At 43.5% G+C, this 144179-nt stretch overlaps 3 protein-coding genes across 6 annotated transcripts; 1 reads left to right on the forward strand and 2 right to left on the reverse strand.

Annotated features, from left to right (window-relative positions):
- Nucleotides 1-23965: 23965 nt before the first annotated feature.
- CALM1 (calmodulin 1) lies at nt 23966-41732 on the reverse strand. Of its 3 annotated transcripts, XM_053377066.1 has the most exons (6): nt 41585-41732; nt 37508-37538; nt 33957-34100; nt 27819-27925; nt 25761-25896; nt 23966-25319 (listed from the first exon to the last, which is right to left on the reverse strand). In XM_053377066.1, the coding sequence occupies exons 1-6, from the start codon at nt 41585-41587 to the stop codon at nt 25291-25293; spliced, it is 450 nt and encodes a 149-aa protein (XP_053233041.1). In that variant the 5' UTR covers nt 41588-41732; the 3' UTR covers nt 23966-25290. The 3 variants fall into 3 exon arrangements, with proteins under 3 accessions (XP_053233041.1, XP_053233059.1, XP_053233050.1); XM_053377084.1 differs by lacking the exon at nt 37508-37538 and having other exon boundaries at nt 41585-41729; XM_053377075.1 differs by lacking the exons at nt 37508-37538; nt 41585-41732 and adding an exon at nt 37377-37410.
- A 32373-nt stretch (nt 41733-74105) lies between these two features.
- NRDE2 (NRDE-2, necessary for RNA interference, domain containing) lies at nt 74106-101966 on the forward strand. 2 transcript variants are annotated; one of them, XM_053377095.1, is made up of 14 exons: nt 74107-74276; nt 80001-80109; nt 83173-83379; nt 84247-84393; nt 86114-86573; nt 88005-88410; nt 90812-90945; nt 94014-94137; nt 95490-95662; nt 96266-96652; nt 97208-98106; nt 99872-100010; nt 100503-100574; nt 101372-101966. In XM_053377095.1, exons 1-14 carry the CDS (start codon nt 74198-74200, stop codon nt 101495-101497), a joined length of 3462 nt encoding a protein of 1153 aa, XP_053233070.1. In that variant the 5' UTR covers nt 74107-74197; the 3' UTR covers nt 101498-101966. The 2 variants fall into 2 exon arrangements, 1 of the variants encoding a protein (XP_053233070.1); XR_008328952.1 differs by lacking the exon at nt 101372-101966 and having other exon boundaries at nt 74106-74276; nt 99877-100010.
- Nucleotides 101967-106763: 4797 nt separating this feature from the next.
- PSMC1 (proteasome 26S subunit, ATPase 1) lies at nt 106764-120016 on the reverse strand. Its single transcript, XM_053377112.1, has 11 exons — nt 119942-120016; nt 117629-117682; nt 116561-116657; nt 115290-115414; nt 114223-114408; nt 112644-112772; nt 111869-111965; nt 110707-110896; nt 109539-109690; nt 108343-108497; nt 106764-107099 (listed from the first exon to the last, which is right to left on the reverse strand). The coding sequence occupies exons 1-11, from the start codon at nt 119942-119944 to the stop codon at nt 106965-106967; spliced, it is 1323 nt and encodes a 440-aa protein (XP_053233087.1). The 5' UTR covers nt 119945-120016; the 3' UTR covers nt 106764-106964.
- Nucleotides 120017-144179: the final 24163 nt, after the last annotated feature.

Consider the following 144179-nt stretch of genomic DNA (forward strand, 5'->3'; position numbering starts at 1 on the left):
ATTGTAATCTGTAGCAGCTGCTAGCTCCTGAAGTTGGTTACAATTTCACAGTCTCCCTCTAGGGGGAAAACTTCTGTTTATTCTTTCTTTTAAGAACAATAGCAACAAAATTTCTTTTTAAAGATATTCAGTCAATATTTGTTCCTTTGAAATGCGAAAGGAAACAATGGAGTCACTATGTTGCTTTTCTTTTAGCTGTCTGTCAAAAACATTTGTCTCTGGTCAATGAGCTTCAAACGTCAGTCTTGACACTCCGCTCCAGGATCAGGACGGTGGAAAGTTACTTTACTTTAAGTCACTTCTGCAGGTTTAAACAGTCCAAAAAGAGATCCCCCTTCTTCTCCTGCTACCGAAGGGGGGGGGGTTCCACGATTTTAAATGATGAAAACCAATCCTTTAAAAGTAATTTTCTAAGCTCTAGTTACGTTATCTTTGCTTTATTCTAACTACAAAGAAATGGAAGGCTGACTTCCTGTTTAAACCTTCCCGTTTCAGTACCAAATTGAAGTAAATTTTGAGTCCAATTCCTCTCTACTGGCCAATCCTTATTTAAAGTCCAATTGTTCGATTTTTAAGTACTCACGGGTGATTCTTTAGATGCCAAATTGTCCCAGGGAAAAGGCAGTGCTCTCCGGCAACGGCTATGCGGCTTCGCTCCACGGAAAAAGCAGTAGACTCACAGCACCGTGCCACTTCCCCCTCTTCGCTTCGGAGCCCGTTAGTGGGTTCCTTTGCAGGTTGGGGGGCGCTAAAGGTGCCCACAGTAGTAGATGTGATGGTCATCCGAACTGAATTCGCCCATTCCCGTCCATTTTAGTTCACTGATGCCCAGGATGTCAATATTTATTCTTGCCATCTCATTTTTGACCACCTCCAACTTGCCCAGGTTCATGGTTCTTACATTCCAGGTTCCTATGCAATATTTTTCTTTACAGCATTGGACTTTCCTTTCGCTTCCAGGCATATCCGCAACTGAGCGTCCTTTCGGCTTTGGCCCAGCCGCTTCATCAGCTCTGGATCTACTTGTACTTGCCCTCCGCTCTTCCCCAGTAGCATGTTGGACGCCTTCCGACCTGAGGGGCTCATCTTCCAGCGTCATAACTTTTATATGCCTGTTGTCTTTGTCCATGGAGTTTTCTTGGCAAGGATACTGGAGTGGCTTGCCGGTTCCTCCTCCAGGTGGATCACGTTTGGTCAAAACTCTCCACTATGACCTGTTCATCTTGTGTGCCCTGCTCGGCGTAGTTCATAGCTTCTCTGAGTTCTTCAAGCCCCTTCGCCACGGCAAGGCAGTGATCCATGAAGGGGATCATCTACTACTGTGGGCAAGAAACCCGTAAAAGAAATGGAGTGGCCCTCATAGTCAACAAAAGAGTGGCGAAAGCTGTACTGGGATGCAATCTCAAAAATGATAGAATGATCTCGATACGAATCCAAGGCAGACCTTTTAACATCACGGTAATCCAAGTTTATGCACCAACCACTGGTGCTGAAGAAACTGAAATAGACCAGTTCTATGAAGACTTACAAGACCTTATAGAAGTGACACCAAAGAAGGATGTTCTTCTCATTATAGGGGATTGGAATGCTAAAGTAGGGAATCAAGAGATAAAAGGAACAACTGGCAAGTTTGGCCTTGGAGATCAAAACGAAGCAGGGCAAAGGCTAATAGAGTTCTGTCAAGAGAACAAGCTGGTCATCACAAACACGCTTTTCCAACAACACAAGAGACGACTCTACACATGGACATCACCAGATGGGCAGTATCGAAATCAGATTGATTATATTCTCTGCAGCCAAAGATGGAGAAGCTCTATACAGTCAGCAAAAACAAGACCTGGAGCTGACTGTGGCTCAGATCATCAGCTTCTTATAGCAAAATTCAAGCTTAAACTGAAGAAAGTAGGAAAAACCACTGGGCTGGTAAGATACAATCTAAGTCAAATCCCTTATGAATACACAGTGGAAGTGACGAACAGGTTTAAGGATTTAGATTTGGTGGACAGAGTGCCTGAAGAACTATGGATGGAGGCTCGTAACATTGTACAGGAGGCAGCAACGAAAACCATCCCAATGAAAAGGAAATGCAAGAAAGCAAAGTGGCTGTCCAACGAGGCCTTACAAATAGCGGAGGAGAGAAGGCAAGCAAAATGCGAGGGAGATAGTGAAAGATACAGGAAATTGAATGCAGATTTCCAAAGAATAGCAAGGAGAGACAAGAAGGCCTTCTTAAACGAGCAATGCAAACAAATAGAGGAAAACAACAGAATAGGAAGAACCAGAGATCTGTTCAAGAAAATTGGAGATATGAAAGGAACATTTCGTACAAAGATTTCCATAATAAAGGACAAAAGTGGTAAGGACCTAACAGAAGCAGAAGACATCAAGAAGAGGTGGCAAGAATACACAGAGGAATTATACCAGAAAGATATGGATGTCTCGTACACCCCAGGTAGTGTGGTTGCTGACCTTGAGCCAGACATCCTGGAAAGTGAAGTCAAATGGGCCTTAGAAAGCACTGCAAATAACAAGGCCAGTGGAAGTGATGGTATTCCAGCTGAACTATTTAAAATGTTAAAAGATGATGCTGTTAAGGTGCTACACTCAATATGCCAGCAAATTTGGAAAACTCAGCAGTGGCCAGAAGATTGGAGAAGATCAGTCTACATCCCAATCCCAAAGAAGGGCAGTGCCAAAGAATGCTCCAACTACCGCACAATTGCACTCATTTCACACGCTAGCAAGGTTATGCTTAAAATTCTACAAGGAAGGCTCAAGCAGTATGTGGATCGAGAACTCCCAGAAGTGCAAGCTGGATTTAGAAGAGGCAGAGGAACCAGAGACCAAATTGCAAACATGCGCTGGATTATGGAGAAAGCTAGAGAGTTCCAGAAAGACATCTACTTCTGCTTCATTGACTATGCAAAAGCCTTTGACTGTGTCGACCACAGCAAACTATGGCAAGTTCTTAAAGAAATGGGAGTGCCTGATCACCTCATCTGTCTCCTGAGAAATCTCTATGTGGGACAAGAAGCTACAGTTAGAACTGGATATGGAACAACTGATTGGTTCAAAATTGGGAAAGGCGTACGACAAGGCTGTATTTTGTCTCCCTGCTTATTTAATTTATACGCAGAATACATCATGCGAAAGGCTGAGCTGGATGAATCCCAAGCTGGAATTAAGATTGCCGGAAGAAATATCAACAACCTCAGATATGCAGATGACACAACCTTGATGGCAGAAAGTGAGGAGGAATTAAAGAACCTTTTAATGAGGGTGAAAGAGGAGAGCGCAAAATATGGTCTGAGGCTCAACATCAAAAAAACGAAGATCATGGCCACTGGTCCCATCACCTCCTGGCAAATAGAAGGGGAAGAAATGGAGGCAGTGAGAGATTTTACTTTCTTGGGCTCCATGATCACTGCAGATGGTGACAGCAGCCACGAAATTAAAAGACGCCTGCTTCTTGGGAGAAGGGCAATGACAGGCCTAGACAGCATCTTGAGAAGTAGAGACGTCACCTTGCCAACAAAGGTCCGTATAGTTAAAGCCATGGTTTTCCCAGTAGTGATGTATGGAAGTGAGAGCTGGACCATAAAGAAGGCTGATCGCCGAACAATTGATGCTTTTGAATTATGGTGCTGGAGAAGACTCTTGAGAGTCCCATGGACTGCAAGAAGATCAAACGCATCCATTCTTAAGGAAATCAGCCCTGAGTGCTCACTGGAAGGACAGATCGTGAAGCTGAGGCTCCAGTACTTTGGCCACCTCATGAGAAGAGAAGACTCCCTGGAGAAGACACTGATGCTGGGAAAGATGGAGGGCACAAGGAGAAGGGGGCGACAGAGGATGAGATGGTTGGATAGTGTTCTCGAAGCCACAAACATGAGTCTGACCAAACTGCGGGAGGTAGTGGAGGACAGAGGTGCCTGGCGTGCTCTGGTCCATGGGGTCACGAAGAGTCGGACACGACTAAACGACTAAACAACAACAAAGGTGCCCACCGAGTCCCATGGTCACAGGCTTCATCCGCCTGTGATTTTTAAAGGGTCCCCACTTCGCCGTAGCGGAAACGACCCATTTCACGCGGAGCTGGTCCCTCCGGTTCAGAGGGAGTCCGCCATTGCCGATGGCGCCACCCCGGAAGTCCCGATAGCTTTGCTTTCTGAATTAAAGAGGAAGAAGTTCTTTCTTCAGTCTGAACTGCTGCCAATTAATTCCATTGCATTTTCCAATGGCCTTGTCATTTTAAAATGACGAGAACCTATGCTTTCTCTTTTCCTTTGAACACTATACCCACCAGCACACACAAACACACATTCAGGGCAAGGGGAGTGCACCTGAGGAAGATTTTATTTCAATGTATTGTAGCAATTAGGGAAGGCATAGTGGTCCAACTTGTAAGGTGGCGGCTGGGTGCATTCCCCCTCTTTGGCCTGCCACCAGTTGATTCGCTGAGCTCCCCTCATTCCCCACATAAGAAAGGGTGCAGCTCAAAGGCTTACAGAGCATCTTGCAAGCAGAAAAGAGTCAGGAGGACATGTTGGGACACAAGTCTGAGAGCTCCATAATTTAAAATTCGCAAAACTACTGCCTAGCCCCTGCCTGGTATCCTGTTTATGTCTCCCCAAAGGATGCAAAACTTTAATTATGAAATCACAGCGTATTCTCTTTCGGTGGATTCAGGAAATGTGGCTGAGTAAACCTCACTCAGTCTTCTGCATACAGTGCCGGTAATGCCAATTCTGTGTGATAACACCTTCAAGATGCTCACCTGGACCTGTCTTGCACCTCTATGTACTTATTTGGATGGAGAGGAAGGAGCAATCCTCCACTACTTGCCGTAAGTATTTACATATTGTAGGGTTGTGGGCAACTCACACAACATGCAAGAATGAAATCTCACAAGCTTTTTCCTTTAAAATAAAAACCAGTCACTCTAAACTTGAAGGCTAGACTTGTTTTAATTTCCAAATCTGGAAAAATAGTCCAAATGCATTAAAAAAGGAGATTAAAAGCCCCAAGATATCTACAAGTTCTAAGTGTTTGAACGTTCCATACTTGAAATTATATTCTCCAGTTTCCTAACAAAAACACTGAAGTCAAAAAATGCCAATGGGGAACAGGGCTGTGACTTATATCCTTTTTAATTCTTCCCTTTTCCCTGCAGTGGAGAAACACTGGAAATAAAAAGCCTTTTCCATTGCTTCATTCAAACTGCTTCTCTTTTTTTTTGCTATCTATTGCTATGCTGCAGCTCCACGTTCCTTGACCAAGCTATTCTTATTCTTAATTTTATTTTATGTTTGGATTCAGCCAGCTTTGATTTAATAGGTTCATCTGGCCTGGTTCCCAGGCTCACGTTGTTGCTAGCCAGTGTAAGGCTGAGTAATATATACCTGCATCAATGGTGTTTTAATGATGCATTATTCTAATACATCATCTGAGAGATAGTGCTTTCTTGATAGATTAGACCCATACATCACTGCAGTGAGGCACTCCTTGTGATCTACAACCCAAACAATGTCAATGAGGGGGAAAGGAGAGGGCTAGAGGACGTGATCGCTTCTTAATTTCTGACACTTTCGGAAACGCTTTCTTCCCCTTCAACTGAGCTCAATAACAGCTCCCCGAGTCCAATTTAGGGTTGCTAAGTCCAGGTGCATATTTCTTTTCACGCTGGAATGCTACAGCGATGCACACAGCTAAATGTGAATTAGAGGTGTGGAAAAAAGAGGATGGAAAAAGGCAGACAGGGAGATGAAAGTTACAGAGGTATATTCAAGTTTGTTTGGCAGAGTGACGCGAATAAGAAAAACGGATGGCAAAGTGTAACATCCAGGCATATCACACTCATATCTTATGGGAGAGCCAGCATATTGCAGTGCAGGTAAACATAGAGAAAAGCCAGTATTGAATAGACAGGAGGTCAGGGACAGGCAGAGTGAGGCCACCAGCCCAGGTGGCAGAGACGGCCGGGCAGCCCCAATGGCCCTTTGCACCAAATGGCCTATCCTGCACCACCCTAACAACCCTGCTACCATAAGGTACAGTGGAGGGCATTAAAATAAGGTATTAAAATAAGGTTCCTCTGCCAGCCCAGTTGGCTTCCGTGTGTGGAACCATATGGTGGTTGCCATCTTGTCCTTTGCCTCAAGCAGCAATTTGTCTTGGGCTGGCCCTGAGAGATGCGACGTCCTTGCAGCAGCAGCGCAGTCTTGAGAGCAGGCCTGAAGGTTGTGCACTTATTGTGTAGCACCCTGCTTGTGGTTAACGCTTAGCTGGAATGAAATATTCAACGCAGCACTAGAGAAATTAAAATAATAATTTATTTGTCAGACAAATGATAGAATAGACTTTATTTGCATAGCCAACAGGCCATTGCATCGAAGGACAGACAGAAACAAAAATACATTACGGAAATAGTTATCATAAAATAATCTCAGTACTTAAAACTTGGCAGAGGTAATGATAATAATAATAAGATCCTAGGCGATGACACTGATGTCATTCAGACAGCAGCTCTCAGTCTCATTGCTCTCTCGACAAACCTGGCAACCTTCTCTGTTGTTGAGCTGCTCTGGTCGGCTAGGAGTGAGAACAACTTGGCTTCACAAGAGCGGCCCGGGATGGCAGATAATAACGGCGTGATGGTCTCGTCCCTGAGATCTTTATACAGGGAGCAGGACAAGAGAATGTGTGACACAGTCTCCACGTAACCAGCTCCACAGGGGCAGAGCCGGTTCTCGAATGAAATTTTTTGATATCTACCTTCAAGAACAGCTGATGGTAACATATTTAGTCTGGCCAGTGTAAAGGCCCGCCTAAGTTTTGGAGTGGTTAGGGTAGACAAATAAGGTGCCCGAATATCAAAGTGGGAGGGGGGCAGATAAGCGTACCAAGCACTAAATTTCTTAATATAGGCCAGATTATTCTGTTGCTCAATATCCTTCATGCGCTGGTCAATAACGGTTTTTGCCTTGGGTAGACCCATTTTCAGGAGATGCTGTGCTTGGAGGCCACATGTAAGTAGTTTTTGATGCACTACTTTGGACCACCGACTTCTATGAGCATCTCGTGCTACTAGAGGTAGTAGTCCAGATGGGTTTAAGTTTAAGCGAAGCCAATAGTTGAATGTTCTTAACCAGGTCCGGGTTTCGACGGAGAGGAGGCCAGTCTCCAGCCGTAGGGCCGCATTTGGTACGCATGGTGGAACGGCTAGAATCTGTCTTACAAATTTAGACTGGACCGTTTCAAGTGTGCGGCAATGGTTTCCCGTCCAGATTAGGGCCCCGTAGAGTAATTGCGCCAAGGGTTTTGCTTGAAAGACCTCCAGAGCTGCTGGGATATGTCTGCCCCCCTTCGTAAAGTAAAAGCGAGACAGTATTTTGGCGCTTTGAGATGCTTTTTCCCTAGCATATTTATGATGGGCCTCCCAGGCCCCTGTTGACTGGAAGACTACTCCGAGGTATTTGAAAATTTTGACCTGTTCTATTGGCTGATTGTCCATCTCCCATCTGTGATATCTGTGTCTCCTAGCGAAGACCATGACTTTGTTTTTTTGGTGATTAACCACCAGTTGATCTCTCCTGCAGTAGGGTGAGAATTCTCTTAGTAGCCTTTTGAGGCCTACTTTAGTTCATGATAAGAGAACCGCGTCGTCCGCATAGAGGAGCGCTGAAATTGATTTTTCGGCCAATTTGGGGGCATGAAACTCCGGGGATGTTAGGTATTTGACCATGTCATTTATATATAAGTTGAATAGGGCCGGGACTAAAATACAGCCCTGCTTGACTCCTTTGGTGGCTGGTACAGGGCCAATTAGTTGCCCATTTACTGAAGTTCTTACATATAACTTGGAGTCTTTATATAGGCTTTTTATCAAGAATAGTAATCTTTTGTCAATGTTGGTAGCATTGAGTTTAGCCCAAAGTTTGACTCGTGAGATCGAGTCAAAGGCCGCCTTCAGGTTAATAAATGCTGTGTATAGAATCCCACGTGTTTTATTGACGTATTTGTCAATGAGGTGTGCTAATATGAAGCAATGGTCTATTGTTGTTCTGCCCTGTCTGAAGCCGGCTTGCTCCTCTGCCAGAACTGCCTCAGTTTCCATCCAGTCAATTAGTTTGATGTGGAGGTGTTTGGCATATAGTTTGCTGGGGATAGTAAGGAGGCTAATGGGTCTATAGCTCGCTGGATCTGCCATAGGGCCCTTTTTATAGATTGGAATAATTACTGCCTCTGTCCAGCAACCAGGTATTATGCCTGTTGAATCGATGAATGTAAATATTGACGCCATTATAGGAGCCCACCAACTGATATTGTTCTTCATGAGCTCTGCTGGAATGTGGTCTATGCCCGGGGCTTTGTTGTTTTTCAGTTGGGCAATTAGTTTCCCCACCTCCTCTATGGAGACAGGAGGCCAATATGGTAAATTCTCGGGGTAGGCACTTGGATCATTGTGCTGGGCTTTGTCGTCATAGAAGAGGGTTTGAAAATATTTCATCCACTCCTGTGGTTCTACAGTACATGTGGGACCAATCCGCTCCTGTCCCAGGAGGCCCATAATGGTATGCCAGAAGGAGGTTGAGTCTTTCTCATTCGAGGCCTTCACTAAATTACACCAGGCCAATCTCTCAGCTTTTTGTTTTTTTACCTTTAATAGCTGTTTGTAATTTTGTCTTAAATAGATGTAAGCCATAAATAGCGAGGGTGCTCCAGTGTTTCTATAATTCTGGTAGGTTGATCTCAGACGTTTTCTTGCTTGTCTACACTCCAAATCAAACCATCTCTCTTGATCCTTTGCCCGCTTTGTAACAGAATTAAGTATCTCAGTTGTTATGAAGGTCTTTAGTCTTGCTAATAACTCATTGAACAAGTCCATGGCCTTTTCCCCGGTATTAGCTGATACAATGGCTGAGTAGATGGTCTTCACGTCTTCCGAATGGAGGAGATAAGTTAGCTCTGTATTGAGCATGGGGGTCCATTTAATTCTTCTGGGGGCCAGTGATCCCAGATTAACGATGGGGGTGTAGTAAAGGTTAGCCGTGGGTTTGTTAAACGATGGGCCATTGAGCGCTACAATTAGTGGGAGGTGGTCGCTATCGGTGTTGTGTGCCACTTGAAACTTCGACACAGAGTTATAGGCGAATCTTGATATCAGTATATAGTCTATCACACTTCCTCCCATTTTTGAAAAATGGGTATACTCCCCTGGGCGATCCTCTTCGTTACTGCCGTTTAATATCATCAGCTCCCTTCTTTTTGCGACCTGGGCTAGACATAGCCCCGAGAAGTTGCATTTATTATCTTTAGAAAGTCGTGAAACGCCTGCTTCGGTTGGACTTTCAGGGTCCTGAATCTGATTATATTGGCTGTAAAGATTGTTATCATCAATTCCCATACGGGCGTTGAAATCCCCCCCAATTATAATCGGTGTAGAAGGGTGGGAAGATTCTATGGACTCTAGGAATGCCTCTAACTCTGCCCAGTTAGCTTTCACTATAGATTTCTTTTGGCAGGGGGCAGATAGACATTGACCACTACCAGTGCATCTCTCTTAAATTTGAGTAGGACTGACGTGGCTAGTGAATTGCAGTTTGGGAGGGCTTTTAAGGAATGTTCGAGCTCTGTGGAGATAAGGCTAGCTAAACCTCCACTAGGCCTACCTCCCCTCGCAGATGGAGTAGCAAATAGGGAGTGACTAGAATACCCATTGAACAGAATGGGGTCGCTGTGCCAGGTCTCCTGCAGGAGGATGATATTGAATCGCTTAAGAAACATTGCAAGTTGTTGATTGTTTTTCTTAGCGCGCCATCCTGCAATGTTCCAGGACAGCAGCTTTAATTCTTTGTCCCTCCATGGTGTAAATTTGTTGGGTCCACGGTGTCCAGTGACCCCTTTACATCTAAAAAAACACTCCCATTAAGTTTGTCAATAGGCATCTGCTGCATAAGGGAATGATTATCCATAACTCTTGGGGACTTAAGGGGGTGGTTTGGACTTGGGGGAGTAGCTATTTCATTTGGGGAGAGTTTTAGATAGTTGAACCAGGTACTCGGAGACGTGACAGTCTGTTTTAGTTTTGCCTTACCATACACCAGCAGGGGCTGTGATTGGTCTTCCGAATCTATACATTTAAAGGCGCCTCCCACCGTCCTCTTGTCCACTAGGCATTTGGGGGATATAGGCCGTGTGTGTGAGCCTTCCGTAGTCTCAACATGGGTCTCCTTTTTGGTCAGTCTGCTTCTCAGGGTTCCAGTCTAACCAAGATTTCCTTTTGGGCTGGCATCTGCAGTGACCAGAACCGATTTATTAGGGCATGTTCTTCTATGGAGAAAAAGTCCTCTCTGTCGTTCAAATGAAGTTGAGTCTCAATGGGGGCTATGTTTTCCTGCTGGTGCACTAGGCTCTGGTTTTGCTGGTTTTGTTGCATATGCACTCTATCATTTTGTTCCTAGTTTGCTAGAACCAATCATAAAAGATACACCCATTTCCTATTACCTTTTATGGGAGACAAAGAGCTATATTTCCTTCTATCTATAAATGGCAAACAAGTAGCCATATATCTTACATTTGCCTCAACAAGGCACCTTAATTACCAGATCACCTTTTGCCCTTATTACCCTATTGCTCTATTGCCCTATTCACTCCAAAACAGATGGCTAAAACAGATGCTCATTCTGTCTTATATTTTGTCTTAAAACAGAGATCTTGGGTTCACATTCTCACACACCATCAATGAAATAAGAATCTAACATAAGAATCTAACATTTCTTACTTTCTAAATCCTTTGCATAATTACATTTAAGCCAATATATTTCATACATAACATATATAGATTTTTAGAAGCAAAGGCCTTTTCAAAGTAAAAAGGAACTTAGTAAAAACACTTTCCAAAAGCAACTCCTTAAATTTACACCCCCCTTTCAAGCCAGCTGCTGTTTCTATTAGCTCTTGCCCTTTAACCTTAGGAAAATGTGGCTAAAGTCTCTAATGGGAGACACATGGTATTATATTTTGTTAAACAATAAATCCTACTATTTACCAACTCTTAATTAGTGCTTTTGCAGCTTGATTGTATTCTGTTAATATGTAGGGTCAATAACCTTTTGCTCCCAGCCTGTAATTCCCTTTTACAACTTTGAGAATTTTGGCTCCTGCTATAAATCAGGGGGGCCCTTGTCCAGGAGGATAAACATCTGCCAAAGTCTTTTAACCAGCTGGTCTTCTGCCTGGCATAAAAACACACAAGCATCTGCAAATATATTTTTTAAGCTCATTTTAAAATACAAGTCTTGATCAGATGCCTCAATTGTGCACAAGCTATGAAGAAAGCCCTAAAAAATGGGAACAATGAACCTGTTGAGCAAGGGTGGGGAATCTGTGGCCCACCAAATATTTCTGGACTACCTCTAATCCCTGACCATTGGCCATGCTAGTTGGGGCTATTCCAGGGCAAGTTCCCTATCTCTGCCGTAGAATAAGTAGGGTGAACGCTCTTGTCATCTCTGCGAGCCGCTGACATGGAAACTGTAACTAGAATATTCCACTATGCATCAATGGGCCTTGCAACTGTATTAATAAAGTGCAAGAATTGTCCTGAATTAACTCCACCCACCTACCACTGGCTACTAGCGCTGCCTCTTTTAATCCACCCTTTTCCCTCTTCCTTTCCCCCCCTTCCTTTTCTGTAGCTGGTTCACATCTCTGAGGATCTGCTCTTTTGCATTTTAAATATTTGCTCAGTGCTTAATTTAAGCCCCTGAGACTAATTCTGGAGTCCTGGCTTCCTGCACAACTTGAATACAATGATTTATTTCTGTCACTGCAACACAGGGCATCTTCAGAAAATTGGTTCCTTCCATCATTAATGTACCTTTTAGAATAAGTAAATAAACAAAACAAATGAAAAGGGTTTGGGGTCTTTTGGCCTTTTTTTTTTTTTTGGTTAAGCAGTATAAGGAATTAAACTGGATTTATTTTATTTTTTTGCCTGTTGAATTATGTATGGTATCCATGGCAACCTTGAAGTTTTCTTCCCTGCTGCCTCTTTTTGTTTGCAGGAGTGGAACTTGCAGTTACATCGGGAACAATTCTAATTAACAAACACAGCATCGGAAAACAGTTTTGTTGTGGCCACTTTGTTGCCCAGCCTGCGTGGGGACATTCGACAAATCAGCCCAAACAGATAAAGACTGGACTGGAGACAACGCCTTGTTCAAGTGTTCACTGGTCATTTTATAGGGTTAACTGTGCCAGGTGTTTGATGTGAGAGGTCTCATTCACACTGGATGCTGCTGCATGTATGAACCAGCTTGCAGGGCCCATGAGGCCCACTCCATATTGACAGCTAGTTCCTAATGCATGTCCTCCACCGTTGTACTAGAGACATTATTTGTGTGTTTCTAACATATTGAGGATTGCTGCCTGCTGTATACTGTATTAGTTTCCTCCACAATAAACAGTGAAGGCTGGTCCATTAGGACAAATAGGTCACTGGCCCACCAAAGCGTTTGGCCTCATTCATGCCCCATTTGCCCACCTCCTTACTTAGAATCATAGAATCGCAGAGTCAAAGGGACCATGAGCCTCATCCAGTCCAGTCCCTGGCAATTCAGGAATCTTTTTCCCAACCCATGACCCTGAGATTTAGAGTCTCATGCTGTACTGACTGAGCTGCCCCTCAGGTAGCACTGGCTGTCGGCTTTCTCAATGTCCTTGTTGCCCTTCCAGAACTCACCAGGAAGGAGGAGGATGGGGGCAAAGCCAGAACAAGTTGGCTCTGCCTATCATTGGTTCTCACTTCATCTGGGAGGGGGGCACAGCCACAGTGGTGTGCCCATGGCGATGGGGCCATGGCAGTGGCATGGCATACTCATGGCGGGGTAGTGGTGAGGGTTTCGCCTCAAGTGGCAAAACACCCCGGGTCAGCCAGGTCCAAGTCACACAACAATGGAATAAATCATACTTGATAGTTCCCTGTTTTGATCACCTTTTCCCTGGGTGGTATTAGAACTTTGCTTATGAATGTAATATGGCGTATCATTTATTTACATTTTGCCATGTAAGCAGCTGTTTTCTACCGGAAGAGAAAGTCTTCTGAGGTACAATCAGTACAAGAGTGTCCTAAATGTTTAATAACACAAAAATGTCACCATGAAGTACACTTGGCTGACATCTTTGGTACCGCACCACTGTCTTCAGCAGTTTACACAGTTTTAGGCCTGCGTGAAAACTTTAAACTGTGGAATCCACTCTCACAAGATGTAGCAATGGCCATTGAAATAGGTTTGGACACATATAAGGACATCAGTGCCTACAATTAGGATAGCTACGGTATGTCTCTGTGCTACTGGCATCTGGCTTGCCACTGTGGAGAGAAGATGCTGGACTAGATGGGCCTTGGACCTGATCCAGGAGGGCTGTTCTTACACAGTACTTGTTAGATTCTTCAAGGGTGTTCCAGGTTAATTTTATTTCAGGGTTCCGTATTCATCCATAAAGTCCAAAGGGATTACTCTTTAAAAGCTCTAAAAGCTCTTTGCTCCAGAACAGCATACAGTTCCATTGGGAGATTGAGATGAAATTTGTGTAGGTCCAAAGGATAAGCTAATGCAGTTCTATGAGCACCGAAGGCTATACTTATGAGTCGCATGTTCTCCTAGCCTGCCCAGCTATTATTATGATCAATTTTGGAGGTCCGCCTTGTATGTCCATCACCAGTAAGATCAATCAGGTTGGCAGGCACAAGAAATAGGGCCTTTGTTGTTGTCGTAGCCCTGCATTTGTGGAGTTCCTTTTACCAACAGTGGTTTGAATGGCTCCTTCGATTCACGTCTTTTTAACAGTTTTGAGAAACTGACTATTCCTGGTTACTGTTTCTTGATGGATTTACTCCCACCCCCACCCATCTGAAGCTTTTTTTTATCTTATACCTTGCTTCAGTAGCTTTAAGCTATGAAGCAGTCTATAAATTTGTGAGGTAAATGAAGAAATAAAGAAATAGGACTAAGTGCAATGTGAAGTACTTGCTTTTGTTTTTCCTGAATCTCTCATAGTTCCGTTTCACTGAATGACCCCGGATTCTAGTATAGCCTAATGATGAGAAAAACATCTCTCTGTCCACTTTCCCCACAATAGGGATAATTTTAAAAACCCTTTGTCATGTTCATCCTTACTCTCTGGGTTCCCCCACCCCCACCTAAAATTAAAGACTAGAACTTCAGGGAAGTTTTTCGTGTCTGGTGTTGTATTGTGCTTTTACTATTTTTTTGATGGGAGCCGCCCAGAGTGGTTGGGCCAACCCAGTCAGATGGGCGGCATATACATAATAAATTATTATATAAAATGTCCAAACTTCTCCTCACATTGGACAGATGTTCCAACTCCTTGAAAAACCTGAGCTTCTCTTTTTAAACTGTTTTGTGTTTTTTTTCTGATTTTATTGCCGTGGTCTTTTCCATTTTCTTTCCTTACTATAAACCACTTTTTGGGAAACAAGATTTTTTGGAAAAGCAGTATGTACAAATAATTAGGATGACTAAATGGAATTGTTTTGCTTTTAATTCATTTAACGTTCAATTCCAACAGGTGGAAACGTGGTTTCAAAAACACAATGATCATCTATGTAGCAACTGCATCTTCTTAATGACACAGTGGGATAGGAGATTTATTTCACTCTGATTATTAATGTCTCATTTTGCTTGCTTTTTAAATGCCTTCCTTGTCTATTTGGAATTCCAGCATAAAAAAGTAAGTGTGTGCAGTGTTTACAGTTGTTACTGACCATCATGGTCATATCACCTACAGGAAAGATCTATCATTATCTATCTATCTATCTATCTATCTATCTATCTATCTATCTATCTATATCTATCTATCATCTATCTATCATCTATCTATCTATCTATCTATCTATCTATCTATCTATCTATCTATGGAATTCCAACATACAAAACACAGTCTGATTCTAAAACTCAGTTAACAAATAGGGATGCACACAGGCCCCATGATCCAATTCAGGGCCTGATCTGGCACTTCAGAGCAGCTCCAATCCAACCTGGGATTAAACCCTGAACCAAATCTGATTAAACATGTGGTCCAGAGGGAGGGAGGGGAAGAGAAGATGCATGCACTCTGCCTGCATGTCTCCCCCACCACCAGATCGCTGCTTTTGACAACCTTAGATTGCTTCAGATGGACCCGATCCAACCCAGGGTAATCTGGGGCTGCCTCAATCCTAGGTCGCCACAGATGAATCCAGATGAAATTCATCTGGATTTGGTACACAGCCCTATTTAAAATCACTTCTGACGGCTGCAGAAGGATGGTTTACTTGAGGAAAAACACAGGATAATGACTCCTTCTGAACTGATGTGTTCCTGAGTAACTCTTTGCAAAGCAATACAATACAAAACAAAACAAAGATGAATAGGAAATGTTTACCCTCTGAAAATAAATGGTAAAAAGCTTTTTCCTGTCCTTTTGTTTTTCCCCCTTTCGCTCTAAAGAGTCTCAAGCTCTTGTTTCAGTGAAGACAGGCATAATTGTGTATAGGGAAAAGTAATGGATTTTATTATGCAGCTCTAGGCTGCAGCAGCTAATGAGATGTGTTGTGTCCTAAGGCAATTGGTGCTTGACATTGCTGGCTTAGCTTTCAGAAAGCCATGGAGTTTGCCTATGGGCAGATACATGAATCCTGTGTGGTAAACTAAGTCACTCCTCCTCCCCCCCCCATCCAGATTCTGTACCAAGTATATATCCTAAAGACACCACAGTCTCCTCTGTGCCTCATTTCCAAAAGGAAAAACGGACCCTGGGACCCTGCCTGGAACCCTTGGACTCAGAAACTGGGGTGGCATGTAACAATATCCTCATTGCTTTGCAACTATTCCTTTTCCCTAGGTTTAAACAACAGAAAAATCAATTAAAACTCATACAACTCATTTAAAAATAGTGCAGTTCTATTCATGCCTACTCTGATGCACGTCTCAGTGAGTTAGTGGGGCTTACTCCCAGGAAAGTGGGTAGAAGAGTGGGACCTAAGGGTACAATCCCATGAACACTACTTGGGAGTAAGCCTCATGGAACATAAGGTAAAGGTAAAGGTAAAGGGACCCCTGACCATTAGGTCCAGTCGTCACTGACTCTGGGGTTGCGGTACTCATCTCGCTTTATTGGCCGAGGGAGCCGGCGTACATGTGGCCAGCATGACTAAGACGCTTCTGGCAAACCAGAGCAGTGCACAGAAACGCCGTTTACCTTCCCACCGGAGCGGTACCTATTTATCTACTTGCACTTTGATGTGCTTTCGAACTACTAGGTTGGCAGGAGCAGGGACCGAGCAACGGGAGCTCACCACGTTGCGGGGATTCGAACTGCCGACCTTCTGATTGGCAAGTCCTAGGCTCTGTGGTTTAACCCACAGCGCCACCCGCATCCCGCATCATGGAACATATTGGGGCTTTAATTCTGAGTAACCATGCAGAGGATTACACTCTAAGACTTATTTAATTGGGTGACAGTCCCATTCAGCATAGTGCTCATGCTTTCCCCTTGCGAAGGACCATTGTTCCCTACTCCACAGTGAAAAGCTCGTTTTGAAGAGGTTAGCCTACATGCTGGAAACACAGTTGTGCCCAGTGCTACATTTCCCAGAGCCAGCTAAGTCAAATGCATGTACCCACATAAGGTTAATCCGCACTCAGTAGTTGCTAGGTAACACTGCCTTGCCATCAATGACAGTTTGTTCCAAGCATGTGATGCTTGTAACTTGATATCCTGCTTCCAAGCTTTGTGGATGGCTTTCTATTCTGTCATAAGGATTTTTAGATTTCCTTCCTTTTGAAACTCTAATAAACATAGCCCTCATTTCCTCATTGCACACACACACACACACACACACAGAGAGAGAGAGAGAGAGAGAGAGAGAGAGAGAGAGAGAGAGAGAGAGAGAGCGAGCAGACAGACAGACAGACAGACAGACAGACAGAAGTTGTTATATCGGTACAGGAGAAAGTGGAGAAAAGATATCTAATTAGGGCCAGTTCTGACAATCAGATTTGTGTCTTTTCCAGGCTGTCTGTTGTCCAGATTTGTCCAGATTGCAGCAATATTATATTGATCTGCCCAGTGGCCAACCCAAGTCTCAACTAGCTGTGGCAAAAGAAACAAAACAACACCCAGCTGCAAAACTGTTGCTAAGCTATCTGAAGTCTTTTTGCCTTCTGTCAGAATTCCTTTGATCTTTCGCCCTGAGGAGAAGCTGCCAAGTTCATTTCTGATTTTGCTTTTGGCGAAATCTGGTGATGCCTTGCAGTTTCCTCCCTTGAAATACCTCAGGTGTCATTATGGTTCCTTCTGAGAAGGAAGCCCCAGACAAACTAGCCACAGTCACTGCAGCCCCAGGAGGCTGCCAAAAGAGAGACCCAACTAGACAAGTGCTGCTGCTAGTGACTTGTTATGAATTTTTGTTTTGTTGCTTTTAAGGATTTTCTGGTTTTATGCCATTGTTTTTTATCTTATTTGAAGTTGCTGTAAACTAGCCCTGTGGTTTATAATATAAATCATATAAATACATACATACTGCTATAGGTTTGGGGGTCAGTCTAGATGATGTACATGGGTTCCTTCCAAACCTGTGATCCTGTGGCTATGAGGCTGGCATCTACCAGAGGAAACCTGATGAACCACTCAGTCTAGTTACTTTGCTAAGTTAATGGCCTTAGCTGGTGAGCTAAGTGGTCTCACCAGCATCTCAAAAAGTGAGGTATGTTGCCATAGCAACAACTACGTGACGGTGCTTCCCAGAAAGGGAGTAGGCCTTTCCCCGCCCCCTCACCTGCAGAGACAGGGTCCTTCTCTGAATAGGCAAACAGGACACAATAACCATAAGGAGAACCCTGGTAGATGAGACTAAACACCCATCTAGTCCTTCACCCACTTCTCACAATGGCCAGTCAGATGTCTACAGGAAGCCCACAAACAGGGCATGAGAAGAAGAAGAGTTTGGATTTGATATCCCGCTTTATCACTACCCTAAGGAGTCCCAAAGCGGCTAACATTCTCCTTTCCCTTCCTCCCCCACAACAAACATTCTGTGAGGTGAGTGAGGCTGGGAGACTTCAGAGAAGTGTGACTAGCCCAAGGTCACCCAGCAGCTGCAATGTGGAGGAGCAGAGACGCGAACCCGGTTCACCAGATTACGAGTCTACCACTCTTAACCACACCGGCTCTCAACTATTTGTATACTGCCCTTCGTTGACTATCTCTAATACTGGAGGTAATCACAGAACTAATAGCCACCTTGGGAACACAACTTCCAATGATCCGTCTAGTTCAGTATTGTCTGCACTGCCAGCAGCTCTCCAGAGTTTCTTGCGGGGATATTTCCCAGTCCTACCTGCAGATGCTGGAGACTGAAAAGCATATATGCTCAACCAATGGCCTCTCTTACTTTTTGGTCATGTACCTGCTTTACCACTTAATTATGCCCTAAATTAGAGGCCTCTCTGGTGTCATTCTGGCCAGCGTGAACTAAGCTGGAATTGCCATATTGCAGGAGCTCTCTGAGCTCACGCTAATTCAACAAGGTAAAAGAAGCAAGGCAGCATGTGATGTTATAAACCCCTAGAGAGAAGCTGATGCTGCAAAATTCCCATCTGGTTCACTAAGTACAACAGTTCCAAAGGGGGAGGGAGGGAGGGAGGGAGTTCTTGTCTATCATGCTTGATTCTGCCTTAGAGGGAGGCATTTGCAAACATCCAAGTCTGCCTCTTTCTTCAACCATCCCAGCATTTGGGATCCAGGTGTCCAAATGTGTCTCTCTGCATCACTTGGCCAGGTGCTCTTGCGTGGACCGGGATCTGGCAGTCAAGCAGTTGTTTACCTAGTGAAAGCTGCTCTTCCCCATACTCACCAGCGTGTTGCTATGCAAATACCTCATTGAGCTTCTCTATGGATTGCCGCCTTGCTTATGGGAGGCAGTATTTAATGAGCACATGGCGTGATTTTCCCTTCCGACCAGCCTTTGTCGGACTCAAGAGCATTTTTGGCATGTTTTCACGGGTGTAGAGTTGTTTGGTCATGCAGGAAGAAACCAGTTCAGCGGTTGCTGTCGTGGTGATGAGGTATTTAACCTAGGAGAAAGCCCCCCCCCCAAGAACAATTCCCTGATTCTTAAAAATAACACATAAACACATTTATTCAAAAGTTACAGCAACATCTGGAGGGCCACAACTTCCTTATCCTTGCGCTACATGAAGAGACAATATCGAAGTGGCCTCAGTGTGATACAGCCCACAGGAGTTGCTTGTGACACCCTTGGGAGATTCATGATTCATACTTTCCACAGACATCTGCTGAAGCTTCTTGTTGCCTTACCCAGTATTTCTCTTCAAAGGGACTTTTAAAAATACACGTTTTGCTCAAATATTCTCAGATCTAAATCACTGTAGCATAGATGCAGCCAGTCCTTGATGGCAGCTGCTCTGTTGCTGTCAGAAGGGGAGCAAGTGTCTTTTGTTTTGAAACGGGCTCTTTCAAAGTGTGTGCTGGAAACAGTTAAAGCTGTCTTACTTCATTGCACATGCAGTGTTTATATGTTGAGGCTGCAATCCTGTACCGACTTAATCTGCAGCGAAGTCCCATTGAACCGAATGCATTGCATAGGATTGTACAGTGGTACCTTGGTTTAAGAACAGCTTAGTTTATGAACAACTTAGATTAAGAACGCTGCAAACCCAGAAGTAGGTGTTTTGGTTTGTGAACTTTGTCTCGGAAGCAGAACATGTCCCGCTTCCTGTCGAGTGTGTTCCATTTGTAAATTGAGTCCTCCGCTGCTATGGGAAAGCACACCTTGGTTTAAGAGCGCTTTGGTTTAAGAACGGACTTCCAGAACGGATTAAGTTCATAAACCAAGGTACCACTGTACCGCAATGCAATAAATCTGTGTGGCTCAAGCAAGTAGGAGCTCTGTGAATCTATCTGTGTGCATGTGTGAGTGTCGCTACGGCAGGATAGAAAGCAGAAGCCGGAACCACTTAAAATCAAAAATTCACTCAAGCCAGCAAAGCCGGCAGATTTCCACTACAGTGGTGGGAAACGCAAACACCTATTTAAGGCTCAGGTATGAAAATACTCCTCCGGATTACTGAACTGAGTAAAATCAACAGATTCCTTCCTGATCCCTGTATTGTTATGAACCAAGATGTATTCAAAAATCTCCACCTTATGAATATATTTTCCATATTACAGCTTGGATACAAAGTGTTGCTGTTCCAGTGAAAGGAGAAGAGGAAGGGAACCTCTTTGGTCATGAAAGGATTGTTTTTGACAGAGTAGATAATCATTGCATTAGAAAGATGGCACCCCCCCCCAAAAAGGTAGGAACATAGGAAGCTGCCTTATACAAAGTGCAACCATGGACCCATCTAGCCTAATCTAGTCTACGACTGGCAGTCGTTATCCAGGATTTCAGAGAAGGGACATTCCCAGCCTCACCTGCCAGGAATTGCACCTGGAACATTCTACAGGCCAAGCAAATGCTCCACCACCAAGCTACAACAATTTGCTCTTCAGTCTGTTTTCACAAGCTCTTTTGTCCTGTATCTTATTTTATTTATATCCTGCCTCTTCTCCCAGTGCAGGACCCAAGGCGGCACACCGCATTAATTAAAGCAGATACAGCTAGAACACATGCAATAAATATTTTTTAAAAGCAAATAAATGAGCAGCCCTATTGAAAACAGCACTGGAGACGCTTAATGCCATTCTAAAGCACACATAAAAGTACAAGAGCCTCCCTCAGTAGGCCCTGCCACAACAGCCAGGTAGCAAGCAAAGGTCTGTCAGGACAAAAATCTTTGTATTTGCCTTATTTACCATGTTTCATAAGTAATTCTCTCCCCACCTCGCAATCCCTGTGTAGGCTGTGTTTCTCAGCTATGAGACATCTTCCACTAACTAACACTTGTGCACGAGTTAGTGTTTATTATTATTATTTAGTTGCTTTCCTCTCAAAAGTGTACCAAAGCAACTTTCAAAAACAGGTTGGCACTAACAACTGTTGCTCTCTCCACTCAGGGTCAAGGCCCATGTCCTTCAGAGTTTAGGGCAGTTGGCCCTTGCTTACTTCCAGAACATACAGCACCACAGTCACCATGCTCATAACAACCAGTAGGTAAGTCCATCTGTCCTATTGCAAGAGGCAACCTCTGGTCTCCCTTCAGCCTTTCCCCTGAGGTTTTTAAGTCGCCTGGGAGCTTGCAGCCTCTTATCAGCCTTACCTGTTTGCACCTGCAGCAATCCCAGATGATTATCGGTCAGTCAGTCTTGTAGCTTCTTCCCAACAAAGTGATTTATTCCAAACATGTTCTACAATGCAACAGACTGCTTTGGAAGGTAGATGGAATATCCTTCATTACTGGGCAGCTGCTTATCAGGGATGCTGTGGAATAGTTAATTTCTTGCATCAGCAGGGGTTGGGCTAGATGATTTTTGAGGTCCCTTGCACCTGTGTTTCTATGATTTCCAGCATGATCTGATGGTGGATAATGCAGTTCTGCTGAGGAAGCTGAACAGGACTGCTCCTGTTAAGAGGCCTGGGTGAATCAGTCATCTCAGACCCATTACATTATAAATTTAATAATAATCAGGTGGTGTCTATGAAGATTATAAATATAATAAGCATTGTTAGACTGAAGCAGTCTAGCTTTGCATCTTGGCTAATCCTTTTTATATTTCCCATAGAGCCATTCTTCCCATTTCTGATGTTCATGGTTGTGAGTGCTGTTGCTTATGCAGCCAAAACAGAACTACTCACACAGAAGAGGGAGATATCAGCAGCCTCGGGGGAATCTGTAGATTTAAAAATAAATAAATAAACTGGAAAATAACTCCCAAGGAGCAAAGCAAAACCAAAAACCCTCCCCAAATGACCCAATGAGGACTGAGCATGTTGCCTGTTGTTTAAGGATAGAAAACCAAGTCTTTCTTGTTGCAGTTCTTGTTCTGCTTAATATCAATTTCTGCATAGTGTGATGCTTAAAATGACCAAGCGATTGCCAGACTGGAATCCCTATCATTTGTGATCAGTATGTATCAGTAACATTTACAGTACTTGATGTTTGCAAAGAAGTCATTGTTTGGAGTAGCAGCTGCTCTGAGACACAGGAGTGCATTTTCACCCCATCACCTCACCTGCAGGGGCAACTGATGCCACCACACAGGCGTGTTATGAGAAGGGGCTATAGCTAACACCAATCTTCTTTTTCTGTTCCTCCTGGAATGGAATGCTCCAAAGTCTTAAAACCTTTTCAGAAGCGTCCCCTTGAAGGACAGAAGCAGGACAAAAAAAAATATACAGCCATGCAGAAGCTTTAGCTACAGTGCACTATTATATTGCAGCAGAGAACTGGCAGAACTTGCTACGCCACAGCTTGCTGCCTGGGAGTGTTTGTTTGGCATGCTGGCTGTGCGCAATAAGCAAAGGCATGCAGCCTAGTAAGCCATGATCTGCTGCTTCCTAAAGTGCATGCCTATTTGGAAATACGACACATTTACCGCATTGTCTGTCTAACTACCAATATGGGCTGCAGATCCCTTAAATGCTGCTGCAGACCCGAAACCAAGAGGTCCTAAAACTAAATCCACTGAGCAGCTGTGGGTAAGCCAGTTATCTGGGACAGCAACAGTGGCCTCAATTAGGAGTTGCTATAAAGCAGCAGTGGAGGACCTGTGGCTCTCCAGATATTGCGGAGACCACAATTTCCATAATCCCTGAGCACTGGTCAGAGCTCATGAGAGTCCAACAGCTGGGGAGACCAGAGGTCTTGTTGCAGAATGGAAGCATTCACATGGTTCATGTCTCTTTTGATTCCTGGTCTTTAGGAACTAGGATTCTACAGAGCTGCAGGAACCAGAGACGACTGTGTAGCATAGTTCCCCATTGAGGATTTGATGCTAAGATGCTGGCTTCTTCTAGTGAGAAGCATCATCTAGAGAACTTTCCCTGTCCTTCACACTCTTTACTCACAATGTCCCCTATCTCCCCCAGTACACACACATCTTCTGCATAAGCGTAGCCTAGATAATGCAGGAGAACAGAAATTTTATGCTATACATATTCTGGTGTGTATTTTTTTTCTTGCTACTGGTATTGCCCAAGCTCTATAATGCTATTGAACCCAACTTTCAAGTTCTGCAGAAACAAGCTTTAAAAATTAGTAGCTGAACAGGACATGCGGTGCTCAGGGTTTCAGTTCTCCCATCTCTTTCTGCCTCCCCAGGATTAGAAGTAGAAGACAAGACTGTGTGGCATAGTGGTTACAATGTCAGACTAGGGGTCTGGGAGACCAGGCATGACGTTGGCTGGGTGACCTTAGGCCAGTCAGCCTAACCTACCTCACAGGGTTGTTGTGAAGATAAAATGGGGAAAGGGAGAACCACGTACAACACTTTTAGCTCCTTGGAGAAGAGGGGTAAACGTAATAAATAAATAAAATGAGGAAGAAATCCTGGCAGCCCCAGAGTTCGGCTTCTTTTTTGTTTGAGGTCCTTCAGTGTGTAATCTGGATCTCTCTCTTGAAACAATACTGCATGTAAGGAAATTTGTATTTAAAAATTGCTCCTAACACACCTTTGTTGGACTCCCACGTTGAAAGCTGTTCTGCCTGTTCCCCATTTCCACCCTCACCCAAATTCTTAATCATGCTTGATAACTTGCTTCCATGCATCTCCCAACAGGATGAGTGGTTAGTAATTTTTCATTTTATTTTTATTTTTGTGTGTGGAGGGCGGACACCCTCAAAAGTGCCCTTTTCTATATATATATAAAAAAGCCCAGCATTCCAGCTAAACACAGACGACAGGAGAAAAAAGTGCCATTTCCCTGCAGACTACAGAACGCTGAGTTAGAATCAAGCCAGTTTTGTGAGCCACTGAATTAAGATTGTCATAAATATGAAAGGCAAGCACAAGTTCATTTATTTATAGCAAAGGTCTTGGGTTACAAGAGGTCAGTTCTTGCCATCTTGAAGAAACGTTAAACGGGTTAAGTTATTGCATACATGTGCATTATAATTTAGCAGCAAGTCATTCACAGAACACATTTATTTCCCCTTCCTACTGCCTTCTTTATTTAAATTTTTTTGGTTTTGTCTCTCAAATTGTATATATATATTTATGTATTTATATATATATATATATATATATGTACGTATATAGATATATAGTTTCGGCTTTTACGAAGCATGTAACACCACCTTTAAGTTAATGGTCTTTTATTGGAAAAAAAGACTAGCATTTACAACTTGGAATGGACATAACTGTAATATCTTGAACAGCGATGTTGATAGTTGTGCTGAAGTCCACAGGCTACCCCGCCAGCTCCAAGTCTCATTACGGAAGGTTTTTTAAAAATGCAAGAGAGAAAGAGAGAAAGAGAGAAAGAGAAAGAGAGAGAGATAGAGAGAGAGAAAGAGAGTTGTGTGTCCAAAAAAATGCTCCCGCCCCTTGATGGAGGTTCTCTTTTTTTTAAATAAAAAATAAAAGTTTTGTGAACGGTAACAGCCCAACACCCGTTTCACAATAGTGCAATGCAGACAATATTAAAACCAATGTTAACACAGACATGCCACCCATAACCTCCGCTGCATTTGGGGGTGGGGGGGGGAGGACACTGCTTCTACATACAGGATAATCTTTTCCATCTTGGGGGGGGATTCCTTCTAAACATTTTGCATCCTTCAACTATTTTTGCTGCATACCATCCTGAGGTATAGACCAATTTGAAAATAAACCAGCTATGACAATTTTATAACTACAAATTGAGCTAGAATCCACTTTTTGGACAAAAGAGTGGATGATTTTTTTTAATATTTTTTTTAAGATTTGGTGTTTTTCCCCTCTCTTTTTTTTAAAACTGTTTTAATACAAACGTCTGACTGTGCTCAATTGTCAAGCTGCATGCATGAAAAACTGGCCAGCCCAAACAGTGTAATAGTCATTAGCAAATGGAACTTTGAGGAGTTCACTAAGTGCTTTCTTATTTTTAAAAGGTAGTACAATTATTTATATTGGAAAAAACTGATAAGTTTAACTCGATTTTTTTTGGGAACAGGACCACCAACCATTACATGCAGTTTGTGGACAGAAGGTATTTTGACATTCAGTTTTGCTATACAGAAACAGAATGAATAAATGAACATTATTATTTTTTTTGCAAGAGGTAAGTAAAAGATTCAATTTGATTCTTCTAGAGGAAAAAAAAGGTGTAAGGAAGTCTCTTCATTTTGCAGTCATCATCTGTACGAATTCTGAAAGAGACAAAAGAAATCCCACTACTTTTAATACATTTTGAAAGCAAGTACTATCAATAGCAAACACTGAAATTATGGGACAAGCAAGGAAAGTAGCAACCTACAGCTTCTAGTAGGGCAGGGTTTCCCAAATCTGGGTCTCTAGCTGTTGCTGGACTACAACTCCCATCATCCTTAGCTAGCGGGACCAGTGGTCAGGGATGATGGGAATTGTAGTCCAAAATGATCTGGAGACCCAGGTTTGAGAAACACTGTTCTAGGGCATCGATGGGGAATCACTGGTCCTCCAGCTATTGCTTGTCCACAACTTCCCTCACCTCCAACTTGCCATGCTGGCTAAGGTAGACAAGAGTTGACATCCCACAACATCTGGAAGGCCCTGTGTTCCTTATGCCTGCACAATGCTAATAAATAGCTACAGAGGAAACCACACCTCACCTTCATAGTTGACTTGTCCATCTCCATCAATATCTGCTTCTCTGATCATTTCGTCTACTTCTTCATCCGTTAGCTTCTCTCCTAAGTTTGTCATAACATGACGTAGTTCTGCCGCACTGATGTAACCATTGCCATCCTGGAAAGACAAGTGACAAGGGATTGAGATTACAGTAAAGATTTTTTTAAAAACCCAGTAGAGGTTGTCACTCACTCTGACCTTCTCAAGCCAGCCCAGAACCTATATTGTAGGTGGGATGGACACACAGCCTGACCTGCCTATGCTTTAGGGCAAGAATTTGATGGCTTGTGCATGTGTTGTGCATGCAAGTTCCACTTTGATTGCCCTTATTCCTAAGTAAGGTTTGCCCACTTAAGGCTGCACAACTATCTAGAGAGCAATGCAATTCTACCTTCTAAAATGATAGCCTGAGAAGAGGTAGGTGGTGATTATGATTAATTATTACTCCTACTCCTACTACATTCCTATCCCACTTTTCATCCAAGGAACTAAGCAACTGAAGTCTGACTCAACAGGCTGCAGTCCTCAAGCCGCTTATTTTTGTTACCTTGATGGAACAGTTCTTTGGGAAAAAAGATTTAACATCAATGATTCTGTCCACAACCTCTATGCCTGCCTTATGGAGCTATCTCTAGTATGGAACCACTTAAGAAATGTCAAGAAAGCCCTTGAATAATCATTTAACAAAACTCTTTGATGCAAGGGAAGCTGCTGGGATTATTGTTTTGCTTCATTTGGTGGGAGGTTCCCACTCCCCACTCCAATCTACAGGCAAGTCCGATAACTAGTAAAAGCTGGGAGCAGTGAAATATTCCCCACAACTCCCATTCACAGGGAACAAATCAAGAGTGTGACAGAATAAGATCATGGAAGCAAATAACCCTGAAAGTATTGGGGTCACATCTCAATTTGGCTCACACAATCAGCTTCAGGATGTTCACAAAGACTTAATATTTTTCTTTTCGAATGTCAGCCACAAGCCAATGGCATCACTAACCACTTTTGAAATCCCCTGAACTTGTTTTTAAAACAGGATTCATGCAGCATGGTAAACTGCTATTTAAAAAAAAAAACATGATCCAGAAGTCCTGCTGGGTATATATGGCACTAATCATGTAGTTCCTCAGATTTTTGCCTTCTATTTAGCAGGACATTTTATTTAAGCCAGAACCCTGCAATTGATGATATCTGGTATACCAACAATACAAAGAAGTCCAGAGTGTTGGGGTTTTTTTTAATTACTAAAAAATCAGGGCAAATTTGCATTGTTAAGTCATTGGCCTGTTTCAGACGTGAGATCATGGTTTGGGAGGAGCCTTTAACACATCGATACAGGGGAATTTGCTCCAGGAGAGGCACTACATGCAGTGGGGACCAGATGTTCAAATTTAGGCCAGTTGTTTACATAGCCACAACCCTCCACGGGGCATCCATGGGGAAATTACCCCCTCTCAAAGTAACCTCAATCAATGGGATAAATACTGACACAACAAGCTTTCCTCCTCCCTTACTTAGAATTCAGCTGAGTCTAAGGGGAAGAGTCATTTCACACATTACAGAGCAACAAACCGAACAATTTGCCACAGAGCATGTACTCATGAAACATCAGCCAACCCTGGTTGTCTGACATTTGTCACGTTCTATATTTTTGTAGATGCCCATCTCAAAATGGTTGTGTGAAGATGTCCTCCTTCAAGCTCTCCAGAATGCCTTTTGCCCTTGCAGTTGCCCTTGTCTGTAATGAGTTTGGTACACAGTCATTTTATCGTTCCCCAAAAAAGCTGGCTTGGTAAATTACACCAAGTAAGTGGCCCAGTAGAAATTTGATTATGGCCTTCTACATAAAAAGCCATTGATGTATACTGAACCTTATGAGGGTCTCTCTCTCTCTCTCTCTCTCTCTCTCTCTCTCTCTCTCTCTCTGTGTGTGTGTGTATTTTTCAACTGCATTCAGCAACTGAGAAAACTCCTTATTTTTGCTGTAACCAAACCAACAACTCAGACATCCCAAACACCCAGTTAATGCCTCCAAAATATACCTTGTCAAAGACTCTGAATGCCTCACGAATTTCTTCCTCGCTGTCTGTGTCCTTCATTTTTCGGGCCATCATGGTCAAGAACTCGGGGAAGTCAATAGTGCCATTGCCTTTAAAATAAAAATGGGGTGGTGGTGAGAAGAGAATAAATTATAGCAAAACTTATTTTTAAAAAACTTTATTAAAAAATGGCAAACAACACCTTTTCCTTTTATGACAACAGAGTTTGCTTTCAAAGTTAACAAATCTCAACTTGTTTACCAGGAACAGGGGTGGGGAACATTTTTTCAGCCTGAACACAACATTCCTTATTGCGCAGTCTTCCAGTGAGCCATGGACCAGACGAGGGTAAGGCCAGAAGCAAAAGTGGGCAGAGCAATGGATGTTCATTTTACCTCTGTACCAAAGGCCTGTTGTCACACACACACACAGCCCTCTCTATCTTTCATCCAGGAAAGCAAGCAGAATTATCAGAGTCCAAGGACCCATTCTAACTAGGCAAAAGCACTCAAGGAGGGTGCAAAGAGGGTGTGGCCTGCAGAGAAGGGGCGTGACTAGGGAGAGACTTGAGGGACAGACAAAAAGGTCTAGAGAACTGCACTCAGCCCCTGGTCCTGAGGCTCCACATCCCTGTCCTAAAAGCATGGTTGTTCTGTTAATATATGTGAATGAGACCAGCCTAACTTGATTTAACATCCTTTGCAGTTGGTTCACCATCCAAGAGGATTCTTCTCTGGACTGCCATTACAACCTGAAACTCCAGCAAACTTGGAGCTACTCTTAATTCTTCTCATTGAATCACTACTGCGGGTCAAGCTGGTAGCTGGTGTATTTAATATACAGACACTACTTAGAAGTGCTGTGAGGGCTTTACAGCTTACCGTGTCTGTTGAAAGACCAGGTATTGAACTAGACATGTAAGAAGCTGGGCATCTCCAAAAGGACTCTTTAAGATGGTTTAAGAGGTGTTACAATGCATTTTGAATTGAGCTACTGTTTGGAGAATACAATGCCAACAAATAAACTCTCTAGCGCTGTCACCTCCTGCCCACTAGGGGCACTCCTATAAGCTCCAATAGGTTTTAGAGTCAGAAGCGATAGCTTCCATCTCTACTATTAAAATCTTGCATTCAGGTCCTGCTTCCAGGTTTCTCATAGGCATCTGGTTGGCAACAGTGAGAAGAGAATGCAGGAAAAGATGGGCCAATGGCCTCACCAAGCAGGCTCTTATGATGTTCAACAGAACACAGAAGCGGGCAACAATTCTATTGCCAACCCCCAGAAATAGGTACATGTTCTTTGGTTGACCTTAAAAAGGGGCAATACTGTGACCATTTCGCTTAGGACCTGAACTTAACATGCTCCATGCTTTCAACAGCAATTTGCTGAACAGGCCCACAAAATCCCAAGAAATTCCCTCAAATTAAGCTCTACTCTTTTTAGTAGAATTGATGCCAACTGAACCATTTCTTAAATAATGGTTGTTGTTGAATCTCATTGGGGATAAGATGTGTTAGTCAAATGTTAGCAATGGATAAGCTGTTTATGGTGTCGATAGCAGGACAAAAAACCTCTTTAAAAATAAACTTTAAAATACGGTATGTTTAACACCAGCAGAATGTGTGTATATATATATATATATATATATATATATATATATATATATATATATATTCATTCACAATATACATAACAGATATAATACTTGGAACTGGAGTTGCTAACATATACTCTTGGGCATCATGTCACCCTCAGACACCTCCACTGCTACCCACAAGGGATATCCTGAAGGATAGCTCAGTTGTTAAGAGCATGAGACTCATCTCAGGGTCATGGGTTTGAGCCCCACGTTGAGTGAAATATTCCTGCACTGCTGAGGGTTGGACTAGATGATCCTCGTGGTCCCTTCCAACTCTAGAATTCTGTGATACCCCTCCTCCAGCATTTTTGTTTTATTAGTTGGAAGTAGCAGGGAAGGAACTGCCTGATTTTTGCCACTGTTTTATTTGTTTGGAGGAGATGTAGAACTGTATTGCAATGAGGTTCTGAATGCAGCCAGTTTTTCTCCTGTGAAATGGGTATTTGTGGTGCGCATTAACAGTCTTAGATTTTCCAGGCAGGCCCCTGGCCCAGGAAGGTTGGGGACCCGTGATTTTTTTTTTTTTTTTACTAATCTTTTTATTGATATTTTGGAAACGACATCAAACAATACAAAAAAGAAAAAAGACTGAAAAGAAAAAAAAGCAAACAAACAAACAAACAACAACAACAAACAACGCCTATAAACATAAAACAAACAAACCAACATAACATCACTCAATTGACTTCCTTCCATCTCAGTTTAGGCAAAATAAACTCATCGCTTATCTGCAGATTGTATTATATCAGCTCTTTACATCGCAGGTTTTAGATTCCGCCCACTGTGATTTTGGTAATACCTAGATTGATTTCAATGTAACTTACAAATTTATTCCAGTCGTTCGTAAACTTAACGATTTTTTGATGCCTAATTTTTTGTGACATTCTAGCTAATTCTATATACTCATATAATTTCATTTGCCATTCTCTAATGGTGGGGATATTGGAAGTTTTCCAGTTTTGCGCTAACAAAATCCTGGCGGCCACCATTGCATATTGAAAGAATGTTTGGTCTTCATTTTTGATCTCCTCTCCGATCATACCTAAAAGGAACGCTTCAGGTTTTTTGGGGAAGGTGTATTTCAGTATTCTTTTTAATTCATCGTAAATTTGTCCCCAAAATCTTTTCACTTCGTCACAGGTCCACCACATGTGAAAGAAATTACCCTCTTTAGTTTTACATTTCCAGCATGTGCTGTCTCCGGTCTTATACATCTTCCCCAGTTTTGCCGGGGTGATGTACCAACGATACATCATTTTCTCCATATTTTCTCGGAGAGCAGCACATGCTGTGAACTTCATACCTTTCTTCCAAAGTTTTACCCATCTGTCAAACTCCAGATTATATCCAAGGTCTCTGGCCCATTTGACCATGACTCCTTTCACCTCTTCATCTTTAGTATCCCAGTCTAACAGTTGGTTATACATTTTGGATAAAAGTTTAGTATTACTTTCTAAGATTTCCACCTGGTACCTGGACTTTTTTTCACTCATTCCTATTTTTTTATGATCGTACCATAACGCATTAATTTGGTGAAATTGTATCCATCCAGTTAATTTATCCTTTAGCTCTTCGTACGGTCTAATTTTCCACCCTCTTTCTGATTTAACTAGGAGATCTTCGTATGTCCATCTTTCACATTCCAGATTTAACTTTTTTATTGTTAAGATATCAATTGGTGAAAGCCACCAAGGGGTGTCTCTTTCAATCAGCTTTTTGTTCCTGTTCCAAACTTCTAATAACGAGCCTCTAATGATATGATTAGAGAAGCCTCTGTGGATCTTTCCTTTATCATGCCACAAATAAGCATGCCAGCCGAATCTAATGTTAAATCCCTCTAGATCCAACAAATCCGTGTTTTTTAAAATGGCCCATTCTTTTATCCAACAAAGACAAGCGGCCTCATAATAAAGTTTTAAGTTCGGAACTGCAAAACCCCCTCTTTCTCTTAGATCCGTGAGGAGTTTGAATTTAATTCTTGCCCTTTTCCCTTGCCATATAAATTTAGCTAAAGTTCTTTGCCAATTCTTAAAACATGCCGTACCTCTAATTACCGGGATATTCTGGAATAAAAACAGTAGTCTCGGAAGAATGCTCATCTTAATCGCGGCCATCCTTCCTGTCCAGGACAATTTTAACCTATTCCAAGTATCTAAGTCTTTCTTAATTTCTCTCCAGACCTTAGTGTAGTTATCCTCCACTAAATTTATATTTTTCGGGGAGATCCATATTCCCAGGTATTTTACCTTTTTCACCACTTTAATACCTGTTTTTAGTTCTAGCTGGTTTTTTACATCTTCGGCCAAATTTTTTGTTAAGATCTTAGTTTTTATTTTATTTAACTTAAACCCAGACAATTTACCGAATTCCTCTAATAACTCCAGGGCATTACTGGCACTTTCTATTGGGTCCTCTAAAGACAATACCAAATCATCGGCGTAAGCCTTTAATTTATATTCTTTTTCTCCAATTCTTATACCTCTTATTTTTGGTGTTTTCCTTATTTTATTTGCGATTATTTCCAAAACCATAATAAATAGAAGGGGAGACAACGGGCACCCCTGTCTCGTGCCCTTTGCAATTGTAAAAGAATTAGTGAGATTATTGTTAATTATCAGTTTGGCCCTTTGGCTTGAGTAAATTGCTTTAATACCTTCCAAAAATGGTCCTTCTATTCCTACTGTTTTCATACATTGTATTAAAAACCTCCAAGAAACATTATAAACCCGTGATTAAGAACATACGAAACATTAGCACATAATAAGGCATCTGGGATCACCTCCAATTAGCCTCTATGATACCATGTGGGATCTTAGTCACTACGTTCTTGCACAACACCCATGTGGTTTCAACATGGACTTGTTCAGGAGGAATTTCTCATATATATTTTTGGTTCCCCTCCTTCCAGGCGTTTCTTTTTAGGAGGCTGAGACTAGAGTAGGTGCCAGAAAGCATTGGAAGGGGCATCAAAGGTAGTCTATAGTCTACAGCATTCCTCATAGGTGGTCATCCAGCCTCTGCTTAAAAAACTATTAGCAAAGGAGAGCCTGTCCCACTGTCAATCAACTCATACCTTGGAGGAAGAGAACACAGGCTGAAGAAAGAGTGAGAGGAAGGGGGCTCTTTTCCCATTATTTGGACCCCTTGGGAAACGGAACAAACCTGCTGTACGCGAACTGAGCGTGAAGAGCGCAGCTGAATGGGACATAGCTACGGGCAGCCTGAGGAAGTACCATTCACTTTGGGCCTGCCCATAAAATGCAAATCTAGAGTGAGAGACCAGGATGATGTCTGCTGTTTCTAGGAACTCTTCTCATTGTGAGACTTTTGTGGGTGAGCTGAGAGCTTGTTTGGGCCTTGGGTGAGAACTCGAAGGCTGAGAGAGAAGGTATGTCAGAAGGAGAATGAGTTGATTTATATATATTAGTAGCTTTATATTAATGTAACATTTTATATGAAACTGCATGTTTTTGTAATATTTTGCTTTAAATTTTCTGTTATTGCTTCAGTTTTTTGTACACCACTTAAGAGATATTCTTAATATACTAAGTGGTATAGAAATTAAATAATAACATTGGGAAGTTATTCTTGCCATCTGAATTCACAGGTTCAGTTCCAACCCTCTGGAGCAGAAGGAAACAAATTTGTTTCATCATTTCTTCCTTTACTCTAGATGAGGGGTGCCCAAACTTTTTTCAAAGAGGGCCAGATTTGATGACGTAAACATGTGTGAGAGCCAAAGTTGTTGAGCTTTTTTTTTACAATTTTACCCCAAAGTTGTTGAGCTTCTTTTTAAAGGATTTGACCCCCAATAAATAAACTGCCATAGAGGCCGGAGAAAACCAGCCAGGGACTTTGGACATGCCTGCTCTAGACCTTTGGCCCTCCCAATTTTGACTGGACTGCAACTCCGATCATCCCTGGCAATTGGAGTCAAGCAACATATGGAGAATCACAGGTTAACCACCACCCCCTGCTTTGGACCAAACAAATTCAACTCATTCCACCTTTCCTCACAGAACTTGTGATCCTGATAGATCAGGTCAATGGCCCATTTAGTTCAGCATCCTATTCTCACAGTAGCCAACCAGAACTTCCTCTCCAGGAAACTCACCAACTTTGTCACTCTCCTCCAGGTAAATTATATTTAATATATATCCTTCTTAAACTGCAGGACCAAGAACTAGACGCAGAATTCTGGATGAGGTCTGACCAAAGAAGAATAGAGGAGTACTAATATGTCACCTGATCTGGACAGTATCAAGAAAAGTAATGGTCCCAGTGGACACATATATATCCATATACCTGTTCACCTAAAATGCCGCCATGATTTACGTACTAATAACAATTTATTAAGTCATGGCTGCACTTATTAGGAGCTTAAAAGCATTCTGAACAAGAGAGCCAGCGTTCCATAGGATTTCTACAACTAAACATTTCCCAAATTGAGGTGCTATGTTCATGCAGCAATGGTAAGAAGTTCACCTCTTCAAAATGCTTACCATCAGCATCTACCTCATTGATCATGTCTTGTAGCTCTGCTTCTGTTGGGTTTTGACCCAGCGACCTCATGACTGTCCCAAGTTCTTTTGTTGTGATGGTGCCATCACCATCTTTGTCAAATAGAGAGAAGGCTTCCTTGAACTCTGGAGGACAGAAAAAAGACCCGTCGCAATTTAGCACCGTGACTGACATCAAGGGCATTATCAGCTGTAAACTGCTTAGTTCAAGCAATGATCCCTACAGACAAATTAAGACAACGTTCCACCTTGTTGATAATTTACATATGCAAATCTGATTGAGAATATACAGACCTACATTACTGGACACCAACACTGCATATAACTGTTTTAATACCTTGCTTGGAAGTATCAATTTGCTTGTCCTAGGGATGCTGTTTGTTGTTGGGAGTAAATGAGAGCTAACATGGGCTGCAGCCTGTCCCAACATGGCAGCCTTGGAATTGTTTTGCAATACAATTCCAATCAGACAGCATGGCCAATGATGATGGTAGTCCACAAAAAGGGGGGCACCAGACTGGGGTTTCAAAAACCCCACTCAGCCATGAAGCTTACTTGGACCAATCTCCCTCTCTCAGCCCGACCTATGTTATATGGGTGCTGTGCAACTAACTCCCATGTTCTGAGTAACTTGGGGAAGGTGGGATACAGGTGTGAAAAAAACAGTTATGGCATTACAGACCGCTAGGCAGAAGAGTAAATTTCCAACGACAGTGTCTGCACATAGCACTAACCCATGGTTTGTTTTAATCAAAGTTTATTCAACTGAAGTGGCTTCATAGATGACCAAACAAACCTTGTCTTGTTTCTCTAAGATTTGGTTTGTTTCTCAGCAGCTCATACCTCATCCCTTTGTAGGTTGGTAAAGATCTGAGGTGGGGCAGCCAAAAAACAGGGTTAAACAAAGCTGCTGGGTCCAAACCAAAACTTAAAAACAAGCCATAGTTTGTAAGCCAACAACAAACCACTGTCATTTGTTGGCAGAAAGCAGATCGTGGTTAGTCTGCTTGGCTGGGCTCACACATTCAAACTGACTACAAGCCATAGCCTAGTGTTATGTGGTAACCAGGGCACGGTTATGCCAAACTCCTTCTGTAACCATTAGCAACCTCTGTTCAGAGTCAATGTCTCTCGGGTTAACATCTTTTTTTCCTCCCCTAGTTCATGTCAGTTGTTCATATAATACAAGCTCCCCATTGTTATGAACTGCAGCACATTAACCACAATTTATTTCTTTAACCAGCCAGCATAATTCTTCAGCATACAATGCAGCACAGAGAGTGTGCGTTAAATGTAATTTCACAACACCCACCTCAAACCCAAAGCCTGTCAGGTTGAAAGACAGCGGAGAACCTTATAAGCAATCATGGCCAAATGGAGATTTGAACCCAAAAAGTCTCTCACATCCCAAACCATTCACTATGGCTCAAAATGTTCAAGTCAATAAGTCCAGTTTTCTGTAACTGATGAACAGGAATTGTCTTTATGGTGAGACAAGCTGTCAATTAACACTGAGCTCTTCAAACAAAACAAAAATAATCTTTCTTTTTTAAAAAACTAACGTTGTCTTTGATTAAGACCAGCTGTTGCACTCAAGATATGGTAGACATGATTATGTAAAGGCCTTTGCACCACTGATATTAAACAACAATACTTAACATTTTAAGAATATTTTCATAGTACTCAGTACAACACAATCCTTAGAACAACCTAGCAAAATGGGTTTCTAATCTCTGTACGCTGCAGGGCAGGGGATTGGGCAGCAGGGCTGGAGAAGCATACCCAAGTAGACTTATAGCAGGCTTCTGAGTTCAGCCACTATACTACATTACTTGGAGCAAATTGTACCAAGCTGGAGGAACTATTAAGTATATGTTAATAAGCATCTATCTCACAAAACACACATCATCAAACCAGCAATGCTTGGGTTCCAACCACATGAACTACCATGTTTTAGTCCAGGGGTGAGCAGACGTTATATGGTGGTCTACTAGTGAACCACTGGCCAATTTTTGTTGCTGGGGTTCTTGCAAAAAGTTCTGGACAGGATGGACTCTCGACTTGGTCCAGCAAGGTGCTTATGTTCTTTAGTAACAGTTCATCATCAGGTCTTTTAGAGATGTGCCAAAGCCCATTGGTAGAGCACATGCTCTGCATACAAAAAGGATCCACTCTAGATCCTTGGCATCTCAAAGCAGGGCTAAGAAAGATGCCAACCCCCGAATCTGAAAGAGAGCCACTACTGTTCAGAGAACTAGGCTAAAGTGACTAATTGTCTGATTTCATATTAAACAGTTTCCTATATAACTGTTTAAAAGATCCTGAATATGCATAGAGGTTCTAGCGTCGTCATCCAACAATGTTTCAAGTCATAGCAGAGGTGAGGGTTGAACCAAAGACATCCAAATTCATATCATAGCTCAGTCTTCCAGCCACCGTGCTACATCAGCTTGTGGGGTTGACAAGAACAAAATGCATAGGGATGGAAAATGGATTCAAGGGGAGGAAAAGAAGAAGACAGCCCACACTTGGTCTAGCTCAGCCTCTGCCAACCAACAGCTATGCTGGTTGGGGCTGATGGGAATTGTAGTCTGAAATGTTGGGAGGGTGGCAGGTTGACCAAGGCCGCTGTAGTCAGTGCAACTGCCCACAAGACTATGAAATAGCCTTCCTCTAGTCCTAGTCCTGCACAAACGGAGCAGAAACTATGGTTTAATTAAGCCTGGAATTAAGTTCCATGTGGGAGGAGAAGGAAATTTGCAGTTCTCCAGTCCATGGTCTGAGGATTGCCCAAATGCAGCCATCATCATGTGCTGTATTTAATATTGTGGGTTGCCAATTGGACTCAAGAACTGGCAAATTAGATCTGGGGAAAGCCAGTCTCCTGTACTCCACTGAGTGATCCTTATGCACTTTGGGTGATTTTGTGCTTGCTTTGTGTAGCTTCTACCTATCTGAACTTTCAAATTAGTACCTATTTCATGACTACCAACTGGCAAGAGTAACTGCCAGCTCCTGGGCATTTTATCTTCAAGTTAGTGATTATTTTGTTATTTTCGTCATTGCACATTTACAGAAAGAGTCAAACAAATCCATCTATTTCTCTCCTTGGGTTGTATCCAAGTAAATTCTACTCAGAGTAAACCCACTGACACTAATGGACCAAAGTTATTCACATCAAAGGGTTTACACTTGTGCAGAACTAACATTGGCTGCAACCATTTTTCTTGATCCAGATATAATTGTATCGTGCACAAGAAGTAGACAAGGGATGCATGATCAACCAGTATGTTTAAATGACAACGGTAATAAAGTGATATATTATGTTCAAGAAACATAGAACAAAGTGGGAAACATTTTCCTGCCCACTTTTTTTAAACAAAAAACCAAAAATCAACGTACTCAGATAGGAATGTACCATCCTGAGAAACAGCCAAGCGATAGCAGCCACCAAGAATGTTCTGCAATATTTTTGTATTCAGAATAGGTTGCTAGGCCAACAGAAACCATCTCCCTCCATTTAGGATACTTACCAGCAATCTGTTCTTCGGTCAGCTGATCGGCCTACATAAAGAATAGAAAAGTATTTCAGAACATTGTTTTTACCTGTAGCTATGTCAGTCAAAACCACAAGGTGCAATTGCAATTCAGAAGCAAGATGGCATAATGTTATGTTAACGTTTGGCACATCCAGAAGCGATTGGCAACACATCATTGCTCTGTCCGCTAAAGGGAGAACAAAGAGGATTGAGGCAGCACAGCAGGAGTGTGCACAGGGTGCCCAGCCAGAATGGTAGCTTGCCAAGACAGGGAAGCAAGAACTTGCTACATCAGTGATCAAGGAACAGATCCTACCCAGATTAATTTTGTATCACAGTTTCATTACAGCCAAGAGGCTGCTAGTCTTAGCATGATGCAATGCGTGATGTGGGCCATCTAGCAATGCTTAATCCTTCAGGTGCTCCCTCCAAAAACTGACCACAGTCAGACATATACAGGGCTTTATTTAAAAGCTTGTTTTCCGTTTTTGGATAAAGTCTTAATTTTAAGGCAGCTGAGGGTGCCTTTGGCTGACATTCACACTCTACATACTCAGATATCACTACTTAAGACAAACACAGGATTGCGTTTTAGCAGGTCAGTGTGCTGAAGAGTACAGAGCACAACCCAAGCAGCACTACGAAGTCTCTGTCAATTTCAATGGGACGTGCAAATTATGTACTGAACTCTGGCAAAAGAGGGAAAGAAAAGCTTAACTTGGGCAGATCACATCCATGCCCCCAAGAAATAAATTTGCCTTCCTGTAGTCTTGAAAACCGCTTCCTCCACCTCACATAAGTGTCTTGACACTGCCAGGGTCAAACCCCACCAAGACAGTTCAGACAGACACAGCTAAATGGCTGCTGCGGGTGGGCTTTGGAGACGAACATATGCGTCAAAAACACAGCCGAGGTTTGGAAGCCTTTGTTGGCAACCACCGATTTGCCAATGCACTGGCTTGCCATTGAATTAAGGTCATCCCAAAGGAGGTTTTTCTTTTCTTTTTCTTTTTTTAAGCAAGAAACAAAAAACTCACAGCATTTGTTGCTGGCACCTAAAAGTGAAACCCTGTCCTATCTCCACCCAGAACTCCAGCACTGGATTTCCCTCCAGTGAGGCAAGTTGACATAGTGATTTACATAACATATCAGAGCAATGCAGAACAGGAAACAGGGCCACACCTAATAGTGGGGGAAAATGATGCAAATCAACAGAAGCAAGAGTGTAGCAAACACTCTGCCTGACATGTGAAGGATAATAATCTAGGTTTTGTACTTGCAAGTTGCTACATTATGCAGCATCCCTGTTTGCCAACCTTTTTTTGGCAGGCACAAAACACAGAGTGCCGTGGCTATGGCCAGATAGCCAATATTGTCTAGAAGCAGCCACCCCACCCATCCAAGTAATTAAGGAGGGGGGGGGGGGACTGTCGGTTCTGGTGATGTCACCCTTCCTAAACAGGATGAAGGGGGAGCAGGAGATCCACCATGCGTGGCCCATATTCATATCTGGCCATGCAAAATCTTATCCTCTCCGCTCCAGGAAACCAAAGCAGAGATTTCCACCCAGAGCACATATACACCCCCCCCAAGACGTCACAATATTGCAGCAAATATGTGGTGCCTTGCTGTGGAAAGAAAGAAAAAGAGGGCCGAAGAATGAATGAAAAGGTCACAATCTAATAAATGCTCTTGGGGAGGGGGAACCCTCAAGTCAGCATTGGATGAGGTTAAATCAAGTTGCACAGAAAAACAAAACAAAAATGACACAGAAAGTAGTCCACTTCCGTGGTGCAAAAGAGGAATAAAGGCTTCCCCTTAAGCAGCTACAGCACAAGCAATAAATCTGTTTGTTTGACACTAACAGGAGTCCATCCTTTTTGTGGCACCCCCATCTTGCCAATTATGCTTCTAACACACTTTCCTGTACGCAGATCATGAGCTTTCCTTCTCACGCCCACCTAAACCTTATCCGAATCCTCCTGAGGTAGCAATTTCATTTCAGTGTCTTCCTTGAGGCTTACAGGAAACTGATTAATAGAGTCCCTATTAAAACCACCCCAGCTTTTCACCGGCTACTCTCGCTGCCTCTTGGGGTCAGGGTGGAGACCGGAGAGGAAGAAGAGGTGGAGAAATGATGTAATGCTGCCATCATCCAAGGCTTTTTAAGCACTGCTGCGTTTGAGGGGCTTGGGGAAAGGGGTGGGGGAGAAGGAGAAACAGCGCAATAACTGCAGATGTTCCCCCCTGCGCAGTGCAGCTGGTGGAGGAACCGGGATTGTTTCCATCTTCCTTCTGAACTGCCATCTCCTTCTAGCAAGCCTGGAAATTTTTCCAATTTCCCCACCCACCAAGGGGGAAAGGGGTGATCTCTGTCTGCAATAGCCTCATACATTCCAAAATCTTTGGATTTTTATATTTGTGTTAAGGGAGGGAGCCTTGCCCCCATCTGCAGCCACAGCTATGCCATGCACACCCTTGCCTAATGCACTTGGCATAGACCCTGGGAGGCAAAATAAAAAGTCGTCATTTCACTCATTAGCACAGGCAGAAAAGGAACCGGGAGAGAGGGCGCGCTAGAAGGGCTGCGGAGTCCAACCGAGGGGCGCTTTTTCTTTTTCTAAGGCAAGTGTTTTGGTGTCCCTGATCTGCAGTAAGTGGTCTTGTGTCCCCAGGAAGTCAGACCACGCCGGAATCTGTATTCCCCATTCTCCCCCTTGCGATTTTCCACGCGGATGACAGCTTCGACCCCTTCTCAGCTCAGCTCCCCGATCCATCCTCAGCTGCAAAGAAGGAGCCCTGCATCGACTCTTCTGGGACCCATCCAACCAACTACAAGCAAGCTATAAACATAAGCACCCCTTTTCCCGTGCGGGGATGGAGGCCGGGGGGTGGAAGAAAGACTCGCGCCCCAGGCAAGGCGCAGGCAAACGCCTCCATCCTCGGGAGAGGCGGAGGCCCCACCGTGGGAACCCTCTGCCCACGGGCAAGGCGCGGGCGCAAACACTCATGGAGTGGGGTGTCGGCGGAGGCAGCGGCAGCAGGGCGCGCCTCCCGCGCACGCTGCTGCCCTCTCCGCCATCTGCCCCGGAGCGCATGCAAAGCGGAAAGAAAATAAACGAAGCCAAGCCGGTCTCGCTTTGCAGGCAGCAGCGTCCCTGCTCCGGCTGCTTCTCCGAGCCTTTCCAAACCGCGCGATCGGTGGCCTCTCCAGCATCCCCACCCAGCCTCCGGAGGCGCGAACTGCGAGGAACCCGGCTTGCATTCATCATGCATCGGGGCAAAGCAGAGCGCGCCAGTTCCGGGCAAGCGGCTTCTCTGCAAGACAGGAACCGGCCGCAGCCCCGGGTTTTTATTTCCCTCCCTTCCTTTTGCTGCGGAGAGGAAGCGAGAACTGCAACGAGCCCCGGAGCTGGGAAGAGGGCGCGTGGGTGGCTGAGTTGGAGGGTGAAGATTGGGTTGGGCAAGAAGGATCAAGGGTCGGGAGCGAAAGCGCAAGTCAGGGCTCCCTCTCCACCCCCCACCCCCCTTAAGACATCCGAGCAGACCCCGCAGCGCAGGCAGCCGTGAATGGGGTGGGGGAAGGCAGGAGAGAGAGACCACCGATCCTGGCCAGCTGTGCCCAAAGAGGGTCGGCCATCCAGCTGCGCCGCAGCCCGCCCGCCCACCCCCCTTCTCCAAAGCGAGTATCAGCCACACGAGCTCGCCAGCCGAGCTCCGGGACGCGGGCCTGACCGAGTCCCCGGCGCTGCCGCCGAAGCTAGCAAATGCACGGGAGCGGCAGGGTGAGAAGAAACCGGGCTCCGGTTAGGCTCCCGCCAGCAGCAGCCAAGAGGATCCCGCCGCAACAGCAACTTCCGAGAAAGTAAAAGGGGGAAAGGAAGAAAGGGGGGGAAAGCGCAAGCCAGCCAGCTCCATCGCGCCCAAGCCGATCCAGATGCTCTTCGTCCATTTTTGCAAAACTGCGAAACGAAGCCAGCCCGCGCGTGCTCCAGGCCAGCTCCAAAGTAACCCGGAAAGTTATCGATTGCCTAGATCAGCGCCTCTCCTCGCAGGTCCAAAGCTACCTACCATTGCGGCTGGTGATGGCGCTTGTCTGTGCACGGGCGAAGGTGCCGAAGGCGGGCGGCTGCTCTCAGCTCTCGCTGCCTCCTCGCTTCGCCAAAAATGCTGTAGGTGTGAGGCTGCGCGGCGCGCTTTTTATACGGCGCGCTGTATCCCTCCGCCGGAGCAGCGCCTTCTTTTTCCCTCTCCCTCCCGGGACTGGGGCATGTGGCAGCAGAGTGACTGCAGCAGGCAGCCCTGCCCCCCTCCCCTCCCCACACCCGCCCCGGCCCCTCCCCCGCTCCCTCACAGCCGCCAGCCCAGCTGGCAGGCGGCGAGGAGGAGGAGGAGAGGGGTCGCTGGGCGCGCGCTCCATCTCCCTCCAAGGAAACGGCGGGCAGCAGCAGCAGCCGGCGCATTGGCTTCGGAGCGCCTGCCAGGGGTTGCAGCAGATGCTGCTCGCGGCTTAGGCGGCTTCCGTGTTCCTGCTTTGGTCCGAGAGGCCGAGCTGTTCCGCAGCAGGCAGGGAGAAGGGCAGGCTGTGTGTCTGCTGCTTCCCTCAGAAGCCCCGAGGTGCGGAAGCCTGGCAATAAAAACAAGAGCGAAAAGGGGCCTGGCGAGGATGCGTTTGGGGCCGGCCCTACTGTTAGGCAGAGTGAGGAGGAGAGATCTTGAGGCGACTGGTTTGGGGGTGGGGGGAGGGCAAGAAAGGGAAGCAAATTGTTGCCTAGTTCACTTATTGTTTCTGGAGTTCTGCTCCCAGGGAGGAGGAGAGGAACCTGTGGGAATTTTGTTTCCTTTAAGTTAAGGTGCCAAAATGAACTTGGCAGACCTCAGGTTGTACTGTGCACCTTTGCACCTTGACTTGGAGGAGGAGGGTAGCTGTTCTGCCTCAGGTAGCAAAATGTATTGGGCCTGCCTTTTTGTAGCTAGAATAATAACGAGCATTATGATCATTTGTGTAATAAAACACTGCAAGGCTGCACACTAACTCAAAAGCCAGCCATTTTGAATCCATTTATGGGATTTCTGAGTAAATGTGCATAGGATTGGGCTGCATGCAATGGAAGGTTTAGAGTGGAGATACAGCCCATTATCTCAGTAGAAAGAACCGGTCCTTCCTATTTCAGTGCTGGTCCTGGCCTAGTTCATTGTAAAGTTGCATAGAGAGAGAGAGAGATTTGGTTGTGAAATTTGTATTAACCCCTGGTTTAGTCTTGGTGGTGGCCAAGGAGAGGAAGGTTTTAAAGAATGAAATTTCCATTTGCAATCTACATCTGCAAATACAAGTCTGATTATATTTTTGTACCCCACATTCAGGGAAACTATTTCCAAAAATTGGGAATATGACACAGAGGAATAGTTAACGCCCTTCCATGCCATTTTTCCTAATTACATGGGGTGGGAGTCTTTCAGCCTCAATTCAACTTAAAAAAATAAATAAAATCAGGAGACCTGATCAAAGATTTTCCAGCATCAAACTTGCATCTTTGGTAGCCTTTCAGGCCTAAGCATTTGAATGGGACCTTGAGGGGAATTGTGGGAGATCTCGTTTTGCATTCTTACTGAGTTCAAAGGGATTCTACCAACAAGTTGTGTGTCAAATTGCAATGTTTGATGCTGTTTTGAGTTGGGGATGTCTTTGATTATGGCGGGTGGATCCATATATTAAGTTTTTTTTATTTCCTAGAGCTTATACTCCCTCCTTGGATATAAATTATACTCAGGGGGGGGGGTTCACAAGGGCTTACAGCAACAAAACAAATATTTAGTTTTGCCTGAAGTGGTCAGGAATGATAAAAAGCTTACTATGCCTTGATGGCTGTGTAATCTTCAGAACAGTTATTGATCATCAAGCCCTTTGTAGAATTTAGGTACAATATGACGTTTAAAGCTTTTTTTATAACAATTGGTAAGCTGTTTTTTATACCATTTCTCTTCAAAACAGGACATCTCATGAGAGTTCAAGGAGTATGATCAGAAAACGTCTGGAGCAAATGGGTTAGTTCAGATTGGGAAGCGTGTGAGAGAAAAAGCTGCCATTTGGTGAAACTGAACCACTTTGTAGTACAGGGACTCTCTTTAGAAATCTGATGGGAGAACAGCAGATTTGTTTTCTGCTTATAGGAATCTGCTAGCTTCCATTGTGCTGTATTTGAACATTATCAGGGAAGAAAATATTACAAAGACGATTAAGTTTCCAGTGCTCTCTCATTTGAAAGATATGAAACTCTATGACAGTGCTATGCACAAGGCCATGGCAGCAATCCTAAATCCACCTACCTAGGAGTAAATCCAGTTGCATTCAATAGGATTTACATCTGAGTATAGACATGGTTATGGGACGCGGGTGGCGTTGTGAGCCTAGGACTTGCCGATCAGAAGGTCGGTGGTTTGAATCGTCCCTGCTCCTGCCAACCTAGCAGTTCAAAAGCACAACAAAGTGCAAGTAGATAAATAGGTACCACTCTGGCGGGAAGGTAAACGGCGTTTCTGTGCGCTGCTCTGGTTCACCAGAAGCAGCTTAGTCATGCTGGCCACATGACCCGGAAGCTGTCTGCGGACAAACGCCGGCTCCCTCGGCCAATAAAGCGAGATGAGTGCCGCAACCCCAGAGTCGGTCACGACTGGACCTAATGGTCAGGGGTCCCTTTACCTTTATAGACATGGTTAGGATTGCATTGTTAGAAGGGCTATAACTCCCTGTTGCTTCTGCATGTCTGAACACATCTTTAACGTATTCCAGGACTGTTGGAGAATGTCCAAAAGATTTTATAGTAATGTTTTCAGCTCTGGGTGCTAGAACAATGCTCCCCTTTCAGATCCCCTCTTTCAACACTTAGAATTTCTTCCTCTTCCCCCTCCACCCCCCAGCAGATCTTTGGAAGGTATCTCAAAAGTTTCCACCTGCAGATTTCCCTTGTTGGCCTTGATGACAGTCATTACTGAAAACAAAGCCCAGTTCTATTATGAAACAATTCACAATATCCGCTGTCCAGATATCATGTTACAGCAGACAGGGCCAATTTTTATGCCTAACTTTTCCCCATTTTCTCTCTGGTGCTTGCTCACCAGTCTTTATCTTTATCAATACTCTCCATCTTTGTCCACCTTTCCCTCAAGATGCGTCTACATGTTGACTCTTCATGATGGAAGTACTGTATTTTTCCGTGTATAACACGCCCTCATGTATAAGACGACCCCTATTTTATTGGACCGCAACAAAATGTTGGGGGGAGGGGAGATTGCCCAGAGTTGTTGAGCTTCTTTGTGGGGGGTTCATTGCTGCCAATCACTCTCCAGCCTGCCCGCCAATGCAAATTGCACGCATTGCTGCAGCCACCAATCGTCTGCACGCTCACCGCCAAAAGCCCACCTGCACACTCGACACAACCACAGCCGATTGCACGCACGCCTTGCCGCTGCCGTAAATAGCCCACCCAATTGCTGCTGCAGCAGCCAATCGTCAGCAGGCCTTGGCGCAGCAACCAATCACACGCCCAATTGCCGCTGCCAATCTCCTGCTGGTTGCTGCCACAAATCACCCGTCCCCCCTCGCTATCTGTGTATAAGACGACCCACAATTTTTGCCTATTATTTCTAAGGAAAAGATACCGTCTAATACAAGGACAATATGGTATTAGATTCCATGTAAAATATTCTTAAACATGTTATACCATCTATATCACTTTAGCTGCTTCTGATCTTCAGTTCCCCAGATCCATGCATCATGCTGTGTGCTATGGGACTGCTTTGCATTCCCACAAGATTTACCACACGATCTATTTCCTGAATAGGAAGAATTGATTTTAAAAATAAAAATTGGCACTTGCGAATCTCTGCTTTGACTTCAGTCATCTTTTGGTGGCAAGTTTTATTGCAGTGCCAACAGACACAGCAGTTCCCCTCAGATTGCCTAGTGTTTTTCAAACAAATCAAAGCTGCAAAATGTTACTTGCCTAGTCAGCGACTTCCATATCCATGCCCACATTCCAGCATGAAAACCATATTCCATTCCAGTCTCTCCTAGGTAACCTGCTTGCATGAACAGCTATGTAGCAAGCTTCCATTTCATTTCAGGTGGTTCTTTAAAGGCTAATTTGGAAGTCCACACAACTTCCAAAGTCTGCTCTATATTGTTCTATATTAATTTTATATTAAGATATCATCTGGCATCTTGGTGTTGTTAGCAATGCCTCCAGGCTGTGCCAGCCATATCTTTCGTTGGAAGAGTTGCGAGTCAATGACTCAGGATGGAGGACTGATGTTTCTTCAATAGGAGCTCATTTCTGGAATGTGGCAGACACCTGGGGAATATTTTCCATCCCAACACCACCGAGGGGGGAGTGCATTTCATGTTAATCCCACAAGTTTTATTCATTATCTATTTTGTTAATTTCTTCCGTTTATGAATCACTTCCCATAAAATATCTTGAAGCAATTGCACTGTGAAAACATCGACAGAAATAGTTGGAAGTCGAACCTGAATTAGCTTTATCAAATATTTCAAGACAACAATCTGGATTTACACAATAAAGAATTAATAAGCTCTTTATCACAAGCAGCGAGACACAGCATAACCAGACATTGGAAAGATCTTTCTGGCACAACGATAGACAATTGGTACAAAACAGTTGGGGAAAGAGCCCTCCTTTTGGAGATAAAGAAATAAACTATGGTTGGCATGTGGATAGATAGCTTTCCCCCAGTGTGGTTTAATTTCATAACAGTATTCCAGAAAATGAACAATCCCTTCCATCAGCATTTGTCTCAATCTGATTGATCTAAATCTAAACATAAATTATTATCTTCACTTTCAACCTCCTCCCACATTCATCAATATGGCAACACTTGATATTGTTTCATTGGTAACATAAGAGGAAAGACGACTTATTACTTAATCTAAGCACAACCACAAGGGTTCCTGATTGAACGTTTAGCTATGCGATGTTGAATTTTATCTGTTAACCCTGTTCTATCCTGTTTCCCCTTTGTTTTTGTTTAAATCAACTCATGAACCAAGAACTTATACATGGACCATTAATAATGAGCCATATGCTGTATACGGTATATTACTGCAAATTTATTGTGCTGTTTTTGTGACATGAGTAGACGTGGTCTATTTATTTGTATCCTGCATTATTCCTACAATCCTTGTTCATAAAACCCAATAAAAGTTACCAAAAATAAAATAAAAAGGAAGATCTTCAGTAGGTATCAATAAGACAATAGAGACAGCATTCCTGATGTCAAAGATCCTTCAGAGGTGTTCAGAGCACTCTTCTTCTTTTCCTGTGAGACCCCTGAACAGAGTCCTGGATTTCGTCTGCTGCTCCAAGCCACAGTCCTAAGGCTTGCACCAAGTCTGAATAACTTTCCCTCTTTCCTTGGACTGTTTTCTGCCCAACTATCAACTGGTCCAGTCAGATTGCTTACCCTCTTTCTGCCCAACATCCCAACCGCTTAAGGAGTTTACGTCAAATTGGGAATGATTAAGTTTCCCAGGATATTTTCATAGAATCAGAGAATAGAACCATAGAATTGTAGAGTTGGAAGGGTCATGTAGGGTCATGTAGTTCAAACCCCTGCAATGCAGGAATCTCAACAGTCTTCTGTTTGAAGGTGTCCTTTACTTGAAGAGCTGCCTAGTATAAAGGTGAAGAACTGGAAGTTTGTGGAACAGGGATCCCGAACACAATTCATTTGATCACAGTTTTCCCCACTATAGAGAAGAAGAAGAAGAGTCTGGATTTGATATCCCGCTTTATCACTACCCAAAGGAGTCTCAAAGCGGCTAACATTCTCCTTTCCCTTCCTCCCCCACAACAAACACTCTGTGAGGTGAGTGGGGCTGAGAGACTTCAGAGAAGTGTGACTAGCCCAAGGTCACGTAGCAGCTGCATGTGGGGAAGCGAACCCGGTTCACCAGATTATGAGTCTACTGCTCTTAACCATTACACCATACTGGATGTATTGTATTTCTATTTAAATTATAATAATAATAAAAAATTATCACAGGGAAGGTGCTTCAGATCCCTGCACCTTTTTTTCTGCACCATTTCTAGTACAGTGGTACCTCAGGTTAAGAATTTAATTCGTTCCGGAGGTCCGTTCTTAACCTGAAACTGTTCTTAACCTGAGGTACCACTTTAGCTAATGGGGTTAAGATGGCACAGCCAGAATTGTACATAGCATTCCAAGAGTGGTCTAACCATAGAGTCATATAATACTCAGGAGCCAGAGGGGTTGAGGAATAAAATTTCCAGTGGAAGAGGGTGAGGCATCAGTGCCCCAATGTAGCTCTATGCACTTCCCCAAAGACTATCAGAAGCAAAATGAATTATGCAAAATACCACAACTATGCACAGTAGTGCAATGGAAGAGAAACCATGCAAATTTATACAGGTCACAGAATTCACCTTTTCTTTGCACAGAGTTGTGGTTACCTTGACAAATAATTCTGATTTATGTTTTCAAAGGGTAAATTGCACCCAGATTATGGCATATTAATTACAAAGCATTAGAATAGGAAATCCATACCCAAACCAGAGGTTGATCTGCCAACTGGGCTTTTGGGTCCTGCAGAATAGAATGATGATAGGTTTCAACCATAGCATGCAGAGCTTCAGAGAAGCCAATTATTTGTTTTTAGAGAGGGCATACACTGCAGTTTGAGGTGAAAGGAGTCTTCAAAACTTCAACGTTATATTTAGAGAAATGAAACTTATTTATTTATTTTTAATTTCCTCTGAACTGCCTCCCCTTCATCCAAGGATTCCAGGGTCATGCACAATAAGCATAAATAAAATTAGATCCATACACAATATAAATACAATAAACATGACCTTCATGACAACAAATTGAGAGGCAAAAAAACCTCAAACACAGAACAACAAACACTAAAGCAATGTAACTGTTTACAATGCTAGATTGGTGACCAATATGTTTGCAGTTATATATTCTAAGTATTTGCAGAACAATGGGGTTTACACAAATCTTTAATTAGATAAGAAGTCTAGGAAGTACCTTCAAAGATTAACTGGCTGGACAATAGGATCCTATTGTGAAGCGGTTTATAGTGATTTTCCACTAGATTAGGTTATGTCACCATTAAATATGGCGAATTATGCCAATTTGGATTCACATACTAACAAGAATGGTCATTGATTCCATGAAGTCCTGATGATATATACTGTACTTGATATGCTTGACAACTTGGAATATATGAGTCTGCCTGTGAATTGGGTCAAACTTGGGTCTCCAGCTGTTTTTGGACTACAATTCCCATTATCCCTGACCAGGTCCTGCTAGCTAGGGATGATGGGAGTTGTAGCCCAAAAACAGCTGGAGACCCAAGTTTTGGCAAACACTGGCATACATGCTGTATCACCCTTGGGAAACCTCAAATCCCACAGGGAAGGGCTGCAGTTCGGCAGTAGAACACCTGCTTTGCGTGCTGAAGGTTTCAAGTTCAATCGCCAGTATCTTCAGGTAGGTATGGGAGAGATCCTCTCCATGGAATCCCAGTTCCAGTCAATATGGAGCTAGATGGACCAACTCAGTAGACCAACTCAGTAGAATGTGGCTTCTTGTGTTATCTCAGAGGGAATTTGTTGGGGCTGGAGCCAGTGATGGGCAGGATCCGAAAAGTGATCCGATCCAAAAGTGAGAGTGGCACCCCGCCTCTTCTCTTTCTGCCACCTCCCCCCACATCTTGCCCCAATGACAAAATTAGGAGGTCTACATGCAGCTCACCTTTGGCTTACATGGTGGTGTGTAATTGGCAAAATAGCCCCGAGTGGCGGTGTTGCCAAGGTGCTGCATCTTGAAGCACTGGTTAATATAACTTTTAACTGTTCTTTTGTTTCAAAATAGTAATTAAGCAAGCATTAAACTTGGAGCCAGGCCTCTCCCAGAGGTCCTTGCTGGCCAGCAATTTGTAGTTCCAGTTAATGTGTAACATTAAATAGCCCTCTAGATCTTCTCTGAAACCAACCTCCTTATCTTTTAGAAAAGAAAAAGATTAGCCATTCGGCAGATAATATGCCTTTAAAAAAAAAATCAGGACCTCATGATTTTCTTCTCAGATTACCTTTTCGTGGTCTGGGGTGTGTTTAACTTTTACTTCCCCCTTCCCCAACCCCCAGTTCTATATTGTGGATATTAGTTAATATGTAACATTAAAGTTGATGTCTAGGTCTCTGCAGAATCAACGTTCTCTTAAGAACTGAATGGAAGCTAGAATAGACTTCATGGATCAAGTGACCAAGCGGTTATAAAATTTATGTTCTAGGGAACCCCAGAATTCCATGGAAGGTTACTGGGTTTCTTAGCTAGGAAATGGGTGGAAATTGAATCCTCAAACACTAAGTGCTCCCTTCTCCCAATTCTACTTAAAAGCACAGGGAGATGCAGAAGAGAATTAGGTGTGTTCACTGCTTCTCACTATCAGGCCTCATGAGCAGCAGAGGTCCCTTCAGGCATTCTGGAAAAACAGGGAAGACAACAATGAGAGGAGCCAGAGAGTTGACTACAGGGCCGTGCTGTCCATGAGGCAGACTGAGGCACCTGCCTCAGGTGATGGAATCCCAGGGGCACCTCTGCAACAATCTGGTCTGCTTTCGTATGTGGAACTGAGGAGAGTCCCATCTCCTCTTTCACTTCAAGCAACGAAACGTCTTGGGCCGAGTTCCTTTCACTTTAACCACTTTGTCTCGGTGCTTCGAAAGGCCGAAGGTCAGCCTTGCCATAAAGCTACTGTAAGATGTATAGAATACCCTGAACAAAGAGTTTTTTGAAAGCTGTTCACAGGAGGAAATTGGGGGATTAAGTCCGAATCTCAGCTTTCACAGCTCACAAAAGCTCTGACAAATAAACTCCTCCGTACTACAAGTATATCAAGTTCCTTTTGTGTCATGTATTCTTGGATGGTTATTTACTGTTTTTCTTCCTTGTTAGGCCAGATGCCAAATAGCATTCATTACACGTTTTCCCCCCTTAATCCCAATCATGAGTAAGGGAAAACTATATATAGTTTCTAATGCCACAGTCTTGAAAATCACTGAAATAGGCCCATGGAGTATTGCAGTGTAAACAGCTTCCAACTTCATTATACATTTCATGCACTCATACCTGTGAGCCATGGTGTTTTTAAGTAATTTTTAAAAAATGAATGACAGATGTTACCAAGGTATCCAAGCAACTACAGTACAATCGCACCTTACTCAGGGGTTTGGTTCCAAGGCATGTGCCCAAACCCTTGGAACCAGTGAGCGGGAGAGAGATGCAGAGCGTGCTCTGCATGCCCAGAGCCCACACGACAAGCAGGCCTTGCCCAGCAAGCAAGGCTGAGAGGTTAAAAGCTCTTTCTGCAATGGGTAACCCAAGTGGACCTTAAAGGCTATAAAGGCTGAGTTAGGGGATCTACCGTATTTTTCGCTCTATAAGACGCACCAGACCACAAGACGCACCTAGTTTTTGGAGGAGGAAAACAAGGGAAAAAAATTCTGAATCTCAGAAGCCAGAACAGCAAGAGGGATCGCTGCGCAGTGAAAGCAGCAATCTCTCTTGCTGTTCTGGCTTCTGGGATAGCTGCGCAGCCTGCATTCGCTCCATAAGACGCACACACATTTCCCCTTTTTAGGAGGGAAAAAGTGAGTCTTATAGAACAAAAAATACGGTATTTTCACTTGCAGGTCTGTTTTTCCCAAGCCACACCCTCCTGCCCCACCTTGAGCAGGTAAAGAGATCACTGGAACAATTGGGCTTCTGGACAGATCACATTCCTGCCAAAAGCAGAGCTTGAAGGCAACACGGACCAGGTGGTTAGCAAGTCCTGCTATGTCTGACCTTCATTCAGGAGTTTCCAATCAGGAACTTCACAAGCACAGTTTTCATTCAACCCATGCCTGCAAAGGAACATTTTTTCCCTTTGCCGCCTGGCTTGAACTCAAGGTGTATTGTGAAGGGAAAATGGGTTGACTGATGTCACAGCAATATCAGGTGACAGGCAGGTGTGTGGCAAAACCCACCTGTTCAGTGGCATGTAGGGAGTGAGGAAGTTCGGGATCTGGCCCACCAGTTGGATCCTGTTCTATATCCTTGATGTAGACTATCCAGAACTTGATAGAACAGTGATCTGGCTTTAGATGTAGATGTTAAAAGTAGTTGTGGTGGCACTGGAGAATAACCCTGCAATTACCCCTCTCCATACAGGTGTTTTTATTATTAGAATCTTAGTGCAGCTACTTGTATGCATCTCCATGTCATGTCTCATTTGAAAAGGACAAAAAGAAGCTTGCGATGGCTGTGGTTTTGTATATGCTCATTTTTCCTTCTTTTTATTTTGAGCTAGTGGGAAGTCATTTTGGTTCCACATAATGGCAGTCTTTCAGGTCCCTTCAAAGTGGTCTCTCTCTCTCTCTCTCTCTCTGGATCAAGACTGTCATCCAACCTGCTAATTTCTATATCCATGCACCTTTCAGGATCTTTATTGAATTCAGCACCCTGTGCAAGGCTCTCCACATAGGTGCAAAGTGGATTCTCTGTCTCCTGTGGTCTAAGCCTTAGAAAGCTTAATGCGAATTGGACTCCCCTCTGAGTTCTCATTTGCAAAGGACATGGGAGCATGCATCTTAAAAATGAGATGCTAGGAACCTAAGACGGGTTTCTCAAATGCAGTCTGAAGTCGGCTGTGATTGAGAATTACCCGTATCACAGGGGAACGGAGGTCATGCTTTCCCCTGACCTGAAGATCTTTTCCTACATGAAGTGAGATTGCAGTTGCTAGATTTTTGTCTTCCTGTTGGGTTTTTCTAGGACGATTATGTTACTTTCAGTCCCCAGGCTTTGTTCTCTGAATTTCTGTGTGCTTTTGGACAATGGGTCTTTCTCTTTTCTGTCTCTCTATTATTGATTTTTCTTTCCTCTTATTTTGGTTTTCCATTATTCTTCGTCTTTAGACTAGTTTGACTTTTATTGTATTTTATGTTGAAAGCTTTTAATATATATAAAAAACTTTTTTAAAAAAGGCAATGGCTTCCACTTGCCCAAATACCTGCAATGTGAATCCAGACTTTAAAACGTATCTTTGGCGACTGAATCATGTAACATAAATGTTGAGTTTTGTTTTGTTTTTGCCCTGCTTTATCAACAACATGAACAGATAAAATAGCTAACTAGAAATATATAATTTATATTGAAGATTGTTCTGCCTCTTTCTTTTTAAATAAATCTGTTTTATTACATTTTGGATCTTAAAAGCAATTGGACCTAGAGGGACTGCCAGATTGGCTCGCTTTATGAAAAGAGCTCCATGCTAAGCTAGGGCAGTTGATCCTATCTTGGATGGTAAACAAGAAGCAGAGCAGGTCCATGACAGCTGGCCCAGAGATAGCTATCCTGGCCAGAGTGATTTTCATCCACTTTGAATGGGCATCTATTTCTGCCAGGGAGGGGAACTGATACAAGAAAAGAGCTCCAAACAAGTCAAAGGGCCAAACAGTCAGGTTCAGGATTCCCATTGCCATTCCCATGCTGGTGTTTCTGACCCATGGAATAACTTCTTCAGGTGTTGGAATAATGGACAGCTCAGCCCTTGCTGTTCTACATCTACATTTCATCAAGGCCACCAGAAGGAGAGGAACCCACACCCAAGCACCCTCTATCGTATCTGGAAGCAGCTCTGGCTGTGAGCCCTTTTCTCTTACTCTGCCACGCCAGTGCAAGTAGATGAATAGGTACCGCTGTGGCGGGAAGGTAAACGGCATTTCCGTGCGCTCTGGTTTCCGTCAATGGTGTTCCATTGTGCCAGAATCGGCTTAGTCATGCTGGCCACATGACCCGGAAAGCTATCCGCGGACAAACACCGGCTCCCTCAGCCTGAAAGCGAGATGAGTGCCGCAACCCCAGAGTTGCCTTTGACTGGACTTGGCCGTACATGGATCCTTTACCTTTTTACCTTTACTGTAATGAGCATTACAGCGTTAGTTTGTAACAAGTAACCGGAGGCTGGGTTTACCTTTTCGTTCTCCCTTCCAAACCCTTTTCCTTTTGTGTTGTATCTTCTAGGGGCTCATCCACATTTCTGCTTTCCCCTGGGGAAAACCCTCTGTTTACTGCTGAACCAGAGCAAATATTAACCAGGTTTTCTCTGGATTGTCGTTCGCTTCCATTTAGTGCTAAAGAGTGGGGTTTCTGCAGGAAGGAGGAAGGGCGAAATAAAAACTGCTTGGATACATGCCTAGAAAGCACAGAGAAGCAGAAGTGTGGAAGAGCCCTAAGATTGTGAGCCTGGTGCCAGAAGCTTCTTTATTTTTTATCTAAGTTGCTCTGGAAGCCATTTTTGCCTCTAAAGGTAAAGGTAAAGGTAAAGGTAAAGGGACCCCTGACCAATAGGTCCAGTCGTGATCAACTCTGGGGTTGCGGCACTCATCTCGCTTTATTGGCCAGCATGACTAAGCCACTTCTGGTGAACCAGAGCAGCGCATGGAAATGCCATTTACCTTCCTATTTATCTACTTGCACTTTGACATGCTTTCGAACTGCTAGGTTGGCAGGAGCAGGGACCGAGCAACGGGAGCTCACCCCATCGCGGGGATTTGAACCGCCAACCTTCAGATTGGCAAGCCCTAGGCTCTGTGGTTTAACCCACAGCGCCACCCGCGTCCCTATTTTTTCTAGAAAGGGGCAAAAATACTATAAATTAGGGGTAGCTAAACTCTGCCCCAAGGCAACTGCTCCTCCTAGCCAATTTTTCTAGCTCTGCACCCGACCCCAAACCCAAGTGATTTTGATAGCAGTGGTGGCAAAGAGAACAACAACAAAAAAGAAAATTAAGCAGACACAATGCTGGGAATTAAACCTCTCTACCCAGCCCAGCACCTAGATGGGGATGCAAATTGCCCTCTCCCTGGTCATCACATTGATCATCTGATATGTGGGGAGGGAGCAATAACCCTCCTCCTCCAATGATCTGCATAGTTCAGTGGAGAAGGAGAACTGCTCCCCCCATGTATGCATGTGAGTGTGTGGAATGGCTACACCCACTGCTGGCAAAAGGACCCCCAAACGGCTGGCCAGGGATGAATGTAGTCCTCTTGTCAGCAAAGGTAAGCCACCTTTGTTTTCGCTAAAACAATAATAAATAAATGCATTCATACCTAGCAAATATGTTGATCCTGCCCAGCAGTTTTATTCAAGCGGGAACAGGCTGCGTTCAGTTTTTCCATGAACAGATTTCTTGCCAAAGGAGAACTTCCCTTTGGAGACTTAATTCCTAAATACCTATGAATGTGCATTCAAGTGTCCAGATGCTACTTTGAGATTATCCATCGTGAACAACCTGAAAAGTCCTTGGCTAAAGCAGGATGCTGCCGAATCCAGACAGCAATTTGCATAGGTGTTGGAGAGGCTTCTCCTACTTTGTTTACAGTCAACACAATTTCCTGGGGCACCAGTGTTTTCTGGTGCCCTTCCCCTTGGTAAGAACTGTGGATGCATGTAAACACACATGTCTATCAGGACTCAGCACATTTATTTTGTCGTCCCCTCATAATGCAAGCTCGCCTTTTCTTTCCAGCCCCAGCTCCCCACATCCCTTGCATGCTGCAAGCAGGATATCTGCCTCCAAAAATATTTTTTAATGATGAGCCTAGGGCTTGCCGATCAGAAGGTCGGCGGTTCAAATCCCTGCGACTGGGTGAGCTCCCAGCTCCTGCCAACCTAACAGTTCGAAAGCACCTCAAAGTGCAAGTAGATAAATAGGTACCGCTCTGGCGGGAAGGTAAACGGCGTTTCCGTACGCTGCTCTGGTTTCGCCAGAAGTGGCTTAGTCATGCTGGCTACATTACCTGGAAGCTGTACGCCGGCTCCCTCAGCCAATAAAGCAAGATGAGTGCCGCAACCCCAGAGTCGTCCACAACTTGACTTAACGGTCAGGGGTCCCTTTACCTTTTTACTAACTTCTTAGAGGGAAAGGGGGGTGGGGTGGAGAGGAAGCAACCAAGTTTTTATATATGGAATTACTAGAGAGACTACTTAATCTTTTTTTAAGAGATCCAGTTGCATCCTTGTTACATAGTGTAGCAGTGATGCCTTGTGCAAGGGGAACAGAATCCCTTTGTGACCCAGAAGCCGTACGCCGGCTCCCTCGGCCAATAAAGCGAGATGAGCGCCACAACCCCAGAGTCGTCCACGACTGGACCTAATGGTCAGGGGTCCCTTTACCTTTGCAGGCATTATATTAAATGTGCCTTTTGTCTATATAGCAAACAGAGAACAAATCTGGACACTCAACGCCAGCAGGTTCATAGTACCAAGGAGGCCTCCCAAGATAAGGCCTATCTCCAAAATGAATATTGAGCAAATGGCAACTTGCTAACCCCCCCCCCCCCGCTCCTGTTTACATATGCAGGGATGGAAAGGCAGAATAGGTTTTTACAACTTTGAAAAATGGCTTTGGGGAGGGGAGGAGATGGTTTAGTGATGGCAGATGGGTTTCTAGCCAATCATTGCTGTTAAAAGCCAGCTGCTGTTGTAAACACACATAGCTGGCTTTTCTGAGCTTGTTACAGATAAGAGGTGCTTGTTGAATTCCATGATTCTAAGATGCAGGACATGCAAAATTTTGCAAAACATATGAAGATAATTTGGTTTCCTGGAGGAAGGCTCCTGATCCAGCCACAAGTTTTTGTCCTTCAATAATTAATGGAAATACGTCAATATAACTTCCAAACTTTGCATTTAATAGTTTAAAAGCCTTGTGTGTCCTCGTCTCCTTTTTAGAATAAGCTTTTATTTTTATTTATTTTTATTATGTTTCCATATGTGATGGAAGCCACCCAGAGTGGCTGGGGCAACCCAGCTAGGTGGGCGGGGTATAAATAATAAAATTGTTATTATTATTAATTTCACAAACCATACATTCAGGTTCCTCATGCAGGAACTCTAACAGGGAAACCTGGCATTCTGGGATTGGAAAATTCTTACCCTACAATACATATTTAGGGAGCATCTTAGCCTAACCTTTTATTCCAAAGGACCAGTGAGAATATTGCCAACTTTCTTTTTCTTTTTACATGGAATTAAAGAAGGTAATACAGACATTTATAAAGCAGGAGCTGAGCTTGTTGAAGAAGCACCATGTTGGCTGGTGCAATGGTTGAACCACCACCCACAGAAAAAGCAGGCAGGTGACTGGATGGTCACCCTTCTGGACTATTGGTATTTTGCAGGAGTAATTCAAGAGCATATTCGACATTTAGGTTTGCATAACTAAGTGCCTAGAAACACCACACAAGCAAACCAGGATGAATGTTCATTATCGTGTAACCTGTTCACAATACAAATCAGAATGAATGCTCAATAAATATAGCACATAGTCTAACCTCTGTGTAAGCAAGCCAGCTCAGTGGGTTGTCTTGAGGGGCCAGAAGAACAATGAGCTGTGGGTTTGCACACAAAGTTCTTGCATTTTTGTTTTAAGAATTTTTATTAAGTGGTGCTATTAATGTACAATTTCCTTCAGTTTTATCATCAAATTAGTTTCCTCATATTTTGTGATGGCTTTTTAAAATAGCTTACGGAACTAAGCAACAAACCACCATCCAGTGCTCAGCTTATACAAGACTGATGTGAGTTGGTGGGATATATACTGTATTTTCCCGTGTATAAGACAAGGGTTTTATATTTAAAAATAAGGGGAAAAATTTGGGTCGTCTTCTAGATGGGTAGTGCAGAGGGGGGACGGGCGACTGTTGGCAGCCGTGAGTAGGAGATATTGGGCAGACGATTGGTGTCTTCTGCAAGGCATGCAATTGGCAGCTGCGGTCAGGCGGGTGAACGATTGTCGGCAATCCCCCCCAAAAACACTCAACAACCCTGGGCAATCCCCCCCCCAAAGAAAGCTTAACAACTCTGGGCAACCTCCCCCCATTTTCTTAAATAGGGGGCGTGTTATACACGAAAAAATATGGTATATCACTGATAAATCTATCTATCTCACTGGTTCATGTTCATGGCTTCCAGGAAGGTAATAAAAAATCTTTATTATCAGACCGCAGGTACCTGGCTTTACACTTTGTACTATTAGATTTTGTATCCTCAATATTATTCTGAGAGGACTGGGCCGAGTTAAGAAACCAGTAGACCAAAGTGCTAAATCTTTTCCTGCATTGTACTACTTTAAGTTGCTGGTTGGTCATTATCATTTTATCATATATACCCCGAAAGACTGTGCTAATCATATCAGCCCAGAAACAAGAAAGCTCAGCGATCAACAACAGAAACAAAAGGTGCTACAGATCTGTTTTATTTTTAAATTCCCAATATGCTTAGATCTTTAATTACTCTATTTTATAGGCATTTTTTTTAAAAAAGAAGCTTTTTAGGGGGCACTGTAGAGAATAAAACTACAGTCCGAAAACATCTTTGAGTATTTTTCTTTTATTTGATTATTGCTAATGACGTGAATCACCCTCAATCTCATGGGTTTCAATAGTAGCTAACATAGTGCCCTCCAGTCTTGTTGGACTCCAACTCCCATCAGCCCCAGGCAGCGTGGCCGAAGGTCAAGCATCACTATTATTTAACACATCGATAACATGGAAAAAATGAATAAATCTAAAAACATGCTCTCAAACTGTGATTTCAGGGTTGCCAAGAGTATCATAGTTCAGCCATCAAATGCCTTGGATAAACAAGAATGTTTTAAGATTATTCCTGTCAATACCAAGGGAGGCACACCTCACGAGGGAGGGCATTGTACAAACAGGGAGCCATCACTAAAAAGGCCCTGTCATGGGTCAATGCCAACTCGGCAGCCATGAGTGGCAGCACCAGCAAGGCCGTCCAACATCTGGAGGGAACCATACGGGCGATGCCAGAACTAAAGCGTACTTGTTTGGATGTCCCATTCTGTGGTAGAATCTGCAGCACTTGATACGCTTTAACTTTACCTGAGTGTTCACAGGTCACACACATACATGCCATACGTTGACACTGGTGCCCCCAGGGCAGCAGCTTGCAGCACAAGTCCAGGACCCCACACATGAGAATAAGCAAGAAGCGGGTTATTTCCTTACTTAATAATAAATACTCAACTTTCACTCCAGCGCCACTGTCCCATTTCACTTACTTCCTCTGGATGGTTAATTTACTATTAACCTGGTAGCTGAGAAAGGGGGCGGTGGTTTAGGAGGAAAACTATTATTTTTTATTAATTGGTACCTGATTTACTTTTGAAATACTGTTGTTTTATTGCACTATCATTCGCCCTATGCACCATGAGGCTAAAAGGTAGAATACAAAATTCACAAACAAGTAATTTCCCAAACACATCTCCTCCCTATCCGTCCTTTCCAGTGTGATTGGGTTTTTATAAGGCTGAAACGAAGGAGATGAAACCTGGGTCCCAAATGCTAATCCTAGGCAGGCTGAAGGAGCTGTGGGGCACCCATTATATTTCACGAAGCTATAAGGTCTGGGAATAAGGGGCCATTCTTCGCTCGAGGAGGATGGGGGTCAAAACTTTTCTTCTCCGCTTTCCCCCCAGGAGACCCAAATGGTTGCAGGAGCCCAAACCTCCCTTAAACATCTCCAATAGGCATCCAAAGAAAAGAACGCTTGCTGCAGAGTTTTAAAATGGATCTGCAGGAAAGGAAGTCTTGTGTCCCCCCCCCTTTTATTTCTTTCTCTTTTACAATACGATCCCCCAATTTTCTGCTGCTTTGCCGCTGCAAAAAAACAAAAACAAAAAAAAAACAAGCGCCGCATTTGAAACGGTTGTAAAAAGCCCGTTTCGACTTCAGATGCGCACAAAGGAGCCCGCCGTGCCGTTAGCTCCCCAAGACTAGATCTGTGCTGTGCAAAAGTGCCTGAGCTGGAGCAGGAGCGGCTTGCAAGGCGAGGCGAGGCGCGCGCTCAGCAGCAGCCGTGCAACGAATCCCCAAAGCGAGGCGCGCACAGCGCCTGCCTCCGACGACGACGAGCCCAGCCCCGGGCAGCTGGAGCAAGAGCGGAGAAGCGCTTGCATGCGAATTAATCGGGGAGGGATTACATCTCCTCGCGGAGGGTTACCAAGCGCGTTTCATCTCTTGGCCCAGCCCCTTAACGCTCCGGATCTGCCGAGGCGTCTTCGCCGGAGGTTTTGTGAGGAGCTCTCCGATTGGCCGAAGGGACCCTGCAATGGTTGGCGGGTAAGAGCCGGGCGCCCGGATTGGCGGCCTCGTACCTGCAATGCGTCAAGCAGTGATGCTGGAGTGAATGTGCCGGAGAAGGGGTTTTGTGTGAATGGCGGGGGGAGGGAGGGAATGGAGGGCGACTCCTTTTCGCGGGGTTTGCGCCGCCGCCGCTCGCATCTGCTAGGGTGGCCCGGTGGGTGCAATCGGGGCTTTTCTCCACGATTTGCATCAGGGGCGACTGCAGCCCCGAGCAGGCGCGCGGGATTTGGATGGCCAAACGCGTGTCAGGGCTTTTGGCTTTTTCCTGGCTCCCGCGTGGAGACGCGGTCGTGGGGAAGCTGTCAGAAGCGTGACCAGCGCGTCGCCACCCATCTCTCTCCCTCTCTCTCTTTATTCCACCCTTCCTCCTGAGTAGGACACACATCCCGAGAGCAGATCCTGGCTGGGCAGGTGGTTTTGCAACACGCCCCAGAACCGGACCTTCCCCTCCGATGCTTGCAGCACAGACCCGCATCGTGGCGGCGCCGGCGACCGTCTGAACAGCGCCGTGCCCTCGCGGGCGCAGGCAACCCAGAGGCTGGGCCGAGGGGAAACCGCGAGGGCGGGACGGGCGGTAACCGCATCCCCAAGTATCGATGTCGCTGGCCTCGCCCGGAGATCGTAGGGACGCGCTGCTCAGTTTCCAAGCAGGGCTGGGACCCGGTGACACTTGAGAGAGGAATCTGTAAAGAGCAAGCTTTAAATAGGTAGAAGTAGGGCGAAGGCTCTCGATCGTCCTTTCGCGCTCCGATGCGAAAGAGGCGCGTCGCCATAATATATATGTGTGTGTTTCATATGTCTCAACTATCATTTAAAGGGGGACGAGGAAAGAAAACCCATCCTAGGGGAGAGAGGGGGGGAAAAAGAGTCGGATTCTTCTCCGTATGTTTAAAAACACTTGAATATTTATCTATATTGCTATCGCGGTTTAAAAAAAAAAATTATTTCCCCCTTCAAGAGCTGCGTTAAGGGTGACTCAGCAATAAGCCTCTGAATGCAAGGCATTCAATTCGATGAGGCTTCGACACCGAATAGCTTTTGGAAATAATAATACTTAATACTCAGAATACTTCTCATAAATAGTAGGAAAAGTTCCCGTGCAAAGCTGCCTGAGCCAAATGCCCAAAGTCTCTATAGAGTACGGCTTTTTAAAAGGTTTTCATGATTAGGTTTACAGTAATATATAAATTTTAAATAATTCCAAGTTTTGTTTGTTTACCCTTTGATAAATGACATGTTTGTACATTTTTAGTTTTCTTCCAAACCAACGATGACCATCCAGTTTTAAATATGTCATCTTTTAAAAAGTAAACTATTGCAATACACTAAGTCATTTGACTTTTCCATGCCTGTATAATTCCATTTTTAGTATTTGTGATTTGAGGGTTTGTAATTTGTCTGAACTGAGCAAAGGAAGATTGGATACTCCACTTCCTTCCCCTCTTTCCTTGTTCTGTGGTGGGTTTGTCTGTCTGTCTGTTTGGTTTTTTTGGTAATTTAACCCAGGATAAGCCAAAAGCAATACCAAGTTTGAAAAAGTTAAGTGCAACGTTGGTGTGGCTTCTGACTATTTTGAGCAAAATAATTTGAAGTATACCAAAACACATTTTTAACTCATTAAAAAAGGGGGTATTTCATATTTCTCGTATATGTAGGATTAACCAATAATGATTTAATACACGCATATTCAAAACTTAGTCTGCTGCAGTTTGTAGGAGGACTAAATGCAAAAGAGAACAGAGCTCTTGTACCTTTAGTAGTTGTGCACCAGAGGAAATTTCAGGAGATGCAGCTTTGGATGACAAAGTTGCACATGCCCAAATTGCCTCTTTTCTCTGTATTAAAGCCCCTGTTCTCTTTTGTGCCTGGTTGCTTTAGTAATTTGCTTGACAACCCACCCCACAATGATCCTAATGAATGGAAATCAGTAGGCAGGCCAAAAAAAAGTGTGTGTGTGATGTGTGTTTGGTAATTACTTGTGGGACCTGCAGTCAAATGTTGCAGTGTGAAGTGCTCCTGTTCAGTGTTTCAACTTGCCAGCTGAGCCATTTTCCAGGACACTCCACTCCATTTCCCTTCTCTGGGTTTTCTCCTCCCCATCCCGCAACAGACATTCAGCATTCTGTAGCTACTGAGCATGCTCAGTTCTCATTGGGCTGTTTGGGAGTGCCCCCCCCCCAGTTCCCCTATTTCCCCCAAAATACCTCTTTTGCAGTTTTGCAAACCTGAGAAACTTCCTCTTGCTTCTCAGAGGCCCTGTTTGCGCTACAGATAAGAGTTCGCTATCATAGAAAGTGATAAAGTCCTAGCATCTACTTGAAAAGTAAATTATTGCTTTGCTGTTTGTGTGGGTCTCAAAGTAAATGACATTTTGTTGTTACCTCTTGCTACAGTGATGAAAACATTGTTGCTTCTCCGAACTCTCTACTGTTAATAAAGAACTTGGTGTTTTGAAGTTTGATGGAACTGGGACTCATAATATTTGGCATATAACAGTAGCCCGCTTACCTAGTTTATGCTTCATTAAGAATATATGTAAGTGTACACAAAAATTTGTTGAAACAGGTAGTAAGTTGATTTTAGACTTGCTATATTACTAATTATGGATGATATCCCACATTTGTTCTACTGCAGGTAGATGCATTGAAATAAAGGGCCTTCAGCAATGTAACTGCTTTCATTGGATATACCCTGAGTGTCATTTAGTTAGATATCACTCTATATATTCAGTGAAGGGTACCTTTAGGGCAGTGGTTCCCAGACTTCCCCCTGCCCCTATGAATCACTTGAAAATTGCTTAATGGTTTTTGTGCCAGTCGTGGCAATTGTGCTGTGCCGTGCTAGAAGCTGTACGATTTATACTTGCACCTTATTCCTTATTTTATTTCTTACTATATATTGCATTTTATTGCGTTTCAATTTGAATTCCACAGAATTCAATTTTTAACATAGCAAAATGCAACATAAGAAATAACAGAAGCAATGGAAAATACAGTTGAAAATCAAATTGAATATTTAATGCGATGGATGCGCCATCTTCCAAGCACAAATCCACAGGCGCTCTGTAGACCCCCTGAATAAAGCATGTAGACCACAATTTGGCAACTCTTGTTCTAGAGAAAAACGGAGCAGAATATTAAAAAAAAATTGTGCATGTTTTTAATGGGTCACAGTTTAAAACCTTCAGATTTGTTTCTTGAAAAAGTTATATAATTAGACAAGTGGTGTGATAAAATAGCACTCATCTCAAAACATACTAGCATATTTTTATAAAACGGCACAATTACCACTGAAATCAATTCAAAATATACAGCTCTGCCATCTCATGGATCCTGGCTGGTATTACCAAAATAGAGAAAATGTAGAAGGTAGTCATTAGTATCAAGAGAATGATCTGTTTACATTTGCTTTTTTCTTTTATCATTCTTCCTGGAGTTTACTTGCTTGGTTTCCTCCCCTGCCCCCCAATCCCCCCCCCCGAGAGAGACCCCCATTTTACAATTCTAGCAAATATTTTGTAGGATCAGAGCCTGAGTTCTTTAACAGATGTTTGGGAGGTATCTCTCTGAATAAATACATTGTTGCTTCTGTTTTGCATATGCGAATATGATGGTACTTCTTTAAATAAATTCAGCATAAATTTTTGAAATTCAAACAATGTTTATTTATCTCAGAAGAAATTGCTAAGCTCTTTGGAAGCTTTGGAATGACATTGTAGAATCAGTGTTTGCACGAAGTTGACAGAATTAGAATCAGGCCCATTCTACAACAAGCCAGTTAACTGAAGTACTATAGTTTAATCCCATTACTTTGAGCGGGGCCAGATAAGTGATTGGGTGGGCAGTTGACGGTGCTGAGCAGCACTTTATTATAATTAATGACATCAGCATCTCTGTCACTTCAGAAAGTTGAAGCAAGGGCAATCTCCCCCCCCCCCCACACTTTGGTTTAATTGACAAGCTTTTAGCTTCCAGCGTTGGAAGACCTCTTTGATATCATTTAATAACATAGTGAAATTGTTTGTGAGATGTTGACCCTGATCAGTGAATATATTTATTTTGTCCTTCTCTAGCTGAAGGGAAATCTTTCGAGCACCAAGGTTGTCAGGTGTGCCTTATTTTATAATGCAGTGCATTGCAAATAAGCTCTCAAAAGTTAGTAACCTGCCAAGTTTTGTTTTGTTTTTTCCACTAGCCTTCTGAACATTCTCTGCAGAGAAGGGCTACAGCACTTTCACCCAACTCCCATCGCCTGCTAAACCACTATATGCAATTCCTTATAATCTATGGCAGGGATAGGCAAACTAAGGCCCGGGGGCCTGGATGTGGCCCAATTGCCTTCTTAATCCGGCCCACGGACGGTCCGGGAATCAGCGTGTTTTTACATGTGTCCTTTTATTTAAAATGCATCTCTGGGTTATTTGTAGGGCCTGCTTGGTGTTTTTACATTAGTAGAATGTGTGCTTTTATTTAAAATGCATCTCTGGGTTATTTGTGGGGCATAGGAATTTGTTCTCTTTTTTTCCCCTTCAAAATATAGTCCAGCTATCTGAAAAAAGATGGAACCCCAACTGTGCGTGAATAAACACGAGATTTTACAGATGGTAGGAAGAAACTGTTTCTAGTCATTCCTGCTAAGTGGTTTGAAGTACCGCATTCTACAGATTGCCTTTGAACCTGAAAGATGCCAGCTGTGTTGCAATTAACATGGAGTGAGTGGTACAGAAAATAAGGCTGTTGTTTGTTGCCTTTGTCCCTCCTGAGATGGAAGGGGCCAGCAGAAACTAGACAGTCAAATTTTAAACGTTTTACAATTAAGGTTTTTCGGCAAGAAGATTCAAGGATGATCAAATAAACATTTAAACTTCTATCTCTATATATAGTCCGGCCCACCACATGGTCTGAACCCACGTGGTCCAGGTCACAGCTGAAAAAGGATGCTGACTCCTGATCTATGGTTACCAGAAAGAGTGCTTAAATACAGTCTGTGTTCCATATTCCAGAACATTAGAACACCACAGAATATAAAGCATCCCTCCTTCCCCACCCCAAAATTTTTAGAATGCTGCATACAGTTTTGAAGATCTGTTGCTGCAGAATGCTTCTGTCTTGCATGAGCAAGGCTCATGTTTTTTCAAATCATTGCCCACAGCCATTTGCCTGATGGCCAACTAGTTTTGAAACTGCTTTCAAAAGCAGGTTTTAATGTGGCGTTGGGTACTTTCTGTTCAGAGAAATAAAAGTGTTGATGGTGGCTACTGCTATTGAATCAACTTTTGCAGTTCAATGTGATTTGCAGACATAGAAGAAAAACAGATAAAGAGGTTTTAAAACAAATTGAAAATAGGTTTAAAACACTACAGAATGAACACCTGTGGCAGAGATTTTTTTCATCCAGCTGGAAAGACTTGTAGAAAAAAATATGTATTCGATTGTTTGCGGAAAGTACAAATAGTGGACTGCTGTTGTATCTCAGCTGGGATGCTTTTCCATGGAGAACTAACCTTACTTGCCTCTTAAATGTTTTGAAGTGGGACTTCCTGTAAGCTTACCCAGGCTTTGGGGACTAGATCCACCTTTCAAGTCCTACTTTCCCCTTCTGCAACAGAATTTGAACTCTGGTCTCCCAGGTCCTAGACCAAAACTATAACCGCTTCACCACACTGTCACCCACAGAGTGAAGGATACAGCCTGTCTCCTATCAGTAATGGTGTACAGTTCCTTTGTATGCTACCCACCCAGGAACCAAGTGGGATCCCTGTTTGAGAAGTTGTGAGCTAGACCCTCGGGTGATTTTGAGTGTTTTTTGCTTGCTTCCTCCTGATTTTTTTGCGTAGTCATTGAAATGTCTTGGCTGGAATAGTATAGTTCTACATTATTTTGTATATTCAGGAAGATCCTGGGCAGACTCCCATTGTAATTTGACACACGTCCTTGACAAGCAGATTGAAATGTCTTCCACTTTGCTACAGCTATCTCTGCAAACTGGGTTTTGATTAAAAAAAAAAAGTTGCTTATATGAAATAGGGTATGGCTTCCTGTATGGCTGGGGAGGGGATTTTTTATTTTGTTTGCAGAAAGGTTTTTCAAAGTACACATAGGAACAAGGCCTTGTATTGTGAATCATCTTTAGCTATCTATTATCTATCTAAAGAATGCAAACAAGAAAAACGGCAACTTTCGCTTCTGAATACTATAAAAGACAAACAACCCAGTGATTATGATCATTCCCTGAGGAGCTGCTTCTTGTTACCATCTTCTCAAAAACACAGTTGGAGAATATTCATAGTACAACAATTAAAATAAATTCGGAGGGTGAGGGGAAGGAGCGTGATTACTCTTGCTTGCAAGGGGCTGCATCCTTGGTGGATGCACGGGAATTAATTTATTCAGATAACAGTAGGAAGCACTCAGTTCCCATAAAAAATGGAAATGGATGTTGTGATGGCTGAAAGTGTATATGCCATTTAAAAAAGAAAAAAAAAAGGTTAGATGCGTTTGCGGAGGACAGATCTATCAGCAGCTCTTAACCATGATAATGAAACTTCAGCAGCCTTCTCCAGTTTGGTGTCTTCAAATGCTGTATTGGAACCATCATCCCTGATCATTATCAGTGCTGGCTGGGGCAGATGGGAGTTCAAAACCCCCCCCATAGGAACTTGTGGAAGAGCTAGGTTGTCCAGAACTGTGAGTGAGTTGAGGAGTGGACTTCACCTTTATTGCCTAGACTAGGGATGAGTCTGCGACCTTTCAAATGTTGAATTACAACTCCCATGATCTTAGTTCTTTAGCAATGCTGGCTGGGATGAATGGGAGTTGGAGTCTAGCATCGGGAGAGCACCAGGAAGGTGCCTGTGGGGAAGGGGTGGGAACCTATGGCCTTCTAGATGTTGTGGGACTCCAAACTCCAGTCATCCCCAGCCAGCCTAGACAGTGGAGAGCTCTCTGCTTTAATGAAAACAAAAGCAGATAGCTTTCCTTCTGTTGCCCTCAGCAGCTGTGTTTCAGTTATTGTGAAAACATCAACACCGATGCTCCAGCAGCAAGTACTCCTGTCTGCACAGCCAACAAGGTGGGAGTAAATACTCTTGTCCGTTTTAGGGTATTGATGCCTACCAAGGAAATTACTACTATTTGAAAGACTAGGTGAAAACACACCTATCTCTCTAATTTACAGTGTGAAGTGTCTTCTGAGATATGGATCTCACATCTTTTATGTTTTGTAAGTATAAAGCATCAGTGGTTTATGAATGAAATAATATTTTGATGTAATGTGACTCTCAGTGATTTCTAAATGCATTAAGGTCACAATAACCTCTTTGTACATTAGCAAGATCATTCAGTAGTTTACAACTGCAGTGTATTCCAGTTCAATGCACTGCAGAGGCTCTTTTACTGCATATATATTGACTTCCTCCAAACCTCTGTCATATTGATTGTTCAAGAACTGCAGAGAGCTTTCTGCTGAGATATAACATCTAATTCCACCAACTGCCCAGTGTAATAATAAATCATTTTAATAATTTCAATACCAATAAAAGATACCTTGGTGATATAATTTACTGAGGTTGGCTTCTTCAACATGTCAAATCCATCATCTTGTTTTATAGCTGCATTATCAGAATTTGGTAGGGCCAAAGACGAGGGAAGTGTTAATCTTCTGCTTGCATTACATATCAAAGCGGAGAGGTGCTCTGATGGTGAATGAAATGAATGGGTGCCAGTCCTGATAGCTTTGGCAGTGTGACACTAGAGCAAGTGGCACTTAGGAGGTTTATCCTTTTTACATTATAGCTTGAAAAAACAACAACACATGACTCTGCAGTTCAACGGAACTCTGTGCCAAAGAGAAAAGCAATTTACAACATATCAAAACAACATTTCGGTTCAAGTTTGTTAAAAACAATCACACTAAGAACTGAATCTCCTATTTTCAGTTAAGAACATAAGAAGTGCTCTGCTGGATCGAGCTTGCCTAGCATCCTATTCTCACAGTGGCCAATGGGAAGCTTGCAAACAGGACCTGGGGGCAAATGTGACTGTCAGCAACTGGCTCCATCGTTTATGTGCTGTGTGCTTTCATTTATCTGTCCTGAATCTTGTAACATTCAACTTCTTTGGCTGGCTCTTGAGTTCCAGCATGACAAGCAGATCTGTGACACACATTTAAAACACATCCCACACACATCACTTCTCCCAAAGAATCCTGGGAACTGTAGTTCCCCCACAGTGGCATAATTCCCACCATACTTAACAAACGACAGTTCCCTGGATTACTTGGGGAAAGTCATGTACTTTAAATGCGCGTTGGAATCTTATTTTGCTTACTCATTGGTCCCTACTTTTTTCACAGCTGTTGCACACTGGGCTGACATCTTTATTGAACCATCTGTTACAACCCCAAAGTGTTGTTCCTGATCAGTCACCGTCAGTTCAGATCCCATTAGTGTGCATGTAAAATTATGATTTTTTGCCCCAATGTGCATCACTGTACACTTGTTTTACATTAAATTGCATTTTCTATTCAGTATATGGAGTCCCCCTGCATGTCTAGATGATTTTTTTTAACTTGATGCATCTCTAATACATTTTTCTAATAACAACTTTTAAATCTCTTTTCATCGTTATATTTTATAAGCATACATTTGAAATGCATCCAGTTGATCAGTAAGTGAGACTGTGGACTCATTTCAAATCAAAATTTCAACAAACCATTACAAAATAGCTTGAGGGGAAATCCTTTATCAAATACATGTTCAAAGTGCTGTTAGGAGCTCTCTCTAGACTCTCTGTAATACTACTCATTACCATACCCGAAGTCCTTTGTCTGCATTATATCTTTCCATCACAAAAATATTGGCTGCATTTTATCTAAATAGGTCTAATGTACTAAGGAATAAAGTTTTAGTGTAATTGAAAATGTAATCGATAGCACCCAGAGCAGTAAATAAATCACTGGGATTGTTAATTCAAAGTACAGTAAAGTAATTTGTTGAGCACAGTAACAGCAAGTGTAAAATCATATTAGCAATGGTAAAGGAATGAAAGGGGGCTATAATTTCATTATTTCAGCTGCCTGCAGGAAATATTTTTGTATCCTTAAGGTGTGTGTGTGTGTGTGTGTGTATGTTTTACTGAAAGGCGTATTAAGCCACTGTGGGTTTTTTTAATAACATATTAAACGGAACTTTTAAATGTATAACAATATTGTACATTAAGCTATAAGTATGTACATAGAAACGAGGAAACTATATAGCTCAGAAGTGAACCCAAACAATAACAGAAATATGTTACGATAAGATCTTTCCAATTTAGCAGGACTGGAGAGGTCTCGCAGAGCCTAGCTGTGTTTCAGACCATTTGAGATAATTCTCCAGAAGCAGCTAAATAAATCTCTGTCCAACCCACCTGTTCGACACTGGGGGCACATCTAGATTGTCACTATTTTGGGGAGGAATTCAATCACATTCTGGCACATTCAGGTTATGCAATAAAAATTGATTCGGAGCTATTATGTAACAGATTCCCTCCCCCAATTGGACTTTTTGCTTTAAGAAAAGAGATGAGGAAATGCACTGGAAAGTGTGTTATAACATTTGCTTGGTGCAACATTGTCTCATCTTCTTGTAAACAACAACAACAACAACAACAATTTATTATTCATACCCCGCCCATCTGGCTGGGCTTCCCCAGCCACTCTGGGCAGTTTCCAAAAAAAATATAAAAATACTGTGATACATCAAACATTAAAACAAATCAGAATGAATGCTTAATAAATAGCTGGCTTCATCTAATCTCCTCACAAATTAGGAACAATGCTCAAGAAACAAGTTTTCCGGAAGTGACCTGAAGAACTATTGTTCTAAACCAGGTTTGGCTAACCTGAGGCCTTCCAGTTGTGGCTGGACTTCAACTCCCATCAGCCCCAGCTGGCATGGCTAATGGACAGGGATAATGGGAGTTGTAGTCCAGCCGCATCTGGGGGTCTCCTGGTTCCTCATCCACATCCCCCACCCCCAAGCGATGTGCATGCCAAATGCCCAAATCTCTTTGAGAACTACTCTGAAAATGTGCTGCTTTTTAGCAGTCTTTTTTTGAATCACATTTGTGGTTTTGAAGCATCTGACACCGGTTGAAGGAGCTGGTGGCAATGTTTCTATTGCACATAGAACAATGCTGTCAGAATATTCTTAGAAAGGCAGGGAACTGAATCAAGAAGGAGCTCTGCCTGACCAGCTCCAGGTTGAGGAGGCCCTGCGTACCGTGTCCTCTGGGTCTCTTTCCACTGTCAGAGAGCCCTGACAGGTTTATCTAGCTGTTTTGGAAGGCTGTGTCTAGACACCCATTTAATTTCTCACAATGCCGTGCCCTCCAACATTTCTGTGATGAAAATAGTGATGTCCTATTCCATAAGGATAATAATGATGTAATAATCATAATATCCCGCCCATCTGACTGGGTCACCCCAGCCACTCTGGGTAGCTTCCAACATATATAAAAACATAATAAAACATTAACCATTTAAAAACTTCCCCATACAGTGCTGCCTTCAGATGTCTTCTAAAGGTTATATAGTGCACTCATATCTCATGTTACGTCCACTTCATCTTATGTTCTTTCAGGTTACGTCCCGCGGCGACCTGGAAGTACCCAAAAGGGTTACTTCCAGGTTTCACCGCTTGCACATGTGCAGAAGTGCAAAAAACCTGAAAGGGTTACTTCTGGGTTTCGACGCTTGCGCATGCACAGAAGCGCAAAATAACATCATGCGCATGCGCAGAAGCAGCGAATCGCAACCCGTGTGTGAGCAGACATGCCACTGCGGGTTGCGCTCTTTTCATGTTGCGAACGGGCCTCCGGAACGGATCTCATTCGCAACCAGGGGTACCACTGTATAGTTGGGGGGGGGTTTGCATAACTCCATACCCGCCAACATTTCTCCAATGAAAATAGGGAGGAAAACTGGGCCATTCTGGGATCACATCAGAAACTGGGATGGCTTCTGTAAATCCGGGGCTGTCCCTGGAAAATAGGGACACTTGGAGGGTCTTCAATGCCCTAGGATGATGCTACATTGGAGGCACTGTGGGAAATCAAAAGCTGACAACGATCAGTCACCTGGTGCCTATTTTAAAAGGGGGTCCCACAACAGGCACCAACAGGGCTATAGCATCTGCTCAAGGATACCAGGTGAAGACAAGTAGTATCCCGTGTGGATCTGCCTTCCCAATCCCAGTGTTGCTGTAGCTGGGTGAAGTCTGGACTGTCTGCATGTCCTTGCAGGATGAATCCAATGCACCTGCTGGTATACCCACAAGGCTCTGACCTTGCTGCCAAGGTGCCCTGCTCCGTTCTGGTACGCTGCCTTGGTGCTAGAAAGGCCACTCCTCCCGCCACATGGTCCACTACTATTGAAAGCGCTTGTCCTTGCTCTGAAAAGTGCTTAAGAGTTAGAAAGGCAGGATGCTTTGGGAAGAAACAGGAAGTAGGACAAACTAGATGGCAAACTATAACAATGGGGTCTGCTGGGGAAATGATAGTGTTTGGTAGAACCGGAAGCAAACAGAAAGTGAGGACAGGAAGAGGAAAGGATTGATAAGTGGAATGTGCTCAGTTAAGTTCTAAACACTCCTTCATCAGTAATAACTGGCAAATAAGTGAAAGGAAAAAGGAACCTAGAAACAGACCAAAAAAGGCAAACAAACAAGGTTGGCCTTGTTTTATGTGGAGTGACTTTTCCCATTGTAAAATGGCTGAACAAAGCCAGTCATTGTTCCCACAGTTTGAAGTGCATGGGGAGGGAAGGGAGGGGGAGAGAATGGCCAGAAACTTCAAAGATTATCTCTGGCACTTGGTGCTACTGATAGTAACAGGAAAAGAGCTTTGCTCTTCCTTCAAACAGGACAAGGCATTTGTGATATATTTGTCATACGCCTAGTAGTCACAATGGATGAAAATGACTTCCAAACAGACCTAAAATGATTCTCAGATTATTTTGACTCTAAACCAAACACTGACTTGTTTTATATGGAACAGCTTATTATGAATCAGTGACATCATATAGCACTGCAGTTCAACCTGAGTGAAAAAGGGAGTTCAGTGCTAAATCTTGAATGAATTGGCTATAGATGACACAGTTGTCCTATAATATTAGATGCTTTTTCTGTAATTCTAAGCATTATATTGTTGTTCTGATTATAAAATGATGCATATATTTACATTTTAACTTCTCCATGCAGTGCATAGTTAAACTATAGAACTTGCTCCCAGATGGAGGCAGCGATGGCCACTCACTTGGATGTCTTTAATAGGATTAGACAAATTCATGGAGGACAAAGCTATCAATGACTACTAGGCATAATGGCTATATTTTACCTCCATAGTCAAAGTTAGTATGCCTCTGAATACCAGATAATAAAAAAATTCCTTCCAGCTCATAACAATACAAACTTAGTTGGTCTCTAAGGTGCTACTGGAAGGAATTTTTTATTTTGTTTCGACTACGGCAGACCAACATTGCTACCTACCTGTAAGTCTGAATACTAGGTGAGCAGTACTATTGCATTCATTCCTGCTCCCACAGGCATCTGTGGGCCACTGTGAGAACAGAATGTTGGATTAGATGGGCGATTGGCCTGATCCAGCAGGCCTTTTCTTATGTATTGATTTTGGCAACCATATTGGATTTTAACATTTCTCTTTTCTCAGCATTCTAGTGTTGTAGAAGACTGGTTTAAAGGTAAAGGGACCCCTGACCATTAGGTCCAGTTGTGGCCGACTCTGGGGTTGCGGTGCTCATCTCGCTTTATTGGCCGAGGGAGCCGGCGTACAGCTTCCGGGTCATGTGGCCAGCATGATTAAGCCGCTTCTGGCAAACCAGAGCAGCTCATGGAAACGCCGTTTACCGCTGGAGCGGTACCTATTTATCTACCTGCACTTTGACATGCTTTCGAACTGCTAGGTTGGCAGGAGCTGGGACCGAGCAACGGGAGCTCACCCCGTCACGGGAATTCGAACCGCCGACCTTCTGATTGGCAAGTCCTAGGCTCTGTGGTTTAACCCACAGCACTATCCGTGTCCCTAAGACTGGTTTAGACACCATCAAACTATGTGTCATTTAACAACTTAACACAGTTGATCTGATAACATATTTAGTGCAGAGTATGTGTGGTAGCAAAAAAAGAAGAGGAAAAGAAGAACTCTCAATTGTCTATCATTTTGTAACTTTTCAACTTAATTTCTAAAAACGTTTAGGATAAATGTTAGGTCTAATATTAGCTTGCCTTCACTATTTCATCAAAATTGGTTAAACATCATGGCTGCAAGGGCATATTTACCCTACTAAGCAGGAGTTGGCATCAGCACTATGAATCATCTAAAAGTCAAACATAAAAGTTATCACTTAGCCTTAGGTACAAAAAGATTTGGATTCACGTGTTAAAATAAAATAGAAAATACTAGAGCAAACAAATTCCCCTCAAATAGTCTCAAAATTTGAGAAATCTCCTGGTTCAGAGATTTAGAAATTTATTGTGGCATAACCTTTTATGGACTACCGTCCATCAGATACACAAAATATAACTAAATTGGCAAGCATTTTTGACACTAGCAAATATTTGTGTGTGTGTGTGTGTGTGTGTGTGTGTGAGAGAGAGAGAGAGAGAGAGAGAGAGAGAGAGTAATTTGTGAGTTTGGTGCCACCACACCAAAAAATGGGCAAAGTCTCATTTTGGTCATCCATCTTCAATCAAAATGGCACCTGGCACTCAAACACCAACAAAGAGCATAGCTCCTACCTTGGGCACTCTCAAGTTGAGTTTGGCATAGGCGGCCAAACCTATGGTAGACATGAACTCATACCAAAGTAACGTTTTGGTCTGCCATTTCGATTCAAAATGGCACCCGGCATCAAAATGTTGACACCAATTGCCATTCCCACCTTGAGAACCCTCATGCTGAGTTCGGCAGTGATGTATTAAGAGGCAGCTGAACCTAAACATAACAGATGGACCAAAAAATAAAAAAAACCACTTTCCAAAACATATACCTTATCACAGATATTTGGGAAGGTGGGGTGGAATGGGGAGGTGTGAAATCAGAGGAAAATAAAGATGCATGGAGAAGAGACAGCGACAATAATAGCTGGAGCAACACAATTGCAGCGACCAGGAACAAGGCGGTGTTTGCTGAGACTGCAGCCATCTTAACCCTAGCCATTCGCCCACATTATAACCAGTGTGGCCTCTTCGCCTTAGCATCTGGGTAGCCGGCGCCATTTTGGAGCTGAAGCCGGGCGAAACTACATTTCCCGGCATGCTCAGGCAAGGCGCTGCGCTGCCGCCATCTTGTCTCGGCCCACGCGATTTCTTCCGTGGGAACGGCATCCGGGAAGCGCCGCCGATGCTTCCGTGAGCAGGGACGGGATGGCTCTTTTCCCGGCTTTCGCGGGCGCTGCTAAACCCGGGGAGGCGCCAGCGGGCGAGACCGAGGGCTCCAAGAGAGGTAAATGGACTCTTCCTCCCCCCCTCCGTCTGCCCTGATGGGCTCGTCCTGTTCATTGAAGTCACTCGCCCTTCAAAGCGGGTCCCTGCTTTACCTCCGCGCGCCGAGACCTAAAGTGGTTTCTGCAGGGATATCCTGCCCCTGCCCCTCTTAAAAGTATGGGATTCTTGCATTTTGCGTGTGTATGTGTGTGTGTGTGTATATATATATATATATATATATGCATGCACACACACACACACACACACACACACACACACACACAAAATAGGCTCATTCCCCATACAGGCAAATGCACATTTCCCTTAGTTTTGAGCAAAAAGACGGGATGGACGGGTGGCTTGTAAAACGTGGGCAGCGGGGAAACTACCTCTCATCATCGCCCTCTTTCCAAGCATCTCCTTTTCCTCCGTCTTCTCTGTGTTGATTTCTTGTGCTCAGAGCCTCGTTGGAGAAGTCCAGCAACATCAGGACAGTACTGGGCCACAGGTTCTGTTGGTTTCTGCGGGATTTGCTTCTAATTCAGTTGGCTTAGATTGCTGTCCAGCTCTTATTCTTTTGACTGGTCTTCTGAGTCTCAAACTTTCTGGCCAAGTAACATGATAGGGGACTGTAGATAACATAGCTGATTAAAATGGACGACATGCGTTAACACCCCTTCTCCGTGACAGCCATGCACCTCGGTCTGCTTACATGAATTTGATATCCTGAACTGTCATGCAACTAATTGTTAAGAGGATTCATTCTCTCTGAGAGATCCTAACATGGTGTAAAGGTGGAGATGGCCTTTTTAAAGGCATGTTGTGCTCAAGCAGTTTGAAATAATCCTGCTGAAATTTAGAAACTGGCAAAGAACTATGGGATCCACATTTGTATGAGATGCACATGCTTGAGGTAATGTTTTAGGGATGTCACACTATTAAAAATATTTAAGTTTCTAGCCCTCATGGTGGATCATCACAGCTGTGAGTCCTGGAAGACCAGCTCCCTGCCTGTCAGGTGGGACCCTTTCTGACTCAGTTACAAAAGCTGAGGTTGCTAAACAGACTTTTGTATTGTTTAGGGGTTTGTGGGAGGTGGGGGTGCAGTGTTTGTTGCTATTTTTGATAATATATTTTTTGTAAATTTATTTTAGATCCTATTATTTTTGTGGAAAGTGGTTCGATTTGGTTGTGTATTTTTTGATGTTTCATTGTTTATGACTACTTTTGCTAAGTTTGCAATTATGTAATTTTTTTAGCGTTCTAAGCCACATTGAGCATGGTTTTAATTATGGAAAGGCAGCATACAAATAAAATTATGTACGTACTCAGCCTGGCAGCCCATGCTGAAGCAAATAATTATGTACAACAGTTAAAATACAATAAGAACAACACTGGTGGCACCTTGCTCAAAAACTCTTAATGATGGCTCCCAAAAGCTTCATATAGGTGTTAAACAGCATTGGAGTGAGGATATTACTCATAGCACTAGTGCCTGAGTGTTGAGGTACACTTATAGAGTCTTAATGTCTGATCACAGATCTGAAGGTAAGAATGGAACTACCCTAATTTGGTGCCTCCGGTACCTACCCTTCTGAGTTGGTCCAAGAGGATAGTGTGGTAAATGGTATCAAAAGCCCCTGAGAGATTGATCAAAAGTAGCATGGTCACACTCCCCATGTCTCACAATACAGGTCATCCATCAAAGCAACCAAACTGATTTAGTTCTGAACCCAGATTGTTGTGGATCTAGATAATCAGTTACAACTGATTATCATCTAGATAATTCCCCATATTGGGGGTCAAGTGATGGGGTTATGGCGGGATGCCCACTACCCTCTTAATACTTTATGCCCTCACGTGTTCTTTGAATGCTTGAACAGGATTACCATCTGTCTGATGTCTGGCTTCTCTAAACCCTCTCAGTTGCTATCAAAATGCTGCAAGTACATAGTTTCCTGTCAGGCATTTTTTGTGGGTGGGTTAAAAATGTAATTTTCTTTTAAATTCACAAAAATACATACTTATGCATCTGTAGATTGCTCCCCAAGACTTTTAGCTTTCAAACAATAGGGTACCTCCGAAGTTGCTGTTTAAAGGAACGATACTTTTGCATCTCTACATTGTGAACTAATTTCATACTTTATTTGGACTAAAGCCATACAGTTTCTTTTCTGAAGCTCAACAGAGTTTGAGCCTGACCTACACCTGGATAGATAATTTGGAAATCCCAGGTAGTCTTTATAGTCTTAGAAGAAGAAAGGAGCACAAATCTTAGCTAAAGAAAGAATGGCTCGGGAAATAAAATTTTGTATCCATAGAGGTAGCAAAGGATCAGCAACACTTCCAAGCATTTGGTTGACCACTGTGAGAACAGGATACTACCAGCAGGATTCTTCCTATGTCGTCAAATGTTGTGATCCCATCAAAATTCATTCAAATTATCACAAAATGGGCAACTAGTTCCTGCAGCAAATGGTACTGAGTGCTCTTTCCTTTGGGGGACTTTACTGAGTCTGCGTTCTCCTCATAATTTCTGGGTCATAATGTTGCCACTTACCCTGTTTTCAAATAAAAGCTACAATGGATACTATTGTTTCCACACTGGTATCTGGTTTCATACATTTTCTGCTCAATTCATTTTCACATTCACCGCATCATTCTTCCCGGTGTCTTTCAGGCAGGTGACTTCCTTGAGGCCACGTAGAAGGTGGTGCTGGCTTTCAAAATTGTTTTCACTAGACCCTGATTATCCCCGCACGAAATTTGTCTAAGCCACTGTAATCATTTTAGAAAACAGATGGTGCTGACTGCTGCTGTCAGCTGAAGATCTCTTTTTCTGAAAACTGATTTAATTCTTGAGTCCTCATTTGATTCTACAAAGTTATACGATTTGCTCCGCAGACAAATTAAGGAGCTTTTTTACACAGCCAGTTATTTAGGAGTAATGACCCATGAACTCACTTCAGCTTCTGATTTGTTTACATTATGAGTTGTCAGCTGGTGGCATTAGCAGTGTGAATGGTTGGCATTCTTGAAATGCAGCGTTCCCATCATGCTACAAAATATTCCAGATTCAATTCTGTCAGAACTCTAATCCCCGAAGCTGCTCGCTGTGTGGTACAATGATGGCATGGTGCAAGCGCACGGCCAGGACTGCTGGATTAGCTCTGCTGGTGTGTTTGCTCTGCACTGACCTCCCTGCTGCTTTGCCCCTCTCCCTCCCAGTAAGCCACAGTGACCATCCTGCCTGGAAGTTAGCTTAGCAGCTCCAGCCTACCTGGTGAGCCACATCGGTCTGATCCTAAACCATTATTCTAGCCTTAAAGGTGGAATAAGGCTTCCAGATTAAGGTTGCCAGCTGAGATCCAAATGCCTAGGCAACTGTGCAATACAGAGATTGGGAACCTCAGGCCTGGGGGATGAATATGGTTCTCCAGATGTCTCTGTATAGCCCCCGAGACTCTCTGCGGGCCTCGTCACTCACCAGCCCTGTTCTGTACCCTCCTTGAGGGCTGGAATGTACCCTTGACCTCTGATAATGCCTCTTGCTTGCCTATAAGAGGGTAGATAGGGATGTATGTGTGTGTGTAGAAATTAACCTACTGTTCAGAGGTAAATTTTACATTAATTGCTCTACCCACTGGGCCTCCCCATCACTAGAATGTGGTTCTCATAAGAGAATGCAGACCTCAGGCAGAAAAAGGTTCCCTACCCAGATTTGATGTACTAGAAAGGCCAAATGTCTTTCTCAGTTTTGAATAGATAAATGTGATACTGTTTCCCCCTCATAATTCTAGATGAACCAGCTGGACAAACTGCTGGCCCTTGCTGTGGCTCAAACTAGCTTTCCATAGAAAACGTGACAGTCTACTTCACGCAGCCCCCACACGACTATTCTTCCTACTGTGAAGGACAAAAGAAAAATTACCAGAATGTTCCTGGTGATAATGCAAACATCATCTCTTAAACCTTCATAGGGCTTCTCAACGAGATGAGCAGATATTAAATCTTATCCCGTTGTGATTTATAGGACTTCATGCTAAGTGCTGCGCAAAGATATATGGAAATAAATTCTTGGGGGATTTTTATGTCTTGGACAACTGATGGGAAAAGAGGAGGAATGGATTTAATTTAAAAAGCCAAAGTGATAACCATGAAATATGTGACTCATTTCAAATATTTTCTCCTGACCCACTGTGCAATGGCATTATAGCCAAGCGCCTGAATAATAAAAAATAATTTAGTTCTCCTAAAAGTAGCAGATGAGCATGACTTGCGGGCAAGCTAAGCCACATTTAAGCCCTCATAATTTCAGTGCATCTTCATTTCATGTAGATATTTACATTGATAGTTGCCTTATACCAAGTCAGATCATTAGTATTGGCTACATTGATTGGAAATAGCTCTTCAGGGTTCCAGACAGGGCTCTTCTCCAACATTACCCAGAGATGTTAGGGATCAAGCCTAGGACCTTCTGTGTGCTCTGCCATTGAACCATGGCTGCTCTCCAACTACAGCCTACAAACATTAAAGGTGGAACTGGAGGTTCCTCTACCAGCCTTTCTCAACCTTGGGTCCCCAGATGTTGCTGGACCACAACTCCCATGATCCCTAGCTCACAGGACAGTGGCCAGAGATGATGGGAGTTGTAGTCCAGCAACATCTGGGGACTCAAGGTTGAGAAAGGCTGCTCCAGACACAGGCTTGCAACCCAACGTCTCTCCCCCCCTTTTAGTTCCAGAAACATGTAATGTGATGCTGTCATATCGTAGGGTTGCCAGAAAAGTTGTTGAGCTAAGCTTGTTTTGTTTTGTTTTGTTTTATGGCACAGCTGCCATGGGCTGCCATATAGCTGGACATTTTTCTGGTGTCCACCTGAACACTGCTAGAGGCAGCTGGATTCTGGATATGTCTGGGAAATCCCGGAAATATTGTATGCTTCTCTGCCCTTCCACCTTATTGGCAGTTGGGTGGGAGGCGGTTGGGAAAGCACAAATTTGAAGACATCAGACATCAGGAGTATTACAGGGAAAAGAAGGATATTGGGACATGGCAATTGGAATTCCATCTAGTTCCCACTGTTATTTGTGCAGGTGGCAACCATTTTGCATGGAGGTTCACTTCCTGGCCCCCACACGTGTTGGTTGAGTGTACATACGCCCGCTCCTGTTCTGCCCTCTTCCTGGTCCAAAAGGACCCACATATTGGCGGTTGTGTGTCAGTCGGACGCGCTCACAATGGTTGCCACCTGTCTAGCATTGTCAAAGTGTTTTTTAGCACCATTCTTACAGTTCCATTTTTATTATCAGGTGGAAGGCATTTACCTTGGAATACAGTCTTGTCTTGAAGTAGCTTCGGGATAAGTATTTTCGGGTTGCACGCTGCGGCGACCCAGAAGTAACGCTCTCCGTTACTTCCGGGTTTTGCCGCTCGCGCATGCGCACATGGTCAAAATGATGTCACGCGCATGCAGACGCGGGTTGCGTTTGCTTCTGGATGCGAATGGGGTTCCGGAATGGATCCCGTTTGCATCCAGAGGTACCACTGTATTACACAATATGTGAAAGCCATGCCTTTACTTTATTAAACTTTCAAGGACTGTAATTGATTATGATTATTTAGTTCCTCATCATGTCTGTTGTAAGCTGTATTGTCTGCTGACAAGGTAAACCCCCAGCTTAAAAACAACAACACAGTGAGGACTTTTCTTGAAAAATTGACCTGTCTTTTGTATCTGCAGAATTGAACTGGCTCACCAACCCGAGCTTCTGCAGTGAAGATGCTCTGAGATTACACCAGCATGCTTTAAAGGCCACAGACCTTGCCTCGGACAAATCCCTGCTCCAAAGGTAGTGTGTTCTTTGGGACCTTGCCTTCCCACGATACATTGTTACTGTTTCTGATTTCATTCAATTGCAAGAACAACATATAACTACGGCAACTTGTCCAGTGGTGCATTCTTATTCCGTCTCGCCTGCAGTACATAGTACACAAGCAATATGATTATTTATGTATTTATCAATTCCAAGTAGCCTCTCCCCAGAGATTCTTGTTTTGAGGGTGGAATAAAAGTATCTCCCTTCCCATTTATAAAGGAAAAGAAAGGAAGACAAGTCTCGCCCAAAGTGTCCATCTTTGAAGGGCCCGTAATTACCTTTCTGTGGTGAGTAAGGTGTTCCGATAAAGCCATGTTCCAAATATTATTTAACCCGACTTAAATGGGGATTTCTGTAGATTGTTTTGAATAACGGGCTGCCAATAACAGGAAAAAATGCTTAATGATGATGATGATGATGATGAGAAATAATACCCCGCCCATCCGGTTGGGTTTCCCCAGCCACTCTGGGCGGCTTCCAACAAAGATTAAAAATACATTAAAACATCAGTCATTAAAAACTTCCCTAAAGAAGGCTGCCTATCTTTGCATTTAAGGTTCTTGTTTGAATTTGGATCTAATGATAATAAGGCAAGACCCAAATTGGGTCGGAGGGGGTTGCTTGCTGTGTCATTTTGGCAATAACGTGAAATGCCTTTCCCCCAAAGGACTATAACAATGTCCAGCTCCAACATGCATGAAAATAGGCGACTCTCTCGCCACAGCCTTTCCAGCAAAGGGCAGAGAGATACTGGTGTTTATTTTGTGTTCTTTGGAACTTTTGAGCAACGCCCCCCCTTGTAATGTACTGAAAGCAAGCGGAAGCATGTGGCCAGCTTTACAGTGCAAACTTGGTTGCTTATATACAGTAGTAGTAGTAGCATCCTGTGTTTATATTCATTAGGGCACAAAAGAAATTATTGAACCCCCCTTTAATAGATGCATCAATTATTTGTTTTTCAGTGAACTTTGAAATTTTTTTGCAGAATGTTTTTGAGGACCTTTTTTAAAAAATTACGGTTCAGCATTATCATTACAGGGTTGGTGTATTAGAATCATAGAATTGTAGTGTTAGAAGGGACCCTGGCGGTCATCTCGTCCAACCCCCTGCAATGCAGGAATCTCAAGAAGCGGCCCTCCATCCAGTTTGGAAACATACCGCCACTAATTAATTGCCATAAAAAATAACATTCTTGTCTAGAAATCTTTTTGATTAACATACAGCTTTGCTCTTATACAATTGACTGCACCTAAACCTTAGATGGGTTTAAGGTAAAGGTAAAGGGACCTTTGACTATTAGGTCCAGTCGTGGCCGACTCTGTGGTTGCGGCGCTCATCTTGCTTTATTGGCTGAGGAAGCCGGCGTACAGCTTCCGGGTCATGTGGCCAATATGACAGCCTCTTCTGGTGAACCAGAGCAGCGCACGGAAACGCCGTTTACCTTCCCGCCAGAGCGGTACCTATTTATCTACTTGCACTTTTGATGTGCTTTCGAACTGCTAGGTTGGCAGGAGCAGGGACTGAGCAATGGGAGCTCACCCCATTGCAGGGATTCAAACCGCTGACCTTCTGATCGGCAAGTCCTAGGCTCTGTGGTTTAACCCACAGCGCCACCCGCATCTCTTAGATGGGTATAGCCATGCCTAAATATGTTTAGGCTAGTCTGCCAGTTCCTTGATGCAAAGTTTATTTTGAACTCTGTCCTGCTGAACCCCACTGCACCTAGAATTTGGTGGTACTTTGATGTCCACCCACCATGTTTAAAATGCTATCTACCTGAAGCAAATTAAGATTTACACTGCTTGGGAGCGTCCTTTGCTTTCAGGAAAGAGCGTTTGAGAATACAGGGAAAGGGTATTAGGAAAAGGGAACTCTGAAAAACCTTGGTATACAAGCACATACATTCCCCACTGCATGTGGCTCTTTAGATCACAGCCATTACGTTTAGGTTAATACTTATTTTATAAATAGTAAGTGATTGTCTTGATAGATGAAACATGGGTTTAGGCCACTGGGAACAATGGTTCATACTTAATTTCTGTGGCTGTTGAATTTCACAACGATTCAAGAATCATCCTGTCACGACCACTAAGATGCTCTGCTACCATTGATGTGATGCTCTTTTCAGTATAGCAAAAACTTACTGGATTCTTCCCAGTAATCAGTCTGTGTTAGAAAAGGTGATGGCTTTGGCTCAGCTGCATGGAAGGGACAGTTCTGTGATTCTTCCTTATGTTAATCGGAAAGTAGTCATGAGAAACTGAACTCAGGTGCAAAGGAGGGGGCTGTTCAGTCTTTCTCCTCTCAGTTGTTTTTCTGTTCAAAATCACCTCCCAGCTACTTAACTCCCCTGTATCTTTTCCCTGTGGATGAGGATGTTGTTGTTGGGTGAAAAAAAAGCCTGTACAGCCTGGGTTCAGATTACCTTAAGGACTGCTCTCTCCTGCACACACTTGTCTGGTTTTTAAGATCCTCCTCACAGTCATTTCCTTCATGGGTTCCCATTTACCTGCTGATGTCTCAGCTTATCATGTGGAATTCTTCTCCCAAGGAGGCTTACCTGGCTGTGAGCCTGATAATTTTTTGGCGTCTTATTTTCTCAGGCCTTTAAAGGTATGGAATTCCATATTGCTTTAATCTAGCCTTTTTGGTTTGCTTTTTTAAATTCGTGCCAATGTTTTATATCGTTTTTATATTTTTAAAATCTTTTGTTAGCTGTTTTTGAAATGTTTTAGCTGAAGAGCACCCTATGAATAAATAAATGAAGCTGCCCGTTGTGTAGCTTTTGCCCTTCAACAACACACTAGCTACAAATGATGTCTTTTTAAATGCCCTGGAATAAATTAACTTTTTGATTAATATCTCTTTAGTATTTTAAGTTTATGCATGTATTTCATCCATATTTTTTTTAAAAAAGAAGTTTTTCTAGGATTCCCCGCCAGCTCGTTATGTTTTTGCATAGTTTGAAGTATTGGATTGTGAATATTATCAACAGTGTGGTTTTTGTTCTTAGATTTTTGTACATTTTATAAACAGAACAACCTCCAGCTTAGAGACATTGGGAGAAAGTGAAGTCAGCGAAAGTGTCCAAAAACCAGCCAAGAAAAGAAAGAAAAAGAAAAAACAGCGAGACCACAAGAAAGTAAAAAAGAGAAGTAGAAAGCATCAGGGAACAAGTGAATCGGAATCAGATGCTGATGATGTGAAAGACGATAGAAATAATGAAAAAGAAGCAGAACTGAAGTACGTAAGTACCCTTTATTTCTGAATTTATATGTGCCATGATCATCTCTTTGTTCTATATACCAGGGATGGGAATGGGGAACCTGTGCCCCGACCCCAATTGTTAGAGTCTCATAACCCGCCACCAGCATGTTAATCGGTCAGGTATGATAAGAACTGTAGTCTAACAACATCTGCAAGTTCAAAGGTTCCCCATCTCCAATATATGCCAACACCAAACTCGTTTCCTTGGTTGAGAATGACAACCCCTGCTTCAGGAACCCTGTGATTTATAAACCAGATGTTTAGAAAGGTGATCCGAGTTTTAATTTGTTTTTAGTTTGTTGTTGCTTTAACTTTTTGAAGGAATTAAATCATTGTTGTTCTTGGTTCTAATTTTATTGTTTTATCTTGCTGTAAACCACTTTGAGGTGTTTCTTATTTAAAAAACTGTCATGCAGCGCATACATTTTATGAAATAATAAATAATTAAACTGACCGCGGAATACTCTCACTAAGGAGGCTCACCTCGTGTTGACACGGGAAGTTTTTCAGCGCCAGGCAAACACCTTCCTGTTTGCCCAGGCATATTAAAATAACAGTTAAGGAAAGTTAGCTCTGCTCCCAGCCCAATAGTGCAGTGCTCCAAAAGAAAAAATTAAGAAGGCAAACTTGTATGTCCATTTGAAAATTAGGGGGAAATGGTTAAGCCCTCTTGGGGCTTAACCACCATCCATGATTCCTGAAATTGGCTTTGGGACTGTAAATGAAAGCTAAATTTTTCATTCACAACAGCATGCTGGCTTTCCTGGGATGTTTTGGAATATATGATGGAAACTAGAAATCTTAAATCTTTCTCCTCCCTCCCCTCTTTTCCCCCCTTTGCAGTTTAGGAGACAAAGCTTCAAATGTGAGCATTCACTCCATCTGGCTAGATGATGTTCAAGGTGTGACAGCAGAAGTATTCAGAACAGATAAGAAACCAGATCCTGCCAACTGGCAGTATAAGTCTCTGTATCGAGGGAACATTGCAAGGTAATGAAATTTACAGGTATGAAGTCTGATAGCAGTAACGGTTTTTGATAAATAAATAAAAAAAACTGAATATGTGGCAAGAGGAAATCTTTGGGCCCGATCCATATTTTTCTGTGTGTAGCTGCATGCGTACAGTCTGCGTGGAGTCCTTGCTCAGGGGCTCTGTGCTAGAAACACCATTTTGCTGGTGCCCTTTTAGGTCGCAGGGTCTAGTCTTCTGCTTGCTCTACGTTGTGAAGCAAAATTGCCTCGGTATTTAAAGAGTAGGAGATTAGGATTTGCGAACTTGCTTTGCGCTCATGATTCCGTACCTAATTGGCTGTGCTGTCTCTGTACTTGTTTGTTCTATTTATAGAGGAGAAAACATTTTGTTACATTGGTGTTGTGATCAGCTGCAACAAAGGAAAAACCCAAGATAAACTGCTGATCGCTTTTTTTACCGTTAAAATAAAATGTGGCTTTTAATAGGCAACTCTTCCTGTACGTAGCTCGATCCCTCGAGAATCTCTCATAATTTTTAATGTGTGTTACAAGGATGCTTTGTATCCAGCTGGCAAGTGGAAAGAAATTTGCTCCCAAATGTCATACTTGCACTCAACGAGCTGCATTCACTATTCACCATCTGAGTCCCATTTTAATTCCTGAAGTTCCCACGGTGGCAGATCCATCGCTGTCAACGTTTCCCTTTTTTAAAGGGAAATTCCCTCATTCCGAATAGGATTCCTCGCAAGAAAAGGGGAAAGTTGACAGCTATGGGCAGATCCAACAGCCTCATGGGATTGCATCCGATGATTGTGGCAACATAGGGTTCGTTGAGTTCAGTGAGCTTAAACTGTTCTTTCTCCCTGGTCCTAGCCTGGAAGAGTTAGTCATATGCCATTTATCATTGCAAATATACACGTTTGCTTAGTTGCCCAGAGATCTTGCTCTGTACCTTGAAAACTCCTGATTCATCGCAAGAGTGGTCAGTTACAGCTTTCCCCTGTTTCTATCCTTGTCTTGACGTCTGTCTTCCTCGCCTGCAGCACAGATGGAGTCTGGCTTGTTAGAGCCGGCAAGGGAGCAGGGTGCATGATTGGAGCCCGATACATCTGGAATCTTAATGATCTGGGACAGATCTCCATTGGCAAGACAGATCAGCCTAGGCGGTGGTGCCCATTTGTAATAATTACCTTAGAAACATTTTTAGTTGAGGATCTCTGAAGTACACTCTTGCTCATTTGTTCTGTTCCAAAGATAATTTTAAAAAACAAACACAGATGCCTCTCAGGTTGATTTTTCTTTTCTTTCTTTTTTTTGCATTCTCAGACCTCAGTCTCTTCACCCATAATTTTTTAATGAGGCACATAAGGTGCTCAGAAAGGTTCAGGAACTGGCCTCTGGCAAAAATAAGCGCAAGGTCTCAGCTCTGACCTCTGAGACTGCAATCCCAAGATGCACTAATTTGGTCGTCAGCGTCCTTCAACTCGGTGGGACTTTGAGTTAATATTCTCGGATCATGCTGTGTGTCTGGGGGCTGCGAAGTAAGCAGTATCTATAGACTGCTATTCCAAACACTTAATGAAGCAAGTGCTAAGTAACACTGTGTTTGCCCAGTTCAGGAAAAAAGTTTTGAAGCCTGTGGTGATACCATGATCTGGGGGTTTGGCTGAGAAATGCTTGTCCCCTTCCTCCTTTGCCCTTTGGAAAAGACTCACAGTTTCCACTATTTCTTTTAAAGATACAGGAGAAGAAGCAACTTCTGTCTTGGCGTTCATCCAAGGAGGCAACATATTGCCTGGGAGAGTTCCTCAGCAGAGAAAAAGGCCCCCCATAAGCAGCCTGAGCGTTACTTTTCCAAAGGTGGCCGGAAGCTGTTGAATGCGGATGGCATTCCCCTCAGCACAAAAAGTCAAGCCTCTATCTCTGGCCCAAGTGCTTGGATACCCATTTCGGAGCAGGACTCAGCTGATGTTCTGGCCACAAGCTGGGCGAATCCTCTTGGGATTTATGATCCAGGGACCACATTGTGGCTGCAAGGGAAGGGGCCCCCTCAGCACGATTCACAAAAGCCGCAGGAAGCGCAAGGGAGCTCTGAGAATGGGGACTCCCGCCTCCTGGCCAAAGTGGAGGACTATAACAGGAAGGTCAGAGAGGACCCTGGAGATATCAAAGCATGGATGGATTTTGTTTCTTTTCAGGTATGTGTCTCTTTAAAATGTAAAGTTGCAGTATGATTTTCTAAAGACACTGGGATTCACCCAATGTGCCCCATCAGCAGAAGCCCCGAACAAGGACTTCCAGTTGTGCAACAAGGCCACCCGCTGCATGGCCCTCCAGTTGGCTCTGGGCAGATGAGTGGGTGTCAGGAGAACAGCAGGGGGAAGGGAGGGGTGATCGTTCCGTCTGCCAAGCTGAAAATTTGGTGCAGATGGAATATTTGTAGTAGCGTGATGTTATTTTTGACCCTATGGATGAAGACAAAAAACTGGTGTTCAACAAAATTTAACTCAAAAGTTGGTTAGAACATGGTGCTTATAATGCCAAGGTTGCAGATTCCATCACTGTATGTTCCTGCGTTGTGGGGGGTTGTTGTTGTTGTTGTTTATTTATTGAATTTATATACCACCCTGTACCTGGGGGTGTCAGGGTAGCTCACAGAGTAAAATCGAGATACAAAACCACAAAATACACAAGAAAAATAAAAGCAACAACCCTATACAGTGGTACCCCTAGATGCGGACGGGATCCGTTCCGTTCACATATAGAAGCAAATGTAACTAGCGATGGCACGTCTGCACACGCACGCGTCGCTTTTTGCCGCATCTGCGCATGCGCATGACGTCATTTTGAGCGTCTGCGCATGCGCATGACGTCATTTTGAGCGTCTGCGCATGCGCATGACGTCATTTTGAGCGTCTGCGCATGCGCATGACGTCATTTTGAGCGTCTGCGCAAGCGGCGAAACCTGGAAGTAATGTGCTCCGTTACTTCCGGGTTGTCGTGGAGCGCAACTTGAACACGCTCATCCCGAAGCACATTCAACCCGAGGTATGACTGTATCTCCCCCAACCACATTTTAAAAGGGCATAGGATGTCAATCAGATCAACCAAAGGCCTGGTTAAAAAGGAACGTTTTTGCCTGGCACCTAAAGGTGTATAATGAAGGCACCAGGAGAACTTTCCTGGGGAGAGCATTCCACAGACAGGGAGCCACTGCAGAGAAGTCCTGTTCTTGTGTTGCTACCCTCCGGATCTCTTGAGGAGACGGCACACGAAGGAGGGCCTCAGAAGATGATCTCAGGGTCCGGGTAGGTTCATATGGAAAAAGGTGGTCCTTTGGTATTGAGGTCCTGAGCCGTTGGACTAGGTGATCCTCAGGGTCTCTTCCAACTCTACAATTCTGTGATTCTAAGTTAGGTCCAGTACCTTGTCCTCACAGTGGCCAACCACATGCCTAAGGGGAGTACATAACACAGACTCCATCCTGCTTTTATGGGACACTTGAGTCCCCTTTAAGCCCTTTCTCCCATCCGAACTGCAACAGAGGCTTTTGGCGGAGATTTCTTGCTGTGCAAAGTAGCTGCCAGTTTGCTTTCTACCACTCCTTTTATTTTACTTTTTTTTGAAAGGATGAAGTCATGAGAGGCCCCAGCTGCTATGCCATCAGTGAGGGAGAACGGGAAACTAGGAAGGTGTCCCTCAAGCTCGTCTTGGAGAAGAAGTTGGCCATTCTGGAAAGAGCTATTGAGAGCAACCCAAACAACGCCGACCTGAAACTGGCCAGGCTCAAGCTTTGCACGGAGTTTTGGGAGCCGTCAGCTGTGATCAAAGAATGGCAGAAATTGGTGTTCTTGCATCCAAACAACCCGGCCCTGTGGCAGAAATATCTCCTGTTCTGCCAGAGTCAGTTCAGCACCTTTGCCGTTTCCAAAGTTCACAGTCTGTACGGGAAATGCCTGAGTACTTTGTCGGCGGTGCATGATGGCAGCATGGTGTCTCATCCAGCCCTGCCGCACACAGAGGAAGCCATGCTAGGTGAGAGCACCATAACAACAACAACAACAACAATTTTATTATTTATACCCCGTCCATCTGGCTGGGTTTCCCCAGCCACTCTGGGCAGCTTACAGCACATAAAAATTGTAAAACATTAGACGTTAATTACTTTCCGATACAAGGTTGCCTTCAGATGTCTTCTAAAAGTTAGATAGTTGTTTATTTCCTTGACATCTGATGGGAAGGTGTTCCACAGGGTGGGTGCCACTACTGAGGAGGCCCTCTGCCTGGTTCCCATCTCTTGCCTTGCCCGTCCGTTGTCTCTTAAATACCACTACTCACTTCCCCTCTTTTTGACCTGGAGACGGTGATATTCTACAGCGACCTGCTAAAGCAAATACTGTTGTGAGAAGTACATTACGTGACAAAGAGAGAGAGAGCCTTCTCTGTGATGGCATCTCTATTGTGGGATTTCCCTCCGCACAGAGCAGAGGCAGCGAATCTTTTCCAATCCAAGGTCACATGACAGTGAGGCCAGAAGCAAAAATGGGTGGAACAATGAATGTATCTTATCTTTATGCTTCTGTATGCACTCACACAACCCTCTTGGGCTCCAACCTTCCTCCTGTTTACCTTAGAATCATAGAATTATAGAGTTGGAAGGGATCCCGAGGGTCATTCAGTTCAACCCCTCCAATGCAGGAATCTAAACACGCGGTGGTCTCCCATCCAATTTGAAACCAGACCAGACCCTGCTTAGCTTTGCAAACACGCCAGCAATTTTATTGCCGCACCACCAGGGTCCGCAGTGGTGCTAAACGCTACAGTGTTTGCAAGCAGCAGAGCCAATTAGTTTTGACACGGCTGTAAAAAATAATGCCGCTGTGGGGAAGGATCGCCGTTGGGTTGAGGATTTCTGAATGCTCCTTCTTAACCACACTGCTAACTTCGACTAGATTTGACTTGACAGGGTCCCATTTACTTATTAAGGAAATTACACAATTGTCAGTCATTTATGGCTATATCAAATGTCTAGCCCTGTTACGAAGATCCTGTTGGATAAAGCCAGCTTCAGATGACAGTCTCTGATCAGTGCTGGCAATGTCTGTGAACCAAGATATGCTGAAGGCCTCTGCCCCCTAGCGTTCGGCTCGTTGCACTGCTTGCCACGACGGAACTCGTCAAACAATTGTGGAACCTGGTCATTTTAGATCCGTCTGTGCGCTCAGAGAGGGCCTTCAGCATCCAGACGTTCTTAAGAGTTTAGTTTATGGAGTGCAGTTACCTGTTGGCATAGCACAGTGCAGAGCCCGCGCATTGGATCCCTGGTTCAAGACACCTGTCGGAAACCCTGGATTGCTGCTGCCAGTCAAAATAGACAGTGTTGAGCTAGGTAGGCCCACGGTCTGTATAAGGCAGCTTTCTACATCCCTAAGCTTTAATTCATCCTGCCTCCTATCCAGAGATGAATAGCATTTTAGTTCAGTCCCTCCATTGCCAGTTGCTTCCTTTTGTGTTCCTCATGCGTAAGCTGAGTAGTTATCCAGCTTTTAAGGCCACAATATATTTTCATTTAAAAAAACAACAATTTAAAACCTCTTCCTCATGAAATGCATTTACGCACTCCTGCCATGTTCTTCCCTGTTTTTCATTCAGCTCCTATCCTAGTGACGCTTCCCTTGCTATTTCCTCCTTCATAAGGAGACCCCTACTGGTGCTCCCAAGTGCAGGAATGCAGGTGGCGCTGTGGTCTAAACCACTGAGCCTCTTGGGTTTGCCAATCAGAAGGTCGGCGGCTCAATTCCCCCCAATGGTGGTGAGCTTTTGTTGCTCTGTCCCAGCTCCTGCCAACCTAGCAGTTCGAAAGCACACCAGTGCAAGTAGATATATTGGTACCACTGTGGTGGGAAGGTAAACGGCATTTCTGTTCGCTCTGACTTCCGTCACAGTGTTCTGTTGCACCAGAAGCGGTTTAGTCATGCTGGCCACATGACCCGGAAAGCTGTCTGGACAAATGCTGGCTCCCTTGGCCTTAAATCAAGATGAGTGCCACACCCCATAGTTGCTTTTGACTGGACTTGACCGTCCAGGGGCCCTTTCCCTTACCTTGCTCCCAAGAGCAGCCAGCCAGCTGCCTCTGGGTGCCTGCACCCAGTTCGTTCGCCTACACTGAGATTTTGGTAAAATGCAGATGCGTTTAAATGATTGGTTAATCTCATTAACGGGAGGTTTACTTTTAATATGAAATTAAGAATTCAGTTGGCCCCAACCTTTTATTCCTCCAAGCGGGGAGTATAAAAGGCATAACATTTATTCTCATTTAATGCGATTGCCGTAATGCAGCCTTTTGTGTGACTCGCTGAAAATGGCAAAGGGAATGCGGACCCAAATCTCTTGGCGCCTTCTGTGTGAAATGTTGCCTCTCTTTCTTTCCTTCCAGCCATCTTCCTTCAGCAGTGCCATTTCCTCCGGCAGGCCGGGCATTCGGAGAAAGCAATATCGTTGTTCCAGGCCCTGATTGACTTCACCTTCCTGAAACCAGATAGCGTAAGGGAAATGCCAACAAGGCGGCAGGTAAGAGGAGGCAATTGCATTTTCTGTCGCCCGCTCTAACCCTGCTCTGTATCTTTTCATCTGCACTGCTTTGTTCCCCCCATCTCCCCCCCCCCAGTTTTTTCCTCTTGTTCTCCTCCTTCCCTCCTACATAAGAAAGCAAAATAGAACAGTTCAGGAATAAATCTGGGTTTCTGTAACTGTAAAAAAAACCTCTGCAGAATGACCTGCTTGAATCATTTTAATAATAAAAACTTAACACTTGTGCAGTGCTTCCCAGTGTTCACGTGTACTGCCCACTTGCCATCCCTTGCAACACTTCTGTAAGGTAATCCAGTATTATCATCTCCCATGCTGCAAATGAGGGTACTGAGCCTGAGAGAGAACGGCTTGCCTGCAGCTACCTAGTGAGTTTGTGGCAAAAGCAAGATTCAAATGGTGAGCGTGCCGATTCACAGCCCAGTCTCTTTAGTCAGTATGTTACACCAGTGTTCTGGGATTGTTTTGTGCAGAGACGCTTCTTTTGGCCATGAGGACTGAAACGCAGCATGATCAAGGAAATGATATTGTGGTTTTTTTGGGCGGGGGGGGGTTGCCATTCTTTTGCCTTCCTACAAAAGGAGGGGGGAAATAACAAAACAGCAATACTACAGGTCCATAGGTGTTTAGAAGCAGAGAAACAGCTACTGGTTTGCAAGAAAAGAATTATTAGCTGGTTTATGGGAGATACAGTGGTACCTCGGGTTAAGTACTTAATTCGTTAGGTCCGTTCTTAACCTGAAACTGTTCTTAACCCGAAGCACCACTTTAGCTAATGGGGCCTGCCGCTGTGCTGCCGGAGCACAATTTCTGTTCTCATCCTGAAGCAAAGTTCTTAACCCAAGGTACTATTTCTGGGTTAGCGGAGTCTGTAACCTGAAGTGTATGTAACCCGAGGTACCACTGCAGTTCCCAAACTACCAAGGTTTCTATCTTCAAACCCAAACCTTAGTGCTTGGTGGCAGAGGGACTCAGGAGCAGTGGCGGTTTCATTTGCGATATACCGTTGGGTGAAGCCGCCATCACGGTCTGGCCATCATACCGGTCCTGGGTGATGTATCGATACACCGTCCAGGCCTAGTAGAACCCCCTGGCTGTTTCAGCTCTGACCTCTTTACCGTGACTATTTGGGTTATTCAAAGGCCACCATGACACCCATGCCTCCCAAAATAACAGCATTTTCTTTGTTTTGTGTTCCCCCTGTATCATGATGGGATCAATGACCTGCCTAGGAAGCTGTCAATCTTGCTGGAGATGACTACCTCTCTTTTGGCTTGCTTCTATCTCTGACTCACCCATCGAATGTGTGAATAAGCTAGAAGTTGAAATGAGTTCAGAGGTTCTTATCCCAGGGTAGTAACTCATTGTTCAGAGATACCTATTCTCTGTGACAGCTATTAGTTGCGTGTGGCTTAGTGAGTGTTCAAGTGACACAGGCAGCCCGTAGCATGTGGCCTCGCAGCTCACGAAGGGGTCGCGACTCATAATTTCAAGGATTTGGCACCGTGTCCTAATCTGCAGCCCCTGAACACAGAGAAGGGAGGCTTTGCTTAGCAATAAATAGCATAATAATTGAATTCAGCTTGGAACATCTTTTGTGCATATTAGGACTGCTTTGTTATTTATAGTTTTGAATTCCAACGAGGCTAAATTTAAAATATATTGGTAGTAAGTATAGTTCCTCTCCAAGTTAGAGCAACGAACTGGAGACCGAAAAAGGAAATGTCACAGGGATGCCTGCCTTTAACTAGATCCATCCCTACCATTTCATCACTGGTTTCCCAGCTTAGGCTGAAGTTGATGTTTAGTATGCCCATGCCACTAGGACTGAAAAATAGAAATATTGCTTTTTCTGTTTTGTGCTGCTATAGGCTAAGCAGGTTTACATATAATTCACCACCACCACTAGTTGTCTCCAGCCTTCAGTTAAACCCACTAGTATTTTCCTTTTAGCAAGAAGAAATAGTGCAGTTATAACCCAGATTATGCCTCAGAATGAAAGGTTTCTTTCCTATAATTATTATTATTATTATTATTATTATTATTATTATTATTTATACCCCACCCATCTGGCTGGGTTTCCCCAGCCACTCTGGGAGGCTTACAGCATATATAAAAAATTGTAAAACATCAGACATTAAAAATTTCCCTATACTGCCTTCAGATGTCTTCTAAAAGTCAGATAGTTGTTTATTTCCTTGACGTCTGAAGGGAGGGCGTTCCACTGGGTGGGTACCACTACTGAAAAGGCCCTCTGCCTGGTTCCCTGTAACTTCGCTTCTCGCAGTGAGGGAACCACCAGAAGACCCTCGGAGCTGGACCTCAGTGTCCAGGCTGAACAATGAGGGTGGAGATGCTCCTTCGGGTATACTGGGCCAAGGCCGTTTAGGGCTTTAAAGCTCAGCACCAACACTTTGAATTGTGCTTGGAAACATACTGGGAGCCAATGTAGGTCTTTCAAGACCGGTGTTATATGGTCCGGCGACCACTCCCAGTCACCAGTCGAGCTGCCGCTTTCTGGATTAGTTGTAGTTTCTGGGTCACCTTCAAAGGTAGCCCCACATAGAGTGCATTGCAGTAGTCCCAAGTGGGAGATAACCAGAGCATGCACCACTCTGGTGAAACAATCTACGGGCAGGTAGGGTCTCAGCCTGTGAAACAGATGGAGCTGGTAGACAGCTGTCCTGGACACAGAATTGACCTGCGCCTCCATGGACAGCGGTGATTGCAAAATGGCTCTTCAAAAGCTGTGAAGTCCACGTTTTAAAGTTTGTTGTAGACATGAACTTGGCAGCCCAGGTTGGATGAAAAACTAGCCTTCCAGTAGACTCATGCTCCCTTCCTGTCCCTTTTTTAAAAGTACTTACATTTATTTTTGTGATTTTTTTTTTTAAATGTGGAACCATGAATTGTCAGCCAGAAACTTAGAAAATTGACTTATCAGTTGAACTAGCAAAACACGTCTCTAGATTCTTTTGCACATATAACTGCAGTTGTACGTGCTGTGTATCAGACTGAAGAATGTGTGTGTCTTTATCCTCAAACTTTAGGTGGAGTTCTTCGAGCCGTTTTGGGACAGTGGCGAGCCTCGTATTGGAGAAAAAGGAGCAAAAGGCTGGAAGGCCTGGATGCACCAACAAGAAAAGGGTGGTTGGGTTGCCATCAACCCACCTGGTAAGAACATAAGGAGAGCTCTGCAGGACCAGGCCAGCGGCCCATCTCGTCTAGCATCCTCTTCTTACGATGGCCAACCAGATGCTTATGGGGAGCCTGCAAGTTTGCTCCCCACTTACAGTGCTCGGAAATGGGTGTTCAGGGTCACACTGCTTCTGACAGTATGGAGGCAGACTGTAGCTATCATGGCTGAGAGCCACCGATAGCCATTAACGTATCTGTGCCCATTCTAAAAGCATCCAAGTTGGTGGCCATCAGCGCATCTAGGACCTAATTCTATAGTTTGTGCTTTGCGAAGAATAATAATAATAATAATAATAAATTTTATTTATATCCCGCCCTCCCCAGCCGAAGCCGGGCTCAGGGCGGCTAACAACAATAAAACAGTACAAAAGTACAGCATAAACAACACTCTAAAATCATTCATTATAAAATTAATTAATTCAAGCCACTGGCAACCATTGGGCCAGAGCTCCGCGAAGATTGCCGAGGGAGGGAGTCAGGCTGTGCCCTGGCCAAAGGCCTGGTGGAACAGCTCTGTCTTGCAGGCCCTGCGGAAAGATGTCAAGTCCCGCACGGCCCTGGTCTCTTGTGACAGAGTGTTCCACCAGATCGGAGCCACAGCCGAAAAAGCCCTGGCTCTAGTTGAGGCCAGCCTAACCTCTCTGTGGCCTGGGACCTTCAAGATGTTTTTATTTGAAGACCGTAAGTTTCTCTGTGGGGCATACCAGGAGAGGCGGTCCCGTAGGTACGAGGGTCCTAGGCCGTATAGGAAGTGCTTTCTTATTTTCTCTTTCCTGAATCTCTCGACATTTCTGCTTCATTGGACGTCCCTAGGCTCTAATATTGTGAGAGGAGCAAGCAGGAGCTCACTTTATGCTCCCGGCTGTTTCTTTGTAGCTGCCTCCTCACATAGCCCCCTGAAGTATGTGCAATTCACATAATCAGATATTCTTTCTCTCCATACGTCTGTGTCCTCCCACCCCACAATGTCTCTGTAATTTTCTGGTGTCTGTTATAGATTGGGATCTCTGCCATACCATATATTTGTTAAGCATCGTATACATAGATGGTGCTGCATTAAATTATAATAAAAGAATGAATTTGTAAGCCTTTGTGGCACCACAAGACTCCTTGTTGTCTTTGCTGCAACATGGTAACGTGGCTACTGCCATCCTGCAAAATTGCCACGCCGGCCTAAAGAAATTGGCAGAAATTCAGCAAGGCTACTTGAATTTTATGAACCTTTTTGTGCGGATTGCTGCCCTTTAGCAGCTTGCAAGCCTGGAGTCGATGGGATTGAACAGGCCAGATTTTGAAAACCTGCTGGTGTGTTTTTGTCTTCTCGACAGATGAAGATGAGGAAGACCCGGAGGAGGAGGAAGAAATAAAGGATAGATCTCTACCCAAGTGGCAAAACTGGCTTCACGTTGAACGTTTGCGTGAAGGAAGGCACTGGCTGCCTTGGCGTCCGGACAAAACCAAGAAGGAGACAGTAGATGATTGTGAAGATCCAGAGAGACAGGTGGGTGTCACAGGGGTCTTGTTCCGCCCCCTTGATCATTGTTGTTGGCCTGTTCTGTTCTGTTGTGCTCATGCTTTTCTTGGAGGCTTCCCACAGGCATTTGGTTGGCCACTGTTGGAACAGGAAAATAGACTAGATAGGCTCTTCTTATGCTTTTATGACATGACAGAAGTTTGTAAAATTAAGCATAACATGGAGAGAAAGTGGTCCTGTGCCCCTCTGGATGTGCTGGGTTGCAACTCCTTCCATCCTCTTGACCATTGGTCTTGCTCACTGGGACTGATGGGAGTTGGAATCCAGCAACTTCTTGAAGGCCAGTGGTCCTTCCTTCCTGGCATATTGCTTTCCTTCTTAGCCCTGCCTCTACTTCTACATCCTTCTCCTGTTCTTTCCCCTGTTTTCAAATTTTAGATTGTAAGCTCCTTGGGACAGGGACCTGGCCTCTTCCACTCTGTAAAGCACCAAGTAACGTAGGCTTGTTTTACGCTTGCATTTTTCTTGCCCTCTCAATTCCACTTCTTGAATGGTTTCTAGGATTATTCCGTTTTCTTTCTAAAATTCCTTCCCTTCGTACCTAACTGCATTTTTATGTGTGCTTGACAGGTCCTGTTTGATGACCTTGGTCCATCGCTAATACAAATTTCCAGCCCAGATCTTCAGTTTCAGCTTCTCTGCTCGTTTCTGCAATTCTTAGGCGTGCCATGTGAGTGCAGCCTCCTTCCTTCCTTCCTCTACACAGCAATGGATGAGAACAACATCTTTGAGGATCGGCAGCATGGCCAAGGACCCCTGACTTCTTTTGACCTGTCACTTCCCGGAGTCAGTAGAATTGGCCAGATGGACTCGATGCTCCAAGGAGTTAGACATATTGGCCACCCCAGAGAAGGGGAGGAGTTCATACAGAATTTCTTCCATATGATTCTGCCTCTGCTTTCAGGAAAAGAAAAATCTAATCTATCCAACTTTTGGCTTCAGTATGAAGTCTCTAAGGTAAGTTGTGATTTTATTTTTAAATTCTTCCACTGTCTTGTACGAACCGCAAATGTACAAATATTAGCAAGGCTTTCCCTTGGCTGAAGCTAAGCAAGTCTTGAGTCTGGTGAGTGCCTGATTCAGTGACCATCCGGGAGCTGTCTTGGGTTCTGTGATGGAACAAGGCAAGATATACTTGTAAAGTAATTAATCATCTCTGTAACAAACACCAGACACTCTGGCGTGGGTTGCCCTGGCTAGCTGAGAATCCCCATGAAATTCTAGGATCTAGGGACTAATAGAAAGATACATTTGGGTAAAATTATCCCTAAAGCATTCCAAAAGCACGAAGCCATTGTGTAGGTTAACCCTTCCTTTCCTGCCCCCACCCCCCGCCCCATAATTTTGTTTTCCTGCTCCAGTTCCACCCCCCCCCCAGGAGCCTCTACTTGCCAAATGGGGTAAAAGTCCCTAGGCCAGCTATGTGGAACTGCTTACAAATAAGCAAAACAATGAACCTGGTTATGTTTTTTCTTGGCTGCCTCATCATTATTATTATTGATTAACATGCAGGTTATTCAGTGTTTGGAAACAGGCAACAAAAAGAAACTGAAATGGCAAGGGAAGAGAAGTAAGAAATTAGCCAAGAACCTTCTTAAGACCCATGAGAACAGAAACGATGTCTCCCTTTGGCGACTCTACGCCTACCTGGAGTGGTTGCTTGGCAACGTAGAAGATGCTAGGAAAGTTTTTGATATGTCTCTGAGCACGGTGGGAACGGCTGGGATCCAGAACCCCCAGCTTTGTAATCTGGGCCTGCTTTATGCCGAACTGGAAGCAGAGTTGCTGGGGAGCCAGGAGGGAACGCTCGAGTCTCGCGCCGTTCACATATTGACTAGGCTGGCTGAGCAAGGACCTTACACGCCATACAGTGGACAGACATTATCCGTGAACATTTTGAGAGCTCGGAAAACATACGAGCATCTTCTCCAGGATTACTTGAGCGAGAGAGCCACCTCTAAACAAGAACAGATCTGTGGCTCCGACCACCTCGTTGGCTTGGTTGGTTGTTACAGCCTTTTCCAGTATTTGACTCTTGGGATTGATTCTGCAGTGTCGATATACAGGCAGGTTTTTGAGAAGCTGGAAGGTGAAAGCTCTGGCGGTCAGAACTGCACTGCCAGCCTTGAAGCTGTCGCACTGATGCATGTGCATTTGCTCAGATACCACATGAGAACGAGCGTCTATCCTTTGGCTCCTCTCCGCGAAGCACTGCTGGAGGCTTTGAAGAGATATCCTAGCAATCAGCCTCTCTGGAGGGCATATATCCAGATCCAACGCAAGTCGCACAACGCTAGCAAAGCGCGGCGGTTTTTTGACAGCATTGCAAGGGCCGCGAAGTTGCTGGAGCCGTGGCTGTTTGCAATCAAAGCTGAACAGATGAGGAAAAAGCTTGTGGAAAGTGTCCAAAGGTAACACTGCAGCTTACAGATGATGCATTTCTCTGCCTCTCTTGCTTATTAACTGGCAGAGGCCTGTTCCCCTTTGCAAAAGTTAATTTCATTTCTGCATGACATTTGTATCCTGCCCCTCCTCCAAGGAGCTCTGGCCAGTCTTTTAAATCTCCAGAACAGCCCTCTGAGATTTGATTTGCCCAGGGAGACAAGGTGATCTTCATGGCCAAGTGGAGATTCAAGCACAAATTTTCCACATCAAACATAGGCTGTTGCCATATATTGAGTCAGACCACTAACTGGTAGCAACTTTCCAGGGTTCTGGGCAAGAGAAATTCCCAGCTCTTCTTGGAGCTGCTGGGTTTTGAACCTGGGAATGAGCTATGCCCTTCCCCAGTGCTTAAAGCACTGCTATACTGCATTGTTGATTTCTGCAGGGTTACATCCACTTACATTTCTTTTGTTGTCACAAACATGTCCTCCGACAGCCTTCCCCAGCCCTCCAGATTATTTCTTTTGCATTCCTCTACATCACCTTTTCCAAAAAAGAAAACAACCCTCACTTCCCAACAGGTTCCACCAGAACAAAACATATTCATAGGAATTACAGAAAGCAGATAAAAATGCAATTAAATTTCAGTTTCATACTGGCAGTCGGTATAAAACATAGAAGGACTAAAGGCTGGGAAAAGTGAAATTAAACTAAACATGACCTCAGGAAGGTTGGGAGCGCAAGTAAGTCTTCACCATGTAGTAGAAATCAGCTATCCGCATATCCATGGGAAGGGAGTTCCATGACGGGGTGCCACCACAAAGAATGGCTCGCTGTGCAGTACCACACAACCAAGGTTGTCGGACTACAGTTCTTGTTATTCCTGACCATTGGTCAACCTGGATGGAGCTAATGGAAGTTGGGAGGCCAGAATAATCTGGTGAGCCTGAGGCTGGGGAGGGCTGCTCTACGGTATGACAATAATTTAAGAGAGTACTATGGCGGGGTGTGAGCTTGGACTGGAAACTTGTTGGCCAACCTTGGTCCAGTTACCTCCTCAGCCTAACCTAACGTACAGGACAAGATGAAGAGGAGGAGGATGCTCTGTATGCTGCTGTGAGCTTGCTGGAGGATTAAAAAAGCAGCAGCATAGGATTGCATGCAAACATTAACATGTCTGGTCATGCCCCATGACTTTCCTACCCTCTTCTCCCCGGTGCAGCTCCTTACACACAAGGCCTTGGAGTTGTAGTGTGAGGGGAGATTTCTAAAACTCAGGGAGCCAGTGTGGGGTAGTGGTTAAGACTTGTAATCTGGTGAACCGGGTTCGCGTCTCCGCTCCTCCACATGCAGCTGCTGGGTGACCTTGGGCTAGTCACACTTCTCTGAAGTCTCTCAGCCCCACTCACCTCACAGAGTGTTTGTTGTGGGGGAGGAAGGGAAAGGAGATTGTTAGCCGCTTTGAGACTCCTTCGGTTAGTGATAAAGCGGGATATCAAATCCAAACTCCTCTTCCTCCTCCTCCTCTTCTTCTTCTTCTTCCACTCATACATTTGAATGCAACCAAGGGGCCACCGCTTGGTTGGGTAGAGCACATCATTTGTGGCATCTCCACCTCCACCAGGTGATAGGAAAGACACAGAACCACATGTAGGTCTTGGGGGCAAAAAGGTTGCCCATCTCTGCTTTCAAATTCTCCAATGTGAGTTTGTATTGGAAAGAAGAATCATGTTCATTCCTGGACCTGACCACCGAAAACACTGTTCATTCTTTTGTTTTTCTTTGTTTCAGAGTAGCCACTGGCGATGTGTACGCAACCATCCCCGAAACCGGGATAACCAATCGAATCAAAGCTTTATTTGAACATGCCATTGAGACTGAAAACGGTGCTCATTGTCCATTGCTTTGGAGGCTATATATATACTTTATGGTGAGAGACTGCAGCCCCCTCTCCCCCCCCCGCTTAATTTTATTAAGTGATTCTTGGATGCTGTTGTGTAGATTAGAAGCTATAGAAAAATTAACATTTAAAAATGCACCGTAGGGATGTTAATGCAAATCTTAACATAGATTATTAGAAAACCTTTCTGTGTAAAAAGCATATGGCTCAGATCCCATGTTGATCCTCTCTTCATGTTAGGAGGAGGGCAGTAATTTTTGACAGCTCCCCCTCCTGACCATTCTCAGTTGAGTTAGGATATAGACAGCCTAAATATGCATAGATGTTGTATCACATCATATAATATTAATATACAGTTCTTTAGAGTTAGATTTCTCCCCTGAGAAATTCTCAGTCTGAATATTTAATGGTTCTTTCTTCAATTCTAAATGAAAATAACATTGTTTATGTACATAGAGTTCTGCATTTTTTAATAAAAAAATGTGTGTTTGAAATGCAAAACTTTTGTCTTATTCTTTTCAGGTTTCTTTAGGAGATAAAGGGAAAAGTAAAGGAGTGTTTTATAGAGCGCTTCAAAACTGCCCCTGGACAAAAGTAGGTTTATTTTAAATAAATAAATAAATGGATATATAGTTCAAGAATACAGTGACAACGCAGTAGAACATGTGTCTCTGGTAGGGTCAGACCAGATTCCTGATTATTTGCATAGCTGGTAAAATGGAACTATTGTTTATAATTGACAGTAGGTTGCAACAAGTTCTACAACAGTATGGTTGTTGTTTTTTTAAAAAAAGAAACTGCCTAGAAAGCAGGGAAACTGAAGACGAAATCTATGAAATATGTAGTCAAAGGAATAGAGACTTAAAAGGTTACATGACCGGTATCTAATATACTGTGAATTATTCCTGATTCTTGACAAGTTTGGTTTTAACTGGACTTGGTGGGGATTTCCCCAAGCATTTCTTCGTGACCTATAGCACAGATAGCAAATCCTTACGTTTAATTTTTTTCGATGGAAAACTTGGGGCATACAGAATTGGAATTCTTTTTTATTTTGTTTTTTATGGACCAGACTCAAGAGGGTCAGAGTGCGCAGACTTGGAGGGTGGGAGCACTGGAAGGCATAGTGTAGTTTGGAGCAAGGACGCGAGATCTGCGGCAGCGTGGAAGGGAGCTGTACTCACCTATCCTAAACAGCTTAGTTGCCTTGATTGTTTTTTATTTCATTAGAACTGGGTTTGTCTTTGTCTTTTTCTTCTCTGCATTTCTTCATGACCACCCCCTCTTTGGCCATGAATTTGCTCTCCTGTCAAACTGATTCCTGGCCTGACTTGTTCTCTTCCACAAGCATGGCAGATTGATTATTTTCAATGTAATACTTGTATTCGTAGGTGCTGTATATGGATGCTATAAGCTATTTTCCAGATGAGCTGCAAGAGATCCTTGATCTAATGACCGAGAAGGAGCTGAGAGTGCGGGTACCGATTGAAGAGCTGGAGCTACTCCTGGAAGACTAGAGAATGATGTGAAGACAGCAAGTGGGCCTTGGCTTGAGCCTTCAGTCTCTACCCCTGGGGAGAAAATAATTCTACACTTCCTTTAACAGATGAGAAACAATTATTTCCCTTACGTATTTTTCAGCACACCTATCTTGTGGTTGGCTTTCGCAGTGCTGTTAAGTGCTCTTGTGCAGTGAAGTGCCAAGATGCGTGACTCGATCTGTTGCTGTCATCGGACAACGTCACATGCATTTGTGTGTCTATGCAATAGCCAAAGGACAAGCCATTCTCTCTCAGCTGATTGATGCACTAACACATGATCAGAATAGTTTTATAGGTTGTATGGAACACGAAAATGTGCACTTGCGTGACGACTCACGTGATGTTTTAGGCAGCGAAGCCTCGTGTAACCAAATTTTTATTGGTTTGTAAATGGCAGAGGATGTAAATATGCTTGTAAAGGTACATAAAATATTTTTGAACTGGATTGTCTTTATCTCCATATATCTCCCTTCCTCCAAAAAGGTGGAAACACTTAAGCTCTGCTTTTAGTGAATCTTTCTTTGTTGCATCTGTGGAATTCAACATGGTCGCACAGCTGCCAACTCACATGCCACACTCAACAGTAATTTTGAACCCTCCCAGGATATGCATTTTATGAAATTGTTTCCTATTCAGTTTGGAAGTTTGGGCTACCCACTACTGAAATCAGGTGGGATGTTAAGAGTTGCTAATGAGGATGCAGATAAGATTCTGAAAAAGTAAATGCTTAGTCAGGCTGTGGAAAAATGCTGCATATCCAAGCACTGTCGGTTGTAAAAGAAGTGAGCTGTGTGTGCTCTCTAGGGCACACTCCTGTGATGCCGCGAGGACATCCTAGATCCAGAGGAGTTTGTGGATCTGCCCCTCTGATTAGGGAAGATTTCTCCTGGGGCAGCCCCTTCCCAGCTGACATTACTGCTCCTCTGGCCATTAGCACTTCTGTGATGAAGAGGCCAAAAGGGTGACAGGGACGGCTTTGGATTCAGCAGATGCTCTCCCATCTTGAGGGAACGAGGAAGTACACCAGCCATGAAACTGGCATTTTCTTTCCTCCACCCTCCCCATCTTGCCTTGGTTGTCACCAGACAGGCAGGTCTTGGCATCTGTTGGTTGGAAGGCATCCTCCTCGTTGCTCTGTCTGGCTTTTAAAAATACCCCGGATAGAGATGACTTGGCTGCTGAACCCTTGATTACTTCAAGATTAGATTATTGCAATGCACTCTAGGTGGAGCTGCCCTTGAAGACAACTCAGAAACTTCAGTTGGGTCCAAAACGCAGCAGTCCCGGATACTGGCCTGCGTTCAGTTTATAAATCCCATTTTAAAACAGCTGCACTGGTTGCCAGTTTGTTTTGGGGCCCAATTCAAGGTGCTCACGTTGGTTTTTTAAGCCCTAAACAACTCAGGCCCCAAATATCTGAAAGACTGCCTCCTCCCGCACAGACCTCCTCAGGTGCAAAGGGGGTCTTCCTGGTAGTTCCTCCATCCTCAGAGTTTTGAGGGAGGCAGCCTCAGTAGGGGCCCCTAAACTCTGGAATCACTTCCCCACAGAGGTGCATCTTGCACCATTGTGATACAGCTTTCAGAGAATACTGAAGACTCACCTCTTTACCCTGGCTTTTGACACTTGACAAGTACGATTTCAGGGCCCCATATTTTTATGGTTATAAATTGTTTTTAATACTGTGTTTTAATGCTGCAACCCACCTTGGAACCTTATAAAGGGCAGGCAATAAATGAGTAAATAACAACAAAAGCACAGTAAGCACTCTGGGATTGAAAGCAAGGAGCGAACAGCAGCTTACTTTATGTTTGCACTGGGACTTCTATCGCTATTACTGGATGTGTTTTAACAAGAGAGGGACGTGAAGCCTCTGTTTATATGATTGGAAACCTAGGTAACAATTACAGGGGTGCCTATGAATATCTCAATACACCCCCTTTGGGCAAAACAGCTAGTGTTTCCTATAGGAAGCAGAGAGGGCAGTTGCTTTCATGCTGCTAGAATCCGAATGGAAGCAGCAGAGAGCACAACTCACAGCTATGAAAGCTTTTAATTAATTATCCTTTATTCCATAAGCAATGCCTTGCGACACTTGCTGCAAGGCGCAATTAACTAAATAAAGCTTTGGACTGTCCTGAAATCTAATATAGGCTGTCAACAACTAGGCTGCTCAAGTATTCAGCAGGGGTGTTATGAGCTCTGGCCACAAATCATGCCATTAACCGGATCTCAGAGGAGCCAAAATAGTATTCTCAGACAGAGGTATGTTCTCTTCAGCAGAGGTAATTCAGTGGTGGGCAAAGGATTTTGTTTCACCACTGCCTTTCTCCAAAGGGAGTGTTGCGCAAAGCAGCCTCTTAAGAGTAGTTGCAAAAGTTTTACTTACTTTTCCGAAACCCTTCTTCAGATAACAAGGTGGGGACAAAAAAGGTATTTGTATAATTGAATTCCGGGCCTGTGCTGGTAGCCACATTTATTTGCAAATAAATTCCACCATAATCAACGGGACATACCATCAAATCTAAGATCAAGCTCACAGTTACATCAGGCATCTAAATGTTTTTGGCTTTATGGGTTGGGGGCATCTGCCTATGTCAAAAACCTAAAACCTATTAAAATTGTCCTGGCTGCAAGCCAGAGAAATCTGGCCATTAGTTCTTTGGAGCTGCACAGGACCTAGATAAGTGAAGACTCTTGGCATTACTTTAAAAAGCCAAGATTCTTTGGGGAAAGCCAAGGCATTTAACCCATTTTCCAAACTGACTTAAACTCTTCTGTGAAACAGGATAAAGTGCCTTTCTCTTAGAAAGTCCTCCTACCCACTTGCCTGGTTAAAGCTTCTGCTGGCAGAAACCTTAACCCACATTTGCTGTTAATCAGCATTTGGATACAGGTTCCAAATACTGCTGAACGGTGAAATCTGATTCACATCTACCATGGCCAAGATCAGTACCTTAACCACAGCTGACGTAACCAGGAGCATGCAACTGCAGTTAAGATCTTGGGAATATTTATGGGTGAAACCCAGTGGTGTCCCTGTTAGAATTCCTGTTCCATGACTGCAGTCATGGGATTGTTGTCTTTCACATGATGGTATATGTTTTGACTCCACAGAGTGGGAAGTGATGGAGACAGGATGTTTGTGTTACTGTGTTCCGTGAAGTGGGGCTATTGTCCTTTGTTCATTCTCTTTGCTGTCTGATGCTAGAGAGAGAGGGAGCCAATCAGACAGCATAGAGAATGAACAAAGGACAATAGTTCTGTGTTCACGGAACACAGTAACACAAACATCCTGTCTCTGTTACTTCCCACTCTGTGGAGTGAAAACATATACCATCATGTGAAAGACAACAATCCCATGACTGAAATCATGGAGCAGGAATTCTAACAGTCCCACCAGCAGAACTACTTCCCTTCCCTCTGCCCCACTTTGATCCAGAGGATTGGAGGATCCTCTAGAGCAGAATGGCAGGGGGAGGGGGAATTGCAAGGAAGAGGAGAGGAAGGAGATGTTGCATTCATAAGAAGTCCACTCACACAACACTGGATGTTCCCCTAAGTGTTCTCATCATAGCCACAGAATGACATGTACAAAGAACAGTGGTTGCCCTGGCAACAGAGCAAACAAGCTTAATTAATCCACACCGTCGTCAAACTTAATAAACAGTACATGGATGGATGGAGAAATCTGTTGCTCAGGAGTGTCCCGAGTATTTGTAAGCACAGCTCACCTACAACTAGTGACGAAGAGAGGAGATGGCCTTGTCAGTGAAATACAATCTGCAGGCGGCCACCTGCTCATGGCAGCTCCTTTGTGATTATACTCCTCTAGCAACATCTATTTCTAGCGCTTAGCGTTGTCACAGCCTGTCTTGTTCAGCTTGAGATAATACGAGAGCAATTTGCTTTCGACGTGGTTTAAATTGTTCACCGGAGCCATGAGAAACCCCCTCAGGCTCAGAACACATGCTTCATAATTCAGAAGGAGAGGGAATCTGCTAGCAGTTAATGGTGCACCTTGGAGTGCAGCAGAGAGGTAAAAATACGGCCCCAGTTGTTTTGAATAATACACATACACATAAACGCAATTCAAACCCCTTTCAGTTTTCCTGCTGCTTTTTGCTTTCTCAGGAGGAAAGAAGTGCCTGTACGCTTGTTACCTGTAGGAACTCTCCCCATACCTGCATGCCAACAACAGCTGTGGGTTAACTTCCCTCACTCCATGAATGCACGACCCAACCTGGAGAATCTCTGTAGGACCCCAAAGCCTGTAATTCCAACAGCGGTTTGACCATGGAAGTTATGTTTATGTCTCTGTGGTTGACATAGTTATTCAGACTTTGACTGCCCTGTACCCACAGACAGCCTTGGCCGTGACATCTGACTCTCAATCCATATTACCATTTTGTGAATCTGGCACATTCTTGGAACCAGGCAGGAAGTGATGAAAGATGCAGGGTGTTCTGTTCAGCCCTCCAAGTCATTTTGCTTCTTCTAGTGCATCTTACTTCCACTGAGCATCTGTTACCACACGTTGTCTAACTGCTTATCTGGATGGATTTTCCAATAATGTGGGCTTTTGAAAGCAATCCCAGAAGAATGTTTTTCAACATTATTTTGGCATTCTTTCTCAGTCTCTGTGCAATCACATAAATGTCTGTGCAGCTAGGCTGGATTTTTGGCAGGCTTCCCACAACCACCCTTAAGAGCACATACCAAAGGACATGGTTTTCCCACTCACGTTCTTTCCACTACAGTGGTAGCCTCCAAGCCTTGTTTTTTATTATTATCCAATTTCTACCCAGCACTTCCTTCAGATTCTCTTGCTAGAGTGTTTTTTTCTGTTGCAATCACCACAGTTAAGTACCCATTTCTTCAGCTTTTATCCTCCCTTTCTCTTTTACAGTTTTATCTGCCTCTCTCTTTTTGTACATTTAGTGCTGTTTCTTTCCTTAATCGCCTTTTTCTGCATCCCCACCTAGACTGGGTTTATGGCTCGGCATGGCGCTTTCCCCATAAGTGCCTGTCCCGTGACAGCAAAAAACTTAACACCTGAAATTCTGGAGATTCATATTTGTGACTTAAGCTATTTACTTCTAGTTGCACCCAGGACTAAATGTAACCACCAGCCGTGGAAAAGTTATGGAGTCAATTGGTTTGCAGACCAAGAGGCAGGCAGACAGGCCAAGATACACATCAGAAACCATCATTGCTTAAAATCTTAACCCATTCATACCAATCCATTTGGAAACCAAGGTTTTAATGGCAAATAAAGTGTTTAAAACTACAATGTGGAGGAATTCACTTAAACAATGCTTCAAGCAGTAAAAGCTTTTTCTTTCCGCCCAAGGCATTTAATTTCTCATGCTTTTCCTGTACTCTGAAAGGAAGGTTCCAATAATTTCTCTTGCCCCAGGACAAACAAACAAAAGGTAAAAAGTTACAGATAGAGGCCCTCTGGGGTGCCTTCTTGTTTCTTATAAAGAACATTCTCTTTTGATTTTTTGAAGTCTTCGTTTGTTACTTTCATTCTCCGTTCCCGCAGAGCCATCAAGCCAGCTTCTGTGCAAATAGCCTGCCAGAGATGGAAGCCTCTGGTTAGAAAATTATGAATCTCACTTTTATTCAATGCAGTGAAAAAATAATTTTCAGTAAGCAATACTTGCAATATTGTCCAGCTAGGGCAGCAATCCTATGCATACTTACTTAGGAGTAAGCAGCACAGCACTGACTGAGCCTTACTTTTAAATAAACCCGCACAAGATCGGGGCATAAGTCTGTTAAGGTTGGTTCATATCTTAACTAAACAAAAAGGCAATTGGACTGTAACACACAGTAATCTTTACATACTTTTTTTGGTTCTTTCCCTCTCCATACTCTGCTCTCGCAGAAGCAGAGCCCAATGAATCTTTTCAGCATTTGAGTGAAATGCCAAAATCGAAGCTTTTACAATGAAGTGTCATGGGTTTAAGCAAGAAAATGGAGGAGAGATCTTGTGAGTCAGCCATGGTGAAAGACAAGGAAGCAAAACAGGCCAGAGCCTTTTCAACTCTGCAACTCATCTCTTATCAAGACATATGAGCAAGTGTCTCCATACCTCCCTCTCTGAGCATCATACTCAACTGCAGAGGTCCTCTTAGTTTTCCTGCATTCGGGGTTAGCACCCTTCCTATCAATTCCTCCAACCTGTGCCAATGCTGGCAATATTTCAGCTCTTGTTAAAGCATGCCTCATGAAACACACCCAAGCCTTTTCTGGTGGTTAATGTTAGGAATTAATTAATGGGGCCCTTTTGATTATCAGTTGCATTTTATCTATCGTATTGTGATTTTAATGTTCTATCATTTTAACTTGAACACTTGAGATGGCTTACAATGAATGCAAGGCCTTAGCTGCTCCCTCCTTCCCCACGAAAGGCATTCTGCAAGTGTCACTGATTCCTACAAGCTTCTAGTAAAATTTGGCAAAACATTCAAGCATTTCTTACCCTTGTTCCATGAGTTTTGGCCCCTCATACCAAAGACAGGCCCACTTCCAAACATCAATGACTTTCTGACTCAGGAGGAGGCAAAATAGCTGATCAACATGGGAAATACTTCCATGACACGGGACATTTGTTATCAGGCAAACTGGAAGATGCCAGTTCATATTTTTTCAAAAAACTAACCCTTTCAAAAATCAAGAATGTTCAGGTAACAGTTCCTCTAAAATCTGATAAAAATAATGGTGTTTGTGAGAAGGGATAAAACATGAGGAAAGGAGGCTGAGATGATTCACTGTTAAGAGGAGAAACTTTAATTGGTTATCAAGCATCTTACCTTAATATCTGCACCAGAAAGATCGTCTTTAGCCATAATCAGCTCATCCAGTGTGACATCATCTGCCAAAGTCATTCTGCTGGTATGAATCTGAAAGATGCGCTTCTTTGTTTTCTCGTCGGGCAGAGGGAATTCAATCTTCCTATCAATACGTCCTAGGGATTGAAAAACAACAATCAGGCAGCTTAGATTTTTACTGAGATGGAAAGATTTCCTTGGGAGGTGGCTTCACACTGCGACTAAACAGTTTACTTCTTAAAAAAACAGTTTTATCCAGCAAATGATGGCATGCCATCTGAAAAGCAAATAAGCAACTGCAGCATAAACCATTTTTGGCACCTTCTACTCCACAGCTTATAGGGATGCAGGTGGCACTGTGGGTTAAACCACAGAGCCTAGGACTTACCGATCAGAAGGTCGGTGGTTCTAATCCCCATGACGGGGTGAGCTCCCATTGTTCGGTCCCTGCTCCTGCCAACCTAGCAGTTCGAAAGCACGTCAAAGTGCAAGTAGATAAATAGGTACCGCTCCGGCAGGAAGGTAAATGGCGTTTCTGTGCGCTGCTCTGGTTCACCAGAAGCGGCTTAGTCATGCTGGCCACATTACCCGGAAGCTGTACGCCGGCTCCCTCGGCCAATAAAGCAAGATGAGCGCCACAACCCCAGAGTCGGTCACGACTGGACCTAATGGTGAGGGGTCCCCTTTACCTTTCTCCACAGTTAATATGTTCCCCCTGACTAATGGAGATAAGCATCCCCGAGGTTAAATTTCATAAACTACATATTTCTCTTACATTTACACCCTGCCTTTCTTCCATGGAACTCAAGGTGACCCATTGAGGGTTTCCAGGCCATCTCCCATGTAGGTACTGACCACACCCTGATTTGCTCAGCTCCAACAAGTTTGTTGTATTATTTGTCTTCAGAACATACCCCAGGACCTAGCATGCAGAACTGTAACTGCTCACATCCCTCATTTTTCACGCCTCCCTCTCCCCGGCTTCTAAATCTAGATTATGAGCCACTGAGGGAGAGGAACTTGCCCATTTTTGCTTGGATAAAAGTGTCATGTCCAGTAACAACATCAATAAAGAGTAAGCTACATAAAGGAAGCACTTAGCTTATTGAGAAACTGCAACACAGTCAGTAGTCAAATGCAAAAAAACAAGTGGGAATAATTTGCAACACAATGATCACCTGGCCTGATTAAAGCTGGATCCAGTGTTTCTATTCTGTTAGTGGCCATGATCACTTTTACATCTCCACGCGAGTCGAACCCATCTAATTGGTTCAGCAGCTCCAGCATTGTTCGTTGGATTTCCCTTTCGCCCCCTGAATTTGAATCGTATCTTTGGAGGAGAAGAGAGAATAACATCAAAGTAAGTTGCATGCAGCAGTCTCCACAGAAGATCACATTTCCCTTTATCTCTTAATAAAATCACTGAGTAATCACAGGCAAATAAGTTATGGCACAAGCAATGGCTACACAGAGATCTCCCCCAACCCCTTTTTTGAATTTCCAAACCCAGAGGATGAGATACGACATTCCGCTGTATGGGTAAGAGGCTGGACTCAAAGCTGGTCTATAAATGGCACTGCTTTGCTTGTACTTGCTTGCTTGGCACCACATAGCTGCTGCAAGTCTTTTCTGCCCCTTCTCATTCCCCCTGCCCTCAGTTGAAATAGCACAAAAAGCCTTCAAGATGGGGAACAGGTGCTTTTACAATACCATTAGATTTCACGCGCATAATTTGTTCTGTTTAACACAGCTGCTTTTCAGCAACTTCTATCTGGTCTTCCTTTGAAATTTTAAGAGACTGCTTTAGCCTCCAGTAATTATTACAACAGGTCTTACAAATGGCTCAGTTAGAGTATAGTCTGAGAGTGCTCTGGCACCTATATTACACCAGAAGTTAGCTTCATAGCATCTTCAAACTTACTCCTACAATGTGGGGTGGAATTTTAAAAAAAATGCAAGATGGGATTATCAGGATTATAGGCAACTTCCGGTTTAGGCGCAGCCGAATTGACGTGCGATCACACACACGGTGCAGAACCTGGAAGGAGCCCCCAAACGTCATAAAGACTTCATGAAAAGGTGTGGAACAGGGGCGGAGTTGGCTTACATGTGCTCTATCAATGGACTCAGGAGTCCAGAACAGAACCCTTGCACAAAACAAGGACTGGCTCTGTAGCAAAAACACCTGTGAGCAAAAGGAAAGTAACCTTTGGGGAGCGCAGAATGCAACACAGCTCCTGTGTCCCAACTCCTATCATTGATTGATTGGAAAGAAAGGAAAAAATGAAACCAATTCATAGAATTGCATTTGTTACATCCCACATTAAAGCAGCAACAATGTCCTACCTTTTGGTACCTATAGCATCGATTTCATCGATGAAGACGATTGACGGGGCATGTTCCTCAGCCACTCGAAACAGTTCTCGAACAAGCTTTGGACCATCTCCCAGGTACTTCTGTATAAGTTCAGAACCAACCACTCTCAGGAAGGTGGCAGAGGTTTGGTTTGCGACTGCTTTGGCTAGTAATGTTTTACCTGTTTGATTTCCAAAACACAGTTGAATTTAGAGCTTGCAGACACAGTGACTAAGCTGCATTACACTGCTATGCATGCATGCAGTTTGGAACTATCCACAAGGTTACCCATATTGTCTATGAGAAATTAACTTCTGAGGTTAGGCAATCTTACAATTCAGCTACAGCCTTGGAAGCACTTCAAAAAGGTTCCTACAACTGGAACTCATGCTTCCTGGGGGAGAAGTATGCTTTATATTTATATTTTGCTGAAAGCTGCCTAGAGTGGCTGGAGAAACCCAGCCAGATGGGTGGGGTATAAGTATAATAATAATAATAATAATAATAATAATAATAATAATAATATGATTGACTGGAGTGTTGGTGCAGAGAAGCTATTTAAAGGAATGTCTGGAAAACATGGCCATATCTGGTGAAGATGTTTTCTTAAAAAAAAAAAAAAGAATCAATATATTCAAGGCAGTATACAGCCAAAAATTAAAACAACCAAATCAACACATAAAATATCCAAGTCAATTTAAACCCCAAGACAATATAAAATAAAAACAGAACTAATAAGCAGACAAAAAGCTGGAAAAACATTTTGCGAACTCAACTTACAAAGGCACAACAGTCGTGAAAGACCTTAACCTGCCCCCAAAGATGCCAGGGAGGTAGCAGCCTTGGGCTTCCTTGCAGAAAAAGCTTTCCAGAGTTTCAGCACTGCAGCAGAAAAGGCACTGTGCCTTGGGGAGCCAATCTAGCCTCCACAGAAGATGGCATTTTCAGCAGCACCTCATGGGTAAATATTAGCTTATCACATCCCACATTTCAGAACCACACTCTTATAAAGAACAATGCCAGAGATAGTAGCAAGACGTTATTGCTCCAGCCTCCAGGCAGAATATCTATGAGCTGTGTACCAATCATGAGGTGCACCCAGGAGTGTCAACATTTAGAGACATATAGAACCAGAATGACAGAAGAGTAGTACCTGTGCCAGGTGGTCCATACAAAATGACTCCTTTGGGTGGCTTGATACCCATCTCTTCATAATATTCGGGATGGGTCAAAGGGAGCTCCACAGACTCCTATAGGAAGAAGCAACAACATATCTATCTGTATATTAGCTCTTCCTAGCTGGAAAAAAAAAATCACAGACTGGGCAGTGAATTAATGATCAAAATTAAAATTTTCAAAAGTGAATGTTAACACTGAGTATTTTAAAGCAACAAATGCCAGCAAATGATAGAAACGTGAAATATTACAATATACAAAAAGATTGCCGCTCGCGCATGCGCAGCAGCTCTAAATCACGCTTCGTGCATGCGCAGAAGCGCAAACCGCTCTGTGCATGTTCCCGGCCGCAAAACAAGGTACGACTGTAAACAGTATTTTAAAAAAATGAACAAGAATTAAAAACTGCAGAAATAAAATACAACTCGTTTTGAAAGGCTTGGGACAGAAAAAGATGATTTTTCAACAAACACTGAAAAACAGAACAGGAGGTTGCTTCATTTCTAAAGGAAGAGAATTGTAGTGGACTGGAGCCTCAGCACTACAATCACACTCTCAAGCCGCAGGGACATGTGGCACCATCAAGAGAGATCATTACCTGACCGCCTCTCTGCTAAGCAAAATACAGTTGAAGTTCCAGCAGTAGTTGCTGAGCAATAGAATCAAGTAAATACCAGCACTTTTTTTTATTACTTTTTAAAAAACTGTGACATCAGTGCTCCTTCTTTCATCAGTGCTGAAAGTATAAATACCTTAATTTCTTGAATCTGGTTATCTAAGCCTCCAATATCGGCATATGTCTCTTGAGGGGCTTTCTCCACCTTCATCACTGTCACTAAAGGATCTGTGTCATCCATGAGGACTCCTATCACAGCGTGGACCTAATCAAAACAGGCAGCAGCACCAATAAATAATATTGCATGTAATTCACTTGGGTCTGGGTTGGAGAGAAACAACATGTTTATCTGAGTGTTTGTCCCATTACTAGCAAGGAGGCAAAGCATAAATGTCATTGACATAGGTCTGTGGGCCAGCTCGCTTGGTCAAAATCAACGCCAGAAAAGGATGCTCAGGACCACCCCAAATCAGCAGCGACCTCTGCTGCTTCTGCCTGCTCCAAAGTACAGTGCTATCTGGCAGATCTCTACACCACAGCCAAAGTTTGTTTGTTTATTTATAATAAACTTATTGGTCGCTTGTCACCCAAAGGCTGCATAAATACATTGTACCATAGAAAAAGAAGAGGGGAATCAAATAAAACATATGCCATATCGGGAAAACAAAAAATGAAACACCAGCCGCCAGTTACAGTAACAGAATACATTAGCAGCACACAAGCAAAAAAGTTCTCTGACTCGCTCGGAAGAGTCAACAGCAAACACAAGTAACATAAGCTACTGAGGCCAGGTTTTGGTTGCTGCATATTGGGCCCTGAACATGTCTACAAATACAAATGCATGCAAGAAGAATAGTGTGATCTAAGTTACGAACAGGTACAATTACAGCATTCCAGCAGTAACTTCAATGAAAATGTAAACTGAATTTCAGACGCTGCTGCCAAACTGCTGCAGCCCTATCGGTCAACAGGGCAAGTTTGCTACATATCCAATTAAGCATGGCTCAGGCTACATCATTACACCATGCTGCAACACCAGCGACAAAAATTAAAAGAAACTGGTATTGTCTGCCACTTTCCATTGACTAAGCTTTCCAAGGGAAGTGGCAGAGCAGATGACAAGTAATTATCCTCTCATGAAAATGATTTCACAGCTGATCAAAAGAGGCACTTTTCTTCATACCTTTCCATTCTAATCCAAAGAAACAACAACCTGGCGCTGTTCAAATCAATAGGAATCTAGAATCTCATAACTAGCTGATCAGCTCTCTCTACACAGGGGTGTTTACTTTCTCTGTTGCCCTCCGAGTTCTCCATTAAGTTTGAATCCTTTTCAAATTTGTCATGCCCAGACTACAGCAGGTAGTCAAAATGTGCATGGTGCAAACTCAAGACTGCAACAGAGGGAAAGGCAAGAAGCAGGCTGGGCTGAGAACTAGCTCCATTTGGTTCCTTCTCTCTCTGAACTGTTTCTATTCCATGTTAAATATTGGTGCCCAAGTTTGTTTTCTTCTTCCTCCTCAACCTTTTTTCCTTTTGTGCCATGTATTTTAGATTGAAAACTGGCATGCAAGGATTGTCTTACTTGCTCCTGGCAGCTCTGGGAGATTTTTGAGCTTCAGAGTGGGGCACAATTTTTTAAGATAAATAAATATTAGTAAATGTTACGCACTTTCAGAGGCAGGCTACTCATCTTTAAATATGACAATAATTACCTTATGATTAAGCAGAACTGAACACCCTGGCTCCAGCAAATCCTTGTCTACAAAAGAGAGAATGCTGACATAGTGCTCTGATCCCACCGACGTAGACACGATAGCATGATTATCATCAATAATCTCCTCCAGTGTCCCTACAGACATCGGGGTCCCTCTCAGATCATCCACCTTTGATCTCTCTTCCTGCAAACAAAAATAAAATGTAGGTATGCATGGATTGACCATCACCCTGCCAACCTTCTATGTCTACAGTAGAGAAAGGACTAATAGGGCTCCATTTGGTGGCAGTCCCTACCTACATACAAGGGCCTCAAGCTAATTCCATTATGTTAGAACAGAAAGTCTGCAAATAGGCAAGATAGCAAGAATGTAAAACTGACAATAGGTTCTGCTTAAGTTTGTGCTTCTTAAAGTCCTAAGTAATCAAGCTTGTTTTATGCCACCCTATCTTTACCTAGAGTAGGTGAGTCCCATGCATCCTTCTCAATATAAATCTATATTGTACTGAGAACCTTGGATGTCATTTTAAATGGCTTTGTTTGTAAACCTTATAAATAGAAGAGCAAGCTAAAAATGTGATGCACTGGATTTTCCTTTCTTTCTTTATCTTTATTTGCCAGACCAATAGCTACTATGGTATACTAAACTTGCAATGTAGTTTCTTTAACACACTACCTGAGAACACCTATAGGGCTTATTCTGTTATGCTTCTAACAGAAAAATGATTATTCTGCTTCATAGAATAGCTTGAGCCAATAGGACGAGGGAAAACTGTGGCCCTCCTAATGTTGCTGGACTACAGTGGATTTTCAAAGTGCAGAAATAACCCACGTCCATTTTGTTCTCCATATAATAAGCACAGTTTCAGAAACATGGCAAGGTCATTCATGATTCTGAACAATTTATTGTGGAATAAGATTTCCTCAGGCAACGCCTGTTTCACTAAATGAATAGAAGAGGCAGAAGGTTGAAAGTATACAAACAAATGGCTTGAGATACAGACTGGAGCAAGTTAATAACTGGAGATGGATAAGTAGAGAGAATATTTGCCTCTCAACATATACCTCTTGCTTTTCTTCCAAAGGTTTCATCTGTTCCTGGTTCCTGATGAATTCTTCCTCCATCAAAAGGTAATCTTTTATTCTTTCCAGCTTCAACAGTTTGAGTCTGCACTGGGTGTGAGGGGTTACTATAAAGAAAAAGGCAAAGAATAAAAATATTCAAATTCTGTGAGTGAAGCTTTGGGGAAAACACTGGTATCTTCATTCTTTGGGATTGCCAACTAAATGGGATTTTTAAGCTCTAACCATTTGCCTGGGTTTCCTGCTTTCTACCCTTAGCTACTACTTTCCTGTGAATGCAAGGGGAGCTATCTTATTCTGAACTGCAGTGAGAAGGAGCTACTGTACTAGATGGAAGCATGTTGAGATTTCATGTCGAGACTCTTGTGTGGAGAGGTTATATGCCAGCAAGGTGTGGCAGAGTCTTCCGGTAGAGGAGCCATGATGATGATGATGACGACTTATTTTTGAGGGATAAATGTGTTCATTATTTACTTTACTTACTTACGTTAGTATATTGCCCAACATCTTAATGTTATCACACAAATCCCATTAGAGATTTTAAAAACAAATGATCACAATAAAATTAGAAGAAATAAAACCAAGGGTAGCAAACCACATAAAACAGCATTAAAAAGCACTAAGAGCACAACTCTAACTATGTCTAACTCAGAAGTCCTACTGAATTTAGGACTTCAGCCTAAAAGATTTAATTTCAAAGTAAAAGGATTATAACAAAGGGTGCCAGGCAAGCCTCTCTGGAGAGGGAATTCCACAACCAGTACAGTACCACTGAAAATGCCCTGTCTCCAATAATCACCCACCACCACACCTCATTTGGTGAACACACTCAGAGAAAGGTCTCTGAAAATGACCTCAGAGTCAAGGTAGGTGTATTTGAAAGGTTGTTTTAATGTGGCTAAAATCTGCTGTGTGCTTCCAGTATTTGCACAGTAATCAGATTATAAAATAAATTCTAAAAGTTGAAAATGACTAGACACCTACAGGCTCAAAGTTCTGGATTCCATGACACAGTAGTAAGCAGATGTTACAAATTATAAATGGTCGTCTCATGCCAAGTCAAACCATTGATCCATCTAGCTTTCACTCGGCTTGACAATAGCTCTCTGAAGTTTCAAACAAAGAGGCCTCTTCCGGCCTTGCTTTCTGAGCTTTATAAGCAGGTGCCCAAGCCTGAACTGCGGCTCTTCTATATGTAACACGTCCTCTGTGATGGTCCCTTCCTGAAATATGCACAAACCAGCTGCACTTACCCAGTGGAAGTTTGCTGGCAGCATCTGGTCCCTTTGTCTTCTTCTTCTTTTTCCCCACTCGAGTTGGAACTGGAGGCTCATATTTCTTCTTCTTATCCTTTTTTATTTCAAGAATCAGGTAGAAAGAGTCAGAATGGTGAAAGAATTGACCCCAATGAAACCTGTGCAAGAGTTAGCACTGCGGTGTGAAGAAATATGATTGCTGACCAGGGATGGAGACCTGTGGTCCTTCAGATATTGCTGAACTACTGCTTTCAAAATCTTTGATCATTAGTCATGCTGGATAGGGCTGATGAGATTTGGAGTGCCACATGTTTCCCCTGGCCTAGACCAGTACAAGGAGAAACACTGAAGCAACTCCAATCTGCAACTCTTTTCAACTCCAATCTGCAACTCCAATCTGCAACTCTTTTCAAGTCCAGCAACAATTTCAAGTCCAGCAAACAGGCTGAGATAACACATCCTCCTCCATGCTGCTGTGATTCTTGGCAACTGGAGCTAATGTTTCACATCTTACTATGTATGGCCTTAGAAATCAAGATCCAGGTGGCTGGAGAAACATAGTGTGCCTCCGAAACAAATCAGCGCATACAATGCTCACAATTTGTCCAAGAGGACTGCTACTGAGTTGGTTCCAAACAACAAAAGGCACAAAATGAGATGTATTAGTTATGCGGTTGATAAGATTACTGAAATGCTGCTATGGAAAGGACAGAGGAAGTTTTATGTTGGTGAAAAACGTGTGTTTAAAAGTTTCTGATTACAAACTCTTGATAATCACTGTAGTACTAACTGATTCTAGATTATTAAATTCAGTATTTTCCTGTGTGTCAATGTAACACAGCGGTGACTGATAATGTTTTATGATTAAGGCGTTATCTATATGCAGCAAGTAAAGGCATCTACATCGCAAAAAAATGGGCATACTGTAGTACAAATTCAATTACACAATGATACACCCGAGGAAATGCTGCCGAATTAGCACAAAATAGATTTTCTAAACAAAATTGTATTGCTGCATTTCTCAAGGAATTACAGCTGATTAAAAACATTTTTACATTTTCTTACTTTGTCATCCTTCTTGCCACCTCCAGGACCATGTCCACCACTCTGACTTTGACCCTAATAATGGGAACAAACAGAAGATCAAATGGCATACTAAAAGTCAGTCTACTTCACATGCTTGAAATATACAGGAACCTTCCCCTCCCCCCCTTACACACATCCCATTCACGCAGAATAGCATTTACGCGAGTCGCTGCATCATAAACAAATAAATTGCCCTTCCCTCGACCAGTGGCGCAGGAGACACTTTCTCCTTGCCTCTGCCATCCTGGCACCAGTTCTGCTGGGCGCCATTCTCTACCCATGCCCTCCATGGCCAGCTGCTGCAGCTGCACACACTAGCTCCCCTCAGACAGGCAGGCCAGGTAGTGGCCCGAGCAATTTCCAGGGTGAATCTGTCTCTCTCCTCTCTGCGCACTCTCCCTATTAAAATGGGGGTTCTTCCCACATTACATGATTTCATTTATGTACAGGGGCCCAGAACATAACCCGCACATAAGTGTGTGTGGGGGAAACCTGTACTAAACATATTGATATTCAAATATTTACACCATGAACCAAGTCCCATTCTACCTGTAAGGTTGTAATCCTATTCGCACATTTGAGGAAGCAAGTCTCAATGAATTCAGCAGAAATGACTTTTGAGATATTTAGGATCATACTGCATGCATGTTTAGGACTGCAGCTTAAGATGTGCAAAGCAGATGCAAACTTCCAGCATCTTAATTAAATTGGAAGTACAGACTATGATCTGCCACACTGCAAAAGAATATAACTTTTAGTTTCAACAAAAATTCTTCACAGTGAAGTGCTTTTAAACAGTAGTTTAAAACCAAACTGACAAATTCTCAGTTGTGTTTGGAGAGCTAATCATACTATCATAGTGATATGCAGTCCAATCCTACATATGTTTACTTGGAAGCTTTATAATGTTCTGTGGGGTTGCTTCCAGGTAAGCGTGCATACAACTGCACTAAGGGCCAAAAGCAGGATGTCCTCAATTCAAATTACTCCACTACCATAACTGAGTAAATGGGCTTTCACAGCAACCAGGGCAGCTTACGATAAAAGCAATGCGACTGCCCTGCACAACCAACCTTCCAATGAGAAGCAACCATGTGGGCTTTTATAAGTTAAAAGCTACTGCTGCGTTTTTTGTTTTGTTTTTTAGATCTGCCAAGTGGTGAAAGAGTTTTACCCTTTGACTCAACGGTCTCTTGGAATCACAGCTTTACTGGGGTAAACAGGACACAAAAACCTCCGTAAACAAACAATTCATATGCAGAGACCTGTACGTGTGAGCCGCGATTCACACACAGAGACCTATACATGTGAGGCATGAATACAGTGGATGCTCGGGTTGCGAGCGTTATATGTGCGGGAAGCACGTCCGCAACCCGCAGTGTCCGCAAAACAGCAGCGCCGTGTCTGCACACACGTGGGTCGCGATTCGGCGCTTCTGCGCATGCACCGAAACCCGACCGTAACACATTCCGGTACTTCCAGGTTCGGCGCGGTGCACAACCCGAAGTGTCTGTAACCTGAGGTATGACTGTATATTTATGTGCATAAGGCATGTGAGATACACAAACAAAAACAATTATTATTTCATTGTTTGCACCCTCCCATCTGACTGGGTTGACCCAGCCACTCTGGGGCACAAAAGTCTGTGCAGTACAGTGGTACCTATGGTTACGTACTTAATTCGTTCCAGAGGTCTGTTCTTAACCTGAAACTGTTCTTAACCTGAAGCACCACTTTAGCTAATGGGGCCTCCCGCTGCCGCTGGAGCACGATTTCTGTTCTCATCCTGAAGCAAAGTTCTTAACCCGAGGTACCACTGCATTGTATAGACGGGCAGGTATTTGTGTGTGTGTTTTCCACACCAGAGGCTGGCATTGGCAGATGCGACTAGTGGCCACATACGTCTCACTTTAGGCGTCACCACAACCGACGAGCGCCAAGGCCGTCACAGCCTAACTCTTGACAGCGAGCTGCCAGAAGGGGCCCGGATACCTCCGCGACCATCTTCGCCGTCGCAGCCCGGGGCTGGTGGTGGAGTGGGCCCTCGAGGCCTTTAGCCCCGCTCTTCCTTACTGGTCCCTCGCACGCCATCCACCCCGCCTCGAGTAGGGGGCGGGCGATGACACCGCATTAAATCTGCGAAGCCCACGCAGAGACGGAAGCGGCAGGATCCTGGTCCACCTCTCCCTCCTCCTCCTCCTCGCCACCTCTCGGTTTCTCCAGGCGAGGCCCAGCTGCGGCGCCCGCAGACCGAAAAACCCCGGACTCACCGGCCTCCCCAACCCGACTCACCATTCTGCTCACTCACAGCCGGCCGCCGGAAACTGAGCGGACCCTTGAAGCGCCGGAAGCGGAAGCGGGCTCGCTACGGGCCGCCGCGAGGACCAAAAAGCATGCGCGAAGCAACAGCGGAGCCGATAGGGGGCGGAGCCAAGGATTGGCAGGAGCCTATCAAAAAGAAGGCTCGGGGGAAAAGGACGCCCGCTTGTTTCTATGGGAACGGGAGAAAGGGCACCGTCGTAGATGTTTTGATTCCCTGGGGGTGGAGGACGGGTTGTGTGTGTTGCAGTGTGCCCCAAAAGGGTATATTTAGAAAATAAAATAAAAATGCTTTAAATGAGTTGATCTTGGAAGGGGCAGGAAACTTTTTGGAAGAGAGGGGTTGCAATGGAAAAGCTCTTGGCGTGGATTTGGGAAGAGAAAGGGAATTAACATTTTGATAAATAAAGGATCGACGCATGCTGATTTACGTGCAAAAGCTCTGTTGTTTCGGTTAAAAAAATAAAAAGGATTTATGTGAAGTGCATGCTCATATTAAACGTCCTGCTGATGATCTGAAGAAAAATGTGTGCGTGTTGCCAGCACAGTTGAAGGCGATATGATTGGAACATGCAATAGTTTTTTCTGATGCAAAGACAGGAGTAGCCTCAGATCTGAGTCGCTTTCCACGGCCCTGGAGCGAAGTGATCTCTGGTGGGTCCCCTCCTGCATTGGTGCCCACCACAGGGTGGGTGTGGAAAACACACACACAGTTTTAATTACACAAAATGCCTAATCTCGGAGCAACACTATATTAGGGAAAACTTGATAATTAAAATGGTGAATAATTTGCAGATATACCAGTAGGTTTAGAATTCTGTTAGACAGAGCTTTGAGGTTAAGGATAGGAGAGGCAGAGGGAACACTATGCTTTCCTCCTCCTTTCCCTGAGCGTGACCCATACACCCACCCCCAATCCAGGGGGTTGAAGAAATCCCTAGAACAGCAGGTATGCGAGGTGCATGGGGAGAGGAAAGATGGAGAACAGTTGCACAAGTAGAAATCTTTGCACTGATGAAATATTTGCCTTAGTGCTATGTTAGGCACCAGGGGGCTCTAAAATTAGTTATACTCCCGGTGGAGTAAGGAGAAATAATTTGTCAAGCTTACTGAAATGTGTGTCCTTTAGCCTTCTGTTGATTCATACATTATAATATTTAATTCCTATTACTTTTCTCTATTGCCTAGTTTTCTTAGTTGCTACTTAATTAAACCATTATTTTTCTTTTTAAGATTTATACTTTGTTTACCACAACTTGTCTTCCTAGGTTCTTCTTACAGTCTCCCATGGAATTTAAGGAGAAAATAATAATAGTAATTTTATTATTTGTATATATGAAAAACAAGCCTTTTTTGTCTGCTTTAAACCATGGGTAGGCAAACTAAGGCCTGGGGCTGGATCCGGCCCAATCACCTTCTAAATCCGGTCCCTGGACGGTCCGGGAATGAGTGTGTTTTTACATGAGTAGGTTGTGCCCTTTTATTTAAAATGCATCTCTGGGTTATTTGTGGGGCATAGGAATTCGTTCATATATTTTTTTCAAAGTATTGCCCAGCCCCCAACAAGGTCTGAGGGACAGTGGACTGGCCCCCTGCTGAAAAAGTTTGCTGACCCCTGATCTAAACTCTCTGTACTTGCAATACTACAAACTGCTTTCAAAAATGTAGGAGAAAAAAATAAGCCAGCAGAGGGCTCTGCATAACTAAATTTCATAAAGTTGATACATTGCAAGCAGAGGCCAAATTCAGGATGGATTTACACAAACCGTGCTCCCCCCCCCAAAAAATGTTTAGGGGTACTCTCACTTTCCTACTCATATTGAAATACTGCCCCTCAATGAAGCCAAACTTAGATTCACAAAATGTTTAGGGTTATGCGTACCCCTGCGCAGTGGCGTAGCGTGGGTTGTCAGCACCCGGGGCAAGGCAAGTAATTTGCGCCCCCTAACCCGTGGATTTGCGCCCCCTAACCCTAACCCCCAGATGTTGCGGCCGGCCCCCCCTGCACCCCCCACGCTACGCCACTGCCCCTGCATACCCCCCCAGAAAAAAGCACTGCACAAACCTATTGATTGGCTACATTGTCACAGTAGTTAATAAAGATCACTCCTGCTTTGCTCTGTTGTAACCCAAGAAATATTATGCCTCTGGCACAAATGTTACTTAAGTAGGAGGATTTGTGCCTTTCAGGATATGTCAGAATGGCCTCAGACTAGTTTAGTCAAGAAACTAAACTCTACCAATATTACATAAATGGGTACTCAGGACTTGCTCACACCCCTATTTTGATGGAGATAAGCATGATCTGCAGCCTGATTCTATGAATTTACTTGGAAGTATTTATATGGTGCCATCAGTGTACAACTTTCTACCTGGCGTAGCTGATTAATAAAGGATAGCAAATGTAAACTGTGAGGCTACAATTCCATAAAATCTTGGAATTATAAAGTTGGAAGGAACTTGAAAGTCATCTAATCCAACTGCCTGCAAGGTGCTGGATCTGCAATGTCAGATGCATCTGCATCATCCCTTGCAGATGGCTGTCCAATCTTTGGTTAAATGTCACTCCAAAGAGAGCCTCCCAAGGCAATTCCTTCCATTGTTGGGCAGCTCTTACCATTAGGAAGACATACCACATTAAAAGAATATTTTGTTCCCTCTGGAAATTGGTCCTTGTGTGTAACTTCATTCAGTATCTCTAAAGTGCACCCGTACTTTGCACTTTCATCCTGACATTCCTGCTTCTTGTGAACATCCAAATCTCTTCCAAAGGAGAGTAATCAGGGCAATTATGCTAAAGCTCTGGGGACAGCTCACACACAACCATTTGCATTTAGAGCACATGCTAGAGAAGTTGTATTTTTCCTTTTCAGAGTGACCATGTTACTCAGCATGCTTACATGAAAGTACACATTCCTCTGAGATCAGCATAGCTGTCAACCGTCCCTTATTTGGTGGGAAGGTCCCTTATCCCAGCGCCGAGTCCTGCTGCTGTCCCTTATTGATGATGTCCCTTAAATTTCCTGGGTTTCAAAGGAAGCAGCTCCTCTCCCTCCCTCCCTGCCAGCCAGGGAGGAGGGAGGCTCCAACTGTGTTGCTTGGCTGTGTTGCTCACCCGATAAGGAGTCTAAGAACAACTGGGGGAGGGTGGAGCTTGCATGCCTTGTGCCAATCAAATTGGCCGCGTTGCCTGGGGACTTGCCTTTGCTCAGCGCTTCCCAGCGGAGAGGCGACAGTGGTTTTCCTTGCTGCATCCCCTTTGCCGGGTTGCTGCGTTGTGGGAACCACTGCTTGAGGTTTCGTTTGGCTGCTGGCTGGGCTTTCTGCCTTTGACTCGGAGGGGCTCAGAAGTTGAACATACCTGTGCCCGGAAAATCCCTTATTTGGGCTGCTGATCCCTTATTTTCGAGGCTGCTGGTCCCTTATTTTCAAATCTGTAAGTTGACAGCTATGGAGATCAGCAGGACTTACCCCCAAGTACATGTGCTTAGACAAGGCAAGGCATGATTTGCACCACGCTCCTCTTTACTGAAGAACAGAGATTTCCTGTTTAATCTGCCAATTTTGCTGGTAAAAAGTATATATGCCAACTTCAGGGTGGGTGTGGAAGCCCTGCATCATCATCATCATCATCATTATTATTATTATTATTATTATTATTATTATTATTATTATTATTTTGCAGTATCTGTTCCTGCTAAATCTGAAAATGGCATGAAAATATTTGCTTGCTGGCTAGGTGGCCGTAAGGAAATATAGCCAGACAGTAACTATTTTTATATCTGAAAACTGGCTGTCTTGAAGAAACAGTTGAAATACTGTGTGAAGGATAAGGAAAAACAGTTTTGATTCCTTATGACTACAGGAAGACAAAGCTAATAGGATATTGTGTGACTAAGCAGATCTCTTGCTGAGAGCCATGTTTAGTCTTGGCCTGCAGGGACACCACAAGGGCACTGAACACTACAAGGGACTGTTGATGAAGACAGGCATGCTCTTTGGTTCATGATTAAAAAAAATGTTGCTTCCTGTCTAATAGCTTAGCCTTCCAACAAAGCTCTGATGGCCAACCTATGATATTGACTAGGGCCAGCACTACCAATAGGCAAATTGAGGGAGCCACCTGATTCACCATCACCCATGTTGAATTATGATTCATCTGCCAGTCTAGTTGTCTTCTGTATGTGAAATGGGGAGGGGGACTGTTATGTACTGAAGTTCTCACCCTGGGCCAGCAGGGGGATACTGTAGATAGTTTTCACTCAGGTCTGCATATGCAAATAAGGAATTGAAAGTGACTTTCAGTGATTGGATAGTTACAGAAAGTTGTTGCTGTTGCTTTGTAGTTGAGCTCTATATAAGCAGGTTGGCTGAACCCTTCAGCCCAGTTCTGTTCTAGTCTGTGAATAATCAAGAGCTGTCTGAAGAATCTCTGTGCCATCTGATATGTTCACCCACAACTTAACAGGAACCATCTTGTCCTCTGCCAGTTGTTTGCCCTCCAGATGTTATTGAGCTATAGCTCCCATCATCCCCTGGGCATACTTGCTAGGGCTGAGAAGAGCTATAGTTCAGTAATATCTGGAGACCCAAAGGTTCCCTACACCTGTCCTTCACCTTAGCCAGCCAAATATCTTGGGCTGTTAACCACATCATTTGCCCTTAAATATGTTGTATATCTTTCAGAAACAGCTATCATCGGGGCCCCTTTCTCCTTGCTATATGATCCTGATCCTGATCAGTCTTCCTGTGCCTGCAATTTGTCCTTAGGCATCCTTCCCACAGGCTGGACTTCATTTGCAGTACTTACCAGCAAATACAAGCATACATGGACAGAGATGGTATATTAAAATATAAAACGAGGGATGAAACCTAACCTTTAAAGAGTCAAGCATTTTCTTAAGGTCTTACATGTGAAATTTATTTAAGCTGCCAACAAAAAAGGAGCGTGCCGATAACCTTTCTGCTGTGACCTCTTACTGCCAATCGATCAGTGCAGGGATGCAAAGCCAGAGTGGCAATTAATTATCCTTGAGAGTTGTGCTAAAAGTGTGGTTCTCAAACTTCTTTTTCTGGGCCACACTTTCAGGAGAAAAATTTGCTCACACCACACCGATTTCCCTCCCTTAAGAAATACATTGGAAAACAAAACTCCTAGCAGTGCTTGATTTAGAACACAGTTACTTTATAATATGATCGTGGGACATCCAAAAAGCATAAATCAACCACTTGAGAATATGAATCATTCTCAAAATATAATTATAAACAAGCCTCTTACATATGTACCTTAAATATTTATACAAACTCAATGTGACCTTGCTTTTGCTGAGTAATCTCTTTTATATTAGGTCTAATTTGAGACAAACAAATTCTCATCTCCTCATCAACACAAAGAAGCCTTTCCCTTTGCTGATCTTCATATTTTTCAGAGCTGAAAATCTCTCTTCACAATATGTCTGTACTATACTACACGGAAATGCTTAAATGTTCCTTTGATTGTCTTTGTCCTTGAATATTCCAGCCACACTTGCCATCCTTTCGTGCCAGTGTGGTGTCCCAGACCCACTGTGCTAAAAGGCCTTTTGTTTTAATACTATGGTATTAGGAATGTTAACATGAATAAAATATGGGGGGGGGGGAGGTAAGCCCTGCCCTGCATAATCAATCTCATGATGGGGGGCACACACACCATTTGAATAGCAATGCCCATCAACTTGGGGGGCGTTCCTCTCAAATATTTTAGTGGGGTGCGATGACTCCTCAGCCCCTAGGAGTTGGCTCCTATGTATGGTATAATAATTTCTCTTTTAGGTAGAGGTGTAGTGGTCTGAGGTCAAAGATCCCTTACTATTCCCTTACTCCAGTGTCTTAGAGCCCAATCGGCATGATTTTAGCCACTGAGAAGTTCTTTGTGCTGATTGGAGCCAATCAGAGAGAAAGGAAGTGAGGATTGGTTCCTAGGCTCACTGAAGAAGAAGAAGAAGAAGAAGAGTTTGGATTTGATACCCCGCCTTTCACTCCCTTTAAGGAGTCTCAAAGCGGCTAACATTCTCCTTTCCCTTCCTCCCCCACAACAAACACTCTGTGAGGTGAGTGGGGCTGAGAGACTTCAGAGAAGTGTGACTGGCCCAAGGTCACCCAGCAGCCGCATGTGGAGGAGCGCAGACGCGAACCCGGTTCCCCAGATTACGAGACTACCGCTCTTAACCACTACACCAAACTGAAGTAGGCATGAGGGAAGAATACTGAGGAGGATTTGTTCTGTATGCTCCAAAGCTAAACATTTAGGAACTCTGAAAACAGAAGCTGCTTCTGTTTCAAGAGAATGGTGTACAAATTTTGTTGTGTGCAATGGAACTTATTTATTTATTAAGTTTATATACCACCCTTCATCTGAGGAACTTCAAGGAAAGCACAGAAGGCTAGAAGAACCAAGTTGGATTCCCTTGGATTCATAGGATGCTATCCTTAAGAAAGGAGCTTCAGAGGAATGTTTTGCCAAAAGAAATTCATCAGGCGTCTTCTGTTTTAGTCTTTAAACATCAGCTGAAAACCATTCCGTCACTAAGTTTATCCAGGCAATTAAGAAACTATCTATCTGTAGTAGTTAATTGATCCCTAATTTTATTTTATTTTTAATTTCACCATTTAATTTTTTTACATGGTTTTTATTGTGCATACATGTGATTGTTGTAAACTGAAGGTGTATGAAATAAAGATATAAAAATACAAGAATGCAATGAAGGCAGACAAACTTTTAGATCTGACCACAGAACACAGTACAGGAAAGCAAGGCGAGATCTGGAATAAGCAAAGAAAGTCCCCTGGAATCAAACAGAGTCAAGCCAAAGTAAATGATCAAGATTCTAAGCCCTCCTTTTTGCTGTGCCAAAGGCACATCAATATTTCATGAAAACAACCCTTTGCTGAAAAAAGAGTCAATTCAAAGAAAATGCAAAAAACAAAAGATGCAAGAACATCAAAGCAAACAGTAAAAACAGGCTCTGTAGCAAGGTAAAATATTCATCTGCTTTATACATTAGAAATGGACATACAGCAGCAGGGAAAACAAATGATGCTCAAAGTTGAAAATATAATGCCGATTGACAATGATCGTGGATGCTTCCCACCTATATTGAATATTATGCTTGTGGTGATGAAGCCTCTCAGCATAAGACTACCAACAGCAGCCTTGCAAGAAAAAATTGAACCCCCCCCCCCGAACATTCGTGATATAAAAAGGTACAGGATTTCAGCAGGACATTGCAGGCCATGTACAGAATGAAACAGTGTGACATCTCCAAAACTCTTGCTGAAAGTTGGAATCCAAGAACATCTGGGAGGCCACAGGTTTCTCATCCCTGAGGCAGACAGAAAGAGGGATGTTATGTATTGAAGTTCTCACCCTGGTCACCAGGAGTATTGTGTATATAGTTTTCACTCAGGTCCACCTAAGTTAATTTAGGTGGGAAACCCTGGGGTGTTGCTGTTACCATGTTGACAGCCGGCTGCCTATAAAAGCAGGCCGGCTAAGCTGTTTGCTGTTCAGTTCAACTCCACCTTACTATAAAGAACCACTTGGAGAAATCTCTGTGTCGACTGCTATGTCCACCCACAACTTAATAAGGGACTTGAGCTTTTTATAGGTGTCTGCCCAGGGGCATAGCGTAGAAAGGGCCAGGAGGGCCGTAGTCCCGGGAGCATGATTTTGAGGGGGAGCAGCCAGACACCCACACGCAGGGATCCCCGCCCTACCTGCCGCCAGGGGTCTCTGGGCCCTGAAGCCTGGGCTTGCCTTGCCACCGCACCCCCAACACCCTCGCTGAATGGCTGCTTGGTCAGTGTTGGGGCGATGTGCCTGTCAAGGGCCAGGTCAGCTGGCTGACCGGGCTCCCCCTGGTGCGGGTGGGCAGGTTGTGCAATGCGGCGTGGCCCTGTCAACCCTCCCCATTCATTTCAATGTAATTATATTCCAAAAGGGATAATTAAGACCACAGCCTCAGAGCTAAATGCTGTGGAGCTGCTATAAGAACACCATATCTGATTCCTGGGAAAGGAAGCAGAGCTACCTTTCAATAATAATAATAATAATAATAATAATAATAATAATAATAATAATAATAATAATTTATTATTTATACCCCACCCATCTGGCTGAGTTTCCCCAGCCACTCTGGGCGGCTTCCAACAAAACACTAAAATACTATAACCTATTAAACATTAAAAGCTTCCCTAAACAGGGCTGCCTTCAGATGTCTTCTAAAAGTTTGGTAGTTATTTTTCTCTTTGACATCTGGTGGGAGGGCGTTCCACATTGCGGGTGCCACTACCGAAAAGGCCCTCTGCCTGGTTCCCTTTAACTTGGCTTCCCGCAGCGAGGGAACTGCCAGAAGGCCCTTGGCGCTGGACCTACACTTGATCCAAAGTCCCATTGAACTAATGCATAGGATCGCAACACCCACCTATGATACTAGACTTTCAAGAGTCTCTTGGAACTCAGTGGGACTTATTTCAAAGTGAGCATTGACAGAATTTCACTGTAAATGTCTTAATAGTGAAAAATAGTGTGCTCGGTTGAACCTCTTTCACTTCACACACAAATATGCCCCTGGGCATATTTGCCTGTAATTTGGCAGGAAGGGATTTCATAAATTTTGGCCAAAAGAAGGGAAAGTTAAAGCTTTATTTTACACAGAACAGCTCAGAACCCAGATTAGGTATTGGAGAGAGCACAGAGCAACTCAGAAACAGTTAAGATTTTTTTAAAAAATGCACAGCTAGTCAATATTAGGTGTATTATCTTTAATGACATGCTTTAATGCTCTGTAACATTTCTTGATTCACAGCGCTATTAAGACAATGTGCAAATGCGTCTGATGACAAGAGTTCAGTTTGTTAGGATTTCATGAAAATTTCATTGCCACATGTCAGGATACTGAACAGGCAAAATAAGGTTTAATTTCTACCTTTATTTCTTCAAGCACATTATTATAAGCACTGAGGTGTTTGTTTTTAAAAAAAATAAAAAAAGACATAGTCAAATCTTGTGTGCATTGCAAGGGTGTTTTGTTCCTCTGATCAGGGGCATACTTAGGGGTTGTTCATGATGGTCCCCCCACCAAGGGTGCAGGCCAAGGGAGGGGGCTCAAAAATCTTGCCTTTCCACTCTGGTTCTGAGTAGTTAGGAACTCACCTGTTGATCCATGCAATCCCCTGGGCTTCTTCTCCAAAGAGTCTCTGAGCCCTTTAAAGAACATAGACCTACCTGGAGATGCCAGGGATTGAACCTGTGGCATTCAAAATAAATTCTCCATCACCAAGCTACAGCTCTTCTAGTGTCAGCAATCTGCATTTCCCTTGTTCCCTAAAGGGCTCGGAGACTCTGCTCTGCTCAAGGATTCAGGCAACGATTTCATCCACCAAGCTTGTGCAACATCAACTCCCGGTTGTCATTCCACCCCCATCATTCGGCCTGGACGCTGAGGTCCAGCTCCGAGGGCCTTCTGGCAGTTCCCTCACTGCGAGAAGCAAAGTTACAAGGAATCAGGCAGAGGGCCTTCTCCGTAGTGGCTCCCGCTCTGTGGAACGCCCTCCCATCAGATGTCAAAGCGATAAGCAACTATCTGACGTTTAGAAGACATCTGAAGGAAACCCTGTTTAGGGAAGTTTTTTTTAATGACTGATGTTTTGATGTATTTTTAATCTCCTGTTGGAAGCCGCCCAGAGTGGCTGGGGAAACCCAGCCAGATGGGCAGGGCATAAGTAATAACAACAACAACAACTTCTTCTTCTTCTTCTTCTTCTTCTTCTTCTTCTTCTTCTTCTTCTTCTTCTTCTTCTTCTTCTTCCAGCTTCCCATACTTTAACAATCTTCCCAGGGCTGTCGCATGCAGCACAACAACAACTACATTCTGCTTAATAATATATTGGGGGGCTGATTTCAATCTCACACATAAACTGCAAACACCAGCTCTAATTGTTTCAGAGAGTCGAAGTTAAAGAGTGTACTGTTGTCAATCAGCGCATCCCAAAATTTGAGGCTGTGGGCGTTGATGGCTTTGCAAAAGGGGTTTGCATGCCCTAACTAAGATGAGCTTGCAGTATGCTACAAAATTAAAATTCATACCCAAATGCTGTTCTGTTGCCAAATTCAGCAGGATAAAAAGATAATCAGAAAGCTGCAGAGACAAACACGCAAGCAGTTCTCAGGGGACAAGAGATGTAACTGAGTGAGATATCCTTGGGGAGAAACAATTGTGAAAGTGCCTCTAAAACTTTATATTGACTAGTGCAGGAATATTACAGCTAATAGAGCGTGTGACGTGATCTTCATTTAATTACTACTGATAGCTCATGATGTGTGTTTTTCTTCCAGATGACAAGCAAAGTTGCAATTAGGAATTATTTTGTACTGCAAGCGAATGAGTAAGAGTCATTTCTTGCTCTAGAGAGCTTTTATGTGAACAAAGTAACAATGTCTATTATGAAGAGTTTGGGCTATAGGGCGTCAAGAACATAACAATTCACTGAGAAGAGAGAAGGTTTTATGGCTTTGCCATCCTCTGGTCCTTGGGCTGGTGACCCAGGTCTCCCTCTGGCCTCTGTGTTGTCCAATCCAGAGAGGTTGATCTGATGTTGGATTTCTCCTCTCTACTACTGTAGAAACCAGTGGTGACTGGTGCCTATTGGGACTGGGAGGGTGGAAGGCTGCAAGGCCAACAGAAGGTGGAGCCAGAGCCAATCTCAGGCCCAATCTGATGCCTGATCCCTCCTCTCCGCGGCTGCAGAAAGCTCTATAGCCCTTGCTCTAGCAACATCAGAGCTGGGATGGATCTGGGATGGATCAGGAATGCGGAAAGTGTGGACTGGAGCAGAGAATGAATCCACAGGGCCTGTAGCCTCCAAAGCACTCCCTGCAACCAGGGAGATAGCTGCACCAGCTCCAGAGCTGGCAGAGAGAATTTCCCTCTCATCATTTGTAATGGGAGAGAAATGGTTAAAGAAAAGCCCAGAAAAGGGCAGAGGAGCACAAAGGCATTGGATGAGGTGATTTGTCTGCCTTTGGTCTTCCTTCCCCACCACTTTAGGATTGCAACCTTAATTACTTGATTCAAGCCAAAGATATTATCTGAAGCCACTTGATGTAGTTTAGTGCCTGAGTCTCTGCAGGAAGTTTGGGCCTAGTCCTTTTTTGGATGGGAGACTGCCTTGGAAACATGTGCGCTCTGCTCTGAACTTAGAATTAAACTTTCTATAAGGATTGTGCTATAAGGCCCAGATCATGCACACAGTTACACTGAGGCCAATTCATGGACCACCATCAATGTTCTTCCTGCCACAGGGATAGGAGGCAATGAATGCTGTTTTACCACATCCCAAAGCATTATAAATTAAGTTAATGTTGCATGTGCATATTGCTACATTCACATCCATTATTGAATAACTACGTCTTTAGTTTCAATCAGCCTCTGATTGCAGCGCTATCACGAGGTAGCGGGGTTGACATAACTGGTGTAATGATGTTTACTGTTGATAATGCAAAATGAATTGACTTAATTACTCAAATCAGACATCACCTCCCTTAGCCACAAATCCTCTCTACACCTGTTTTGGCAGCTGCTGGTGAAATGCCATGCTCATGGGTGACACTTCTGCCACTGTTCGCACAAAGGTAAGAAATTTTCTGGAAGTGCTTATGAAGGAGTTCTAGGTACATGAAGCTAGAGCCAAAGATTTACTGTAATTCGTTAAGCAAAGTGCTTTGGATCCTTCTTTCCATCCAAGGAGGAATAATGTTCAATATGGTAGAACTGGTTAAGATGCAGACAGTTCACTCTAGTCATGGAAAATAATATTTGGGGTATAGAGAGCCTTTAACTAAAGGGAGACAATGAAAACATGAAGCCCTTCTGGGTGAGAACCACACTGGGAGCGTCCGCAGTACCCCAAGGGAGAGGTGGAGTAAGGGCCCTGGATGTTTGAAGACTGTGTCTTGATCCAAACTACTGGAAATTGATGCATTATTTGGAGTGTGTGGGTGTTTCGTATACTAATTTCTTATTTCTCTGTTAGGCATTATTCTCTTTCCTGTTTAGTTTAAAGCTGCTAAATTAGATTGGTTTAGTTGTATTGCTTCATACAAACTTGTACGAATTGGGTTGCTTGTACTTACTTATTAATATTATTATTTCTAATAGTTTCACGCACACACATATAAGTTGTATACAACCCTTCATCCAAAAATATCAGGATGGACCACAGCATAAATATATGTATCTAATTGTATTATTTAATTGTTCACCTACTATATTGTAAACCACTTTGGGCACAATTTTGTGGGAAAGTGGCATACAAATAAACATGATGATGATAAAAACCCTTATTTTCTAGGTAGTGCTGCTGTTAGGGCAGAACTTTGGGGGGCAGAAGCCCAGGATCTCACTCAGCAAAATGAGCCACAGGGTCCCCAACCGCAGCAAGTCTGCCTTGCCATATTTTGAACTAAGTCAAATAATACACATAACCATTTAAAGAGTCACCCAGTTCCACAGGATCATTAAGTCCAGAGTCCAAAATTACCTAATTGCACCACTACACTCAGGCTACTAGCAGATTCAAGGGTTTTTTCCCCAGCAAGACCATGGCATGACGAGGGTGGAAGAGAAGGGTTGATGCCACCACATGTGCCATGGTACCAATTCTGCTTGCCCTTCCCCTCACAGATGATAGTGGGTGTAGTGGGGCAGAGAAGGTGGAGGAGGTGGAGACACAACCAAGGAAGTAACTGGTCTAGGTGGGAGGTAGCCATCCAGGTGCCATTGACAACAGACACAATAGTGCCCACATTCTCCTCCCTTCCTTAACATGCACCTCCCATCCAGAATGAAGGCAACGTGAAGGAAGGGACAGAGGACAGGGAGTGGCTAGGTAGAGGAGGGCAAATTATTTTTTATTTGTCAAGGTTGTTTTACTTCTTCACCACCCTCTTTTGGCACAGAGAAAGTTCACATGAGAAAAAGTGGCACAGTACAGCTCTGAGTTGATGGAAGACTTGGCTGTTAGAAGATTCTGGGTTGGAGGCAAACATCAGGGGCAAAGGGCAGGTGTTTTTTTACTTCATAACCCTTAAAAAAACCTTTTTGGCTTTTATAAACAAGGATCATAGGAGTAATAAATGATACAAATAAACAGACCAAGTCTTCTCATGTCATTTGCATATCGCAAAAATAGGGTAATAAATTTGCAGTGGTATCTACAACATACGGTTCCTTATTAGGGGGTCAATGTATAAGTTCTTGATTTGTGAATTGCTTTAAACAAAAGCAAAGGGGAAACAGGATAGAACAGAGTTAACAGATAACATTCAACATTGCATAGCTAAACGCCTAATCAGGAGCCCTGGTGCTTGTGCTTAGATTAAGTATGAGTAATAGCCATTTTCCCTCTTACGTCACCAGTGAAACAATATAAAGTGTTGGTACTTCACAACAATGTTGCCGCATGCAACACTTTTCTCAACCCACAGAGCAAGTCAATTCAATTTGAAAACTTGACATAACATTCCATCATAAAAAGTGTTGTTGTTTCTGAACAAAAAAACACCTCTCTCTTTGTGTCTGCATGTGCATGTTTACCTCTTCCTTTGTAATTAATTGGAGAGATAGCAGAGTGTTTACCAAGCACTACCAGTATATTGATACACAGTTTTCAAACGCCCTTTGATTCTGAATGTCAGGCTTAATTAAGTTGCTTTGATGCAGTTTCTACAGAGGTAGGCCTAGTTTCCAACCTTGTCTTAGGGTCAAAGTTTGGCAAACTAATACCAGTGTACTGGAAGAAGCAAAGATCACCAGTGTCGAAGCAATGATTCTTCAACATCAACTTCGTTGGACTGGTCATGTTGTGCGGATGCCTGATGATCGTCTTCCAAAGCAACTACTCTATTCCAAACTTAAAAATGGAAAGCGTAATGCTCGTGGTCAACAAAAGAGGTTTAAAGACTGTCTCAAGGCAAATCTTTAAAAATGTAGTATGAACACTGACAACTGGGAAACACTGGCCTGCGAGCGCTCCAGTTGGAGAACAGCCTTTACCAAAGGTGTCATGGGCTTTGAAGACACTCGAACTCAGGACTCAAGGGAGAAACGTGCTAGGAGGAAGGCATGCTTGGCAAATCCACACACTGATCAACTCCCACCCAGAAACCACTGTGGAAGGATGTGTGGATCCAGAATTGGCCTCCACAGTCACTTACAGACTCATTGTTAAAACTGTGTTTATGGAAGACAATCTTACTTGGCTATGAGTGATCGCAGAAGAAGAAGAAGAAGAAGAAGAAGAAGAAGAAGAAGAAGAAGAGGGTTAAAGGTAAAATTAATTTGGTGTCTCAATTTAATACCCCAACCTTACATCACCAGAGCCATTTTTAATTTGAAATAATGTCTGGTCTCAGTAATAACAAAGTACTAGGGCAGGGACTTGTTGGAAAGTCAACTGGACTATCAGTTTGCATTTCTTAGTGCAGAAAGTACCATATTGATCTGATGTGTAAAGATCTTTCCTATTCTAATTAATCCAAGAGGGTTCTGGAAGCTTCTCTGTGTGAAAGAAACAAACAGAAGGTTCATAATGTTTGGGTTATTCCTTTAGAGAAGCTGAGTACAGCTGGTTTAAACTGGTTCTCTTATCTCTTTCAACGTCATGCTGACTATAAAAGGAAGGCCAGAAGGAGCCTGGGTTTCACTTTCTTTTTCTATCTCTTTTCCTTCTGGTGTGGTGTTCTGCACACACAGGGGTACCTCGGGTTACATACACTTCATGTTACAGGCTCCGCTAACCCAGAAATAGTGCTTCAGGTTAAGAACTTTGCTTCAGGATGAGAACAGAAATCGTGTTCGAATTGATGCTTTTGAATTATGGTGCTGGAGGAGACTCTTGAGAGTCCCATGGACTGCAAGAAGATCAAACCAATCCATTCTTAAGGAAATCAGCCCTGAGTGCTCACTGGAAGGACAGATCATGAAGCTGAGGCTCCAAAACTTTGGCCACCTCATGAGAAGAGAAGACTCCCTGGAAAAGACCCTGATGTTGGGAAAGATGGAGGGCACAAGGAGAAGGGGACGACAGAGGACGAGATGGTTGGACAGTGTTCTCGGAGCTACCAGCATGAGTTTGTCCAAACTGCGGGAGGCAGTGGAAGACAGGAGTGCCTGGCGTGCTCTGGTCCATGGGGTCACGAAGAGTCGGACACAACTAAACGACTAAACAACAACAACAACAACAACACCACTGTAGAGTTTGCATATTGTTTTGAAAATTGCAAATTTGTTCAGTTCTCCTTGAAATGTGAATTGAATCACATAGGAGAAGATACTTGATGGCAGCAATGGATTCTGACTTTGGGAACATGGGAAACCAACTGCTTAGGTTTTGAAAACCAGGGTAAATAAAAGTGCTTTAAATTGCTGCTTTAAGGAAAGCTTTTGCACAGGTAATGAGCTGAACTTGATGAACCACCTCCCATGTGCTTGGGAAAGTTAATGGCAACCTGTAAAATTGCCCAGATGATTAACTGATAAACACTTGTGCTTTTGAGAGTTTGCTAGCAGCAGCTTTTGGTTTTATCCCATCTCCTAATACAAGAGCCTTAGATGTATTATAGCTGTTTGCGCATATATGGTTATGAAGTACGTATATAAAGCAAACTCATAGTCTCAGCGTGGTAAGTCTCTGCAGAACAACAAATCTCAGTCTCCACATTATGCCTTAAAAATAAAAAAGGGCGCTTGAACTAAAGGTATGGATAAAATCACATCTAGTTTGACCCTTACTGCCAAATTGTATGGTAAAGTCTCATCAGTTCTGTACTTCCCTTGCAGCTGATGATGCTGGTCTAGAGAATTACTATGTGATTCTGCCAACCCACTTAAGGGAGCCAATTAAAGACATTAGAGGAGCTCAAGAGAGTCTTGCCCGCACCAAAGTATTTTTCAGCAGCAACCACCGTAACATTTTTACTGGACCCAATTGCAAAATGTCAATAAGGGAAAGGGGACATGCCATATAATCAGTTAAGGAGTAGAACTGCCAATAACAAAATGAAAAGGTAAGTTAAAGGCAAGGCTAGGCCATGCTTAAATTAAAATGGCACCTGGAACAAAAGTACTAACAATAATCTTGACTTCCTAGACCCCACAGATGTCTTTCATATGTAGATTTTGAAAAATATATGGTCAGCTGATTCCAGAAAGAACATGGATGTGGGCAAGGCTGCAGCAATCAAGCCTTGAGCTTCAGGAATCAAGCAAGTCCTTAAGCTATTGCCTAAAGGCAGATACACACAAAACACAAGAAGCAGCCTTATAGTCAAGCAGACCATTGATCTGAGAGATGGAGAATTAGTTGCTCTCTAGATGTTGTTGAACTCCAACTCCCATCAGCCCCAGCTGACCAGGGATGGTGGGATTTGTAGTCTAGCAATATCTCCCTACCCCCAGGAGGTTCTTCATCAAAGTCTAAGCCAATAATTCTTTGTAAGCTCTTTGAGATGCTCTCTTCTGCATCTCTCTCATGCTCATTCGCTCATGGTTGCCACCTAGATTTGGGAAGGACCATAGTTCAGTGGTAGAGCATCTGCTTTGCACGCAGAAGGTCCCAGGTTCAATCCCAGCATTCCTGATGGGGCTGGGCGAGACTCCTTGTCTGAATTCTTGGAGAGCAGCAGCTGCTGATAGCCTGTGTAGACAATACTGAGCCAGATGGATCATTGGTGTGGTTCAGTATAAGCAACTTCCTATGTTCCTAGACATTCTTATGGTGAAACATTTCTGCTGGGAAATGGGAAGGCTTTACACTTCATTCAGAATCACCGTTGAAAAATATGGTTGCATATTGGAAGAAAATGAGAGGGTAACATATGATGTGGTCTTGTGAAAAGACATGCTCTGAAGAACACTAATATACTTGCGGTTTTCTGGATACGATCAACTTGTGATATTATTGAATGGCCAGACTTTCAAGACTTACCTGTTAGGTAAAGGGACCCCTGACCATTAGGTCCAGTTGTGACCGACTCTGGGGTTGCGGCGCTCATCTTGCTTTATTGGCCGAGGGAGCCGGCGTACAGCTTCCGGGTCATGTGGCCAGCATGACTAAGCTGCACAGAAAGTTTATCTACTTGCACTTTGATGTGCTTTTGAACTGCTAGGTTGGCAGGAGCAGGGACCGAGCAACGGGAGCTCACCCCGTCACGGGGATTCGAACCGCCGACCTTCTGATCATCAAGTCTTAGGCTCTGTGGTTTAACCCACAGCGCCACCCGTGTCCCTAGGCATCATGTTACCGCACGCAAAAAATAGATAAAAGTTGCCTTGTGAATATTTTATCCTCAAAAACCATTGTACGAAATTAGCTCCTATTGTTTATGGAGCTGTACCTTCACTCCCCATAATTGCTGTGATGCATTATTTTGCTAATTAACAACATTCCCTCTGTTATTATGTATTACCTTCAAAAGGTCTTTTAAGTGCATTTCCCCCTCTAATGTCTAAACTCATTTGCAGAATGAGAGGGAGACCTGCTTACACGCCTTTGTAATTGCCCTAGGAATTCAGTATGGAAGCTATATCATAATCCTGGGCAGAAGAGTGTAGGCTGAATTGATAAGCAGTGGGTCAATCTCCCCCCTCCCTACATATCTCTAAAATACCGTTCCCTCTTAATGGCTCCATCAGTGAGCACAATGCAGAGAATGGAGGCTTTTAGGCACAGGGTTTCCCTACACACAGGCAATAGTACATAAGTAACTGAAAGGAACATTCATAGCAATCTCAGGCCATTATGTTTAATGGAAGTAAAACCGTGCCTCCTTTTGAAATGAAATAGTGTTACAGTGGTGGGAGGAGACAAGAGAGGCAGATATTTTATACTCTGCCAAACCTCCTGGGAAGAACTCAGGCTGTAGATGCTGAGAGGTTAATCAAAGGGTTTTAGTTGCTCAGTACATTGTGAAATTGAACGTGGAATTGTTATTTACATAAAATCAGGTAAGGATAAGCAGTGCAAAGTACCCAAGCAATATAGCCTTGTGCAATGAGGAAGGGTTGTTTTCCCTTATGCGATTGAACACTATAACCCTGTTATAGCTTTCTCATTATGGTATCCTGTTGCATGTTACTGTGGCTGATAGCGAATTCGTCAGCAACTCTTCAGGATTTCAGACAAGGGGATATTCCTAGCCCTGCTTGGAGAAGAAGAAGAATTTGGATTTGATATCCCGTTTCATCACTACCCGAAGGAGTCTCAAAGCGGCTAACATTCTCCTTTCCCTTCCTCCCCCACAACAAACACCCTGTGAGGTGAGTGGGGCTGAGAGACTTCAGAGAAGTGTGACTAGCCCAAGGTCACCCAGCAGCTGCATGTGGAGGAGCAGGGAATCGAACCCGGTTCACCAGATTACGAGTCTACCTCTCTTAACCACTATACCACACTGGCTCTGGAGATGCCAGAATTGAATCTGTGGGCTTTTGCATTCGAAATTTGTGCTGTCTTTCTCCTTAAAAAACACACCACACATATTTATCCCCACTGAGGAACTTATGTACATTATACTGGGCCAAACCACAGGTCCATTTAGCTCAGTATTGCTTGCTCAGACTGCCAGCAGCTCTCCAGGCAGGAAATTTCCCCCATCCCTACCAAGAGACACCAGGGACAACCTAAGACTTCATTCCTGCAAAGCAGATGCTCTACCCAGTGGCCCTGTTTCAAGCCTCAGTACTGAACCTGAGCACAACAGCAAAGGCCCCTGGGTCCAGACTCTCCAAGACTGCATCTAGCAGTACTTCAGCTATCCCACTGGGAGTTCAGCCTTCTCACCCCTTAAGACCTTGTGCTTCTTTGGGCTTGCTCACCAGCACAGGCAATTTGGTTCACAAGAAGTTATGGAGATGCTATGGAGTTCTGGACTCCAGACCAGGGGGCTGCCCTTTTAGGGTTCTGCACTTCTCAGCAAGAGGGAAGAACCTGAAATGGCTGGTATACACCAAAGGTGTTGCCTTCAGAACTGTATTGTCAGAAGTACAGTTCCCTGGGCTCTATCCAGGGTGCTGAAAACCCTGCTTCTGTCTGTTTTTGTCTCCTGGAGCCCTAAACTTTGGTTGAACCAAAAGCAGGTCGTGTTGCCTAGCTCCCATTTATTGAGGGAGTTTGCTACAGAAGCTGTCTCCCTATTAAATTTCCAGCACCTACTGAAGGGTTTTTTATTTTTTTATTTTTCTCCAGCAGGCATTTTTATTGATTCCTGATTTTTATAGTTTTGAACAAATGTTTAAATTTCCATTGTATTGCATGTCTTGTACACTGCTCAGAGACAATTCTAATTAAGCGATATATAAATAGTCTGAATAAAATAAGTAAATCATAGCAATGGTTCAGGCTTTCTTAGTGTCAAACTAGGGGTGATGATAATACATGTGTGAGCTTTACATGGGGAGTAGTATATTTTGTACATGAGGATACCCTCATATGAATAAATTTAAAGCGACAAAATATTTTCAAAGCATTCTAAAACGTAAGTGCAGATTATTATAAACATACGAAGCTGTCTTGTATACTGAACAGAAACACTGATCCATCTGGCCCAGAATTGTTTCTTGACTGCTCCCATCAGCCCCAGCCAGCATGAGATGACAGGAATTATAGTCCAACAAGATTTGCAGGTTTCCCACCCAGATCTGAAAGTCTTAGACAAAGTCTTTCCTAGCCCTGCTCTCTGAGAAAATGTTCTTTAGAGAATTGAAGCTGGTTAGAGCTTCTGCATTTGCTAGACCCCTGGGCTGTGGGACCACCCTTGTGAAGAGAACTGACCATAAAAAGCTGCCTTTCACCAAATTTCTTCAGCCTATTCCAGTTGATAGAGGCTTTTCAAAATCTCCAGCAGAAAGTTCCCCTAGTTCTGTTTTCTGGAGAAACTGGAAAATGACCCTTAGATCTTCTGCATCTACCATTAAACTGTATCTACTGAAGTGGCCTCAAATATAGAAAATATATGACCAGAACAATGGGAAATCCAAGAAGCCAGACTCAGCTGAAGGATAATGAGCAACTACGGTATGTTTTTGTCAGCATTTGATAGATTGATCGCACAATCATTTTCTGTCTGAAATCCAGCAGTCTTTTGTTAAGAGTATTCACAGCTCTCCTGCAAACTATCTGCTCACTTAGCCCATTAACATTCAAGGGAGCTGTAAAAACCCATTGCCAGTTGATGGAGTAACAATTAGCATGACATAATTCCATGCTAACTAATTACAAATCAAATTATTTTACCCATGTTTCTCATGTAGGCTCTTAAAAATGACAATCATACACAAAACTGAAAAGTAACACACACACACTCACACTCCCAAGGCTAGTGTTGCAACTTGGATTTTAATAATGTGACAATTATTATTTTACTACATACAATTTATCCTGAGATGGATGACATTTCCAATTTTAACCAATCCCATAAAAATTTCCTAATTATCACTCCACCAACTGACAATGGCTTTTTACAGCTCCCTTGAACTTTGATACAAGTGTTAGCAATTTATTGGTTGTTATTATTAAAACTAATTACGTACAAAAAAGCATAATATCGTTCTTCTACCACTGGAGATTAACATTCATTGGTCTGTATTTCTACTTACGTTTTCCTGTTCTAAACTGAAGATGAAGAATATTTTAATCTCATGATCTTAGCATACATGCATTTGGGAAAGTGGTTTGTCTGCCTGTTCTCCGTGGATTTGGGTGCCTTTTGATATGTTGTTGTTCACTTTGGCATGAGGGCTCCTGAGGTGGAGGAGCTAGCTGGTTTTCAGCTACATTTGGACACCAGATGCCATTTTGAATCAAGATGGCAGACTGAAACTTTGTCCAGCTTGGTGTGGCAGGTCCAAACTGCAGTGACTTGGGTGCCAATTTGATGTGACTTTGCCCATTTTGGTGTGACAGTTTGAAAATGTGTTGATTTGGATGCACGGAATGGGGCAATGATATCTTCAGACACATCCAAGTTGGTGCAGCTTGGAATGGCCACACCAAACTGGTTGAGAAGTATCTTCAGAGGCATCCAACTTGCCACACTTGCCCATTATGCCAAATTGGGTGTGGAATCTGGACTCCCTAATTGCAGTATCAGGCTGTTTTCTTTGGTGCAGAACCCAAGAAAGTGGGGACATGCATGCATTTTGCTTTCAGATGCAGAAAGGGCAGCCTGTACTAGCCCTGGAATCATTAACTGCATGTGCCTGATATCTTTGCACAGATCTTCTGTTGATGAAAGCGGATGCTCTTTCGTGTCTCTTTCCATTGAAGTCTGAATCTGTATATTTTTGCCTGCAATAAATTTGGTTGCACATTAACCTTTACACTTGCAATCAGTAAAGACAAACACACAAAAGGGGGAGGCAGTAGGATAACTAATGTATTTGGGACCAAGGAAATGGATGCTAATTCACAATGCTGTGGACTTGATTATGTTGATAATTTTTGTTTTTGCATTAACGTTCCACTCAAGTCCTAATAATGAGACCCTGAACTGATGACAGAATATATCTACTAATTATTAATCTTTATATCTGACTTCTTTGAGATAAGAAAAGCACCCAGCATCTCATCTATGTTTTTGTTAGACAGATCTGAACTTTTCTGATGAAAGAGCATGTCACATACTGCCATTATGTGCTTTGCAAAAAGGCAAATTGCCCAGGCAGCATCAATGCCATCCAGCCATTACATTCACTGCTTTGGAAGGCTTTGCAATTACACTCCAAGTAAGACAAGACCAATTCCTGTTTTACCTGGTTTTTATTCTTCCTAAAAAGTTCACTGCTTAAGTTAGTAGTAGATTCTTGCTTTTACAAGCTGCCTTTCCCCATCAGACACTCTATAGAGTGAAATTTGGGTTTGGGTGGGGATAGAATGGCCAGTTGCACATCACCAGAAAAGCAGAAATGTATCACTTTTTTAAAAAAACAAAAAACAAAAGATGGTGCAAATCTGTACTAAATTTGCATATGCAAATATATGCAAATTTAGAAAGACTAATTATAAATGAAATATAAATACATGTTACCAAAGTGGGGGAGACTGTGACCTGCTTAGTCCAATATACAGGTGGAAATTCAAGCTCCCCCCCCCCCGTTCTCCCCCCTGGCCCGAGGCAGTTTAGGGCTTTAAAGGTCAGCACCAACACTTTGAATTGTGCTCGGAAACATACTGGGAGCCAATGTAGGTCTTTCAGGACCGGTGTTATATGGTCTGTGTGAGGGAAAGGCCAAAAAGAAAAACCTGAGTTAATTTTTTTACCCAGGGAGGTTCTGATCATATAGCCTGGCAAGCAAGTTTACCATTACAGCAGTGTTATAATCATCTGGATCCTGGTTTTTGTAAGGATAAAACAGGGGGATAAAGGATAAAAAAGGGGAATCCCCAAACTTGTTGGGGGAACAGCAAAGCATGGATGTGATGGAGGCAAAGGCTGTTTGTTTGCTTCTGTTTTTGAATGGCTGGAGAGCAGCTGCCCCACCTGAATGACAGGAATAATGTTGGCAGGGACAGGTAATAAAAGCTTTCCTTAAATGACAGGGTATTGTCCCATTTTATTAGATGCAGAGAGACCAACAGGGCTGCGTGCCAACATATGGCAAAGTGCTAAATGCTTACCAGCTCTTAAATGAGTCAGAAGCCATAAAAAACCATCAAAACATATTGTAGCCAAGCGTTAAGAATAACTGCTTTGTTCTTTTTCTGCAGTGGACAGTGGCATTTTGGGACCATCTCTGTTTGCTTTTATAAATTCTTGGTATTTTGGCTTGTTTTAAGATTTTGTTTCTCTGTATTTCATGTTTGTTAGTTGATCCTCAGCTGTTAAAGATCATGGCAATAAGCTTATCTCACATTACACCATCTGCCAGCCTGGCCTGTAGTCTTCTAACGTAGTTTGGTGGCTTTCAGATTGCTCATGCAGATTCACTATTTAATTAAGCAGCATTTAACATGTAGCCCATCTGGAAAAAGAGAGAGAGAGAGAGAAAATCTGTGGATCAGTTGCAGCCTGTGAGCCATGTAACTGATGGCAGCAACCGAGGGCTACTGTTTATTCTTACCTCCTCTGTAAAGCAACCCTGTGTTTTCATTCTGGTGCAGAGGCAAAGAGAACCCCTTTCAGTCTGACGCCTGCATGACCCTGTGGCCCATGGAGAGGCTTCTGGGGCCAGCATTCCAGTGGGGCCAGAGGCAGACGTGAGTGAGCAAAATTAGGCTGACAAAAAGATGTGATTCTTTCTTTCTTTCTTTCTTTCTTTCTTTCTTTCTTTCTTTCTTGGTACGCTCCATTGCAGCTGCACAAAAGCCACAAAGTTTCTGCGTTCCTTAGTTACTCATGCATCTCTTCAAGACTGGATTACTGCAATGTGTTGCATGTGGGGCTTCTAAACCTGGATGCTACAGCACCCCTGAGCACCTGATCGTCACCATTTAGCTCTGGAGCCAACTGACGATTCCCAGGTAAGATCCTCCCCCTATTGTGTGGGCAGGGTGGTCCCTCCCCCTACCTGGCCTGATCACCTTGGCAATGCCTCCCCAGGCGGGATTGGACAACTGGCTGAGGTAGGCGGAGACCTCCAGATATCTCACCTGGGGAAGGCAAAGCCAAGCCTGTGCTAATGGTGCTGCATAGGGTCCAGGGGGCTGTGCGCGACCACGCAAAGGGCGCCCCCCATTTAATGTGGGGAGCAGTCATTCTGGGATAAAGTAATCCTGCCTTGCCTTCCTACAGCCTCTGAGAACCAGCAAATCCAGGGATCAATTGAGAAGCACCTTATGGCTGGTTCAACAGGTCCTTATTAAGGAGAAGCCCAGTTGCAGCTGCTTCGATAACACCAGGAGCCCATCAGGTCCCTTGTTTTGGCTAATCTGTAACCCAGAAGCACCAGCCACACACTGCGGGAACCTTCACTTCCTTTTTAACAGCCCTTGCTGCTGAGCACCCTGCTGCTCAGTCCACCATTGTGGTCCTTCCTGTTTTGCAAATGCAGGGAATCCAGAGAAGCAGAGTCTTCCTTGCACTGCCCTGTGATACCAACCCTGTTTTATGCAAGGACAACTTTCTGGTATCACTGAGGTTGGGTAGAAAGCTATTGTTTTTATTATTTATGTATTGCAT

Source organism: Podarcis raffonei, chromosome 1, assembly GCF_027172205.1.
Source record: "Podarcis raffonei isolate rPodRaf1 chromosome 1, rPodRaf1.pri, whole genome shotgun sequence".
Lineage (NCBI taxonomy): Eukaryota > Metazoa > Chordata > Lepidosauria > Squamata > Lacertidae > Podarcis > Podarcis raffonei.

Excerpts from the sequence above, each read along its gene's own strand:
- CALM1 (XM_053377066.1), bottom strand. Across the intron at positions 34,101-37,507 it reads GACCGAAGAACAGATTGCTG|AGTTCAAGGAAGCCTTCTCT; the intron begins GTAAGTATCCTA and ends TCTGTCCTCCAG. Across the intron at positions 25,320-25,760 it reads TGGACAAGTCAACTATGAAG|AATTCGTACAGATGATGACT; the intron begins GTGAGGTGTGGT and ends TGTCTCTTTCAG.
- PSMC1 (XM_053377112.1), bottom strand. Across the intron at positions 116,658-117,628 it reads GTGGCAAGAAGGATGACAAA|GATAAGAAGAAGAAATATGA; the intron begins GTAAGAAAATGT and ends GAAATAAAAAAG. Across the intron at positions 109,691-110,706 it reads GATGCTATAGGTACCAAAAG|ATACGATTCAAATTCAGGGG; the intron begins GTAGGACATTGT and ends TCTCCTCCAAAG.
- NRDE2 (XM_053377095.1), top strand. The coding sequence starts at position 74,198 with ATGGCTCTTTTCCCGGCTTTCGCGGGCGCTGCTAAACCCGGGGAGGCG. Across the intron at positions 74,277-80,000 it reads GACCGAGGGCTCCAAGAGAG|AATTGAACTGGCTCACCAAC; the intron begins GTAAATGGACTC and ends TTGTATCTGCAG. Across the intron at positions 98,107-99,871 it reads CTTGTGGAAAGTGTCCAAAG|AGTAGCCACTGGCGATGTGT; the intron begins GTAACACTGCAG and ends TCTTTGTTTCAG.